This window comes from Neolamprologus multifasciatus, chromosome 4 (genome assembly GCF_963576455.1).
Source record: "Neolamprologus multifasciatus chromosome 4, fNeoMul1.2, whole genome shotgun sequence".
In the NCBI taxonomy this organism is placed as follows: domain Eukaryota; kingdom Metazoa; phylum Chordata; class Actinopteri; order Cichliformes; family Cichlidae; genus Neolamprologus; species Neolamprologus multifasciatus.
Window position 1 is genome coordinate 9,481,701 of NC_140442.1, and position 144,179 is coordinate 9,625,879.

The 144,179-nt window shown below is 37.9% G+C and overlaps 1 protein-coding gene across 4 annotated transcripts; it reads right to left on the reverse strand.

Moving 5' to 3' along the window:
* Positions 1-32,432: 32,432 nt before the first annotated feature.
* Positions 32,433-106,815, reverse strand: elfn1a (extracellular leucine-rich repeat and fibronectin type III domain containing 1a). 4 transcript variants are annotated; one of them, XM_085156597.1, is made up of 3 exons: positions 106,115-106,712; positions 56,452-56,532; positions 32,433-35,891 (listed from the first exon to the last, which is right to left on the reverse strand). In XM_085156597.1, the coding sequence occupies exon 3, from the start codon at positions 35,553-35,555 to the stop codon at positions 33,186-33,188; it is 2,370 nt and encodes a 789-aa protein (XP_085012723.1). In that variant the 5' UTR covers positions 35,556-35,891; positions 56,452-56,532; positions 106,115-106,712; the 3' UTR covers positions 32,433-33,185. The 4 variants fall into 4 exon arrangements, 3 of the variants coding, with proteins under 3 accessions (XP_085012723.1, XP_085012722.1, XP_085012724.1); XM_085156596.1 differs by lacking the exon at positions 106,115-106,712 and adding an exon at positions 80,668-103,319; XM_085156598.1 differs by lacking the exon at positions 56,452-56,532 and having other exon boundaries at positions 106,115-106,713.
* Between the last annotated feature and the right edge of the window lie 37,364 nt (positions 106,816-144,179).

A 144,179-nucleotide genomic window follows, 5' to 3' on the forward strand; every position in this document is an offset into this window, starting at 1 on the left:
ATTGGTTGCACCACCAATTTCTTTCTTTTTCCTGTCTTTCCTTTCAAAGAGTTGATAACAGAAATTTGTTGACAGTATACAATTGGAAAGTAGAATGGAAATATCTCAGAACCAATGTTTTCACACTATTTCAGCTGATATTGTGAACATCTATGTTAAAGTCAAATTATATTTTGCTGGGATCAGTTTTCATTGTAAGTCAGTTTCTTCCACTCCCTGTGTAGGCCTTCATATCTGCTACAGAAGCAACATGTCCAGCTTGTCAGCTCATCTGCTTTCATTAAGTGGTGCTCTCCCCTTTTACAATAATTGACATGTTGGTGAGCAATGACTTACAGTGTGGAGTTTCACAGACAAGCCAGCTGAAGTGTGTATCAAGATCCAATCAATATTGATAACAAACAGCCCAAATTAGAAGAGCAGACTGTTGGGAGGGGGTTCCTGTTTAACAGTCTGCAAGAGCGGACCGAGAGACTTCATGGGTAGCACTGGGAGTTTTAATAGCATAGAATCAATGAGCACTACCCGCAAACCTTTCACGGTGAAGTTATTAATTGGCAGTGGAACAATGCAAAACTGCAGAGCTGCAGTGCTGTGGGCTTCCAGCAATTTAAACAGGGTCCATTTACCACGACAGGAAGGATCCGTGTCTGATTTGTAATGATGCTTTGCAGTACTCAGCCAAGCTATGGCCACTCTCTCTCCTCTTTGTGTAGTTAACACCCATGGATTTGGAAGATGTGGAGAAATTCAGTCTGTGGTCTCCTGTGTAAAATGATGCTGTGAGAAACATCCAGCAGTGTCTTGTTACTTCTCTATATGATCTAGAGGTTGCAGAGTAGGAGAGCTTTGTCCTGACAGTCCAGCATTACTCACCAAACAAAGCAGAGTGATTTATCTCAAAATCTATTATCAAAATGAGTAGGCAGAAACCAGGGCTCATAATTCAATTGACACTTTATGATGTTTGTTATTGGGAGCAGAGGGGTGGGAACAGATGTTAAAATATGGCTGCTGACAGAGTCACTGATAGAGCCGCTGCTCTACGAATATAAAACACACACTGCAGTGCCCTCATTTTGAAAGTATCTACCTGACCAGAGTGTGGATGAGAGAGAAAAACCGAATACTGTGTTTTATTTATTTATTTATCTTAAAATCAGAATCATCCTGAACCCATGTCTTGATGGACCTTTAGATTTAAAACAAAGAAAATGAATTTGTGCATTTTTGAAACAATATGATTATGCTTAGTTAATTTGTTACATTGGATTTTAAGGTGTTTCTTTACATTTCTGCAGTCCTTCCTCACAGCAAAAAAAAAAGGACCCTAGGAGAGTTCCCAACCTAAATTCTGCAAAAGCCAAGGTTGGCCTACGAGTGCAAAAGGACAATCCAGAATAATTTACTTTGTTCTTAAGATGCTGTTCACATAACAACACATCAAATGCCAAAATGACGATAATGGAAAGCAGACTCTGAAGCAAAACCCAGGACATGCAGTTTTAAAGTTTCACTGGTATATTGAATCAAGGTGGATTTGCACTGGAGAGAATGTAAACGAGGAAAGTTTAAGGAGCCCGAGTGGGTTAATGGGAGAGGTGTCAATGAGAAAAAAGAGAGGTAGGTTAGTCCAGGTGTATCTAGCCCAGGTTTAAATAGAGATTCTAGAGAGATGTTTCAAACAATGATTTGGAAAGCAAGTAATGTAACTTACTTTGCAACTCCAGAGAGGGTAATCAGAGGGAGACCACTAATTAGTGGGCAGGCAGGTGAGTTGATGCAGTGAGTTCTCCAGTGTGGGATCTAAGATGGAATGGCTCAGCTCGACAAGAACAGATAAGATAAAATGAAAAGGGAATTGCTCTTTGGCCATTTGGAGAACATTGGAAAGGACAAAACAAGGACTTGAGAGCAGAGAGTTTAATAGTCTGGACAGATAGACAATCTGGCCGAGGTGCTAGAGCTGGTCCTTAAGTACTGGTTGTTTACAATCACACTATAACTTTTGAAATAAATTTTATGAAATGGTGTTAAATGTGTTAAACAGTCAAAATTACTATTGATACTTAATAAGGATATTCAATATTTGAATAATATTGTCAAAATAAAAATGGGATCTGACTTAAATACTCCCATGGGAGTCAAAATACTTGGTAAGTCTTTGACCATTTCTGTAATTTCCTTTGAAAGGTACTCAAAGACACCTTTGCCAATCATTATAATTGGCCCATCTGGACATAATGTGCCTCTAATAAGAAGAATAACAGCACAGGCAGATTGCTGAAGTCATGCTGGATTTGGCTGATTTGCATCATTATAACCTGACACCTCTCACTATTACTCTACTGATGAGCTCATGTCAAACTGTTTCCTGCATCACCTCACTCCACCTGCTCTTTACCATTTAATGTGCTATTATTGAGATTAAACTGAGATACTTAATTAATGTTTGTTAAATAGTGGGCTGTCGGTTCAAAGTTGAGAGCAGTTTTATTTGAGTTCTTTTTTATTTACACACTTACATGCCAGTGATGTATCAGAGGACATTTGGAATTCAGTATTTGCCCAAGGACAACTACATGCAGACAAAAGGAGCCGCAGGTCACATCACTGACCTTCTGATTAAAGTATCTGATATGGAGTCACATGCACTCTCAGCATCCGTGCACTTGTGCTGATCCAACTTTTTCCATTTCCTATACATTAACCAATACTGCAACTTAAGGTATCTTTCGATGTAAAGATACCTGATTAACAAGTACCAATCTGATTAATAAACACTATCCTCCACGTCCTTTGTGTAAGACAACATCTCACTCAAGTTAAACATTGTTATTGCTCCTCCTTTATTTTTAAAATGCAATGTTAAATTTAAAACAAAATTAAAAATTAAAATTGATTGTCAAGTGCGGCCTTTTGTGATGTTTCTGATTTGAATCATTGTGCTTTGACTCTACATGAGAAGTCCTTTGATGTCAGTGCGGTGCATAAATAGACCAGGCACCTCTGTAAATGGTGCAGAGACTCCCATCCCTATAATTTCAGAGACTGATTAGAGATCTTATCTCATGTGAATTGGCCATTAACATTACAGATGTCCTATGATAGAAATTACTTTGTGACAGCCCAATCTGTTCATAAGGGACTTAAGATCATTATGAAGAGCTTTGTCAAAGTTGTGTATATTCACGCTGTGCTCTTGTGTTGCTTTGTTTTCTGAGTTGGGGTGCATCATGGCTGAACCCATTAATCTTCTTCAGCATGGTAATGAATGCAGTCTTGCCAGCCTGTGCTGTTTGTTCTTTAAATAATTATAAGAAGACTACACCTAAAGTTCACAAGGCTTATTAGATCAATGATACTGAGTACATAGAAACTGACACTTTTGATGTTATATGAATGTCACATGGATGCTGACATTTGGCATTTTGTCACAGTGACACGTTCCATTCTGCAGAAAGTGCAGGTGTTTCAGGAGAGTGGCTACAATGGCCACCTTAACCCAGTCAGCTGCTGCAGGAAGACGATGAACTAAATAGGCTTTAGGCTTCAGGTGCTTGGCTGATCTGTCGTTGAAAGTCAAAACCAACAAAGGTGAGAGGGTTGCAGTAAGTGCAATCGAGTTCAAATCCTTAGCTTAGAATAGAGTTTCAGCATGAATTAATGCCACTGTGCTTGAGGGACTATAATATAAATGGGTTTCATGAGAACTGAAAAGGTCAATGCACAAAATAGTGGGGCAGCTGTGTTGAAACAACCTAGAGTGGTAATTTCCTGAGAGGCATTGTACTTAAATGCAATGTGAATGTTCAGATAGTAAACATAATTGTATTGGCAGACATGAAATGACACCAGTGTAACTCTGATGGCTTAAAGGTCCCAAGAAATGAAAAATGTATTTTCTGTAGTGTTAGCCTGTGGCCCTTGGTCTGTTGTTCTGATTTCACATGGCAGAAATCAATGTTTGATCCATGTTTTGTATCTAAACATTTTTCCCCAATAAAATAATCACTCTATTTTTGATTGAGCACAAATGTATTCATAGAAATATATAAAACTGAATCTGTGATATAAGTATAGCCAACCTGGAATTGGACACAGCACTTAAGCAGCAGCCACTTCCATGAGGAAATGTCATCTTATTTGCCGACAAATTGACGGCAGTCAACAAGGCAAATATCAGCTCATCGGATGTTTGGATGAATCTTTAAATATCTGTTTTGTAAATTAAAAAAGTGAGAAGTCTGAGCCTGTGTGCTCTTTATTTAATCAGCAAGCTTAATATTCACACAGTAACATGAACACCTGGGAGCTGCCCAAATGAACCATTATGTTCCGAGTCAATTTTAGAGCAATTAGCAGCTCTACTGAAGCAAATAGTGGTGGTAATACTTTGCTCAAGGGCACTTTGGTAGCTGAGGAAACTTGTGCTAATTTTTATTTTTTGAATTTATTTTTTAATTCCAGGCAGTTTGGCTCTGGGGGTTCAAATTGTAACATAGCACTAGCACTTGACAATAACTTCCTGGATCTATATTAATATCATACTGTTTACTTTTATTGGGACACTGTGAACAACAATGTAACAATTTATTACATTGCATATTTGATGCCATTTTAAACAAATTAATAATTTTAGGAGTGCAGTATAACAATGAAACTGTTTTATGTAGGCTACAGAATAATATATTCATAATTTTAATGAAAATTAGACTGAGAACTAACATTGTGTGGCTTTTACACCTTTTTGTTGGAAGGTTTTGATTGTCACTCCTTCCATCTAGTCCGTCAGGTTTACAGCCTAGAGCTGACAGCATGAGTAAGTAGTGCCACTAAAGCTGTCATTACAGTGAGAGAAATTACTGCTGTCTGCCAGTTATTGTCGAGGGTTGAAACCTGTGTTACTCAGGTTATTGTCACCTGTGCGCACTCCTACGCCTTTTCATTTACATTTATTTAATCATGCCGTCACTGATGAATTGCATAGCTATATTTAATATTTCAGTTATTGTTTTAATTTTTAATCAAGATGCGTAAAGATCAAGATGTGTAAATAAGAAAAGAAAACATAGTTTGACAAGACAGGTAACGCAGACAAAAAAGTCATGGTAATGAAGTCTGTAGGAGGCAGTTATTTATGATGAAAATCATCATTTCTTCCACAGGATTTTAGAGACATTGACATTAGACAGTCTGTGATAAAACACTAAACATATTCTGACCATAATGAAGTTACATAAAAAAATAGCACTAAAGGAAACGGATTGAGTCATTTAAGTACATTTCACCGATAATCCCCATTTTCTGAAATATCACAGAAATTATAGTACTTTTAACCCCGTATTTAAGTGCAAAGAAAGTGAAGAAGAGTTGTTTTATGTGTTCAAAAATATATTCAGTGCCGTGCAAAAGTTTTATACAATTCAGATCACACAAAAAAGACTCACCGTTGACATTTATTTTTATGCCTTCTGCATAAGTATGTATAAGTATTTGAATATACTAGGCTATAATTTATAATATAATGTATGATATTTCCAATGAACTACTGCAAACTATGAAATATGCCAGTATCATACCTTTATGTAAGACAGTCCACTTTCCAGATGGAAAATCCAAAGCATAATTAACCAGAAACTAAAACATGTTTATTTCTTTTTATATTGTGGAAAAAAACACACACCAAAGTTTAATGTGATGTTAAAGAAACTTGTTTCATCAAATGTTTTTATCCCATGGCAACAGTGAACACAGCAACAAGACACATGCTGGTCATTGTGCATCAGCCAGTTCTGTCAGGCAGAAAATTTGCAGCAGACAGGTGTTGCCAGATATTGGCTCTTCTACAGAAGCACAAAGGAAAGGACATGGTTGAGGACTGCAAACCGAGGAGCTGGCCAAGAAAACCAAACACAGCAGACTAAAGACAGATCAAGCTGACTTCCATTCGAAAATGACCAGCAGCAACATCAGCACTGGACTGGCAGAAACCAGTAGGACCCTGGTACACCCGTACAGCTCACTGAAGCCAAGTGACTCAGCTATGCATGAAAACACAAAAACCTGTGTGTGGATAAATTGATGCAAGTCCTCTGAATTGAAGAATGAAAATTTTAAATATTTGGCTCAGAAGGCACTTTGTTCACCCAAAGGGGTGGTGAGTGCAACAATGAAGTAAGCTGGCTACCCCATTTCAGGTTTGGTGAGGTAGTTTTGCTACTGCAGTTAGGGACGCTGTGAACAATGAAATAAAAGGATTATAATAATGTAGACTTGTGGAGGGATTCAAGACAAACATACAATCAGAATTATAAGAACAAAGCCTCAGCTGCCAAAAGATTACAGAAGAAACCTAGACAGCAAAATTTACAAAAGAACTGTGGCCTCCAACCTACCTGCAAAAATATGTAAATCTTTGCATAGCTAAGTACAACAGAATGTTTGTGAACTCGTTTCTTCCAGTTATCTGGATTTAGTTACCCTAACTTTGGCAGTAGAGGTCACACAAAGCTGGTTATCAATACTCTAGCTTAACCCAGGGTTTTCCCCCCTGTCCATTCTTATTAAATGGGCGATATTGGCAGCTAACATAGATGAGTGTATCGGCAGGAGTGCAGCTGATTTTACAAGTGAGGATAAAACATTTCTCTGGGAAATATATGAAACAGTTAAATAGAGAAAAGGCTTAAATAAACTCAGCTGAGGGAGATACAGCTTGTAGAATAATATATTATTACATGTGTGTGCTATACTGTAAGTGCTTTGTAAGACTGGTATCACGGCCCAGCGGCACGGGGTAACTGAGATGGACACAAGTGCAGAAACAGTAAACAAAAAGTTTATTTCCCCCCACAATTAAACACAAGCAAAAACAAAATGACGCCACCACACTAGAGGCGCACAGTAAAAACTAAGTCAACTAAGAGTGACCTAGACAACTCTAGGATGCATCTGAACAGCTGAGGCAATGGGGAGGTGGAAACTGGACTATGAAGTGGCCGGGGCACTGCAATGAGAGGAGAGCACAGTCAACGGGATCCACCAGACAATCAGTGATTCTCCACAGTTGAACTGAGTCGCCTTACTTGGTTTCAGGTGGAGAGGACAGGTGGGGTGGAAGGCCCGGATGCGGTCGAGGCGTGGGGAGGCAGGCAAGTGAGTGGCGGGCCAGTTGGCAACGTGGCCCAGGTCCAGGAAAGCGGGGATGAGGGAGGCGAGACCCCCACTCCAGGAGCTACCTCTGAGGACAAGAAAAACAGGTAAGTCTTCACACGGGTTCTGGACAAAGCAATCACACACCACTTGACTAACATGGAAAAGAATCAGACTGTGTGAGTTACAAAAATATATATATAAACTCTATTATTAAGACAGAAAATCTGATGTATCCTAATTGAATATTTCAATGAATTAATTTTTAAAGACAACTTTAGTTTTTATTTCTAAGCTACAGAATCTGTGTTTCAAGATTAAATCTAAAAGAAGAATTCAAACATAGGCTAATTCTATATACAAATTTGATATGTGGTCAGGAAGTATACAGGGTGGGCCATTTATATGGATACACCGTAATAACATGGGAATGGTTGGTGATATTAAAGTCCTGTTTGTGGCACATTAGTATATGTGAGGGGGCAAACTCCTCAAGATGGGTGGTGACCAGTGTTGGTCAAGTTACTTGAAAAAAGTAATCAGTAACTAATTACTGATTACTTCCCCCAAAAAGTAATCCAGTTACTTAACTGATTACTTATTTTCAAAAGTAATGAATTACTTAGTTACTTAGTTACTTTTTAAAAACACGATTTACAACCTGAATAGGTGATAAAGTGATAGATCTTTCAGCCCAATTCTACTTTTTCTGCATAATCCATCATACAAAATGTAATCAAATGTAAAAGTCCCTTTTTAAAACTTGTTTTATTAGTTTTAATCTTTTAACTTTATGCATCAAGCAAAAATTTAATTATATGCAACATTCTCTGACTGGAAGAAATTTGTTTAATATTTAAACCTATTTTCTGCACATTCCAGCACATAAAATAATTTTTTTTGTGTGTTTACATTCACTCTTTCAAATAGATGTAAGTAAAACACAGCAGAAAATAAATAAAGTCAAAGACTAGTGGTCCTTTTGCTCTATTTTCACCTATAAAGCAGGAGCAGGGTAGGCGGAGGTTTACCCTGGTGCAGGTGTGCCGCAGCGGTCAGTGGAAGAATCCGCGAGTTTCTCTGTGAGTTTCCCATTACATCGTAGCGCACTCGGTGCTTGCTTGGAAGTTTAGGGTGTTTTTTTCGCTGTAAAAAGAAGTTTTCTTCCTGCACAACGGACACTAATGTTTTTGTCACTTTTTTTGGAATCAAACTCAAAGTAAGGTCAGTACTTCCACGCTTTAAACGCTGCATGCTCATACTCTCTCCCGCACTCGATATATTGTCGGTTGTTGATCTGCACACAGCTGTTGGACAACGTTGCACCTGCTTACGTCACTGTCATGAGACATTCTCGCAAAAAGTCATGGTTTTAGTAACGCAGTAACGCAGCGTTCCTACGGGAAAGTAACGGTAATCTAATTACCGTTTTTGCTATAGTAATCCCTTACTTTACTTGTTACTTGAAAAAAGTAATTGGATTGCAGTAACGCGTTACAAGTAACGCGTTACTGCACATCTCTGGTGGTGACCATGGTGGCCATTTAGAAGTCGGCCATCTTGGATACAACTTTTGTTTTTTCAATAGGAAGAGGGCCATGTGACACATCAAACTTATTGGTAATGTCACAAGAAAAACAATGGTGTGCTGTACTCAGCTCAACATCATATTTATAAGTAGTTTCTTTCACATTTGCCTCTGAATCAGGGGTTTTAAATTCACTGTAGTTTGATCTCAAGTTGGCTGACTAGTATAATGATTGCTTAATAATATGTATAAGAGCCCCCTTTATTGTACAAATGTACAAACTGAAAATGTTCACATTTAATGATTACAAAACAGATGATTAAAAGCCTGAAATAAGGCACTCAAGAGAAATAAGTACAATTAAGCAAAATGTCTAATGTTTCCAATCAGCTGCTGTTAGTTGTACGTTACAGTTTTTTACATCACAAAGGATCTACAAAGCACAGATGTCAGGTTTTTGATAGAAACAACATTATTTCAAAAAATTTATCACCCAAACAATCACATTCTTATAATGTTTCTTGTATAGTAATGAGGCTTTCCTCACAGCTGGAATAGCACTTCATTTTATTGATAAAATTTTAATGACGCCTCTGCAAATTTCCCACTTGGCAAAGCAATTTAGTGGGACATATTGGTCCCTGCGGCCAGCCGGTTTTGGCTCTTGGGCCACATATTAGACCGTGATAAACATAAACATGGAGGACTTTTTAAAAAGTATCCACTCTTGTTGAGTACAGACATTCAGATTCGCGAGGTCACTTGTCTGGAAAATGTGACCTTACAATAAGTCAGCTTGATCAAACAAATTATGGGGAAACCTTCCATCTATACATTTAATAAATCACAGCACATATAAGAAAAATAAGCCCATTTCCATACTTTCAGACAGATGAGTGAGTCCTTGTCTATTTTGTTATGTCTAGTCGCTCCACTGTGATGACCTTAGGTCATCAGCACAGTTAAAGACAGGCAGCCTTGTAAATTTCCCTCACTTCAGTCTTTTCCTCTCTCTTAGGTTAATTTTTCAGAACCTGACTTTATAATGAAAAGTGAAAATATTACATCAGATTTAGTTACACAGGGTAATAATTTTACCACACATATTTGAGCAAGCTGTTTATTTTGCACAGGAAAAATCTGCTGTACCTTAACACAGATATTTGTTTTTGTTTCAAGTCTTGGTCACAGCCCATTTGCCACTGCTGTGATTTATCCCACAATCTAATTTCGAGTCTTTTATTATCCTGGTTGTTTAAATCATGCTACACGAGCACAAGGGAGATGTGGGAAGAGTCAGCAAAGAGTCTGTAAGAGTGCGAACTGTCCCCTGCCTCAATGAGTTCATTTTACACAAATAAAACCTCCAAATCTTTAAAATAATCTGTGCGTTTCACAGAGAGGGGGAAAAATCTCTCTGCTTTAAACAATACTTCTTTTAGCTTTTGTTTTCTATTTTGAGTCTTAGATAATACATCTATGCAAGAACACTGAGCATCAGTATCTCTCGCAAGAAACATTTTTACCAAAGAGGAATTGCACTGTTTCACTGATGTGCTTCTCTTTGTTTAATGTCCTTGCATTATAATCACATTAGTGCATTGTCCATCTTGTTAGGAAACTTGCTGTGCGATTTCCAGCTGTATATGTAGATCAGAGCCAAGGGAAGTTAAATGAGAACATTTCAATTTAATCTCATTCTCATTTGCAATGAAATACTTATTGACTTTTATTGGGATATATACATACTCCAGTCACATAGTGCCCAGAAAATAAAAGCTGTTTGTTATGTCGTAATATAAAAGCAAAATATGTATTGTGTACATACTTCTAATCATTAGTTTGTTTGATTTATACAATATTCAAATTTAAAATCTGTGTTCTATGTTTTTGTGTATTTTATTGGTTATTCGTATATTTACTTAGATATCGGGCCGGCCATCATCACAGTGATAACGATTTATCATTTGGATTCTGGTGTGGATGTTGTTGGGACCTAACATTTATAAAAACAGCTCTAGTACACCGTATGTCCTTGGTTTATATACTTGAGTCATCTAATTTGCTGGATCTTTCCTTCATGTGTCAAGTCAGATCAAATCTATGAAACTGGTTATTTTGCAGTTAAGTCAGAAAGTGCAGAGGCCAGAATTTGTTGAAAGAGATCTTATCAAACAAGCCAACAAGACACTGGGAAAGTTTGCAGTTGAGCATTCATCTTACTACCCCCGCAGAAGCATTAAAAAATGTCAACCGCTGCCACTGCTGCACCATGACCACAAGTAACACAAGATTAAACAACTGTGAAAATAAACGTGGTTTGATTGTTGAGCTTATTTTGAAGCAGTGAGAGTCTGTATATTGGTGCCTACCAGGGCTTGAAATTAGCACTTACCTTCAATTAATAAGAGTGTAATTGTTGGGAGCAGTGAAATTTGCTACCTAACTTGACACGTGACAAATTACCTGTGTTGAATATACCTATGCTCAGTATACTCACCTGAATAAATTCTGTGAATTTAGTCTTACTTAGTCATGCCGTGGAGCCTGATGACTTGACAGCATGCTCACATCACAGCAGCACATTAATATAGAATAATGATAAGACCCACTTTGTAAAAGCTATATCCTCTTATCTGAAATTAAACATCCCTCCAGTCATTCTGAATCAAGAATTTATTGCACCCATGGTGCAAAAGTGATTAAATTTATTAGATCTAAAATTGTGTGATCCTGTTGTTATGACCAATGAGAACTTGAGACCCAAAAGCAGATTTAGGCTAAGAAAAGTACTTTAACAAGATTTACAGCATAATAATATGAAGCTGCAGTGCTAGTGGTGGTAGGGTGACTAAGAGGATGAGAAGCATCTGTGACGAGTGAGAAGAGCTGGCGTGGCTGATGAGGCAAGCTTGGTTGAAGCAGAGTTGGAGGCGGAGAGGAAGAGTAGGAACCTGAAGCACAGATGCAGACCTAGGAAGCCCGAGAGAATCTGCTAGCCAAGTACAGTGAGCAATCTTGTGAACAATGACTGAAAAACTGGGATCTAAATGCTGTTTGCTGATGAGATGAGGAATGCGGAAGAACATGCAATTTGGCAGAGGCATTGAGGACCAGGTGTATTGGCTGATGCAATCTGAAGGAGATGTCACACCCAAACACAAAACAAACAAAAGCCAGAAAAGCTGCAACCATATCGAGCAGGCACTAAGCAAAAGCAAAGAAGAGGGGAGAAAACTAACAGCATGGCCTAAGGAGTGAAACTTAGAAGAATAATGCCAGAGTTATTGAGCCTATTGCTCATCTCAAAGAAGAGAAATGGCTTTCTTTCCTCCACAGATATTTTGGTTCTATTCTCTGCACCAGAGGCTTTGATCTTAGATGTACTTACCTAATATCTCCCAGTGCCTACTCAGTGCATTTAAATGTTTATATAATTTGGATTTAGTCGTAGTTACTTGCAGTATTCCTGTGTGAGCACAAAAAGAGCTTGACTGCTCTATTTCTATTTCGCTCTGCGTTTTACCTGCTAACGAAAAAAAAAATCAGTGGATTAGATGATGAAAGATTGGATCCCTCAATTTTCTTGCAGTCTGTCTGTCTTTCTGTCTGTCCTCCCATCCATAAATAAGCTGGAACATTGTAAGAGCAGCATATAATCACCACATTGTGCTCTTCAGTCCACCTACACTTTTTTTATATATAAAGACTGCTGCCAGGAGCCAAAATATGAAACTATTCTGTTCAGAGAGCTGACAGACGCGACAAGGATGTCAGAATCGAAGCTCCTTAGTGACTGATGTAGCGACCTGAAACAGTGAATTAACAGTAAATTGGTCCTGTTTTTGAAGACCTAACTTTAATACAATTGATCAATAACTGCAGAGGTCCCAACTCTCTGTGTTATTCTTAATTACCACCACCAGTGTACCGGCCAGGGCTGTGCTTAGATATATCACTTGTTTAAGTCACGATGCTCTCTGCAATGAATTTTGTTTAAATGCAGGGCAGCATTTGATCTGGAACTCTGCTTAATGGTTTTAAACTTCATATAATTGTGCTTGTCAGTGTAAAAACTAGCCACTGTCCCCCATAATAATCATTTCTGGCAAATTAAAGAGAGAAACTATAAAGAGTTGTGGAATAAAATATGTGTATTTTGATCTGTGTTCAAATGGAGAAAATCTTACAATGTTGAGTGGAGTTTAGGGGTTCCTCTCATTTTCTACAGACTCCAATCTTCCCTCTTGATCACCACTGGAGTCAAGGGTGAAGTACTTTTGTGTTTTAACTACCTTTTGTGCCATGTAGAGTCTTGATATCTGTCAGAATGAACAGAGTAGGTGATGAAATTTTTTTCCTTTTGTGTGACGGTGTTTGATTTCAGTATAATTTTCTTTTTTATGTATTTTAAAGCAGGGCACATTGGGTTCATTTAAAGCTGAATATTGTATTATTGTGATTTTGTAAGGACATGTTAGTAAAATAAAATATTAGGAGGGTTGCGAAAAAGACTAAAGCATGTTACATATAGCACAACAAAGCACACATGTCAGAACAAGTATCCTGTACAATGTTTCATCTTTTAAGAGGTCCTCACTGGGGAAGACAGTGGCTTTGACTCTGATGACTACTGGCGATGTATGCACTGCTCCTTAATTAAATTAAATTTTAATGAGCATATCTCTTTGTGAATCACAGTATGGGCAAAGAATCCAAGAGACACCCTCATTTGTAATGTAGTTTGTAATTTTCTGTTTAAAATAACAGATTAAGTGTACATCTTCTTTCACATCTTTCACTTCAACACACCTGCAGCGATTTTAATCAGAAGTTCATCGATCTTCCAGATCTGTGCACTGCTTTTAATACATCTGTAGAAATTGTAGGATTAGAGGCATAATGGGAACAACCAACAGATTGGACACGCTGCTAATTTGCAGCTGCAGTGATATGCATGTGAATATGGCTTTAATTTATGCATAACATTATAATGCACACTTAATATTTTGCATTTTCAGTAGTTTGCAATGTAAAAAATATTTATGAAAATATTCAGATTGCACAAATGGTCATAAAAGGACAGACTCACCACTGGAAATTCCATTTAAATTTATATTTAAGTGCCTCTTTATAGTCAAAGCAGGTCATCGAAAAAGTTGTCGACCTGAAACTGATGATGTGCAGTCTTGAGTGCAGCAGCTGTGAAGGATTTTGAGTTTAAATATGCACACAGACTGAGTCTGTGCCAGAACTGACCGGGAGAACACTAATAGGAGCACAGGAGGCACTGGCTGAGGGACACTGTGTCTGACCATTGGGTACAATTACAGAGTTTCAGATTGCTTTATTGATTGTTGCTGTAAAAGGGCATTACCTTTAACTAAGTTTATTTTGAAATAGAGTAGCTATTAAGGCTGGGATAAAGACAATTGTCACTTGGCATACACAAGATTGATAATCACTGAAACAACACTGGCTTTACTTTGATATAAGTTTTCAATTTAAGGATCTGCTAATAGACCCCAGAGGCAGCACTGTTAGCCCTGATAAAGGATATTAAAGCCAAGACAGGAATAATCTTAGAAATCCAGCTAATGTTCCTTTTTCCTTTGATTATGTTTTGGGCTTTTCTTGCCTTAATTTGATAGTTGAAAGCAGGCAGGAACCATACAATATATAAAATATACACCACAAACACAATCAGGAGATTCAGTTTTGTGGCTTGAAATAGTTGAGATGAGTAAAATTAGACTTTACCTAACTCCTAATTTCAATTACTGAATTAAACAAAAATATTTCCTGTATTGATAACACAGCTGAGGAAGTTATAGCAGATGAAGAGATTTTTTAAAAGCAGCCTGTAAAGTTGTCTCAAGCCTGCCAATAAGCTGGAACCAACGGGCAATTTAGTTTGACATTTATTTTTATCAATGAATGCCATGCATGATTAATCAATTTTAAAAATTGTTAGGAATTAATTTTCTGATTACTATTAATCATTCCACTTACACAACTGCATTATTGTGTCCATGAAATCTAATCTTGTCATTATTAACAATGCAAAGAAATGCTAGATATCACAGTGAAGATTTGGGGTGGTATCAATAGAAGAGAGGTCAGAATGAATAAATTTGATGGGAAAATCCAGCTTTTTTTTCAGCACAGAAAGAAATAAACAGGATTAACAGAGTTTTTTTCCACACTTGATCATCCTTTCTGCACATGTCCCACCGACCTGCTGGACAGATTTCCAACTACTTCTGAGCCAACTCATTTCAGAGTAAATCAAAACCAGTCAGTACTTGAGTAGCTTGTGTGCACTACTTCACAGTAATGAAGTGAATATATTCCAGTACAAATGGACACTTCACCCTCTCACTGAGACAGCCTACTTGCAGTAATCCTAAAAGCAGAGTGAAAAATTAAAGCAGGAACCAGTCACTCAAGTTTTTTTTAAAACCTTTAGCCCAGTTTGATTTGAGAAGAGGTGATAGTGGGGTACAGTTAATTACATTCTGCACATATAATACTACATAATTAATGATGTAATTTGATTGCCCAGTATGGCAGTGAGACAGCATGCACAATACCATAAAACCTAAACTGAAAATGCTATGAAGCTGAATATCTAATAATATTATTAGGTGATGAGAACATACATTTTCCTTATGCTTAGTTTTTGGGCAATTATAACTTGTAAATGCACTGGTATCAAATTGGTGTCATTTCAGTACCTGATTATAGTTGCCTTGTTTGCCCCTAACATTTTAAAGATGCAAAAAAACATAGAGCAACTCTGCACCTGTTGTTTTTGCTGACGATTAGGGTGATTAGTCTAAAGTCTCTACACACTGTGCTCTAGAGACTAAACTGAATGTTCATTTATTGAATAGTGAATGAGTAAAGTTGAGAGTGACAACCAGCCACCATGAAAAATACTTCAACCCTTAAACCTGAGCAGTTCAATGGAGTTCAGCCTTCATTAATTTTATTATTTACACAAGTACATTTTTCACCTCGACATGTTAAAACGTCTTTATTGAAAAAGGCACTGAAGCAGTGATTCAGTATTGTACTGCACAGCTTTACAGAGATTTGAGTGAGTTGTTAGCATCATGTAGTCTTAGCCTGCAGCTACCAATAAGAACAGTACAATACAGTTTATACGACTTTATCTTTACAGCGTTAACATTGTTAACATTTTCCCAAACAAAACAGCTGGTCCTTGAAGAAATACCATCACAAATAGAACTGGCATATTTTAACAAGAAATCCATTGTAAGAGCTCCTATTAAGGTTGTCCTTAAATTTATGGCATATTACAGTGAGTGTTCCTTCCTGTCTATAAACATGGCCACACATATAAACTCAAAGCTGCAGAATGTTGCTGAGAGAAGGTGGGGGCTATTAACATGTATATTTTTCTGTGTATGGCTTCTTGAACAGATTCTTTATCTGTCTTTGAACTATGTAACTGAGCTTAATTTAAAATACCACTTTGCTACTGCTTTGATGTTTTCACTTACGAAATCCAAGGTCATTACTACTTATTTTCAGTGTCGCAAAAGCTTCCCAGTAAGCAATCAGTAAGGGGTAGTACATTGCTACAGATGTGTCCAGACTATAACAGTGCTAACATATGAAGACAGACCAGCACCTTCACACTCACATTCACAGCTACAAGCAATTTATAATTTCTTTTACCTGACCTGCAAGTCTTTGGGCTGTGGGAGGAAAACAGATCACTGACAAAACATTCAAAAGAACCTCAAGACAGATGAAATAAAATAAATTCCCTTACTGTACAACCTGGCAAATTCCATCATTCATTGGGCAGCACATTTAAAAAACAATCCATAAGTGCTTTTATTTCTATTATTTCAAAATATGTATTTTTTTAAGCTTTATTACCAGTTAAAAACTGGGCCTTATTCACAACCACCTACAGAAGCTATAATCTTAGAATTCAGATATGCATGCCAGAGATGGAAAACGCAGAACAAAGCCTTATTTTAGTCACAGTACATACTAACACACCATTCCCTGGTCTGATGCACCTCATTCTCTATTCAGCATGAGTGTTGCTGCTAAGTAGAATGCAGAGGAGGTTGAGTCCAAATTATCACTAGCTTTTCTTTTTTTTTGTACACTTTATCCTTCAAAACTAGATTCTGTTGCAGTGACAAAGCACATTCTTATGTCAAAAAAAAAATCTACAAAGAGCAATGGCTTGAAGGCCAAGTGATTTTTTTTTCATAGTGGTCTTTCATACACAGTATTTAGTCACAGTATGAAGTCAGCATTTGTTATTCGTGTGAAGTTTGTTCAAAGTACCCAAAGGATTGAATGGAAGCACAAGCAGGGCCAATGGGCTCTCATACAATCTGATTGGCTGGCAGTGATCACAAAGGGATTCCTATGAAGAGTAAAACAGATACAAACACCTCCAAAAAACACTGCAGAGAGATATAAAATAATAATTTGCACACAACTTTGGAAAAATCATAATACATAATCTATGGCAGTCTGCAAATTCCTATGATCAGGAGCTGACAAAGCAACCTTGCCACACAAGTAAGCGTCTGAAGATTATTATCTATGTCAGATATTACAGTGTCATCATGCTGTGTAGCAACTACTTAATTACAGGCTAAAATAACACACTTGTAGCATGTATGCATCTATAACCTCTTACAAAAGCATTGTATTGTTGTAATTTCATGGCAATAGCATCTAATTACATCTACAAAACTTATGATGCACACTCATCTGCCACTCTATTAGGTACACCTATTCAGCTGCTTATTAACACAACTATCTAATCAATCAATCACATGGCAACAACTCAATGAATTTAGGCATGTAGAGCTGATCGAAACTGTTCAAACTGCTGAAGTTCAAACTGAAGATCAGAATGGATTATAAACATTGGTCTTTTCAGAAGCTGAGAATCTACTATCTGTTTTCCCACACAACCATTTCTAGATTTACAGAGAATGGTCTGATGAGAAACCATCCAGTGAGCAGAAGTTCCCTTGATGCCAGAGGTCAGAGGATAATAGACTGACTGCTTTGAGCTGATAGGAACTCATTACAACCAAGGTATGAGGAAGAGCATTTCTGAAAGCTTACTGCAGTTTATTATTATTATTATTATTATTATTATTATTATTATTATTATACCTTAGCTCCAGACCCCCTTTTGTTGGTGTTGGACAGAAAATTTCAATCCATGTCTGATCCATCATATTTAAAAGTCAGTGTCCTTCATGCTGTCTCCGTGCATGCTAATGCTAATCCCCCCCCCCCCCCCCCCAAATGGTTCTAAGCTATTCTATTACAGCTTAATGTTTGGATTCTTATGTCAAAGAAGAGAGTAAAGAACACAAGAGTTCAGCATTTGTGAAAAAGTGTGACAGTGAGCAGACTGAGAGCTCCTGCCTATGACAATCATGGCACTTCCTTCCTTCTCGGTGTGAGTAAATACTTAGTACAATTGGAATGATAAAGAAATGTTTCTTCCTAAAAGGAGAAAATGTATTTAGAGAAATCTTAATATGGTCTTATCAGAAATTCTTAGCTGTTTGAAGATTCCATACTGTTAGATTCCAGCTAATCATGTGAGCCAATTATTTTTTATTTACTTTTCTTTATGTTTTAAAAAATCATGTCACCATCAGGGCAATCAGGGACATCTTCCAGTGACTTTATGATTACTGAACAGCTTAGAGTACTGTAGTATGCATCAGAGCCTCATCCAGGAAATAATAAGTGCCTCAGCAATCAGAAACATGTCCTCTGGAGAAGAAAAAAACCCCGTGATTGCAGTGCTTTGAGATTAAAAGACATCACACTGAGGATATTGCTATGGTGAATTCCCAGCTGGAAAAGCACCAACAAGTATGAGAGATTTTGTGACATCGCTGTTCAAGAACATGCAGTCTAAAGGCATTTTATTTTATTTCGTTTCCAGAAATACGTAGCTATTCGTATTGGGTAATGCATTTTATTTTAGATTAAAAACTACAGATAAACACAGTCATGTTATTTGTTATCTGGACCACTCCCGTTTACTTTTATATTTTTTGGTTTTTCACTTTTTTTTTTGACATTTTACCACCACTTGAAAATTGTTGTGAAACCGTTCCATCTATTTTCTTAAACTTATCCAATTTATTGTCATGGGGGTCCTGGAGCCTAACACTGTTGTCATAGGGAAAGAGGCTGGTTCACCTGTACAAGTCACCAATCTGTCACAGGGTAACCATCCATACCTATGGCCATTTTAGAAACAAATTACTGGACGTGGGTTCCAGGAGAAACCCACAAGGACACAGGTATAATGCCCAAGCTCCACATACCAAGCCCCAGGCTCCATTAAAACCCAGAATCTTCTTGTTATGAGGCAGTACTGCTAATCATTGGCAGGAATACAAATGAAGTGCATGTGCATCCTTGTGAATGACAAAAAACAAAACAGGCAGTGTTACAAAGAACAAAATCTTCAGAGCGTACCTTCACAGGGTAATGTGTTAGTACAATTATATGGTTGTTATGGTTATTACAAACACTTTATTAAAGGCCCTACACAACCACACACATTACTTATAATAACACAAAGCCACACAGGGGCTGCAACTTAATATTATATACAAACAGAGAAACAAACAAAACCCTGAAAATGTTTCGTTTACACAGCATATTGGTGCAATAACATCCAGGGCTCAATCTCTAGTTAGGTCAGAAATTTTCTTTGAGGAGTTTGGATGGCAAAAATAAAACAGAGGTCTGTGGCACAACTTCACCTTTCAAAGTGTGCAGAGAGGAACAAAAAGTCTGAAGAGGTTAAAGCTCCAGCAACACTTGTAGCATAAAAAACGTTATAGTCTTTCTTATCCAGGCCTGTACCTGGGTATATAGGAAGAAGACTTTGTTTTTACTTAGGAGAAAAATACAGTTTGGTGGGAACTCTACACTGATGATATTTTCCTGGTTTGGATCATAGGGAGAGCTATAGGCCGTTTAAATGTGTTTTTATTACATTAATCTCAATATTTAGCTATTTTTGCATAGCAACTACACATATATTAAGAAAACCAACAGACAGAAACAGTTCAATCAATTCCAATGTGCGAGGAGAATGCGTAACCAGGAAAGAAAGTCTGAAGCAAAATGTGAGGAAATGGATTCATGTTTTCAGGATTACAGATATAAACCAAATTGTGGCAGATGGATGCCCCTCCCAGAGGCTGGTTCTGCCACAGGTTTCTTCCTTTAAAATGGAGTTTTTCCTTCTTACTGTTGCCAAGTGCTTGCTCATAGGGGGTCGTTTGATAGTTGAGGTTCTCTCTGTATTGTCGTAGACTTTCTACCTTACAATATAAAGCACATTGAGGCAACTGCTGTTGTTATTTGATGCTATATAAATCAAATTGAATTGAATTGAAGTGAAAGACAGCCTATGCTAAGGCCAAACAGGCAACGACAACAAAATCTTCCCAAACAAACAAAAGATAGAGCAGCCTTTTTCACAACACAAACACTTATAGAGTAAATTATTTAATAGGTATATAGTAAATATTTAAACAGATAATTAAAAGGGAGTAGAGTATTATTGAGAGTGATTATGCAATGAGCCAGATCTTCCTTGAATCACTATTAATTACTTTTAGGAGACTTCCCACTCTGCAGGATAAACTTGCACATAGCCATCTTCAGCCAGACTCCCAGGAAACGTGACTGGACCCTAAACCTAGAGGATCATTGCAGTGATAACTCAGATGTAGTACAGACCTAGTCATTTGTTGATTCCACTTCTCAAAATAAGATTGCTCTAAAAACCTTATTTGTACTCTATGGAAGGCCCTTCTTGGTAAAACGGCACTAAAATATATTCGGTGTGTTCATGTACTCTTATTTCTATTGGTTAACGCCTATATGCTGAAATGCATTGGAGTTTTGTTTAAATATATGCATGCCGTGAACATAAAGGTGATTGAATTTCATATCTAAAGAGTGTCTTGGAGTTTTTTTGATCAGGAGGTAGGGCAGTTCATCTGCTGATTGGAAGGTTGGTGGTTCGATCCCTGGCTCCTCCAGTCTGCATGTCAAATATATTTGGGTATGCTACTATCCCCAAAATATGTGAATGTTAAATACAAAGCACTCAGTGCTCCGAAAGAGTAGAAAAGCACTATATAAGACACTCCATTTACCATTAATATTTAACCAGTGCATTCTGGTTTGTACCTTGTGACCCCGATAAAGACTACAGGGTGAAATGTGCCTGTCAGTTGAAATAAATTATAAGTGCTGCTCTTTATACAAGCATACAAGTGCTGCTAAAGTACAATGTTTCCCATGACAATGGCTCTGAATTACATTTTCATCACACAATGAACAGGCACACTAAACACATACAGTAGCAACCTGAAATGGGCTAATTAAGAACCTCCCCTCCAAATCCCCAAACTTTTATTAACATGCTATACAGTCACACTTACCATGTGGCCATCAGATTGATATCAGGGTTTTCCCTGATACTCTAAGATTAAAAGTGATTTTTTTTTAACCGTGAGTGAGCCAAATGAGCAAGATGAAACTCTCATAAAGGTTCACACCCATCTCTGACACACATGCACATAGTGAGCAGAAGAAAAAGGCAGCATTTTAGCTGAAGATAACCAAGGAGAAGTAAATGAGTCTGTTATTCTAAGAGTAATCAAAATGTACAGAATGCACCACCTTTTCAACAAATATTATTTTGACATTTTTTGAGATGACTGGCAGTAACCAATGTCATAGTTTTTATGAATTTTTAAATCCATGAACTGTCTGTTGTGCCCAACAGTGTTGGGTACCCAATACTATACAGTAAATTGTAATACATTTGATTGCAATGACCTTTTGTTAACTTTTAATGATGAAATTAAAACACTAATCAAAAAACAAACAAATAAAGAATCAAAGGATAAAGACTGTTGATTAAAAACAAGAGTCAAGATTGTTTCAATAGATTTCCTGCCTTTAATACAGTCACATAATTAGCATGATATTTTAGATGTGGTCAAAGGATGTGTAATGATCCAGCCTATTGTATCTGTGTTCAAGGAAGTCCTCACCTTTCATTTGAGTAGTAAGCAAATTCATAAAGAGACAAGGGGGAGATAATTACAACCTAAAAGCTTTTTATCTTTTACAAGAATGGAACCATTGATTTTTTTTATTTTTATTTTTGGCTCAGCCTCCTCTCATGTGTACTCCGCTATGATCAGAGGACTCTTTGTTTGACAGAAAAAAAGAAGAGGAGGACTGAAGATGAGGGGAAGAGAAAGGGTGGCTCATTATTTCTGGAAGCAAAAGTTTGGGGAACAGAAGTCATGTGACCTGTGTGGGTACACGTCTCATGTTTCCTAGTATGTGAAAACTCTTTGATTTCCTCTCACTTTCATGTCATAATCAACCGTTCAGACTCTCCTGTTCCTGTTGTCTGCCAGTAGTGTTGACCGGTGGTCCCTGTGACCTGTCTCTGCACGATGCTTATTTGAAAGATCATTCACGTAATTCGCTCGGTGAACACCGAAGCGTTCGTCTGGAGCTGCTGTGCCGTGTATTAATGAGCAGGTCTTGTGTCTATTTGGCTCCGGAGTCATCTATCAGCATAAATCTCCTTAACAAGAGTGAAGAGTTTCAGCCCATCAAAATGAAGGTGCTCGTAGATCACAGCCTTCAACACCCTTTGGTAAAAACATGATAGATTCATTCATAATGTTCTTTCTTAGGCAATAAGCCAGAACAGTAGGCATAATCCTTTAGCTGTAGTACAATGCTAACGGTGAACAACCTGAATAAAGTCCTGTGGTTTCCTGTGGCACCAATAGCACTATTTAGTCGGCTCACAGTTGAGAAGCTTAAAAAATGACCAAGTTAAATTAAGTGTGAAATTATCAATGGGAGAATAAAAATGGCATGTGGAAATTTAAAAATATTATAACAATAATAATAATTAATATTTTGATGACTTAATTGATTAAAAGTGAAAATAATTATCCATTAACCAGTAATGAAAGCAGTCAGCAGTCCTTGAATGTTTTTGTTTTTTTAAAATAATTTTTAAAATGCATAACTTACTCTTGGGTAATTTAAAATTGGTGTTATCACATAGATTTTGTCCAACATAGCAGCTCCAGCTGCTTTGTTTAGAATATCTTTATTCCTGCCTGCTGCACATACAGCAAATGACAAATTGCAATAGACTAGAGTCAAGGGGCATACTTACACTAACTTGATAAAATACGTGACATAGCAGGAGAGGTAAGAAACAAGGATTCAGTTTTCAGGATTTCTTCCAGAAAATGTCTTATTTTCAGCTCTGGCTACTTTTTTCTGTGCAGACACATTATTACTGATAAAAGCTGAAACAGTACAAACTAGGCCTGACCCACCGCCTCCCACTACCTAAGCATAGGGTAATGTTATTTTTAAGATGTTTGGTAGTGTCATGTTTAAGATTTGCTTTGATTCAGCCACAAGTTTTTATAGTTTCTTTGTCCAGTGGAAAAGTGGAACATGCTGTTCTTCAGCAGTGACATCTGTAACAGACTTCACTTTTTGCTGACATTTTTTGATGCTTTACAAGCATACCGTGACAAGGAATGTTAAACAGTGTAAAGAAAAAAAAAAGAACAAGAAAAAAGTACAGTGTAACCTGAATAAATATACCTTTTGCAACTGCTCTTTTTTTCCATACACAGTAAAAAAAAATATATGAAAGGTTTATTTGAGTGAGAGCCTGGTTGTTTCATTTCAGGTCATCAAAATCTGGATGTTGCTGTGGAAATCATCAGCTTTCAAAGCAGCTCTAAACAAACTCACTCTGCTAACTATTCTAACTATCTGACCTTTGACCTTTGTGTCATTTGTAGAGACTGCTGTAAATGCTAATTCTTTTAAATTGATTAACCGCATCCAGTTATTCAATTAATTTGACAAGAATTCAAGAACTTTGCTTCCCCTCTTTAAATAGTTCAAGATTAATGCATTCTTCTATCTTCTATGTCCAGATACAGTGGGGCAAAAAAGTATTTAGTCAGCCACCGATTGTGCAAGTTCCCCCACTTAAAATGATGACAGAGGTCAGTAATTTGCACCAGAGGTACACTTCAACTGTGAGAGACAGAATGTAAAAAAAAAAATCCATGAATTCACATGGTAGGATTTGTAAAGAATTTATTCGTAAATCAGGGTGGAAAATAAGTATTTGGTCAATAACAAAAATACAACTCAATACTTTGTAACATAACCTTTGTTGGCAATAACAGAGGTCAAACGTTTACTATAGGTCTTTACCAGGTTTGCACACACAGTAGCTGGTATTTTGGCCCATTCCTCCATGCAGATCTTCTCAAGAGCAGTGATGTTTTGGGGCTGTCGCCGAGCAACACGGACTTTCAACTCCCGCCACAGATTTTCTATGGGGTTGAGGTCTGGAGACTGGCTAGGCCACTCCAGGACTTTCAAATGCTTCTTACGGAGCCACTCCTTTGTTGCCCGGGCGGTGTGTTTTGGATCATTGTCATGTTGGAAGACCCAGCCTCGTTTCATCTTCAAAGTTCTCACTGATGGAAGGAGGTTTTGGCTCAAAATCTCACGATACTTGGCCCCATTCATTCTGTCCTTAACACGGATCAGTCGTCCTGTCCCCTTGGCAGAAAAACAGCCCCATAGCATGATGTTTCCACCCCCATGCTTCACAGTAGGTATGGTGTTCTTGGGATGCAACTCAGTATTCTTCTTCCTCCAAACACGACAAGTTGAGTTTATACCAAAACGTTCTACTTTGGTTTCATCTGACCACATGACATTCTCCCAATCCTCTGCTGTATCATCCATGTGCTCTCTGGCAAACTTCAGACGGGCCTGGACATGCACTGGCTTCAGCAGCGGAACACGTCTGGCACTGCGGGATTTGATTCCCTGCCGTTGTAGTGTGTTACTGATGGTGACCTTTGTTACTTTGGTCCCAGCTCTCTGCAGGTCATTCACCAGGTCCCCCCGTGTGGTTCTGGGATCTTTGCTCACCGTTCTCATGATCATTTTGACCCCACGGGATGAGATCTTGCGTGGAGCCCCAGATCGAGGGAGATTATCAGTGGTCTTGTATGTCTTCCATTTTCTGATGATTGCTCCCACAGTTGATTTTTTCACACCAAGCTGCTTGCCTATTGTAGATTCACTCTTCCCAGTCTGGTGCAGGTCTACAATTCTTTTCCTGGTGTACTTCGAAAGCTCTTTGGTCTTGGCCATGGCGGAGTTTGGAGTCTGACTGGTTGAGGCTGTGGACAGGTGTCTTTTATACAGATGATGAGGTCAAACAGGTGCCATTCATACAGGTAACGAGTGGGGGACAGAAAAGCTTCTTACAGAAGACGTTACAGGTCTGTGAGAGCCAGGGATTTTCCTTGTTTGAGGTGACCAAATACTTATTTTCCACCCTGATTTACGAATAAATTCTTTACAAATCCTACCATGTGAATTCATGGATTTTTTTTTCACATTCTGTCTCTCACAGTTGAAGTGTACCTCTGGTGCAAATTACTGACCTCTGTCATCATTTTAAGTGGGGGAACTTGCACAATCGGTGGCTGACTAAATACTTTTTTGCCCCACTGTATATGCCATGTCTCATCACTAAACTTCTTTGTGGCTCATGTTCAAGTGTAAATGATTTTTTGTTGTTGTTTGTTTTTACAGTGTTACTCTTCCAGAGATAAAAATCGGTGATTAACATGAACATAAACCCTTGAATAATTTCTCAGTTCTCTCTTTGGAGCAGTGTGACTTTTCAAAGAATTATATCTATGGCTCCTCTTTCAGTCTGCGCTGTGTCCAAACCCACTCATCAAATAATTAGCTCATACGTTACAAATTTATTAAAGAAGCAGCAATTTGGACTTTTATGAATCATCTGGCATTAATCTAAAATACAAGCCTTGTAGACTCAGTAGGTACAGCTAGAGGAGCTGAGTCTTTGAAATACAACACTCACCCAAATATCAGTGAGCACACTGCACCGTTTAATTTTGATAGACTGTTGACTGCGCATTTAGTGTGTTGATCAAGATGCTAATGTTGGCCTGTCAATTCAGCAGTTGTTACATGAAAATAAGTCTTCCACTTTTGTCCCAGACTGCCATGTTCTGGCAATTACTTGTGTTCCACTGTTAATGAGAAAATTTTGGCCCGCTCACTTGGTAAAACATTAAAATGCATCATGATATGGTAATGCTGGCTTTTAGCACAGAGATTTCAGAAATTTACTAAAGTCATCATTGTTTTATATCATCAGAAATGATAGAGATGATGTTTTCTTCAAGGAAAACAGTCGTGCAAACCCTTAAGACTTAGTTGAGATGGAAAAAATGTTTTGCACTGAGTCAGATTTCCTGCATTTTTGTCGAGGATACTTTATCATTATTAATACTATTTGAATTTTAATCAGTGACTCACTATGAACAAACAACTTTGGTGCAGCTCAAAAAACTTTCCGCTTCTAGAAGTCATTGCTTCTGCAGACAAAGATTAACTGGGAAATTATGAGTCTGTGTGTAATTTCTGCCTTGTTGCCAACCTCTGTTGTTCAATGATGTGAGTAACAACAACAAATCAAAGAAGCCTTCTGCAGTCTCTCCCCTTCATTTCCCTCCAGGCAAGCCAAACAAGCAAACTGCAATAGAAAGGCAGAAAAAGTAGCACTGTAAACAAGCTATTGATGGCTGAGGTGAGTCAAGCAAAGTACATCTATACGGTCAGTGCTTTGTTGTTAAAGTTCAGTGCATTTTATAGGAAAGTAGTAATGAGCACTTCCTAGGTAGTGTACAGTATACGAGGGTAGGTAGCTTGTTGATTTTCTTCTTTTGGCTGCAAACATCTAAGTGTTGCTATATATTTGGGGAATTAGTGAATATTACATAAAGACAATTTCAGTATGTTGTGGAATATAGGAAACCTAAGCAAGGTAAATGAGACAACATGAATGATCAAACAGTTTTGCAATTTTCCCAATGAATGTCTAACATTATACGTTTCGAATAATAACATCAGCATATGAAAAAATCAGCCTCTCAGAATAAAATTAGCCTAAGGCCCAAGTCATAAATGCTCAGAGACAGGCCAGTGACTTCCAGTAACCATCGGTCTTTACGGAAAACGGTTGCAGGTAGTTGCTTGCTGTCAGAAGGTGAAATTGTGAAGGTGGTTTGTATGGAAGATGCCTGCAAACATTCACAAACTACTTGCAAAGCAATAGTTAAAATATGAACAAACAGGAAACAGAGTGTGTTCCCTTTAAAAGTAAAAGCTGTGCCTTTTGATATGTGTTGAAATATTTCTGGTAGGTCAAAACTTTTACCTGAAGGGTGAACATTCTTCATTCACCAATTTCATCCAGCAATCACTGGATGATCACACACATTCCTGGGTCTATTGACGCAGCGTTTTGAGTTTTAGTTTGGATGTTTTAAGTTCTTTAGGGTAGCTAAGTTCATTTGTTTATTAGTTTCTCTTTGTGTTTTCTAACCCTGTATTCAAGTTTCCCTCTCCCTGTTTCATGCTGCGTTTCTTATGGCATAAGAAACGCAGTCTACATCTGCGTTTCTTGTCTACATCTCATGTTTCCTGTTTTATTTTGAAGGTCTGTGTCCTATATCAGTGTAGTCAGCTTTGTTTCCTTTGTCTCGTTATGTCAGACTAGTGTCAGCTGTTTCCCCATGTGTTTCCACTTCCCCCTAATCACCCTTGTGTGTATTTAGTCTGTGTGTTTCTGTTCATTCACTGTCAGGTCGTCACAATGGCTCATAGCAGCATGAGGTGGGTGATTATAGTCTGAATCCACACGTTTTTTTCTAAGGAGAATATTGAAACAAACACTGTCTTAAAGGATCAGGGGCATGTTTATGAGCTAACTACACTGACATAGGACACAGACCTTCAAAATAAAACAGGAAACATGAGATGTAGACAAGAAATGCAGATGTAGACTGTGTTTCTTATGCCATAAGAAACGCAGCATGAAACAGGGAGAGGGAAACTTAAATACAGGGGTAGAAAACACAAAGAGAAACTAATAAACAAATGAACTTAGCTACCCTAAAGAACTTAAAACATCCAAACTAAAACTCAAAACGCTGGGTCAATAGACCCAGGAATGTGACAGTCACTTGCAAACCAGTCAGTGAATATATGTTTCCCTACAGCTTCCAGCAGTCACCAGGGTGTTAGGCACTGGTCTCTAGACCTAATAAGTGATGGCGCCAAAGTGACTTCTTTAGACAAAGGATGAACTGAAGGGCTTCTCTTTGATCAGCATATGATATATAATCATTATTTTTAATTGTAAATCATGCAAACCTAATTTGCTTGAGAGTAACAAAACAAACACAGGGTTGGAAATTAGCATAACTTGTTCCCTTTAATTCTTATACTGGCTTTCCAGGAAGCATAAATAGGATGAGCAAAATTTAAAAAATGAAATATGACGATTCTGACTTGTGAGGCTTTGTTTTTTGTGAAAGAGAAAGTAAAGTTTTGAAAGCCTTTTGCAGTCTCTCACAGTGAAAACTGTGCCGTCACGGCAGTGGCTGATTTTTTGCAACAGTAGCTACATTATGTTTTGGTCTATTGAAACAAAATGTCTTTTGGTTCGCCTTTTGTCCCTGTGTGATGGGTGTAAAATGGCCTGGAAAGATGACATTCTGTAAACATAACCAGCAACATGGGTTTAGAAAATAGAATCCATCACTCAGTACTTAGTGTCCTCATTACCTTAATCACATTACAATGTGTGACTAGGTGAGCATAGAAACATATCTGCTGGATAAAGAAATTTACAGACAAAATTAGTTAGACAAGCATAACCAAGATGAAAGGAGATTATGTGATTTTTGGCAAATGTGATGTTTCGCCATCAGGAACTGCAAGTTTACAGGATTTTAATGCATTTTAGTGATCCAAATGTCCATTATAACATATGTGATGTCACAATGTGCCACAACATGAGTATGAATAGAGTGACAAAAAAAATCTGTTTACATGCTTAAAAATTTGCACTGTAATATCCACAGGAAAAATATGCTGGCTTGAAGAAGAGCAAGGTCATATTGTTAAGTAACAAAAAAATTAATTGTTGAATTAATCATATTAATAATTAATAATTAAATATTGTAGCAATTGGTGTTTCCACATCATTTGGTAGTGTTAAATTTATATATTTCTTTTTAATTTTAATTTATATAAAAAATATAATAAAAATAATGATAAAAAAACAATAGTTCGAACATTATTCTGGCAGGGAAAGTGGTAAACGGGTAAAAAGAGGATTTGTTGCTTCATGCTGGACAGATATTGTTTGGCTCATAAAGTATTTTTCCAAACCTGCCTGAACCATGAAATATTGTCCAGAAAAGGAATGTTTAATGAAGTTTTTTGTTTTTACATGATGCTATGATAAGTAATTAATATGATAAGTAGTAAGATTGATTGCATTTCACCTGTCATATAAATCATCTTCTTTGGTCTACTCAAACAGAAGAAAACATGCCCAAATGCTGACTTTAACCAATTTAATAACATGTAAATTTTCCATATAAATTTACCTCATTGGTATACACTCAAGCACATTTTCATTGATTAATGATGTTGTATGATTATTTGAATAAATAAACCTTTGTTTTCATATAGTTCGGTTGCATTTTATTCAAAAATGATGGCTTCATGTTTATTTGAGGGTGAATAATAATTTTTTTGAGTGTGTAAGGTAACCTTGAATGCTTTGAAATCTGCCTAAAGTAAAAGGTATTCTTGTTATTCATAGTAATTATTATTATTATTATTATTATTATTAATAATAAATAATAATAATAATAATAATAATGCACTAGGGGGATGGTGAATTCAAATATATATTCCAGGCAAAAAGGTATGCATTTACTGCAGCCAAATTCAGGGAGGCAACCTGCACACTGAGGTCCACGGTATATCCAAGAAATGGTAATGCTGTTTGACTGATTTGACTGATTGTTCAGTAGGTCAAGCTGATCTATTATCATGAGTATAACCTGCATCAGGCAGTTTACGTATACAGAGCTGGTAATCATGGCAAAAAATCTTGGGTAACCATTTCTTATAGCACAAGTTAAATGGGAAGTTATACCCAATTTCAAACAGTTACCCCTTAGGTTACTTATATAAGCCAGTTGCATTAATTTATAGTGCAATACTTACATGGAGCAATTCTGATATAACAGCTTATAATAAAGATGCTGAGTGTACACTGCATGTGCACCCTTAACTTTATTTCACAGTACTTTGTCTGAAAGCAGATAACATAGTATTAAGAAATAAAATTAAAAAAAACACATTTTGTGCTCTTGTTTGTTTTGATGCACTTGGACAACAACTGTTGATCTTTCTAAAGGTTTTCTCAACACTTAAAACTCTTATTAGACACAGAAGTGCTACAATATGCAGTATAAAAACAGGTTGCTAAATAGCTAAATGAACAAGAAACCTGACAGCTCTCATGAGATACTGAAATGCTTTTTATAAAAAATAACAAATGGAGACTTAACAACAGTATCAACATTGGAAATAAAACAAAAGGAAGTTTACTCTTGTACACATACAGTATCCCAAAATCTTAAGGCGGTTGAAGTATTAAGTCAGACAACCCAGTTAACACTTTACAAGGTGCTTATATAAGACATTCACATCAGGCTCATGAATGCTTCATTTCACATTAATGAATAAAAACAGCTTCATGACACACTTAGATGAAATGGACACAGAATTATGACAGAAAAAATATAAATAGGGTAATAAATGCCTGCAGTTACACTTACACACTCAGTGTTGGATGAAAAGAAAGAGCTGATGAAAACATTTTTCACCAGACAATTTTCTTTCCTCAGGTTAGCTCTATTGTCAGATTGTAAACTCTCAATTCTCACCTTAATACAAAATTCATACATAACAGCATATGTCTGCCATTCGTTCACGTTTTAATTCATTGATCATCTACTGTTTAATATTCATTTGCATTTGAAGGGCTGGCATTTGTACGCTACTAAGAAATGCATGTGGTGTTTTTTTAGAAATAGCAGCAAGGAGACACCTGACAAGAAATGTGTTTCCTGCTCCCACAGAGGAAAGTTCTGACCATATTTTAGCTGATGTGTCATCAGCCATCTGAGGACTACAGCCTCTTTTATCTAACTCGTATTGTTGCAATAGGGTTGGATTCGTACCCAGAAAAAGATAACCAACTGGTTGTAATTTGATCTGTTAAGTGTAAAGGGTTTTGCGCTTGGCTAAGGAGGATGGATTTGTAAATCAGTGAAAACAAAAAGTGCACCAAGTGCGGTGGAGACAGGCTTAGTGTCAAATATGTGTCAAGTGAACAGATCTGATCTGTGTGAAGCAATGAGGAGACTTTATGTCTCTCAAAATAATGCAAAAAGCAAATCAAGATGTTATATTTACATAAATGGAAATTACTTCCACATTGCTTTTTTTCATTTTAAGTTTGACTAATGACTCTTTCAGCTACTTGATCTCACAACATTTTCTTCTTCTGCATCTTCAATACTAGACTGTCCATCAACTGTTTTTATTCCGATTAACTGACTTTTAATTTTCATATAAAACTTGGACAGATGGAAAATGTACATCAATTTGCATTTTGCAAGAACAAAAAATACATTGGACGAGTGAACACTTGCAAAGAGATAAATGAAAATAAAACTGCCTCTACTTGGATAAGCAGTTTTCCTTGTTTCCTTAAATTGACAGCGATGAGAACACTTTGAAATCACGGACTATAGAGTAAATGATGTAAAATGTTACCACAAATTCTTTAATAAACCCAAATCCTACATTGAAGATACATTACATCATTGCCCTTCTTCAAAATGAGCAAGAGAGAAGCAACTAATTATTGATAAATATGTGATAAATCATCATGAGCCTGTTTGGAATGATTTATATAAACAACTTAGAAAGAAAAAAGTGTTAAGTATTATATGTATTTAAAAAAACCTCAAAATATACAAATTCACAGCCAGTAAGTCAGAGGATTCAGTTTCACATTCTCAAATTTCACTCTAGCTGTTGATATTTGCCTGGTATGAAGCTTTCATAATATACAAAAAGATTTAATAGCCTAGCAGATAAAAAATAAAATGAAACCTCTCAGCAAGCAACACGGCCCATCTGAAAAACCAACTACTTTCCTCCATTTATTGGATCAGACATTATGCAATATAATACACTGGAAGAAATATTGAAGCAAAGGAAAAACAAAAACACCGTAGTTTATAACATTAAATAAATATTTCCTTGAAAATATACATAAAAAGCTGCCATAGACAGATCAAAATACATATCTGTTACATTCATCCATCGGGCTCTCCTGCAGGACACAACATCTGTCCATGTACCTAAATGACAGGTGACAAAGTATAGCCGTCTTCCCTTTGAAATATTAGTGATTAATAGTAGGCTTGCACACCACATCCTGTGTGTAGATATTGTGATTTCCCAATGTTTCTCATTTGAAGAAGTAACTGATAAGACAGAAAAAGCAAAATCTTCATGGACCGACTGCATGTATGATCCCCAGGCCATGCAGAAATATTGTAAACATTTCAGCCTTTTTTTTTTTTTTACTTTGGTACTAAAGTTACAAATGGTGGTTCGTGAAACTAAGAGAACATCACTAAAGTATGACATATACTGCACTTTTGAAGTCTTTCAAGATACTAAGTGATTCAGGGTACTTAATCCATTTGAATCATGTAAAAGATGTAAAAGCCTTCATAGAAACAAAACAAAACAAACAAAAACAGAAATCAGGCATTGATAATGATAAAATGATAAATGATCTCATGGTTTTAAAGTGGGGCTTGCGGTTTTTTATAGACAAGATCACCTAAATGATCAGTGCTCCATTTGTTAAACCTGATTCATCCACTAACACTTTTCCATTTACACAGAAAACACTGCAAATATAGAAAGTCAAATCTGTACATAGTTTTGAATTAAATATATGCAAGGAAGGAAGAAAAAAAGTTCAAATTGAGGGTCTGAACAGTTCTTCAAAAAATACTGAGGTTTCAGTAGACATATCTTCATATAATAGTTTCATATTACACAACAGCAAATCCACTGTCACAGGACTTGGCCATGCGATACCCAAAAAACCTATTATCCATTTTAACATATATATTATTTATTTGCAATATAATTTTTCCCGTGAATGCTTTACATAATAAGACAAATTGAAAGAATCTTAACCCCATTTTCTTCACAGTTGAAAGAGAATGTGGTACGTGTGAGTGAGAAGTTAATTCTTTTATGGAAGTATCCACTGATTCAGTTGTCAGATGAGGTGGTTGTGTCATTTCTGCAATGTGTAGTCCACTAAAAAAAACAAAAACTAGATAGGTTACGATTTTTGTTGGGATGATACGCCTTTCCAGTAGTCTAAAATATCATGGAGGTCCTCATCCTTTGCAAACTGGACTTTCTTACGCAGTGCATGCCCTGCGGCCATGTACTCCTCATCTTTATGCCGTTTCCGGTGGAGTTTGAAACGCTCCCAGATGCTATGTGAAGGTTTGCAGTAGTATTCGGGACTGGAGGAATAGCTTAGATTGTGGTACTGAGAGGACATCTGCGAATATGTTAAGTCTCTGGAGCGGGAGTGAGTAAGAGGCTCCAACATGGAGGACTTGTGGCTGTCAGGTCCTTCGAGCTCCTCTATCTGAGCATCGGGATAGGAGTGTCGGTGGGCACTGTACTGACGGATCTTTTCTGCCTCGGCCCTCAGGATGGCAGCAGCAGGTGTTACAGTGAGGATGGTCTCTCCTGTTGGAGAAGTTTTCTCTATATACTTGGATTCAGAACGATAAGGCCTGGGGCTTCTCATGGGCCCTCCTGTAGCTGTACTGGGCCTCTTTGGAGAGACATCAGAAGACCGATGTCTCTGCAGAGAGTGGTGGTAGCTATCCTTATACACTGGAGACAGAAGGCCAGATTTATTCTGTGGGTGTTCTGATATTAGTACAAGCTGGGGCTCTGCAGTGGATACTGCTCCAGATTTCACTCCTTGAAAAGAGGTGGATTCTGACTTCAAAGCATCTATGCAGTTGTTTATTATCTGATTGACTTTATCCACCTCTTTTGCAATTGTGGAAATTTCTGCCACTGATCCCTGACTATTCCCAGCCATTCCCATATCACACTCCCGGCGGTCATGGTGATCCACACTTCGCACCTCCATGTAATTTCCTTTCATCATCTTAGGAGTATCACTTATCTCTTGAAATTTGTACTGCTCCATTTCACTTGCAGATGGTAAGTATGGCATACGTGCCATGCTCTCTCCTGCCAACAACTGCTTCTGCGACATTCGAGATATAGTCCCACCCTCAAGCTCTTGTCCATATTTAAGTTCCATTATGTTTTTCTTTAAACTTCCTGATTTTTTGTGCTTTTCATCTTGTTGCCGCTTTCTTCGCAAGCAATAGTACACAACTCCAAGAAATATAACCATGCTGAATAGGCAGCCCAAAATTGTCATAATGTAGTGAGTAGCAGTCGGTTTTTTCTCAATTACGTCCTTTCCATTTCGAGGGCCAGAGACTGTCAGACATGTGTGGTTGTGTCTAAGGGAATTGCGTATTGAAGCAACACAATATGTGTAGTTGGTGTGGGGTTTAAGGTTTTTTAATTCAATGTCTTCTTTTATATCTTTTAGGTTTTGAATGTCTGTGAAAAAACTGTTGTTATAAAGAACCAAGATGTACATCTTCTTATAGGGATGAGGAATCTGAACGGTGATGATAGCACCTGTGTGTGTTACTTGCTTCACTTTCATCAGAGGAGTTCCCTGAACATCATTTTCAGGTGTACTGATGGTAGTGTCTTCTGGTTCTGTGCCTGATGGACAGTCTTCCACTCCACAAAGCGTTGAGTCTGGTGGTAGTGTTGTTGACTCAATGGGCACAGTTATAAATGGTGTTACATATTCATCGGTGCACACTTTGGTAAGCATGTACAGTGCATTTCGATAGTTTGGATTGTTAGGAATCTGGCTCAGTAAGCTATAACCGGAAACCCCGGGTGGGGAGTCGCAAACCATTCGTTCATTTGTTCTGTTTGGGAAAACTGAGAGCCATTTGACAAAACCAAGTAATTCACATGAGCAGTTGAAGGGGTTTGTGTACAACTCACAGGTGGTGAGTTTAGTTAAACTGGCAAACGTAGACCCATCTAACTGCTGGATTCGGTTCATGGAGAGGTCAATATTCTCTAAGTTGGGGCATTCCCAAAAGGCATTAGGTGTCACAGTCTCAATCAGGTTTGCCTGGAGGTAGAGGTACTGCAGCTTTCCTAAACCCCTGAGGATCCCTTCTGTCAAGTTCCGCAACTTGTTGAAGCCCATTTGAAGGACTTGCAAGTTAAACTGAGCAGAAAAGGCCCCGTCTTCTATGTAGGAGATTTCATTCTTGGTCAGGTTCAGGTAGGTCAAGTTGGCAAAGCGGCTAAGGGCAGAATAGTGGATACTTTTGATTTTGTTTTCATTTAGACGAAGGTCCACAATGGTGCTGTTGATATGCTGTGGGATGGCCTCATAAGGTGGCTGGTTTTGACTACAAATTGCGAGCCATACAAAGCCCTTTTCACCCTCAATTAACCAGCAGTCTCCACTGACTCTGCCAATATGAGTCAAATATACAATGGCTACAGACCAAAACAAGGCACTCATCACCATGCCTAAGCTGCAGGCCATTGGTGCTTCTTTGAGAGTCATGTGCAGGGCCAAAAGAATCAAAGGGGTGTGATACCGCTGCAGTTTCAGTACAGCTGTTCAGCTAATCTCAGGGCCAGAGACAATCCTTTTATTTGCCTCCTCTTCATTGATAGATGTGTGATACTGGATGTTATCGCCATGTATCAATTAGAAAAATCTGCTTTCAGATTGAGGCTTGCCTGCAGTGAACTTGTGGCAACACTTAAAAGAGCATCCAGCACCTCAACTTGGCTTGTGCTTTTTTCCTTAGTGGGTACCATCATTAAATGGTCTCATGTTGTTGTTTCTGCCAGTTTCCTGCATCCTTAGCTTCTCTGGTGTGCATGGATGAATAACCTGTAAAATACAGAAAGGGACACACAGTTGACATTAAGTACACTTACTCAAGCCCTCCTTGTTTATTCCTCACCAATTATTTTGTACACCATTTAAGAAGTCTTTGCTGTTGCCTATGGCAGCCTGCTATTAAAGAAGACTGTTGACCAATTACCACTTGACAGGTTGGGGGAAGCAGTGTCCCTGTTTTCACACCATTAACCTGAGGCCTGTCAGATGCAACTGAGGGAGGCCAATGTTAAGAAGCTGCATTAAATCAATTATACAGTACCATGCAAAATGACAATTTGCATCATGTATTTAGTTTTTCTCTCTGAAAATCTTCATGAATAAATTAAAATCTTTCTGAGCGCTGGATTATGTTGGAGGAAAGAGGGAAATCATGTAGCAGGTGTGATTACCATAGTGTTAAAATTCAATTAAAATCTTTTGCGTGAGGGAATGGGAAAGTGAGCAGCAACTCTCACTTTTAATTCTGCAGGTTTTTTGTTTTTATACAGACTCGTCATTTTTCTTTGTAACATCTCTTTTGATTGCTGTTTTTACTCTTTGTACAGTTGATACTATTTCACTGTTGAAGACTTTATGGTAACATATCTCATTACAGAATTTGGGTTAAGATAACTTTATTCTGCTCTTAGATTTCTGAGATTTTACTGAACATTTTGAGTCATATTTTTTTTTAATAAAGTTAAAAATTCAAGTTTAAAAAAAGCACTTGATCCTATATTGTCATTGTACACAAATATCTAGTTGTTAGATAACATAGTAGTGCTGTTCCTCCAAAACCCCGACATATGGTAAACATACTGAGAGGGTTTTATAGCTTATATACACAACTTTTCAATGATAAAATATTAAAAAATACTTAAACACTGAGTGTATTATTTTCTCTTTGAAAATTTCATAGCTTTGGAATAAATTGTAGTAATACATTCAGTTCCATTCCAGAGCACAGTCATATTCTGTTACATCACAACTCAGTATTACAGTATCCATTACAGTGTTTAATTGCTCAAGGGTCGATTTCCTACTGCTAACAAAGAAATAAAAAAAATGTCTGCCGCGCAGGTATACAGTGGTGGGGAAAACCTCAATCACCTATAATAGCATGTCATTAAAACAATTTCCTGGATCAATTTTAACTTGCAGTGTGGCCATATTTGTACCTAATTGCTGTCTAAATGATGTTTTTGTGGAAACCAAATTTATTAACTGTTCTAATGTGAGAGAAAGGATTTCATCTGTCTACTTGTTAAAGCCAACTGTTTATGCATTTTAATCAGTCGAACCTATAATGGGCAATTTCTATATTAATTTGAACACAGTTAATTATGTAGTTACTAGCCTTTCTAATTATTTACGCCAAACTTCAATATCATTTTATTGTATAGCGTAGTTAACACAAATTATATTGTGAGAAAACTAACTGGACTTTAATTATGCAGATACTACAACCAAAATATAAACTACAAAAATCTTCTCAAGTGGGCTTATTGTGGGGAATTAGGGGTCACCTGGAGTGAGAATGTGCTTTTGTGTGTTAGAGGACATGGCTCTACACTCAAGTAGATGTGACAGTTTATGGCAGAAAGAATATACTTCAACTTGAAACCACACATGCCACTGTGGATTTAAAGACCATTCATGCTGTCATTTGACCTTTGTGTAGGTTTATCACATTACAGTCACACTATTTGTAGTTTTTCTTATCATACACTCTACGCTCAGGTGTGCCTCCAGAATTTCTTCTTTAAAAAAGATGAGGGCGACTAAAAGTCTTGGGGTGGCACACCAAAAAACACAATTTCCAGTTTTGGAAATGTCTGTCCGGGTGGCCTGTGCTCCTCCTGCCCTCCCCGATGGTGCTCCTGTCTACACTAAATAGTAATCCCTAATCTGTTGCCTTGTTGTCTTTTAATAGGATGAGCATCAATAACCATTTGTTATGAGGCAAATACTTTAGGTCATAATAATGGCAGGAGTGTAAATGATGGCTTACCATTCAGTTAGCGTACATCCTCATGTCTCAATTGAATAACTGTCTGCCTGTAATGACTTTTACTTGCTGCTAATTTGCTTTGTGAGTTAATTTGTGTGAATGTAAGTGTTGCCAAATTATGTTTAGTATATTTGTTTTTGTTTTGTCTTTCAAGGGAAGGAAAAGCTGTGATTTTGCTGTATGTAAGTATGTAAGTAAGTTGGAGTGGGTGATGGAGATTCATTTTTCCTGAGGACTGTGTGGTAGGGTTATGTAACATGGTGATAGATAAAGATGTGTTGTCTTGGGTCTGGTTAAGGTTAAGAAACGTCATTCATCCATCCATTTTCTTTACGCTTATCAAACTTAGAATTGTACAGGGGCTGCAGCCTATCCCAGCTGACTTTGAGTAAGTGGAAAGGCACACTCTGGACAGGTTGCCTGTCCATCACAGGAAGACAAGACAAGCACACACTCTCACATCCACAGCTATAGCCAAGTTAGAATCACCTATTAACCTAACATGGATGTCTGTGGGTGGAAACTGGACTACCAGGAGGAAACTGACACAAGTACAGGGAGAACACACAGATGTAACCAGACCTGGCCAAAACCTTCTTGTTCTCGTGAGTGTAGTACTGCACAGTGCCCATGGTTGAAATTCCACAATTGAAGCTCATATATTATAGAATGATTTTTCTGCATGTTTTCATGTGTTCCAGCTCTGAATTATTTCAAAAATTGAAAATACACAGCATACTGATAAACTGACATTGGACATTAGTACTGTTACCCAGGGCTTTGTATATTTAAAACTGATTTAAGTTGGTTTAGAACGGAGGTGTCAAACATAAGGCCTGGGGACTAGAATCAGCTTGGCATGGATTCCAATCCGGCCACTGGACAAGTTTGGAAAATGTGAATGGGGGCATACATTTTCTACAGGCCTCCTCCATGACCATTCATACTACACCAAAGTAATTAAGTAATTCATAAACAATTAAATGAAAGAAGCAAATGTTGTTGTTTTTTCACTATCTAATATAGATTTTTTTTTTTCAAAACAGGTCACAAAAAAAAAAACATTAAAAAAACAAAACAAAACAGTTTTCTGTGAATTAACAAAAAGTTCCTGCTTTATAATTACAACCCATTTGGCCAATGAGCTACCAAAACTAATTTTATAAATGTAATTTAGCAAATTTATTAAAAAACTGAAACATAATGTTGGAAATGTGTTTATTTTTATTTTTATTTGATTTTTATTTTATATTAATATATCCAAGGGAATAAAAGTGTGATTAAACTTTACAGTGAGAGAAGGTTTCAAAGTTGTGGCCAACTTATGATCAAAGTGGGCAGCATGTTGCCCAGACAATAAAATGGCTTTGATGTCTGCGGCCTAGAGGATGAGATTATATGTAATTTTAAATATACACATTAGCCTGTTTTTCCTTTTATAGTTGATAAAATCGCCAGGTACAAAGCTCGTATGTTTTCATTGTCAGTTCAGCATTTCCACAACATTATCGCTTGACCAAACGTGGTAGATAGATGCAGAGCACAGCAAGATGTTTACTGTATATATGGAAACAGGGCTTTGAATTACCTCTCATAATATTTTGTTTAGTGTCAGGCAGTTTGAGGATTTTATGCTGTTTCACAATTGAGTTCTATTTATTGATCTTCTAAGTTATGTCCGCAAATCTGTCCTTATAATCACTTAAAAGCAAAGGGCCCAAATTTTATTCAAAAATGCATCAAAAGACATCGTTTTGCAACACAAATGAAGGGCAATTTAGGTGCAGAGAAACCATTTTCAATTACAGTTCTCCTTGGTTCACACAGTACTAAGCAATTATCTGCAATGAGGCTAAGATAATCAAGTAAAAGCACTACTCAGCTATTCAAGTGCAGATAAAGAGCAGAAATAAATGCTGTGGTGGAGGACACTGGAACAGAATGCCAAAGGCTGCTATTACAAAACCACCTTCATGATGACAAAAGAGCAGTGGCAGAGGAGCATTGAAGAAAAGAACACTCTGAAAACCCCTGGAAGGAAAGAGGTTCCAAATCAAATGTTCCATGAAATGAATATGAAAAATACAGCTCTGCAGAATATCTGGTGATTTTCTAAGGAAAGGCTGTATTTTTATTCCTCGATCCACTATGGCAGACATGGAGCTCATCTGATCTAGGAACCAACTTGGGACATACAGACTCTTGGTCAGGACTGCTAGGTGAATGCACTGGGTATTATTTGGTAGGATTTTCTAGCATGCTTGGTTAACAGTGCAGCCATTGGTAATTTTCTCCTACTTCATGGCCTTTTCCTAAAAATGGCCAGGTTTTTTCATGCATCAACCTAACCAAAGAGTGGGTAAAAAAGAAAGTGGATATTAAAAAGAAAGAAAGAAAGAAAGAAACCAAGGTATAAAAACAAGCCCTCCCACACAGGGCATAAGCTTCTGTCACCTAGTTGACATCTGTGCGATTTTATGCCAACGTTATCATACCTGCCACCTCATGGGGACTTTTTGGGTCTTTGCTTTCTCTGCCCAGGGTGTCAAGAAAGCAGCACCGAAGGGCATGTCGTATATATCTCAGAGATGCCAATGGCTTTGTCAAAAATTGTGATATTTGATACCCTGAGAATTAGACCAAGCTTGACCTAAACTGGCTCACAGCATGGCATTGGTGTTAGATTATTTTAGACTCTAAATTGAAGTTTAGCTTTAAGTTTCCTTTAGAATGCATTACTTGTGTTTTGTTTATCCGCCATGACTCAATTAGACGAGCCTCCAAATGAGTCACTGCCTCACCACTGAAACCAGTGCACAAATTAGAGCCATGCTTGTTCCCCTTGTAAGGGTAAACACAACCATGGCCTTATACTGATAGTTAATACTGCAACTTTTAGTTAATAAAACATGGATTTTACATTTAAATATTGCATAATATTTTACTTATTTGTATCCCAATGTATCCAAAACATATGGCAATAAAATCAAAGCCTGAGGTGTCGAGTTGTTAAGGGATAAACAAAGCAAGCTACATTAAAATTAATTTTTTGAGCTTTAGTTTCATGCAAATCACTCCGTACTGTATATTCAGATCTCCAAATGGGCCTACAGCAGTGTACATTGCTTTGTGAGTGCTTAGGTCTATTTGCCACCACAGACCCGCTTTCCATAATGGCAGCAATCTGTATGGTCCAGTGCTAGCCCTGAGTGCAGCAGGCCAGAACACCCAAGGCATCAGAGCTGAGTATATTCCCCTATCAGACACAGGCAGCCATTCCACAGTCTCTTTTCCATTTAGGCTTTATGCACTGGGTAATGAAAGCTTTTCTTTTTATTTTCCTCTTCTGTGGATAACCTATTGAAACCCTGCTTTTGAAGAATGATTCAAACACAGCTTTTAAATTTCTGTTCCAGTTGCTCGCTGCATCCTCACTTCTACTCTGTAAATGTTGGCTCCTTTTTCATGAAAAAGGTTACAAAATATGACAATACAAAAGCTGCTGTACATATAGACAGATGGGGACCTAGCCTGTGATTTTTGGTGGCCTATAAAACAACTAAATCTAAGAAAAGGAATGTGTCTGTAAAGTTATCCAGGTAGATGCCGCAACAGGTAAAATGTTGAGAGGATTGAAGTAGCTGTAGCTGCAATGGCACTCTAGCTGGACTCTTTAGACTCTGTGAGAGTTGTCCTCTCTAACATTGAGCCTAAGCAGTGCTTCTCTTCCACAAGAGTCAGTGCTTCAAGGCAAACTTTGACAAAAGTGTCTGAAAGTCACATGGACAAAACAATTCTTGAAAATAGTTCACCACTCTTCCCACAAACATTTTATTGTATGCAAAGCCACAAACACCTCACCACCCACTCTATCTCTATCTCAGGCTATCTCTGTCTGTCAGTCCCCTTCTGTTTGCCGCTGTGTCTGTCTAAACAATTTCCTTCTGCATGCTAAACAAACATTTCTCTTTTTATTGTCCAGATTTCTACAAAAGTATGCTATCAAATTATCTGGTTTTAGAGTTTGTGGGCCCCACTTGTTCTTGTTTCGCCTTTTATTTCCTATTTGGTCTTTGTCATGGTGAAGGTGCCCCAGTCTCGGAGGGCCCTCCTCATCCATACCAATGATTGCCTTTTATTTGATGTTATTCAAAATGCAGGGACCATCTTGGTGGGACTGAAAAACGTGGCACCGGGAAACCACAAGTGCAAAATCAATTGAATTAAAATGGAACTACTTCTCTTGGGGAAGGGAACCATTACATTTTACTGGGCTTTTGAATTGCTTAGACGCAGTGAGAGCATATATATTTTAGGTTATATGAGAGGATATTTAACTTATACATTGATTACTTTGAGATTATTGCCTGGAAAAAAGAGCTGATATTTCTGCCTTTGTTGAGTACTGTTAAAAGCTCCATATGACCTCCTTTGGTGGTAAAAAAAAAAGATAATGTGAAAAAATTCCATGTTTGATAAGCAAACTGAACTGATACAGCACTGTAGCTGGTCCAAGATAATAAAAGATCATCAGGAGTTTAGCAACCAAACTAGGTACATCTAAAGGCTCCAGTGTACCCATTGCAATGGTTGCATTGCAATGACCTCTGTAACCTCATCTCAGTCACTTATATTAAATGCAGGAATCTATCAATAGATAGATAATATATATCTACAGTGGTCCCTTGTTTATCGCGGGGGTTTACATTCTAAAAATAACCCGCTATATGTGAAATCCATGAAGTAGCCAACTTTAATTTTTACAATTATTATAGATGTTTTAAGGCACAGGTGTCGAACTCCAGGCCTCGAGGGCCGGTGTCCTGCAGGTTTTAGACACCGGCCCTCGAGGCTGGGCCGTGTGATGTCCTTGATCCATCACAGCTGATTTAAATGGCTAAATTACCTCCTCAACATCTCTTGAAGTTCTCCAGAGGACTGGTAATGAACTAATCATGTGATTCAGGTGTGTTGACCCAGGCTGATATCTAAAACCTGCAGGACACCGGCCCTCGAGGCCTGGAGTTTGACACCCCTGTTTTAAGGATGTAAAACCCCTCACTACACTCTTTATACACTTTTCTCAGAGAAGCACGAACACTTTCACACTTTTCTCTCTTGTTTAAACACTGTCAGAGTTCAAACCTTTGTAGAAAAATAATTCCAATATTATAGAATCAAAGGCACCCGCGGTTGCTTTTGAGGGTGCAAAACGTTACACTGCTAGTGATCGATGATTTATGAGCACATTGACACAATGCACTTTAAGAAAAAAAGCATGCAAAATTGCACCCCAAATAATCGCGAAACAGCGAGACCGCGAAAGGTGAACCGCGTTATAGCGAGGGACCACTGTATATATATTATGACATCATTGCCTGGCAATTACATTTTTCTTTTACATGCACAAAAAGGCCAAACAATATTTATCTGTAGCACTACTAGTATGTACTGGTAAGAGTTATACAGTACGAAAATAAGTAATTTAAGAAGAGTAGATGTGTTTTCTGTTTGACCTCCCTGGTTAATTGAGATTTTTTAAATCACATAGTGTACATTAGATGTATTGGGATTACATGTGGATATTATCAGTGTTGGAGTGTTGTTTCAGACTCATCTGAATAGCTCTAACAATACCATACATGTTTTATATTTAATAGGGACAATTTTGATGATCACAATCACAAATGCACCTTCACTTTAGGCAATCAGAATGGCAGTTCTGGAAGGGGAGACCGATGTATCTATGTACCCATCAATCTGGAAACCTACTGGCTAGGCAGCAGTAAAACTATTCTGTTATCTTGGTAGGAACTTTGACTCTTTGCCAGTCATTATTTAAGTGATGAATATAAAGCTAAATCTTCGTCACACCAGTGGTTTCCAGACTGCATTTACTCTTTCGCTCAAACATCACTGTTAAATACTACTTGAACTGCAATAAGATTAAAAATGGAAACCAGAAAGCTGCTTTTAATTAAAATGTTGTCTTTTCCTACATATCCTGAATATTTATATGCAGATATCTGTTTACAGAAAACATATTTATATATGCATGTGCTCAGTTTAGATTGTTTGAGGTATAGCAAGGTTGCCATGGGTAGAAACATCGGTATCCTGCATTGTGTTCTGCACTATTATTTCTAAATGTAGCGTGTGGACATTTTAGATTTAGTTTCTCCTCATGCATGTGTTGAAACTTAAACTGAAATATAGTAAAAATTGTATTACTTCCATTGATTAAGCTAGAATGACAACTATAAAAACTAAGACTATTCTAATAGATATTTAAAATTCAGTTCAATTACATTCTGTTTTATTTATGTGCACAAAATCACAACAACAGTTTCCTCAAGGTGCTTTATATTGTAAGGTCATAACCTTATAATAATAAAAAGAAAAAAGCTTACTGTCCCATAGTGAAAGTGGAAAAAAATAATGTAAAAATGAAAAAAAGAGATTTAAATAAAAACCAAGAAGAAGAAAGAGGAAAACAAGCCAGAAAAAGCTGGATGAACACAATTCATGTCTCCTGTCTTAGCATCCTAGAATTGTTTATGTTTTCCTGAAATTAAGTCAGACATAAAATCTTATAGCTGCCAATTAGTACTGGCCCCTGCTAATTAGCTCCAAATTAGCATTGGAATAATTAGTATTGCAGAAGTACTGGTTGATTTCAATTAATGCTGATGATACATTAGTGGTAAATGTCAAATAACATATCCTTTTTGGTTAATTAAAGCCTCAAATGCAAAGGTTGGGCTTATACACACATTCACAGGCATCCTGAATTTTAACTGCCTCTTGGTCTATTCAAAAGTTACATTCAGCTCTCTTCCTACTTGGTATTCCACACAGGTGTCATACTTTGTAAAACTTTAAATGACTTACTGCCCTGCCATCTCTTGTAAATTCCCAATATCTCACTCTATTGTTCTTCAGTGTATCAAGAGTCCTTCAGCAGGCTCATGACCTAGTACGATTCAAGCTGAGACGAGAGCAAAAAATCTCATTACAAACTAAAAGCTCCACTTTGGGTGACACCTCTTATAAAGATGATAAGCCACGGAGAATGGCATGGAATCACACTGTGTTGATGGAAACAGATGCATCAGTGAAACCCTGGAGGAGAATTAAAGCAGCCTAGGACAACAGTTGGCAGAAAACACAAAAGCAGAAACTGTATCCTGTCCAACTATCCTCAGCATCTTGAAGTGCTGTGATCTCTGTGCAGCAGAATAAAAAATTCCATCCTGTAATAAAACCATAACAGGTCAGCTCTACAGAACGCATGCTGAACAGAGGAAAAGCAACTCGACTATAGAGAGCATTTATCAAACGGACAGGAGAGAAGTAGAGTTTAATTTAATTCTGTGTTTGAGAGTAAGATACAACTTGGAATAACACCTAAAGGTTTAAATGCAATTTTCCAGGCCATCAACTGACCATCAACTTGCCACGTTATTCTGCCCTCCAAGCCAAAGCATCTGTCAGCAATGTCTCTAGCTGCTGACTCATGACGTATTGAACTAAAGTAGGAGCTCCTGTGCAGTTCTGAGCATGACACAAAGTTATGGAAAATTTACAATCTATGAGGATTCAATTTACCTGCTTTTTGTTAACGTCTTTATAGTTTTAACGTTTACAGAAATGATAAAGTTCACATATGCTGACAAAATCTGACAGATAAGACGGCAGTTCTTATCTTTGTCAATTGCCTTGCCATGCTCAGCAGAGGTTTCCCCACCAATTAACCTTCAGGAAGAGACAGTAGCTAATTCAATTATACTGGACTGCGGCGCCGTGTTTCTGAGTGACAGCTCAACCTGCCTTGGTGCTCTGATTGACAAGTTGTGAACCAGAGCAGTCATTCCCTGTGCTGAATGTTTATATCTGTGTGACCCAGTGGGCTACCTGACACATTTAGGAAGAGGACATTATCACTTTCAGATTAGCTCCATAAAGACAACGCAAGACGAGTTTGACGACAATAATCTAGATAGTGGGAAGTTAGTTTTGGTATCAGGAAACTATAACAAATTTACCTTCTTCAGCAAATTTGACTTTTCAACAGCAAATATTCAATCACTCAGCTGATGCTTTGAGGCCTGTGCCCAAATGTAATATTCCCTTCATGGCTGTTGCACTTAAGCATCTGGTGCTGAGTGACAGCCAGTAGGAGCATCAGAAGGAACAGATTTATTGAGAACATGTTGTAATCTGTTATGCAAATGAACTGTGTAGTTAGTGGTCAGAAAGATAAAGTGATTATTACTTGATATGATTGAAATCACGACTACATAGTCACTCATGATCATTTCTTTCTGCAGAACACAAAAGTCCATTACGAATGGACAAGGTGGTAAGAAACAAAATCAATTGGTGGTAGCAAGGATGCAAGCAAAATGTAACTTTTGTAGGCACTGAAACATCTGCGATGAGTGCAGAAATGAAAAGAAACACCAGGGTGGCAAATGGAAACAACCACCTTGTGTGATCGCTACGCTAAGAAATAAAACGATCCCTGCCTTGAAAGGAAAGTTATTGTTTCTGACAGGACAAACTCTCTCAGGCTCAACAAGGGGCAGAGGATGTAATGCTGAGCTTGTGCTCTGCTATCAAAGGAGTGAAAGGCATTTTGGTCCACCACAGAAAACACGGGTGCAGACTGGAGGGAGATTGCAACAAGAGATGACAGCTACACTGCTGGGAGGACTTTTATCCCTGTTAGTATGCAGGATGCAATGGATAAATCCACAGAGAGCAAACATACATTTTGGAGGATAAACAAATAAATGCTCTAATGATAGTGTCGCACAATTTGCATTTTTACTGTTGATGTCCATTTGAATTAACTTGCACATGCATAATGAGGAGGACTTGCTTTGCTATATTTTGAACTTTTTCTTCATGAGGTTATAATATTTTAAGTTATAAGTAAAAAATAGAGGTTAAAAACACTGCGTGTTGTGATGTAATGTGAGTGAGCCTCCTGTGTGATAGGCATTAAGGTAGATCTCGGTCTAGTTAGAGAGGCACTGCAGTCAGGTTTTTAACACCAGCCTCAGTCACCACTATAGATAATACAAATGTTCCAAATTAAAATAAATGCCTCTTGCAGACTCTCCTCATGTGTGTTGTATTTTGCATACTTCTTTTAAAGTACTTATACAGAGGTGTGCAGTCACCAAATGTCATCTGTGTCATAACCTACTAAGGGTAAGAGACAGAGGCAATTATCATTCAGCAGAGTCGAAAGGTCACATGACAAGTCACATTACACAGTGGACATAGACAGATGGTTTTGTGATGTGATTAATCCTTTCACCAATGCAGGCACTCTGCTTTTATGGTGCTCTGTTGAAGTGATTGCTTTTAGTCATGATCATAGACTTTAAGCTGTCAAACTGTCAAATAAATATGCTTTTTTTTCAAGATCCAAGTACGGCAGGAGCCTTGTAACATTAAAGCAAAGCTGAAGGTCTAGATCCCACTTTGCAACCTTTATTAGTACATAAGGACTAGTGTTTCCTTGCTATGTATTTATTTTTTGTTTGGTCAGTCAGAAATTACGCTTTACTGGATGGAAGAAATCTGACAATGCGATGCCTCAGGAGAAAGAAGTGTGCTCATGGTCACCTGATGCATCACTTCAAGAGCTGGGAGAGTGAGCATTCTTCCACTGATGAGCTGCTTTTTGGTTACCAGGTCATGTCTGGAGAACAACCTCCCATCAGTGTTGATATCAAAATTGAAATCAGATTAATCTGTCATAGAAACTGAAGTTTGTGTTTCACTGTGTCAGTCACTGTCACTGTGAACAACAACTACAAGCAAGTCACCAGATCCACGGAGCTATCTAAAAACACTGGTCAGGCTAGAAAGCTAACAGTCCTTCTAAGGACCCAGACTTAATGGGGACAGCAGCCAAATGTATTGAGTGTACAGTCTGCACTTTTCTACAGTTGGAAATTTTTAAGAACCACTTACAGTGATGATAAATACCAATAAAATATTAAAAGTACAACAACTGTTCCTTTTCATATTAATAAAGATATATCTAGTTGTTTGTAAAACAACTAGATATATGACCTGTTCTATTTCCCAGGGTATCGCTAAATGCAGTTTTGCCAAAGCCAATGGTGTATCATATTTATGGGTTACTTGGTGGATGCTACAGAATCCACCTGATTGTGAGAACAGTCTGTCAGTTCTCCTTTCAATATGCAGCATTGCTTTTCAAAGGGGCATATTTTAATCCAAACCACTTTCCTTTTTGTAAACCTAACCAAGTAGTTTTTGGCATCAACACCTGAGCACCAAGTCAAAGTGTAAATAAAAACCAAATGAAAATTAAATGAATCACTGACTCAAATAAATTGTAAAACACAAAGGAGCAAACAGGATGCTGAAACAAAACAAATTTATTTCCATCTCTTTTAAAAAATGTGAAAAGAAGTGATGCTCTAGGAATTTTATAAAGCTAGATCCTCTCTGGACTGTTCAGCAAAAGTACTTGCCGAGTATAAAGCATAGTTGCAAATTTCTTAAAACATTAATTAAATACCAATGTAACAAGCATCATATTCCCGCTTTCTCCATTCAGTTACATCTCTTAAATCTGGGTTTCAAAAGCAGTGTACTCATTAACAAAAAACAGCTTCTTTGTGGCTTGCTTACAGTATGTTTTATCACTGAAATTTCCCGTACAGGCAGGGGGTTTTGTTTTCAGTTGACTCACTAAATGAGTGGCATGTAATAAGATGGAAGAACTGAGGTGTCATTATGGGAAAAGTCCCCTGTCATGCAGAGAAAGGTGCTGCAGCATTTCATCAGCGGTGTGGAAAAAAAATCATTAGGGAGTCTGTAATGAATGGCTGACAGCTGTCTGTCAAAACTGGGCTTCCATGTTTTAAATTCTATTCATTTTCTCCATGATTGCTTTTCTCATTGCCGAGTCACAGACTGGTTTCCTGTGCACATCTTTATTAACAAAATAGAGGGTTTAATTAAAATAATGGAAATGACAATATAAGAACAAGCACTGTGTTGATTGGCTTTATGGTTGACTTGTAAGTATGTTTGTCGGGACTGTCAACATTTTGGAATCATGCATTTGTTCCAGTTTGTTTTTGCTCTTTTATGGTGAATTTAATATAATGTTGTCTTTGGACAGTGTGAACGAGAAGCCTGCGGTTTGAATAAATATTTCCTTTGTTTCCATTTTGCTTCAGTGAGATTGTACATTTGCACTTTTTTATGTAACATCTGACAACATGCAGTTACGCTGCAGTATGCATGCTTCACTCAGATGCTAACCTGAAAGTAAAGCACTGTAGTGCTGCTCCAGAGAGAAAAACACCCCCAGACTTAAATATTCTCACCATCGTGGTTGCGGGTTGGTTTGATACATTGAATTATCATTATCTTTCTTGCTTGTCACCCCTTGGTTGCTGCCATAAATCTCAAACTTGGACTCATAAATAGGATTATTTTCCAGGCACACACTGTGAAATTCTTGTCTGTGTACTTGGCCTTGTTCCCCCCCTCAGAAGTAGCTTAGCAGCCAATATTGGTTCCTTTGAGACCACCACTACTTCTTTGCATGATTTTTCCTGATCATAGTCTCACATTCTACATTTTTCAAATTATCTATGCATGCTGAAGATGCTTAAAAAATCTCTTAACATTGCTCTTCTGAAGCTGTAGGCACTTTTAGTGGATTTGATTATTTTCGGGTGCAACTGACCCATTTGCTGCAAAGCATTTTGAAGTGAAACGACCCCTTTTCAAATTTTTCAAATTTTACTTTTGTTTTTAATTTTTTTAACATAAGTCTATATACAAAAGTAGTAGAAGGTGTACAGGATATTGGCTCATGTATATTTTTGATTTCAGTGGTGCAAATTCTAAAGCAATATTTCTAATAGATATAGCTCATCAACAAATTAATGAACTGAGGTATCATCAAGTGAGCGAAGTGATTACTAAAACTGCAGTACATTAAGGCTGATGACAGCCTGGGAAAGGCAAGCAGATGAGTTAATTTATGGGAAATGCACCAATAGAGAATTGCAACAGCACCACAGACGATGCAGCAGTTTGGGATTTTCTTTTATTCTGCTATAGCACTGTCATTCCCACCAGTAATGTTATCAAAGGCCTTTTTATCTTTCAAATATGGATGGTTCAGTCATATTCAGAGAATACAGCACGTTGCATCAGTCTTTCCTCAAAGACCATAATGATTTAAAGAGACTTTGGTCTCACACATGCTCGCTGCAGTATGTGTTACCAGCTTGATGTCCCGGCAACTAAGTAATCAATGACATCTACATAAACCAAAGCCATGTTTATGGTCAGTTGTACTTCTTTCCTCTAGGCATTGATCACAACATAGTGTACTCTGCCCATGCACATCACAGCCAACGTAAGGTTTAACAGGCCAAACTGATATCAATGCTTTGAGGAAATTACAAGAAGGGTTAAACTGCTTTGATAAGGAGGGAGCCCAATCATTGCCGACCATATGGATGTTTTATAATCACTTTATGTGACTAATTTAAGACTCCCTCAAGATCCATGTCTCTCACAAGCTAATCCATGATGCTCTTTACGGTAATCCATTCAAATAACTCTTCTCTTGCACTATCAATTAGGAATGCAGGTTAATGGAGGAGCTGGCACTATACAAGTTGATAGGGCTAGCTGTCTAGGTAGGACAGTGATCGAAGACTCGATATTCAGAATCCTGTATCAATTTTGATTTAGATTTTCACAATAGAACTAAATTTCCCTTGAATTTCAGAGAAATTACCATTAAAAGAGGTTGGTGCAGCTGTAAAACCTAAATCCTAAGGAAAAGGCAAAGGGGTTTAACAATCAATTTAAAAGAAAGATTATCCCTCAGTGTGATTTAGATGTTTCTTCCTTTCGTGCTCACTGCAAACCCAGCACAAATCAGTGAAGTAAAACCACATATGTCTCTACAGAATCAAGGAAATATGGGTGCCCTAAAACAATATTGCTCTAGACATTCTTTTCAAGAATAAAATAATTAAACTGGGAGTTTTGTGGTCCCTCTCCAGCTCTGAACTCACAGATCTGTCACTTGAAACTCAGCAGACCCACATCTTTTATTGACAGTGGTTAAAGCATAGCTGCACTCCTTTTTTTCAATGGCTGCCAAATTTGTTTTAGGATAGCAGTAAATAACAAGAGCAGATCAGCTTACCATGCTCTTTGCATAATATGGTTTAAAATTTATACCCTAGCAATGGGTAAAGAAGTAAAGAAAATAAATAAATCTCTTTAGCTGCACTTGAAAGGCAGCAAGGATTTAATCAAAGTCAGTCAATTGATCACTGCATGCTTGATGTCGGGATTTGATGTTTGTTGCCTGTTAAAACTGTTTATCCTTGTATGATTGACAAGAATGTATATAAAGGACAAAGGACACTTAAAGACCCGTTGCCTTTGAAATTCTGGTTTTGATTAAGATGACATAAATCCACTCCCATTTTGAAGACAAACAAACAAAAAAACTGTTTTAAGGAGTGCTTTACATAAAAAGTACTAGAGATGATTTCTTTGGTAGATAAAATATGAGAGTCACTATCCATTTAGGTGTTACCTCATACAATGAATGGCTTGTCAGCGGCACATCTAATTGATGACACAAAAACCAAGGAAAACATCTCTAACAATGAAGGAAGCTTTATTATTGATGACTCACTAATTTTCTACAGAGTCATTATTATTATTATTATTTGATCTACTTCATTTAAAGATTGCATAGTCTTGTTAATTAGGGTTTGACTTGTAGAGAGTTATTAGGTATACTTTGAAATGATTACAAATAACTAAAATATTTTCTCCATAGTGCCTGGATCACTTGTACCACAGCAGTTATTTATCAATCAGTACCAATCAGTATTTTTATTTTTGTATACATATATGTGTGTGTGTGTATTTTTATGCTAGTGTGACTTATGTTTTCCTTAAATATGTCATTTGAGCATTCTGCATTCAAACTCAAAGCAATCTATAAATAATGTTTGTTTACTATTATTATTATTATTATTTAAATGCTATTAAGAGGTCATAATTACATTAAGGCCATGTTGTTCAGAAAATGTCCTTTTCTCACCTATGAATACACCAAGAAGGCCAGTCATTCACATGTATTGTGCATGTATTTTTAATTGTGAAATTACCAATACATATAATTTTATTTTAGACACATTTTACTCATTTCATTTTTTTTCAACTACTCATTTCAATTTGTTTAGCTCTTAGATCCCTGACTCTACTCTTGTTTGGGGTAGGGGTCGAGGCTAGGGAGTCAGTATGATATACTAAAAGGAAACTGATGTGATATTAATACACATTTTCATAACAGATTGTTAAACACAGCCTTGTTTCAAGTCACTAAAAAAACATCAGCACTAATTGTTTTCTAACATGCTAACAGTAATGGATCAATTATGTCCCGAATGTACAGCTCAAAATGTAAATTAGTCATGAAAAGCAATGTATCTTTTCATGATACATGAGCGTGAATTTTTAAGTAATGTAGTTCAATAGGAAGCATAAATTGTATTAGAATTTCATATTTTGTCCTTTGAAAGCAGGCGAGTATGACTGAGAAACCAAAGTTTTAAAGACATTGTTGCATTGTTAACCCATATCCTGATCTTTTTTTAAGCCAGTAGTTTTTATGATTAAACCAAACCAAGTTTTTGTTATTTGACTACCTTTCATGAAAGAAATATTTAATATGTAATAATTAATTAATATGTATGTAATAATTAATTAATATGTATGTAATAATTAATTACATATTTTAAAAGAATGGAAATAAATGGAAAACTGGGACAGTAGTCCAGTAATGTAAGACTTTTAGAAAAATGTTATGCTACACCAGCAACCCATCCAGCCTCGTAATGTAGACTTTTTTTTGGCTTTTAAATATAGAAAATATTGATTTCATGTAAATAGACATTAATCATTGCGTACCAGACTAGGCTGATGAAAGGTTGTGTTCAGTGACACAAAAATATATGGAAATTTGCATTGTGGAATGTGAAAAAAATGTAAAATTCATAATTTTAAATAGTCTGAAGGACTGAATTAAATATCTAATGTACTTTATTTTTTTTAATCTGTTTACAGGCGTGTTACAAAATAGCTGGAACACCAACATTATTGCAACTTCTTACACAAGTTAGTACAAATTTAGCTGCCAATATGTAAGTGAACATGTTTACATATTGACTCAGTAGAGTTCATATTTCCGTCTATGCGATTTTTGTGTATTTTCACACAATTTTTGCACCAAATACAGTATGCTTTTGAGTTGGATGTAACAGTCTGTCAGAGCCTTTACGTTTATACAATACAACCACAGCAGTAAAGCATTATTACAGCACCTCATCTGCCCACCCTCATTGCAATGTCAGAGGAAAATTGTCACTGTGTGAACATGGCCCATAGGGCACTTCCCTCCTACTCTCTGTTACATGACAGACAAGCTGAGTAACTAGTGAGTCAGCTAAGTTGAAAGGTTCTGCGGGTTATGAAAATATATTGCAAGGAAGTGAGTCACTGATGATTCTGCATCTCTTTTGTGAAGGGCCACTTAATGAGTGCTAATTTTTCATTATTTTTCAGTTTTATCAGAGCAAGAAAGCATAAATAAATAAATGGGAATTATCATGGAAGACAAAATTATACCTTTAAAAAGGTCAGAAAAAGGTCAGAAACATATACTGTGATCTATTGGAGTAAGACTTTCTATTCAGTATAACATAAGTGAGGTTGCAAAAATGCTTCTCCAGTAGGAGAAGTTGTGATAAACAAAGTAAAAAAAAAAAAGAAAAAAAAAAGGTCCCAGTAGGGAAAAACCATAAGAGTATACAGTATGAGGTAAAACAACTCTAATCAATAGTGTGATACAGTATCACTGTTATCAGACTGTAGATATTTTCATTCCCATTTTTGTGATGATAAATTATTATCCACTGCAACAACCAGGCTGGTGTGTGTGTGTGTTTGTCTGGGTGTGTACTATAACAAAGGCTATTTCCAGTATTTTGGCAGGTGTTTGTATTTGCTGGTCTGTCTAGAGTCACTGAATATATTATTAAAAAACAGCAACATTGTGATAAGGTATTTTATTTAAATGAGTTCAAATATGGCTTTGTCCCATGAATATGAAGCAATGGGATGTAGAAAGTGGACGTTGAGGTATAAAAGGCCACTGACCATACTTCTTCAAGCCCCTGTCCATTTTAATGTATTTATTTTAATGCAGTGTTAATATAGGATACACTACTATGCAAAGGTTTTGAGCCACCCTTCACATCTGCAGATATACTTGAAACTATACAGCAAAACATAATTTGTGTACTTCTAACAAGCCTGAAAGTCAACATTCCCTATGATATCACGACCTTTATTATTCAGCACAGCCTAAACTCTCTTAAATAAGTTTCCTTGTAACTTCTTCAAGTATTCTTCAATAATAGTTCTACAGGCTGCTTGAAGGTCATTTCAAAGCTCTTCTTTGAAAGTTGTCTGACTTTTGTTCTGTTCTCTGTTAACATAATCCCACATTGCCTCAGTAATGTTGAAGTCCATACTGGGGATGTGAATCCATGAATTACAGTGTTCTATTATGTGTTTTTCTATTTTGTGTTTAACTACATTGGCAGTGTTCTTGGGATCATTGTCATGCTGATGCAGATGGTATTTCATGGTGGGTCAAAATATGATGGTACTTCTCTGGTCATAATTCAGTGAATTTTGACATGATCCCCAACACCACTGACTAAAATCCAGCACCAAACCCTGACAGAGCCTCTACCTCTACCTCTACCTCTAGACTTACAGCTTTAGACATTCACTGTTTTCACCTCACTTAAAAATAGAAAGAAATTGGCAACAAAGAAACTTGAATTGAAGTGGATCTAGTGTTTGACTTTGACACTTAAATAATGAGAATAAACTCTCATAAGATGCGAGAATATAATCAAAATGTTTATCAGAGGGAAATGATTTTTGGACACTCGAGCCTAAAATTAGCTGGTTATAAGCTGTAACCAGCTGTTGCTGTTGTTTAGCCTGCTCCCTTTTAACAGGAAGATCCCTCCACCAGAACCAAGCCAGGCAAAGGAGGTGCAGCCATCTGCCGCAACTGGTTTTGGGTGCACTGCACACCATGATTATATATGCCAGGTTTTCAGTTAATATGTCTTTGAAAATCAAATTGTTGGTGCAAAAATACTATTTTATGCCTTCCAGCCTGTTAAATTGTGTTAACATTTGTATTTTTTGTAGTTTGAGCTATGAACCAGTCATGTGCTTTTATGACATATATATATATATATATATATATATATATATATATATATATATATGTGTATGTATGTATATATGTATGTATGTATATATGTATGTATATATGTATGTATGTATATATATATGTATGTATGTATATATGTATATGTGTGTGTGTGTGTGTGTGTGTATATATATATGTGTGTGTATATATATATGTGTATATATGTATATATATGTATATATGTGTATATATATATACATATGTATGTATATATATATATATATATATATATATATATATATGTATGCTAGCAGGCAAGGCATACATGGAACGCCATAACCAAGTGGCCGGCATAGTGTACAGGAACATCTGTGACGAGTATAACCTGGAAGTCCCCAGGTCAAAATGGGAGATGCCACCAAGGGTGGTGGAGAATGACCGAGCTCAGATCCTGTGGGACTTCCAGATAGAGACGGACAAAATGGTGGTGGCTAACCAACCGGACATAGTGGTGGTAGACAGAAGAAGACGGCCGTAGTGATCGATGTAGCGGTTCCGAATGACAGCAATATCAGGAAGAAGGAACACGAGAAGCTGGAGAAATACCAAGGGCTTAGAGGAGAGCTCAAGAGGATGTGGAGGGTGAAAGTAACGGTGGTCCCCGTGGAGCACTAGGTGTGGTGACTCCCAAGCTAGGTGAGTGGCTCCAGCAGATCCCGGGAACAACATCGGAGATCTCTGTCCAGAAGAGCGCAGTCCTAGGAACAGCTAAGATACTGCGCAGGACCCTCAAGCTCCCAGGCTTTTGGTAGAGGACCCGAGCTTGAAGGATAAACCGCCCTCAGGGGCGAGCTGGGTGGTTTTTTTTAAAATATATATATATGTATATAGATAGACATATAGATATATAGATATAGCCAGAAAGGCAGAAAGAGTGAGAGTAATCAAGTAATTAATTTAATTACTTGATTAAAAGTAATTAATTTAATAATTAATTTTAAAAAAATTGCAATGGTGAAATGGTAAAAGAGTTGTCCACTCTCAGAATGACATGTCCTCTGAGTAGTTTGTCTTTGCTACTGTACTGTTCTTGTCATGCATATTGACCGGTGGATTAGCGATGGATTGCCTGTTATCCTCTTAGGAGGTGATTGCTCATGCAGCGCTCGAGTTGACTCAAGCTATGTGAGACTGTACCAAACACCTGCACTTACCACTGTAATCTAGGTTGAAATCCTCAGCGAGGGAAAGCATCCCTGGTGTCCTCCAGCAATACAGATGTCTGCAGATGTCCACTGAGGAACAATAATTGAAAGAGAATCATGTAAATATTTCAATTTCAACAAAGAGGTTCATAAAATTGATTTTTTTATGTCAGTATGTCAACCATTTAACCTTAAGTCAACATCTTAATAGAATCCATGGATACCATTCTCAATGAATCATGAATAAAACAAAACAAAACAAACAACAATAACACCCCCCCCCCCCCCCCCCCCCCCGCTTGTTCACCTTCATTTGGCTTATAGTCTCCAAAATGAATTCAGCTGCATGAATATATGTATTTTCTTTCGTCAAGAATTAGAACTACCTCATTAACCTTATCTAACAAGCAGAAGCTAATGAAATCCTCTGTTTCAGTTTCCGGTCTTGCCAAACTTAGACTCACTAATTAATCAAACATCACCCTCCACCCCCTCCCCCATCGTCTTAATGACTGCCTATAAAGCAAAACAGAATATTCTACACACATTGCCCAGGGGAAGGCTCCTTGTGCACAAATTCATGCATTTTTATTGGAAGTTAAAATAAAGAGAAAGAAAAGCTTTACACTCAAAAGAAAGCCACGCTTTGTATTCACTGCAATAATCAAAACAGAAGGAAAACACAATTTCTTCATCCTTTGTCCATGCCTCATCTGTGCTGGTATATTTCTCTGTTCGCAATGCAAGGCTGCAATTTTCCCACTTACATAAATATTAATATCTACATAAGCAAGCTCTAAATTACATTTACACTCAGTATTCATGTTACTCTTTTTACTCTAAGCAAACAATTCTTTGTTCTCATCTCTTGTGATTCAGAGTGTATAACATGTTGGGTCAAATGAAAAGCACTGGAAAAATCAAATTTCTAACAATCAGTTATGGAAAACGGCAAAATGGCTAGATTTTCAGTCAATGAAAGGACAATAGATAATGTGATCCAATTAGTGGTGGAGGCTGCTATTTGCATTCCAGTGAAAGGGGTGATAGTTAAAGTGGCCCAAGACAGCTGCCTTTCAGCAAAGACCCATGACAACACAAAAAGCAGCGGAACCAAGAGAAAAGGGGAATTTGGGAGTCTTTAGCCGTATTCTTTTAATTACTCATCATAATGACTCCATTTAGCTGTTCAATGACCCATTTTATGGCATTGAACAGGCATGGGAAGCTCTCCGTCCTTGGCAGGGTCAGTCCTGCAGCTGCCCCTGCTGCCATCTTTCAACCAATAGGGAACATTTTCCCTACACTGGGCTCTAACAGTCAGGTAGCTCAAGAATTCCCTCTCAAATACATTCACACACGCACACTGGCTTCATCACCACAAATTAGATATGCACCGAATGTCACTCCGCGAGGGAATTCAGTTCAAAGAGGTGCTCATTATATGGAAGACATTAATTATTCTTCATGAATGTTTTGCGCATTTGATAAAGATAGTTTGTCGTGTTGGCACCTGCCATGAAGCTGGCAAGGAACAAGATATGCAAATAACTTCAGTCCTACATCACAGTATCTGGGCTCACAAGTTTTTTTGTTTTGTTTCTGCAGTGAATTGTTTAAAAAAGTTTTACAACAAGACCACCTACAAGTCTTTGTCAATGACAAAGTCTTGTATTTAAAAAAAATGCAAAATAATTAAAAATCTAGATATTTTCATTTAAAGCTCCAACCTCCATTGTTATTCTTGTTAATATCAAAGATTGAACCATTGCACTAATAACAGGTTACTTAATAAAGTAAATTATGCCATAAATGTCAAGTTTTCATCATATATGCATTAATTTTAAATCATTTTCCCATCTAGACTTAAATGTTGGGATGCAAAGTAATATTCCTCCTCGTTGTGAACAGAAAGTCCTATTGTCCTTACTTTTTTCTTGCTTTTTATGCAAGAAGATATATTTGAAGATTTGTCAGGTGGCAGCCCTGGAGGTAGGGATGAAGGAGGGGAGGTGCGGAGGTGGTGAGGAGAAGCAGACCCCATATGGTCGTGAGAAGCTGGATTTTCTGGCACATCTCCAGGATGCTGACCCAGAGCGTTGGAAGGTTGAGCAGTGGCACCGATCTGACTGATTTTTCTCAGCTGCTGACGTGCAGAGGAGCACACATGGATATGAGGACAAAAATAGCTTGCTATGGACCACAGCGTGACACAACTGTTCAGAATTTAAATCATTGCCATTTGTTTCTGTTCTATGTCAACTTTTTCCGAGATGACTCATACAGTTTCAATGAAGATAAAATCATGAAATGATTTATGCTTTTAAGACATAAAGAAAGACTTGTCACAATAAAGGAGTGCTGTATGATATTGTGTATAAATGATGTTTCATGTAATTTAATTTTATTTGTACTATTACTCTCTTAAGTGAAAGCTGTAAAATAAAAATACTTTTTAATGCTTGGAGAGATTCTCCTACTGTTTGCAGTCTGATATATAAAGAAAAAAATGACAAGTCAAGTTCCAACTGCTTCCCTCTTCTTCTTTTGTAGAAATACAAATAATCTTGTTGTTTCTGTGCAGTAGCAGCAAAATGAATGCCTTAAGTGGTTTGCAGAGAAAGGTCTCCACATTAGCACTAAAAAAGAGACAGTAGACAGATAATAAAAAATATTCTGAATTTGTAATACATAAAAGAACAAGGAATGACCCAGAAAACGGTTATAGACTGGGTGATGTCTCTATCCCCCTTGAACATCAAGAACTCAGTTCTATGATTTATATATTAATTCACAATGGCAACATCAGACATAATGTATCATGGCCCTTAATGTCAGCAACAGTAAGCCCTGTTAGTTGTAATCCACCATCAGCACCACATCAGCTCATCTCACTGTTAAATCATAGCAGGCCACAATGGCTGGAAGCTGCTAGGTGTTCTTTAACATTTAGTTTTACAGTCTGATTACAAAGTGTACAAAAGCTTCCTGATGAGCAGCTCCATGTTTGTCAGTGCCCTCACTGACAAAGACCTTGGTGGGAGAATAAATTCACACAAGAGGAAATCCTCCAGGTTCTTTTGTCTGGAAACGCTCGGTTGGTTTAGGTTAGGGGTTTGCTTTGTATAGGAGAAGTGGTAGGGTGTTTGATGTCTGATTCAGCTCAGTCACAGAAGCTTAAAGAGCAGTTGGTGACTCCCTGATAACCCACTGGCAACCTCTGGTCACTGGGGAAAAATGTGTTGTATTGGAAAGATGGTACCTCTTTGTGATTTGGTCAGTAGCAGAATGTCATGGTTGCCCATATTTGGCGTGGAAGACAGCAACTTGTCTGCAAACACTCGCTTTCTGCCAGTGGTAAGACATGAAAAAGTGGCAGAAAAGGAGTCCATTGACCTTCAAAGTAAAAAGTTGTCCCTCTCTGCTTCAGCCGACAACTCAAAAGGCTCACCAGTTTCACCTTAACCCATTTTTCACTCGTGACCCAATTGCCAGATGTTCGCTGACTAGCGCAGTGTGGCATGGGGCTAATTTTAACATTTATATTCTCATACACATTTTCACAATTCTAATAAAAAATATTGCATTAAAAAGTTATAAATGTTACTTTAACTTTTGAGTCCACCTTCAGTGGAGCAACTCTGAAAATTAAACTGGTTCGAATTAACTGCATGTAGCTTTTACTCTGGCCAGTCCAGAGTGTTTCCATAAAGACATGATTTCAGCTCTTGCTCTGCCTCAAGAGAGTCGTCTCAAATGTTCCATTCCTGGATGAACCCTGTGGGCATCAGGTGGCAGCTACAACCATCTGCAATTTAGAGAACATGTCCCTAGAAAAGTATTGACCTTAGTACCTTCAGCTGTAGACAGCTATGTATGGCATACAACTTGAAAATACATTAAATCGAATGAAAATGAAATAGTTTTGTGAAGTTCAATTTAAAAATATGGACCATGTCATAAAAAAAGTTCATAATTGTTCATGATTATAAAGTCAAGCTGCATAGACTGACAATTCTGATAAGGTTATTTTGTCTTGTAATATAACACATTTACTACTACTGGCTAATGGCCAGATCTCACTCTGAGCTTGTGAAAGGTGTTCAGATGTGACAGAGTCTTGCTTTTCAAAAACTGTACACAGGAATTACTATGAGTCACATTTCATTTTATTACATCAAGACATTTTTTTATTTTGATAAGATGACAAGGTTATGCTGGTAAATACATGTTTCTGTTATGTACTTCCAGAGCTGTCATTCAGCAAGCGCTGAGATAATTTAGTTGCTCTTAAAAGCATCGCAGGTAGGGTGGAGGAGGCACAACCCATCTTTGTAGCCCAACGTAGTCACAAGCATCAGCCCTGCAGTGAGAAGCAGACTAGCTAAAAGTATCGCTGCTCTTTAAAACTTCCACTCTGATGTAGAAACTGTGTGATAGGAGGTGTTTCATGAACACTGCACTGTGAATCCATTTAGTTAAGCTTCCTGACTGCGTTGGTGTTGGGCAAGTGGAGACTAAAAAAAATGAGTGCAGGAAACCATCACCTGGGGCTGTGTGCAAATCTAAATTCAGGTGATTACACTATAGCCAAGCTTTCCAACCTACCATGAAATAACTGAACTAGAGGGTGAAGTCATTAAATTTACATATTGTCTGGTAATACTTGGGAGGTGATTTCTAGATTTTATATCTCAGTTACTAAGTCCCATTTAAGCCTAAAGGTAAGGAAGTGGAAAGTTTCACAGCTCGTTTACTCTACAGAGGAAAGTATTTGCTACCTGTTAAAACTACAAACAAGCCCTAAGCAAAGCAAAAACACACACACACACGGAAAGCACACACACACACACACGGAAATTCATCCTTTCATTCGTTTCAAAAACTGGCCCATGTGCATGTGTATGAAGACAGAAAACTTTGAAATTGCATTTCTAAAAATAGACAGGCATACTTACTGTGCCCTCAACCCCTATCTACAGTAAAAAACACATTTGGAGACAGAATGGGTTTCCTGATAGCTTCATGAAAGCAAGATGTTGGTGTGCTGTTCCCTCACTCATTCAATATTAAAGTAGCATGGCATGCTGTCTAGAGCCACTATAATGATGTTGTAATGGGTTTACAGAAAATAGAACAGCTTTGCTGCTTACAGTTTTTCTTAAATGCTTTGGTGCATTCCTCGCAATATTTTTGAAGTTGTCAGCTCCGAAGATGCATTTCCCTTCAAATCCTAAAACTTTTAATTAATCTGTCTGTTTTTGTGTCAGTGAATACATTATTGCGACGAAAATCAAAAGGTCCTCTGGCAATATGTAAACCAGGGTGGGTTTATGCATATTTAATATTTGAAATATTTACATTTTCTTTGTGCAATGATCGAGTCTAGAAGCCATTTCTCATTTTTAATTGAAAAATTATTGTCCCACTTGTTTTTGCTAATATTGGACAGTGCACTTGACAATAACTTTTCTAGGGAGAATTGACCTCTTTTATGTGTCAAAAGTAACATTATTCAAATGCTGATTTCAAATGTTGGGTTGGCTGAGCTCAGGAGGTAGAGCCGTTCGTCTGCTAATTAGTACATGGTGGTTTGGTCCCTGGCTGCTCCAGTCTGCATGCCACCTATCCTTGTGCAAGATGCATACATCGGAGTGTGAATGTGTTTGAATGTTAGAAAGAAAGCACTTAGCTATGAATGAGTGCACAAGTAGAGTAGAAAAGCGCTATATAAGTACCAGTCAAAAGGCTTAAGGCATTATTAGTTTGTATAGACAAAGACCATGTACATTTGCATGTATGGAGAGAGAACCAAAATAATCCAGCCAGCCTTTAAATAATACAGTACACAGACTAAAATAACAACAAAAAGAAAAATAACACAGCACTTCACAGAACTAAACAAGAGGAATTAAACATAAGCCTACAAAGTTGAATTGTATATAATAGTAAAGGCAGTTGTTCTGTTTCTCCTATTCCTTTAGCTGCTCCTTGCAATGCAACAGGGAAAGAACCAGCATTTAGACCACATCTGTTCTCTTTTGCATCTTTTCCAGGCAGCTGAAGGCTTAAATATTAATCTGAGCAGGCCACCCCTTTTAGAATAATCATACACAATTAAAATCTTCTGGTGTATAATGGATAGTGAAACTGTGCAGCTAATAGAAACATGACCCGATTTGCTCACAAAGCCATATACAGTAAACTAATATTTGTTCAAACTGCAGACAGCTGTCTAAAAATTCTAAAAAGTTTTCAAGAGCAAACAAAAAATTGACTTTCTTTTTGTTTTGGAAACTGTGTAACTGTGATTTAAAAATAGTCAATTGAACAACTGAGAAAATCTGTAAAATACAACATGAATGCTTGACACTAAATTTTGGTTATAGAATTTTACAGTTCAAGCACATTTATTTATAGTTTATTTTTTTTAGGTTTTACGTGAATTTGTATCTTTTGAAAATACAACAGATGAAACCTAAACTTGCTGTCAGGTTGTAGTTGTTTGCTAAACTATTACAGCTTTCTAATAGTGTGGTATTAGTGGGGTAACGAGGAGGAAATAAGAAGATAATAATATGGATGAAGGAAATGATTACCACTTAATCACCAAAGTAATGGCCAAATAAGATTCTAATGTTATTGTGTAACAACAATGGTTATAGCTGAGTAATAATACCTTTAATTTAATGACGGTAAATTTATGTATTGTAATAACTGGCTAGAAACTGGGGGTAATAATTTGGAAACAAATATATGCCTCTGAAACAAAACCAATTAGTATGATCAGTATGATCACTGACTCTAGAGAAAAAGTGTTCCTGGACGGTTTACTGACTGCAAGGTGTCCAGGCCTGTGGCTTGTGGGTTCTTTGGATGCAACTTTGGAAATCTAAGCTGTGCTGCCATCTTCTCTTTAGAAAGAAGAGGCTTTGAAGAGGCAAACCTCTTATTTTTTTAAAAAAAATTCTTCTGTCATGGATAATCTTTCTCACCTTATTGTTTGGAAATAGCCTTATAACCCTTCCCAGAATAATGGACAGCAACAGTTGCTTCTCTAAGATCATTAATGATGAGGAATGATCTTATAATAGTTTTGCCTGGCTGCTTCTTACTTACACAGAGGCAGAAAGGGCATACATAATTTTTCAAACACTGCTATTTGAAATCCTCATACATAAAACCTTAGATTTAATTGAGGAATATTTCTTAGACAGGCAAATTAGATTAAATACATTGTTTTATCTTGGTAATAACTTTGCAATTTGTGTTTATTTATTAAGTTTAGGAATATTCTTTATAAAAGAGGAGGTGGTAACATTCTGCTGAGTAAAAGATCCCTGGATATTTTCCTCTCAGAACGTTACAATGCCCTCTCTTTATTTTGCTTCACTAGTTCACCTAATAATTTTGTCCCTGATTAGCTCTTTGTAAATTCTAATATCAGTTTAGTATTTAGTATTTATTCAACCATTATTTAACTAATATCAGTTAAATCAGTTAGCCCCAGCCTTTCAGAGTGTCAAAAGTTAGAAGTAAGCAAGAGTGGGCAGGCAGAGACCCTAAACTTTCCTTTCTATATTTAGAGATGGTAAATGGTAAATGGACTGGTTCTTATATAGCGCTTTTCTACTCTTTCTGAGCACTCAAAGCGCTGTACACAACTTGTACATTCACCCATTCACACCCATTCGCACAAGCACATTTTTTCTAAGTGCTATCTACGTAACATTCACACACACATTCATACTCCGATGGATGCATCGGAGAGCAATTTGGGGTTAGTATCTTGCCCAAGGATATTTGGCATGCAGACTGGGGAAGCCAGGGATCGAACCACCAACCTTCCGATCAGTGGATGACCTGCTCTACCACCTGAGCTACAGCCACCCACAGAGAGGAAGTATACATTTCAAATCCTCCATCCTAGCTTGCTTGCATGTAGTTTTGACATCTCAGTCGAGACAACTTTCAGTAGAGTAATAGCAAAATGCTTAGTGGAATTTAAGATTTTAAATACTTTAACCTCACTTTCAGTATTTTATAATAGAGTACCTCTTGTCTGTATTACTGTATATTGTATAAAACTGTTTTAACATATGTGCACTACCTCCTGTGTTGCTTTAACCTAAACAAGCTGTGCACTTAACCTTTGCCATATTTAAAGACACCCTACTGTTGACACTTGGTTTCAGAGGTACATTCATAATCTTTTGTTAAAGCCATCTCTGTGCTCTGTGCGTAGACTGGACCCTAGGGTACAAAAGCAGAAAAGCTATTAAGTGGCACAAACTCTGGGGCTATTTTGTTTTTCTGGAGAAGTCATTCGTTTAATGTCTGATCTTTGTCTCGTAGTTTCTTCTTCCATGCTTCCAGGGCAACCCTGCATAGTGATGAATGAATAACAGAGTGGCAGAGTGGTGTGATGAAGAGTGGCCTTTACACATGCATGTGATGAAGACATTAATGTACTCCCATGTCTGTTTTTGCTCTCGAGGATTGTTCATCAAGGACATCTTGTGAAGCACCATAATGACTTTTATTCTTGGTAAAAGCAGGATTTCTTGAGTGGCATGGCGAATAATTTGTTATTATCTGGAATAAGTGGGGTAGAATGATAAGGATGACAAGTATAGCAGGGGCTCTATGTGGTCTTACGCTGTTGCTTTTATTGCTTTTAGCAGATTTTCTTCAGGGCAGGACCAGCTAAAGAGGGCATTTGGTATTCTTAGATTGTTTGAGAAGAACAGTTAGAGAGATGTGCACGCTGAGAACGGACTAATGCACAGAAGCTCTTTTAAGGAAAAGAAAAGAGTCATCCTGCATTGTTCAGTTGGAGTCACGTAAAACATATACTGTATGGTATTCCTGTTTAGCAGTAGTGAAAGTAAATATTTCTAAAAGACAACAGTAAAAAAGAAAATACCAACAAGAGAATCTATGCATCCTTTCATAACCACAGAACTGGCCATCTATGACAAAGACAGCAGAAAAGTTTTTTCATGTGAATCCTCTCTAAAATTCCCACGAGTAAACACTGAGGACATCGGGAAAGATATGATGCAATGGAGCATTGATGTTGCAGTGACACATTGTCCTTCACTTCTACTAGGCAAAGCTGAAGGACATCTCCTGCACTACGGCAAGAATTCAGTCAAGTTCAACACCAGAACAACACCAGAAGGGCAGCTTAAGCATTAATTTGAGTCCTGTTATCAGGGCCATCATTAAACCTGATTTCAAACTGAGATTTACTGGTTTACAAAGGATGTCCGTGAAGCTTCCCACAATTTCCTCTAAGCGTTAATCAGTGTAATTGATATCATCAGTGGAAAATTAACACATAGGTCTGATTTAAAAAGATGTTTGCGTAGTTTGGCCACAACCTCCCACAATTATGGATGAGTCACTTTTTAAAAAAACAAGGCTTTTTACAATGTAAATGCATACCAAGGCTTTTCTGATCTATAATGCAGCCACTTTTGCAATTTCCTTGCTTAAGGACTCTGTTTGTCCACATAAAATTGATTTTTTTTGCTGTGTTTGGGAGACTCGAACTAGTATGTGAATCTAGCAAAATTTATTCTTTTCATTCTTCCCAATTCTTGTAGAGAACCGGTTCAAAGTATTTAAATTTCTTGGAAATGTTAGTCTGCTTGCCTGTCGATACCACTTATCAGTTCTTGCACTTGCACTAAAGTCAGTTGATTTTAATTCCCGTGCCAGAGGCGGAAAACAGTGGTGCAGTCTACAGGGTGGATTCAGAAATTAATAATATTTTTATAGCACAAAAGGACAAAAGCTTGATGGTAAAATAAAAACTGCATCCAGGACAGAAACAGCTGCATTATGCTAGCAACACAACTTCGGCTCTTTGTAAGCACCTGCACATACTAAATGCTAACGCTAAGCTAGCAAAGAGCTGAGAGTGAAGTAAGCTGAGTGAATACAAACCCCAGTCCAGCAGCCAGACCTTGACCTTCAACAGGTAACAAAGACAGTGATGAGCACTCAGGCTGCAGCCTCCATTTCTACCTGCACATGTTTCTAAAGTAAAACCATTGTGCCAGTTTCTTTTGTGCTGGTTTTCATCTTTGCTTTGTGCTTTCAGCTTTATGTTCATACCTAAAGATTTAGAGAAAGATCATATGTGTTTCCTCACTGGGATAGGAATTTGTGTTGGTGTGTGGAACTGTAGCCTGAGGTTTATATTGTTAAATGGCAATTATAAGACGATGCATTTCAGGTCAATGTAATGCAATGCATTGCTTCAAAAAAGTGTTCTGTGTAATCTGTATAATACATTACAGGTTTCTGACTAATGACCATGACACTGATCACAACAAAGAAGGGACATACCCCTCACATGCACAAACATTTGAACACGCAGCATGCAATTTCCACCAATCTAATCTCTTAGCAATGGTGGTGACTCTCAAAGCAGAGCAAATAAGATCCCAATGAGAATCAAATCAATAAGTGATAATGATAATGGAATTATGGAATTGGATTTGTTATCAATTCCCATCCTTATTAGGTACATCAGAAAATGAGATGAGATAGGGTGGGGATGACCACATAGAGACTTTCCTTGAGTTGATGGTGAAATTCTTTTTACTGACTGGAAGGGTTTTCCAGGAAGATCAAGTCAGGAGCGTTGCCACTGACAAAGTAAGTTAAGGCACAACCCAACCTTCTTCTTTTTTAAAAAAATTTAATTGTATTACATTTTGGATAGTATGGTGAGCATGGCGGCCTGTCTAAGACTGATCTTTGGACTGAGGTATTTACATCAAATTAATATTAATTAATATTAATACTATTACGAAGCCTGTCTGTGGCTCCAGATATATTTCCTATATATGTCCTAGCAATGTTGTTGTTTGAGACACAGCAAAGGAAGCACATATCTTGACTTTATGATGTAGACATGCTTAACATTGGGCTAAAATAAAAAATTCAGCTTAATCTAGTTAGTTTAATCCCAGCATTTAAATTGTATTTGAGTTTTAATCCTAATGAAACTGATATATTGCTAATATTCTTTGATAGTAACTGTACATTACATTCAATATAATAAAATTTAAAGAAGATACACTCATGTCAATTTACTGTGAACGACTCAAGTTATGTGGAGGCTCTGTGCAACCTTGTCTGTGCAAAGGACAAAAGCCATAAGCCCTCTATAAAGAGAGGCCTGCAGTTTAATTGATGGGATCAGTGGAGACTTAGAGGACTGAAGATGTAAAAGCCAGAAAAAAAGGCCCTCGAGTTGTTTGTAGAAGTTGTCAAGATGACCGACTGCCATAAAATCCTTTTACTCGTGTTTATTTGTATGCTATAACCTACTCATATTGAAGGTTTCACTATATGGGAGTGATAAAATATGTTAAATCTGGGACATGAACTTCTAAAACTCAACATGCACAGAAAGTGTTGGATTCATGGACTGCACTGTACATATGTTAACACAGAAACTTACAATAGCACAAATCTGTAAACCCAAGAAGAAGAGTATGTTCAAGCAGTTTACAGGGTCAAATCCCAAGCACTCAACTGAACATGCAGGAGAAAGATGCAAACATTCCCTCTCTGTTCACTATTTAGTGCAAATAGTCAGCGCTTTAGCCTCCTGCACACTTGTTCTTGTCCATTCATATATTCAACACTGATAAATGTTGAGAATTAATTTGCTGTCGCAGACACGATTCCTGCAACTGTTCATTAATCCACTCATGAATATGGAATCATTCAGACCTCGGTGGCTCTTTTTACAGTAATGTGAGCAGTGAAGCCTCTGGAAAAAAAAAATCTCTCTGACCAAAGTGAGCCTCACTTTTCAGGTGAGAGCACTTTATTCTCCCTCCACTTCCCTCTGCAGTGGGGCCACTCAATAAATCACAGTGCAAAGCGCTACCTTTACTCTGTAGCCTCTAAGACACTAATGTCAGTGGCTATGAGGGTGAATTGTCATGACTCAGCAAACTTGCCTGAAAAGGTTGGCTTTCTATTTCAAAAATCCCAACAAAACTATCTAAAAAAAAATGTAGAAAAATTAATTTGGATTATGAAAATTACATCAAACTGACGTTTTGGCCACTTCACTTTTACTGCAACATGAGAGATGAGTTGCTGTAATTTGCACCTATAAATGATCTGAATAATTAAAAAGGGATAACGAAGGAACATCATCTATAATACAATGAGTAGAAAGTAACTTGAGAAACATGCATGTACAGGTATTGTTGTCTTTAAAAGCCTTGCGCAGAAACTGGTGTTACATTTCATGGTTCAATTTACAGGGTACCGCAAAGGAGCCAAACTATTTTATTTAAGATTTTAACCATCACTGCTACAACCTTATATATGATGACACATTAATGTAAAAGTTATCTTTATGTGAAATTTATCAACTTAATGATATTACTGCCTTTTAGATTGGCAGCACAAATGAGAACAGTGCCTCCAAATTCCTGTTTCCTTAATCAGCACTTATAGAATGACTGTGGGCCATTCCATCCCATAAAAATGTTATGACAGGAAATTTGAATATTTATAATAATTCCAGTGAAAATCTTAGCATCATATATTTTACTTATATATATATATATATATATATATATATATATATATATATATATATATATTTGAAAATAGTCTGTCTACCCACTGGCAAACCATTTTTTCAAAGTCTGCTGCAAAAAGAAAAAATAAATAAATTCACTTTTCTTTCTTACCATCAAAATGAATCCGGATCTGTAACAGATACATCCGATAATGTCTGATGATGAGCTTACTAAATAAAAGAAAAAAGTCTTAACATTCATGCAAAGTCACATATTTGAGTGCACAGCAAAAAAAAAAAATTTAAATTGCACTGAAGATTTCTGAATAATATGTTGTTGAATTACACAACTCAAGGAGTGTGGAAGTTTTCATATTTTATCAAAGGAATACTCAGCAAAATTCAGATATTCTTTTATGTATCTTTAATCGTTTTCGACATACTCATGTTAAAAATTGCCTCAGATTTCAGTGTGTGACAAAAAAGCCTAAAAGGGGATCAATGAACTGACTTTCAACAACATATATAAGATATAATATAACATATTATTTATGAAGCTAAAATTTCACAGCAATCATTTTTAATTTTTATGCAACTCGGGAGGTCGATGTTGTTCAGGTCAATGTATGTTTTAAAATAATTATAGTACAGGGTGGGCCATTTATATGGATACACCGTAATAACATGGGAATGGTTGGTGATGTTAAAGTCCTGTTTGTGGCACATTAGTATATGTGAGGGGGCAAACTCCTCAAGATGGGTGGTGACCATGGTGGTCATTTAGAAGTCGGCCATCTTGGATACAACTTTTGTTTTTTCAATAGGAAGAGGGCCATGTGACACATCAAACTTATTGGTAATGTCACAAGAAAAACAATGGTGTGCTTGGTTTCAACGTAATTGATTATGAATAATCATTATGTGGGATGAATTTGACCAGTTTTCTGCATTGCAGTGGAGAATGTGAATTTTAAAAAATTATTGATATATGCGTTTGATAGAGCATTACATCATATCTTAATGGAAATTGCTTTAAAATCAACAGTGTCTCATATAGATACTCTCTCATCTCTTCTTGATCTCGTTTCCCTTTCAAAAAGAGCTTACGATCTAACATAAAGATAGCATACAGCACATTACTGAACAAACCAGCCAATATTTTGTCTCTTTTTTTCTCCATAAATTAGTCATTAGGTTTGTCATTGCTTGTCCTTCATTTAGCTGAAATTCTTTTTAAATGTAGCTTGGTTATATGCATACACTATATTAGCAAAAACCACTGGGTCAGCTAAAATTTGCACAGAGAAACTGTTCAGCCATGCAAACCCACGCCATAAAGCTCCTGGCACACAGTTTATGTGCTGATGTTAATGTCAGAAGAAGTTTGGAACTCTCCAGTTACTGAGTCAGCAGTGCATTGGTGACTTTTACACATGTGCCTTAGTACTTGGCAACCCTGCCCCTTACTTAGTCTGCCACTGAATGCTTCTATTTTGTAATAATACTACATTACAACTGACTGTAAAATATATAGGACAGGAGAAATTTCATAACCTGACTTGTTCAAATGGTGGCATTTGATGACAGTACCACACTGGATTTTAGTGACCTCTTTAGAGTGAGCCAAATGTTTGCAGTGGCAGACTGCATGATTAGGTGTTTGATTTTGTACGACCTGCAGTTCATTGTATTCATAAAATTACACAGAAGATTCATGGATTTGGTGCTGGTCATGTAGAAACATTACATCCTTTTTCTTTGGATATTATAATTTGGGCATTAAACATTTATATTTCCCCAGGATGCCTCCTGGGCGCCTCCTGGGTGAGGTGTTCCGGGCATGTCCCACAGGGAGAAGGCCCCGGGGCAGACCCAGGACACGCTGGAGAGATTATATCTCTCGGCCGGCCTGGGAACGCCTTGGTGTTCCCCCGGATAAGCTGGAGGAGGTGGCTGGGGAGAGGGAGGTCTGGGCTTCTCTGCTTAGGCTGCTGCCCCCGCGACCCGGCTCCAGATAAGCGGAAGAAGATGGATGGACATTTATATTTCCATATTTATCTCATATTTATTTTTAAATATTGACATTATATATCTTGAGTACACAGCAAATGTCAAAAATTAAGAAATTGTTGAATGAATAACGTATATAAAGTAGAGCTGTCAGCGTCATCTCGTTAAAATGACATTAACGTCATAACCGCATTAACACAGATCACCTGTGCGTGGGGCTGCACAGCGTCAACGCGTTAGCATGGTTAGTTCGTTACCGCCTTAGCGCCGTGCAGCCCCATGCACGGGGTGATCCACTCTAACTTGCTAACAAAGATTTGCCGCATTAATACGGTTATGGCATTAACGTAATTTTAACGGACAGCACTAATATAAAGTAAATACCTTGGTTTGAAAATCTTCAAGTAAACAGGACTTACATTCAAATAGTTTGAAAAGACATCTTAAATTTGACTCAAAGGTCACTATAGAATATGTGTTCTATATAACAAAGTGACACAGTATTTACTCTCAGAAATGAAGACAAGTTCTACTGTGATATGATGATTAAATTAACTAAATTATAGGTACCGGCCTACAGCATGTGCAGCTAAAGCTTAAGGTTCAATCTCACTTTGAAGATTCTCAGTAAGTTTGTATCTCTGCATGACAAAAGGAGTTTCTCTTTAATCTGTCGTCTTTGTTTTTTACAGTTTCACTAATTCTTGTTCTAATTCTGGACACTATTAGCATCACAGGGCAAATGAATTTTGCACTGGCCTAATGTTCCACTGTATGTGTTGATGAGTTAGAAGACCAAAACATGTTTGGTCATTTTCTTTATAAAAAAATATGTATTGTTTTTTGCATTTTAAAAAATAGAAAAGGTAACAAAGATTGAAAGAATATGTACTATAGGACATCCCTAAAACTAATTCATTTTTAGGTATCATAGTATACTATCAATTCTCTGATATTTAATATATTTCAGTGTATTAAAACAGTGAATAAAACTGTGACATCTATAATTTGCAATCAAAGGTTTAGTTACTTGGGTTATCTTGGGGCTCTATGTATGCTAAGGCTAATGTCTCATTACTAATGCTGAAGTACAAAGCAGACCCATTTCCCCTCCCTTTTCCAATTCTTCTCTCATCTCTTCTTGATCTTGTTTCCCCTCCCAAAAGGGTTTACAATCTAATAGGACTTGATTGGTAGTAAGAAAGGGGAACAGAAGTGGGATTTTTTTGTAGCATACTTTGACCTTGGATACAAATTGACTTAGAACAATAGCATCTCAGACTGGCTTTCAGTAGCAGTCAGACTTGCCGGTTCATCTGTCAGTCTAAAAAATGAGATTCTAGTTATCAATAGAGAACTGCATGTTAAGTACATTAAGTTGGATTTCCAGGTTCAATTTGCTTCCTTCGCTGTTGCTATTTGCTGTACAGTTGCAGTGTGTCGGAACTGAATCAAAGCAGAAAGATGCAATTTATAGTCTTTGAGCTTATTTGTGACGCTTTCTATTCTATTGTTTCCCTTGTAGATTGCTTGTTTTGAGCCTTCTTGTTGAACCACGTATTATATTCTTGTGACCTCAGAGGCCAGAGTTTGATCAAATTGGTCAGGCTCTTGACTTTCGTCTGCATTTGTGTTGCACTGTGGTTTTTTAGCTAATGCATTTGCCTTCCTTTTAAATGTCTTTTTGATCTTAATTTGTTATCTTGCACGCAGGCCTCTTACAAATTAGCAATGATTTGGTTAAGTTGACCTTTTCTTGTGGGTTTTTTTTTATGTTTTTATTGGATTTTGGTACATTTTCCAACATCTGTTTGTGCTGGCTCTGTTCCTGAGCTTCAATTTTTTTCTCTGCTTCCAGAACACCTCTGGGTTGGTGTTGTCCAGTGTCTGCATGCATTCCTTCTTGTTGATTATCTGCTGTGTGGTAGGCTTTTATATATCAGTTTCACGTGTTTTGATTGTATTGTCTTCGATACTCTCTAGGATATACCTCATTTTTAATCTCCCTTATATTATGGAAGTAAAAATGACTGATCTTTCCATTGCCTGTGGTATATAAGCTTTAAACTGTCAGAAGAGCAAAAAGTATAGCTTCCCATCCCCACCTCATAATATCTAATATTATCAAATTCTTAAAAAAAATCAAAATAAAATTACCCACCCCATTTTCAAGGATAATTTTCTATCTCATTGCATTTAAAGGTTTCTTCATAATAAACTATCTGTGTTGCTTAATGGCTCCTACAGAAACTCTGCCACACCAACATCAGAGATGGTAACTTGACAAAATAATAAAGTCGACTACAATGCGTAAGTATCAGGAGAGAGCCAGGAGAAATGTTCACTGATGAGGTAATATATCACAATGCTAAGCACTGCAGCAACAATGCTGCTCTTTCTCATTTGCTTTTTGGCTTCAGATCAAAACTAGGTAGAGAGCATGGTGGCTTGCTCAGTGCATTAAATGTTGAAATAGAAATGTCCCAGAAAACAACAGTTGGAAAGCTTTTATTTCAGAGATTGTAACTGAAAATAACAAATACCATCTCAAACCAAAAGTGAATCTAGAAGTCTTTCAACATACCAACTACTACATATTTAATACTTAATGTGTATTACGTATTACATGTCTACACAGTACAGTATCTTTACCATCTTGGCCTTGAGTTTTAAATTAACACATCTTAAATTTCATGTTTTCATTTCATGTTTAAAAGCCCCGAAAATCACTTTCTTGTTGCAATCAGTGGGGTCCATATGCAAAGAGTAGGATATATGATTCATATTTGAATCACGTAATAGTGTTAAGAAAAATGTGTAGCTATTTATTATGATAGCTGGTCAATCTGGCAGCACTCCAGTGCAGTGATTAGCACTGTTGCCTCAAAGCAAGAAGGTTCTGGGTTTGAATCCTCTAGCTGACTGCAGTCATTCTCTGTGGAGCTTGCATGAACTCACCACCTTCTGCCCATAGTCCAAAGACATGCATGGGTTAGGTTAATTGGCAATTTTAAGCTGGCCATGTGTTAGCCCTGCAATAGACCTCCCTTTTGCCCAGTGACAGCTGAGAAAGGCTCCAGCATACCTTTAACACTGAATTGATTAGAAGTAGAACATATATGGATTGGTGGTCAATCAAATATGATCAAAAAATACTAATACTAATACTACTAATACTAATACTAATTAATTTCTGCACCCTTGGACAAAAAATACCCAAATACCCAAACAGTCCTGATGAGAGTCCAGTGAATGAAGCAGCATTTCTGAGTGTTACATTCCTGATGTGTACTAGGAGGAGCAGTGTGTGACTGGTTTTGCAATCTCCTTGTAGTTTCTTGTGGCTCTATGGCTGTGTGTGTGTGTCATCATGATATATTGCTCATTTTTCATGACCAATGATTTATCTTTGGCTAAAGTGTAAACCAATATGCTCTCACCGAAGGGCAGCAAATACTGTAGTTTTGTCAGAAGGTGCTGGAGAAACAGTGGTCTGGACAGAATCTACATAAGGAGGCAAAAGACTTTGTAGTGGCATTAATCAAAAAATAAATGCCACCACTAAAAGAATGCAGCTTCACAACATTAATATTGCAAGTGAAAAATGATATTTTGCATTAAAACGTAATGCAAAGCAGTCCTGAATTAATGTCCACATTTGAAAAATTGGAAGTGACACTCTCTCATGCGCACCAGTGCCAAAGTGTGAAACTCAGAGACACCAGAGTCTTAATTAAAAACAACAACAACAAAAAAAAAAAACAGTATTTAAAGCTGGGTATTTATTTAAAGCCCAATATTTAAAGCACTGAAAGTGTAAATTGGCTCTTAAAAAACATTACACATAGTGGGTGTGGTGACATTCTTATGCTAGTAAGTAAAGTTAGGTAAAGTAGATATTTCAGTAATATAGCCTGAAAATATATGCAGAGAAAAAGAGCAAAGCTTCTATGTCACACCCGTGGACGTAATGTTTCCAGGTGCTATGCTAAAGCTTCCTAAGAGCCTCTCAGGGCTGTGACTGCCAGAGCTAACAGTTATGGAAGCACCGGTAACAGGCTCTACAATGTAAACCTCTCAGGGCTTGCATGAATAGCGCCGCCGCTTGATATTACTCCACAGTCGCATTAGTAAAGTATCATAATAAATGAAACATTCTCCTGAACACCCCATTAGTAAACCTTATCTTTTCACAGCTATCGAACAAAAGCCCACAATCTGTGAGAGGTAGAAAAGCTTTATTTCTCTCTCTCTGTCTTTCCTCTTTTGTCTCTTTGCCCTCTTTTTCACATCTGCCCTCATTTATTCATGACTTGTTTTCAGTGCTACTGTGTTAGTGGGTGCCTCACCTTAATATATACATTAGTCTTAATTTAAAAAATATTGCATATTATTAAAATGGCATATGTATTACAAAATCCAGAGTCTTAAAAGTGCGTACAGTACATTAAAAGTGTGATTTCAGTGTATCAGAACTCAGTATTTTCATTTAAATTAAAAGTGATCTTGTCTCCTATCTATTGTCACTGTGCACTCTGTGTTTGTAACCTTACACATGTCTTACTCAGGTTCTTTCAGTGTCACTGCCCTCTGAAGTCTGATGTCCACCATGAAGTCAGACTTAATGCATTTGAGACATCTATTATTTAATGTGTCTCCTTAGCACACATCCACATACTTAGCTGTTCCATCCTCTTTAGCAGGGAAGTCTCTCTTGAAAATAGAAACACCTGAGGAAAAACACCATTATCAGAATTTCTTTATGAATCTCTCTTTTCATTTTTTTTTCTAAATTCTGTACTGATACATTAATTCATTACTTTATGTAATACCGTGAAATTTAAGGCCCCGTTGATAATAATTAGAAAGCTTAACCCTTGATTGAAAAAATAAAACACCAGAGGGTAATTATATAGTCCTGATTAGGACCTAAATCCTTCTTATTTGACAATACCTCCAATACGAACACCGACTATCATTTACACACCTTTAACACTGCTTATCACACTATTGTATCACCTGAAGCTCAGCTGACTTCTCCGGACTTATCAGTATAAAGTGTTTAAAAATAGACAACTTAATATTTACATTAACTATGTAGTAAAAAAAAACTGAAATCACGATCAGTTAGTTTAGGCTTCATCATTAATCTATTTGAACTGTGCTCAGCTGGACAAATGTCACTGAACCAGCCACTGATCTGTCTCTGCTGAACCTTGAGACCAGCTTGGATAAGATTTATGTCAAGTTTTAAAATAGATCTGTACTTGTGAGGTCACAGTTAAACAAGCAAAGTGGTATTTTCAGCCTACTCTACTAAATGCTTGGACTTAGTCTTCTACTATCGTGTAGCTGCAGTCGGTAAGAATATCGTCATTCCTTTCCTTTTTTTAAACAAGTGCACTTAAAAGTAGAGTTTCAAAGGTATTTGTCTTCACTCCTGGGAAATCCAAATGTTTTCCTTTGCATTATTTATGAAACCTGAAAGTCAAGGCAGAGATTGTGTTCACCTAAGTGTGATTTGCAGCACATTGCCTATGCCTCCTTGCCATATGTCATTCTACCTGGCTGCACACCAGCAAGCTAAAAGCCTGTGTGCTTACATCATCGTTCTACTGGGAAGAGATGTTTGCAAAAATGTCCACAACCATCTGATTCAGAAGACTTTGGGAATACTGAAAAACACAGGCTATGTTACAAAGGATTGTTGTAGCTTTTATTACAGATTCATTATCCGTGTGATATACATTTTCAGGATTATGGAAATCGCTATACTAATACAGGTTTTGTTTTGTACAGCTCAAACTAACTAAAAAAACTCATGTTAATGTAACATAACAAGAAACAGTTCCAACCATTATTTCGTCCATCCACTTTTTACTGCTTATCGTGGTCAGGGTTGCATCAAAGCAAAACTGCCCAGAACTCCCTCTCCCCCATCACCTTCTCTATCTCTTCTCAGGGGATACTGAGGCGTTCCCAAACAAGCCAAGAGAAACAATCTTTTACCCCAGACATTCTTTAGAAAAAGCTTTGAGCTGCTTGCATCCACAATCGTATTATTTCAGTCACTACCCATAGCTCATGACCGTAGGTGTGGGCAGGAAAGTAGATCAACCAGTAAATGGACAGCTCAGATCGCTTTTCACCAGAACAGATTTGTACAATATGTGCATCACTGCACATGGTGCCTATCATGCTCCCTGCTCCATTCTTCCTGCTCTATCCTTCCCCCCAGTCTTGACGTCCACTTGTGGGGGAAATTCACCTTATCCCATCATGAACCATGGCGAGTCCTCACCCAGATCACTTCGCACTTGGCTTCAGACCGTCCTAGTGCAAGCTGGAGGTCAGCACTCCAGCATATTAACTGCAAAAAATCTGGAGCCCACCACACTGGACATCCTACACCTCTTGATTGCAACAAAAAAAATGTTGTCCATAAGAGGTATGAACTGCATCTTTGACAAAGGGCAGAACTGACATAACGCCCACTGAGAAAGAGTTATAACCTAATGCACACAAACTTTAAAAGAAGAACTTGTGGGTTGAGAAAATGTTTCTTTAAGTGCCAGTCAAAGTTCTTTGCTACCAGCAAAGTTGATCAAAGCAGCAGAAAATTTATTTTTATGTGATAGTTATCCTGAGTGGAAACATTCTTGTATTGTTTTTGTTACATAAGCTTGTGTGCTGATTCACTGAAGGAGCACTGCACAGTGTAAATGCATTAAGGTGTTAGAAATAAGTGCATTAGGAGAGTTAGATATTAACAACTGGTTTTATATGTCCAGTCATTCCAGATACAGTGCAACAAGTGGCATATCGGGCATTGTCTTTCCTGCCTGTTGTCCTACACAGTTGGATTCTCAGTTCACAGGTAGAAAGTTGCATCTGGTTACTCATCAGCTGCTGTATGAGCAAAGGTTGTTGTTAGATTGCTCATATCAGACTTGTAAGGAAGTTATCTAGTGTTACTTCCCAGTGAGACACAACATATTTCATCAAGAGAATTGGCAGACTATCTCTGCTGACCTGTTACATGAGAGTTAAACATTGGACTAACTTCAGAGATAATTTTGTTGATGAGTAAGTGCCAGGACAGAGACCTAATTAGGAGCACTTTAACACAAAACCTAAGCGCAGTATGGTTTTGAAGCAGCTCCCATAGGGGCTGAATTAAATCATCCTGCCTGAATGAGCATATGCAAATTTAACCAAGCCGAGATTCAGAAATAGGTGACAGAGAGCCCCATTAAACAGCCCAGCGTGATTATAGAGCTAGAGTTGCTATATGTAACTTTCATCACCATGGCAACTTTTAATCACACTTTCAGTGGCCTTGCACTTAATAGATGCTTTAGAACAATGGATCCACAGGTGCTGTCAAAACCAGCAGGTTTCCTGCTTACACCAATATCTTGCATCTCTAATGGCAACCCATGTGGTTGCTTTGATTTCATGACGTCCGATTCATGCAATCAGAAAAGCCTGAAATTTACCAACTAAGCTAATCACGAGTGCTTAATAATAGCCCCTTGGCTCTCATTAATTTCTGCACCCTTGGACTGTATAGACACCACAGACAGAGATACGATTCCATCAGTAAAACCAAAAAAACAACCACACTCTCTATAGCTGTCTGTTGGGCTGATTTACTGATTTAAAATCCTGACTATTGGTTCACAACATCAATGTAAAGCAGATATTGATTATTTTCATTATTATTTAATGTGCTAATTTTCACAAGATCAGGCCCATTATTTACTGGGTACATAAAATGCATAAAAAAGCAAAAGCATAATGAAAAACTTGATTTCTTTTGCAACCATTTGTGTAATGAAAACTTCAAAGACGTAACAGGTAGGAAACAAGTACAGGTGAAATACGATCTCAATTTCCAGACAAGGCTTTATTGCACACATTACGATTTCACTCTATACTTAAACTTTGACCTGAACGTATAACAGTTTTGGACATTTGCATGACATTTTGTCATAAATACTACACTAAGTGTTACCTGAAGTCACAGTATTCTTAAACCTTGGGTGAGTTTTCCATTAATCTTAGTAAACATCAAACATGTTAAAATGTTGAAGGACAGACAAACAAATGGACATGCAACTTGACTGGTCGACAGAGCTAGATAACTGTCAGTTGTAATTCTAATGACTGAAGCTAGGAAATGTTTAGCATTTTGCTTGGAAAATGTTTCATTGTTTTCAAAAGTTGCTGATTAATTATCTGTCCTTCACTTTAGCATATTTAATAATCCTCTAACCAATACATCTGTGCAAAAATCTTCTTTACCATTTGTTACCATCATTTGTAACATTTCCTGCAATTACTTCATGCAGTTTTGCTGGAAGTGTCAGAGCAGGTGTGACAAAAACCCCACCTTTCGCAGTATTTCACAAATTGTAAAAACTTGCTTATTCGACAGGTGTAGTCACACCTATACGGCAGATATGGTGCCATCTGGGATTGTATTCAATGACTGTAGTGCATTCACAAATTGTCAGAACACTTGAGCCTTCTCTATAAACTAGTAGAAAGAGAAGGCTCAAGAAAACATTGTCCAGACCCGTTAGGAGATATACTCAGAGGAGTATTGTACAAGAAACAGTGTTTCAAAAATGGAACATTTTCACACCAAGCAGTCTACACCTTCTTTGAGGAAGACAAGAACCAACTGTCAGTTCAGTGAGCTTAACAGCTGATCTGTAGGAAGAGGCCTTCTTTTCCAAGAAAACTGAGCTACACTTTTGTCCTTTCCATCTTTCTTTTTACATTAAGCCACTGAGCTGCCGACATGTGAGGAAGCAAATGATTGGTGTATGTCACTTGACTTTTCCTTTATCAACTGACACAAATACATCACTCTACATAGAAGGAGCTGAGGGGTGATAGGACGTGTAGGGATGTCCTGTGCTTAGAGTTGTGATTGAGTCATGCCTCAGTGCTCAGGAAGGTGCAGCACATCTCTCAGGTGCTTGTCAACTCTGTAGGCTGCCGTGGACCCAAACAAGCATCAGAGGACAAGCGTGTTTTCTCAGTATATAGGTTGTGGCTCAACATATGCAAGTTGAAAGCCTTGTAAAATTACAAATCGACAAATGAAATGTTCCCTCAGAGATTCAGAACAGCAGTGCTGCTCAGTGTAAGACTCACATAGCATGAATAATAACCATGAAAGACTCTTACAAGTGTCACTAAGCTAAACAGATTTAGTTCTAAAGATTATCTGCCCATGTAGTACAAAGAAAAGTGAATCCACTTTTAAAATTAGATGATAACATTTTTTGCTATGTACTGAAAATTACACTCTTCTGAACAAGAGAACAGGCTTTGAATGGTTCAGTAACATGATAGCTGAAAATGGTATGCAAATACATTTTTGGAATATCACTCGCAGTGGCTGAAGCTGTCAGAGACATCGTGTTTCTGCTTCAGAGAGCTAAAACAGTGCTGCATATTGTATGGCTCAACTAGCTTTAAAGTGGGCCGGACCAGTAAAACTATAGCATAGTTATGTATAAGAAGAAAATGACAAATGGACTGGTAGTGTACTTATATAATGTTACTCTGAGCACTCAAATACAAGCCTCATTAACCCATAAATCGTTTTCAGTACCACAGCAGTTTTTACCTACCATTCACACACTCAGACTCCAGTGGATGCACTGGGGGTGACTCCGGGTTCAGGACTTTTCCCAAAGACACTTTGACATGCAGATGGGAGGAGCTGGGGATCAAACCAATGATCTTCTGGTTAGTAGATGATCCGCTTTTCCTCCTGAGCCACAGCAGCCCAACAAAAATCATTCTCTTGTTTTTCCTCACCACACCAGTTTTTAGGTAGCTTACCATTCAACAAGAATACTATAGTGTGTTTGCATACAGGGCACATGGTTGTGTTTCTGTAGAAAACTGCTGGGAAAGCTGCTGTATTTAACTTTGCCTCATTTAAGTTACTTTAAACAAGAGCAAAAAGTATTCTTGAAGAAAGAGTCTTAAGCTTAATGGGTTTCAGATCTGTTGCATGAGAATTTTTCATACAAATGCATTTTACAGAATAAAGTTAAAAATGAAATTACATATCTCATAAAGATGAGTTGGTTTAGTGAAATCCCACTAAACCCATTTTTCCTTCCTTCCTTCCTTAGCAACACAGCTGATTTAAAAGGCTAAACATGTCTTGAAGTTCTCCAGAGGCCTAGTAGTAAACTAATCATTTGATTCAGGTGTGTTGCCCGGGGTGATATCTAAAACCTGCAGTACAATGGCCCTTGAGGCTTGGAGTTCCCCAACCCTGCTTTAAAGATTAAAACCAAAAATACAAACACTATTTTTAATTGCATTTCATCTGTTTATTTATTTATTTATTTGCAGTGATCCTTATTTGTAAGTCTCTTTTGCTTATTCATTATCAACTTGCTCTACCTCCCTAAACAAGTTCAGACATTTAGCCATTTCTGAGCAAAATTCGAAATGTGCACTACATAACCCAGGAAAAAAAGAAATAGGCTGCTCAACAGAAGTTGCAAACACAGAAATCACTCACTGTGAGGAGGTGGAAGTTGTACAAAAATGAGGGAACCTTTTCCTCTCAACAGGCTCAGTCAGTGCTCCTCTCTCTGTGGTGGATATTGTGGAGGCAGGCAGGATAAATGAAGAGAGAGACAGAGTGGCTGTGTTGTAGATTTGAGGCTGGACAGCCTGAAGGCAGCAGCAGAGAGGAGACTGAGGTCTAAACTGCATCTTAAACAACACCTGGTAAGCTTATGCACCTACACGATACCTCCAGCCTCCAGCTCAGCATATAAAGGTATTATACTGCGCTCCATGGGGGCTCTGCAACCATTGTAGTAGTACTTTATTATAATGCTTGGGTTTCTTTCCAAGTTTGGACATTGTTTGTGAACATTCTGCATGTAAAGAAATCCCAAGCTGTTCTAAATCATGAAAAAACAATGCAGAGATTGAGCCCTGGTTTGTTCTGGCTTTTTGCTCTAATCCTCCACACAAGCCAATAAGACACGGGGATATTTACTACAGAATTTAAGTGTTCAAAGAAATGCACTTCTATTATTCAGAGACAAAAAGGGAAAATTGTTTTTTCTTTGCATCATTTTTAAAAAAATCTTACTTCTTAAGACAAGAAAAAAACATTAACTTACAGTTTAGCTAATTGACTGTTGGCCAAGCCCTCAGTGCGGACAGTGCCTGTATATAGTCACGAAACACAATGGTTTTTTAAGGGTAACAGTTTTTCTGTTTTTGTGCTTAGTTAATCAGCTGTAACTGACCTTGAATGGCATTAATTTTATGAAATAACTCTTCTTATTCTTAATAACTTCTTATTCTGACTGTTATCTCTGACTGTCAGAGACTACAGATACATGTACAAAAAAAACCCCAAACAAACAAGTTGAGCATTATGGTGATGTATTTTGCATAGGATCTGTGATATTAAATCCTCTCTGTACAGTTGGCTCATATTCTGGACAACTTAGACGCATTAGATCGGTGAGCTCAACAAAGCAATGGTGTCAACCTCAGGATAGGATATGCCCAAGGTGGTGTTGACTATCAGCTGATAACGACAGCTACTGAGTTCTTCTCCACCAGTAGCACTTGAGCCTACTTAAGTTCAAAAATGGCGAGCGCACACCGAGCATGACAAATATTATTAAGGGGATTAGAGGCAAGCAAACATAAAAAGAATCATCTGTTTTGAATTTTCTCGTGACCTACAGTAGATGTGTTTTTGCACTAAGGAAAAGATAAAGTGTAGTGTGCTTGCAGGTGTGCAGCATGACCACAAAGTGAGAGAAAAGGGATGCTGGACAGAGTGGTTTTTTTATGTGCATGTCTTTGATGAGCAATTCGGTGTGTGGTAGAAATCAATTTACAGAAGATAATTGTTCATTTCCAAGGGGAGAGGAGGAGGCAATGAAAGGCAATAAAAGATTAAGCCTACATCACTGTACACATATGGTACTAATGGGGACAATGATCATCTCCCAATGAATCCAATTACAAGGCTGGTATTTTCGCACCTCGCAAGTCTTCACGTCTTCATAAAAGAACAGTTAGTCAGCCGTCCACATCTAATAAAAAAAGTTACTGAACAGGTCATACTTTGCTGATAAACTCTCATTTGTCTGAACAGTTTGACAGTTAAATAAAAGGAGATGACAGCTGTCCAGGAAAGCTCAACCGTGGAGTTTCTGGCTGTAGTGAAGTCGATGGGATTAGCTAAGGGATTAGCTACTGTAAGTACAATAACAAAATGGCACGGTGTGCACACAATTACCCTGCCGTGTTTGAGGACAGTTGATAAAAGCAGGAAATGAGTCACATTTAAAAACAGGATTTGAGCAAAGATCAAAATGTTGTAATAAAAAGAACAACACATCACTTATAGCCTGTTTTGATTTCAATAACATCATGACATTTGGAAATCTAAATCATATACTAATAATAACAAACAGGGAGATTTTTTCCTATTATATTTGATGGGTGAAGTCTTTTTTTTTCTTCTTAGTTTGGGCCCAAACTGAGTCAGGTTTGAATTACTTTTCATGTTTAAGTTCATCCACATATTAGAAACATCATAAACATACTGTTTTCATGATTTTGTTGAAGTCTGGAAATCAAAAGGAAATTCTGCAACAATAACATGACATGCAAATTGACTCCTAAGTGCTCAAATAATTGTAAAGAGTATTGGCACACTTAATAAAAAATTGGAATCACTTGATGTCCGCATACCATTGTTGAGATAGGTTAAATGTTTATATTCTCATTATGACTATACGTTGCATACAGTAATGATAAAAAATCTATGATTTATTCATCAGCACTAGAACCTAGCATGTTCCTCCTGAAATTGTATTTTGAGTTTTAGAAACCACACAATGTCACTGCTTATTTCTCCTGGCAGTGAAAAGTCCTATCAGTATTTGTAAAATTGAAATCCATCTGAAGAAACCTAAAAATACTTTTTCCTGGTATCTACTTAATCCAAGATATTGAAAATCTGCACACCATTTACAGTATAATCAGCCCTCTTCTGAAATTATATTAGATTTCAGACTCCCTTCCAAGAGACTCTCATCAACCTAACATTAGGCTTGAAGCTAGCAAATTATGGAAGGCGTTCGTTTAAGGGCTGGCTTCTCTCCCCTGATGAAGCCTTTTGTGATGGTTTTGGAACACTGCAAAGTCACATATCATTTTCATAGGGTTTCAGAAACAATAATCAGAATCCATGATAATGAAAAAGTCACTCTCAAAGCCAGAGAAGCAATACTTATCTGCTGTGTCATATTGATGCATTAGAGCGCCGTCATTGATAATGAATAGGAAATACACTTAGATGACTCATAAATAGTTAGTCCGAACTAGACCCCTAGGAGCTTTACATCCTTTAACAGTAAAATAATCAATCCTTGCGCTAAGAATAGAAATATTCTCTTCACTGCTAGTATTACCTTATCTGCCCGTCACTTTCTTTTGTATATTAAACATAGAGACATTAAATCTTTCTTTTTTTCTCCAGATAACATTAATGAAACAAAATGTCAGCAGATCAAAGTCCTCTAAAAATATTTGACAGCTCTAAGCTTAAATCTTACTGAATAAGAACTCTATTATGCATGTATTAATTGAAAACACATTTGCAGTACAAAAATTATTTTCATTATTTATTTATTTTTTTATTTTAATTATTATTGTTTAAAATGTTTTAACAAAGTTTAGTGCAGACTTGTTGCAACCACTGTTAGCATTGTTATTTACCTCTGGTAAGCCCTAACAGTGCCAAAGCGATTATAACACTTCTCTGTAAGGAGCAAAAGAGGAAGTAATGTGATGGGGACTTTCTCAAACATTTTCAAAAAGCTGGCAAACAAAATTAGATTTCGGTCATGTTTTCATCTGTTGCTATTTCAATTTGTGGTTTTGAGTTCTACTGCAGGTGAAACTGTGGTGAACATATGCCAGGAAGGTTATGCTTTTGTAATAAATGCACACATTTGCCCTACTACTGTTTTCAAAGGCCTCTGTGTTGTACTTTATCATATTTCAACTTCTCTGATTTTGAGCATGTTTATTATATAGACTTAAACATGCCCTTCTTTGTCTTTTTTTTCTCTATATGGGACCATAATTTATAAAATTAACATCTTGATGTAATCAATAAGACCAAGACTAATTACTGGGACCATAAACTCATCAGAAAATGTTTACTGAGGTTTTATATTAGAAGTGTTATTTTCAAGTTATATTTAGATCTCTATTTAAAATCAAGGGTGATGCCCCCAGCTGGTGCAGATTTAAGGCACTGTTCTCATCCACAATGCCATCTTTTGTGTACAGTCTATTGTTCTAACCTTGCACTTAATGTCAGGAGAAGATAATTTTATGCATTAAAGGCAAACCTAGAGTATGACTTTAAACATCAAGGCATTTCTTGCATTCTTAATACATAGTAGATGGTATTGTGCGCTCTAACTATTGGGAAATGGCCTATTTAAATTTATGTATTTCCTATTTCCCAAAGCAAATGAACAGAATGCCACTTTTCTGCTTGGATAACAGCAGAAATGAGGCATTCTCTTTGGAATTTGCTGTCAACGAGGTGTGGCGAGAGAGATGAGGTTGAATAAAAGCAGACAGATAGCTTAGCAAGAGAGGTTAGAGAAGAGAGAACAAAAACAAGGACTGAAAACAAAGGTTAGAGGAGAGACAAGCAACATAGGCGATAGGGAGAAATGAACAGATGAGGACAGGGAGTGCTGCCAGCCTGGTGTGAGTGCATGTGTGTGGGGCTGGAGGATAATATGGCCACGGTGGCGGAACACACATCTCGCATCACACTCAACAGGTGGGTCAACAAGGGGCATCTCAAACAGGCAGGCAGGAGCTTATCTTAATTCTGAGGGAGAGAAAATCCAAGATCCCATCCACACAGACTCTCTGTAATCGATGCTGACAGGTAATTCAGAGTAGTGCATGGGAGAGCTCACAGCTTCCAGGACTGGCAGGGCATTTGTGTGGCCTTGGTTGTAACACTATAAGCAATCAAAGTGCTTGGCAGTTCTAATACATGTCCAGATAAACAGATATTTTACAAGAGTTAAAACCTAATTTAGCAGGGCACCTAATGATGATGAATGTGACCAAAAAGCAAAACTTCAAATTCACAGTAGTTATTTCTCCATCTATTAGTGACAACAGGATTGGTCTCAAATCAAATTACTGATGTTAAAAAAAGAAGAAACTTTTAGTAGATCTGCATATTATTGTGGTGTCATGATAGTCGTTCTTTTTTCATATAGACTTTTAGCGGTGTTCCTTGTCATGGTTTTGTTATTCACTTATGTGTTACTTTATGTGTTTGCTTAATTTTTAAAATAACCACTGTAATGCATCCTGGTTCGTTTTAATTCCTGGCTTTGCTTATTTTCTCTCCATTTTTGTGCGCTACCTGAATTCAATCGCTCAGTCAGTCTCCTCTCTCTATATAACCTCCTGCTGCTCCTCATTCAGGAGCTGGATTGTCTTGTTAGTTGCTGCAGTCGAGCTTTACAGCCATTTCTTGGTTTGTTTTCTTTTTGTATGACCTTTGTGGCCATTTCCTGGATCTTTTGCTCTTGTGTGATCCTGTTTAATGAAGTAAGGTTCTACCTATACTTTTGGCTTTTCAAACTGTTTTTGGACTTTGCCTTTTTGCTGTTCCTTGTTTATTTTGTTTACCTTGCTGAATGCCTCCAATTTTAAGACCTCCAAATTGATATTAAAGTTTTGGATTCTGGATTTTTGCCAAGCACAGGTGTCCGGATCCTCTCTTCTCTGAAGTGTCACCAACAATTCCTATCCAGATATGTCATAAACTATGCAATATTTTTTATTTTTCACAATAAAATGTACTGAAATGCTAAGATTTTGGGATGTGAATACACAATGAAGTCTTTTGGAATTTAAAATCAGAGATCAAGTTTTAAGCAGCAGAAATTACCTTCTTCTGAAAGGTGTTTTCTGAAAGGGGTCATTGGGGAGCCCTCAAAGAAGAGCCCCTACTCCCCCACACTGAAAGGAACCAGTTGAGATTGTTGGAGAATCTGCCTAGGTAGCTCCCGGACAGGAAAGGGGTCATTGGGGAGCCCTCAAAGAAGAGCCCCTACTCCCCCACACTGAAAGGAACCAGTTGAGATTGTTGGAGAATCTGCCTAGGTAGCTCCCGGACACCTCCCAGGTAAGGTGTCTTGCCAGGAGGAGGCCCCGAGGCAGATCCAGGACCTTTGCTACTCTGAAAAATTTGTTTCTCCTTCTTTAGTTGAATCTATTAAAAATACCCAAGATAACACAGTTTGTCAGTGTCACTGGCAAGAATCCATTCTTAAGAATGGGAAACAGGAAGAAAAGCTGAGGTATGCCTAATCAGACAAGATCTGGACTAAAAATCACCAGCAACGCATCTTCAAGAAGCCTGGAGGACCAGAGAGTCCAGGTGGTGCTGAACAATTAAGATGGGCAGCATATTTTCTTTCAAACTCAAGTCTTTTGTGCAATATTGTGTATATAGTTATTTTTGATTGATTGGTTGATTGATTTATGTTACATTTTGACAAATTTGCAAATTAAAGTGTTTTCTGTTAATACTTGGTTGTTTTTCTTTTTAAATATATAGACTACTATGAGTCAGCATCTACCCCCATGTAAGTAAATTGTTTTTTTGGAGTTTGCATAATCTGATTAATTCTTATTTAATTTTTTTAATGGTGTTAGAAAAGCCTCATTCATCACAAGTGTATGTCATGCAAGAAAAAAAAGAAAGAAAATGAATCATCATAATTAAGGCATCTTGACTGATTCATTCATCTTTCCATTTTCTTAACTGCTTATTCAATTCAGTGTTGTGGGCGGTCAGGGTAAGGACATGCATTTTAGTCAGCCTGACATGCGTTGCTTTGGACTGTCGGTGGAAGTCAAGCAGAAGAAAAAGCAAGTGGGCACAAGAAGAACGTGCAAAATTCCACAAAGATCACAGCCAACCATGTAAGGTTACTAAGGTAACATTGATATCATTTTTGTGGGTGGCAAGGTGGAGTGGTCAACACTTTCACCTCACTGTCCCCTCACAGCAAGAAGGTCATGGGTTCATGTGTGTGGAGATTGGATGCTTCATGGGTTTCCTCTGGATACCACAGCTTCCTTCCACACTTCAGAGACATGCGTTTTAAGGTAACTGAGATTCTCAATTAGCCCCCTAACCCCCCTCAACCCTGAACTGAATAAGCAGAAGAAAACAGATGGATAAAATAATTGTTTTCCGATTCATTCACATGAATATCTGAAAGCTGCTGTGCTTTTCTAATTGGCTTTGATAAACGTTGTTCTGGTCTGATCTGGTGCTTTCTGCATTATCATCTTGCCCAATTTAGCAGTGCAATATAATATTATGTTGCCATAGTATTAATGAGTATCCCAACATAAACTGCCTAATACATAATGTGACACTTGCTTCCTCTCCCAAGTTTCTCACTCTGTGCTTTTCAACTGTCTGAGTCAATAAAAACAGCATACAAAGGTGAGCAATCCTCCCACTTGCCCATTTAAACTAATGTTGTTGTTTTGAAAAATCTCAGATACTGCAGGATATAAAGACCAAATCCAGAGGCCAAAAAACGGAGGAGGGTGTATGTAGGCTAGCAGGGGAAGTGTGATAACACATGGCTTTGTATCCAGAGCACATTAAAAAGAGAAGAGAACTCATGTCTAACTGGTCCCTCAAAGCTGCCATTGGCATCTCTCCAGTTTTGCGAGAGGACTTGTTATGTAATTGCACAAGAGCCCGTTTTCTCATCCTTGTCTATTGCTAAAACCAACACGGCTGGCGGTCATCAAAAGCCCGGGCCACTAAAGTAGCAAAAGAAGATGAAAGAAAATGTGCAGACTTTACGATATTTGTGAATGAGTACTCGCAAAGTCTTTAATGTTTCCTTTGAGGCAGCGAATAATCCTGAAACTACAATGTCTTGTTTTGAATGTGGGTCACACACAAGCATCAGTGACATTCACTCAAAACACCGAGCTGACAGTGCGAGCCAAGCATAAAATATGCTGCATATACTGTATTTTACTATGAGCATAAATTCCAAGTCTCATGAAAAAATAAGCATTACGACAGACTACAATGTGTACTTATTCACAAAAACAAAGCATATATTTACAGTCAGATAGTGCAATCCCTCCTTTCATTTTAAAGCAGAAAAAGCAAAAATCCAGGTGTTAAATCTATCTTATGAACATATTTTACAGTTTTTTTCTGCATCCTGAATACTGTATGTCATCCATTGCTGGCTGTCTATTTTAATATAAGCAGTCAAGCAGTCAAGAGTAATTACTGGATACAGTAGACACACTGGAGACTCAAATTAGAATAATAATAAAAAAGATCTAAATCACCATCATAATTTTTCTATGTTAGATTAAATCTCTTGTTTAATTAGCATGATGTATTATTCTGTGTTGTTTTCCCTTTATTTGACAGTTCACTGTAGACCATGACACATACCAGTGAAAGGGAAAGAACCAATATGACATTTGACAAAGACCCTTCAGCTAGATTCTGACTGAGGACATTTTGGTTAAATGGTATGCGTCTTACACCACTGGGTCACCAGGAAGCCCCGTGTGGTTAGTGCTTGCATGGTTTGTGATGCATATAAATGCAAATGAATCATGACAGGGCAGTTCAGGTTACAGCAGAACCAGACAGCAGGCTTTATATAGAAAAATAGAAAGCCTTTTGGTTTTTTTGCCCTTTATCCCCGTCCCTCTTCTCCGCTGTTTTTTCCCCCTCTTCCTTTCTCCCTTTTCTTTACCTCATTCAAGTGTGTCCCGTATCTAGCAAGTGAAAATAAAAAATAAATAAAATAAACAACAAAAGGCGAATCAAATAGACCATTATGGCAAGGCTGGGATGGTCAATTTGGTAAAGTAAATTCGTTGGGCATCTTTCTTTGCCTTTAGATGATGGCAATTAATTCTGATGGCAAAAGAACCAAACGGGACAGGCAAAAAAAAAAAAGAAAGAAAAAAAAGAAAAATGGAAAGCAACAAAAGAGAACTAAAAATTCTTCTGAGATATGTATGTATATGTATCTGATATATCTCATAGAGATAATAAAAACAATAGATAACTAAACTTGCTGTGTTTTTAGACTCTCTGTCATCCGTTATAATTTATAATAGACTTCTGATACAACTTTTGTGCACCTTAGGAAAAGAAAAGAAACACCAAAACAAACAAATAAAAGCTTCTAATGAAAGATGGGACGAAAGGTCAAAGTCACTTAGTGTCAGGGAGTTCATTTTCACAGGAAACTTAGAAAACACACTCGATCAATAAAACAGAAAGTTCAAAATGGGGCTCTTTTATGAGGGGTTCCTTCATCCTTTTGTGGTCCTGCCTGAGTTGAAATGCTGGCTGCAGTCCGAGCTGCAGGGACGTCAGCCAAGATCGCCTGCAGAACCCAGCTCCTGTTTCTTGGCCTCCAGTCACCGATGCATTCAGCCACAAAAACTGGAAAAGCTTTGACGTACATGCAGGCAAATTTTATTTAATTTTTAAACTATGAGTACATGCTATGATCTTTGTATAGAATCTGCAGTGTCCCTGCTTTGAACATTGTCCACATAAAAGATCTATGCATCACGACTCCCTCAAGCTAATTTCACATGCAGAGTGGTAATTAATGTGGAAAGAGATAAGTATGCTTTGAACTTTGTTCTGCAACGTAGCCCTATTCGCTATGGGGTGCACACATTGTATATAGCTCTCATTATTGCACTGTTGCTTATGTAATATCTTAAGAAGGTATTAGAATCTTAATTAGGCAATAACTGTGTAAATTAAAGTGATTATTTACATTTTTCTGATAATTACAAGCCAGTGTGAAGTGATTGCTTCACCTGTTCTCTAGGTTGCTATGCTCAGTGTCTCCAGTCATAATCAGATGCAGCGTGTATCTTTGTAATCAGGTCATGGCGAACAGGGAATACAGAAAATCCTTCAACAGCAAGAATTATAGAAAATAAAAGATGTGGCATTTTTAATTAAAAGTACAGTGACACTACTGTAGACATAAGCATTTAGCTGTGTAAATCAGATTAGACCGAAAAAGATATAGTTCGTCAGCCTGAACCTTAATAAGAAGGTACAGAGCTCACTACAGTGTGCACTTTTTCCTCATGGACATATCTGCTTCCTCTGATGTGAGTTTATACGCTGGTCAAAATGGATTACTTTTTTTTAATCAGGCTCATATCTTAACAGACTATCAAACGAGGCTAAAATTAATTAAAATTTCAGCCTCTTTTATGCTCTGATTAATGTAATTATAATAAACCTAATTTTTGCATTACATGCTAATTTGGGGGTTGTCTCACACACACTTCCAGGAGTATATTTATCACAGAATGAATGGTGTTATTACAAATATGCGTGAACAATTTTGAAAAGTTAATTTTGTTATTGATTTAAATTAAGACCTCTGATCATTGTTGCAGTTGCACTGGTTATTATAGTTGGCGTGTTTGATGTAGTAGATCTAAATGAACTGACAAAATCCTTTTGATAATTTGCAAAGATAAAAAAAAGAAAAGAAACACTTACAAGCTGATCATCATGTTATCACTGACATTACTGTGACATAACAGATGTACCTCTTTGAAAACTTCCCTGGAGGAGACACTCGAGGTACAACACTGATGAGTTGACAGAGGGACTGTGCCCACAGCAGATAGGATTTAAGTCTGTTCAGGCACACCCCCAGGGCTAATAGGCACTCTGACCCTCAAGGGAAGCCTTGTCCTCGAATAAAACACACAGAATACTCTAGAAAGATTTCGTTCTCAGACTGATTTTTGAAGTTCATCCAGCACTCCGGGGATATTGAAGAATGGTGACTTCATGGAGCAGGGAGATATATATTTGATATAATTGAATTGTTTACTTTTGGACTATATTGGGGGTGACTGTAGCTCAGGTGGTAGAGCAGGTCATCTACTGATCGGAAGGTTGGTGGTTCGATTCCTGGCTTCGCCTAGTCTGCATGCCAAATATCCTTGGGCAAGATACTAACCCCAAATTGCTCTCCGATGCATCCATCGGAGTATGAATGTGTGTGAATGTTAGCTATAAAGCACTTAGAGAGATGTGCTTGTGCGAATGGGTGTGAATGGGTGAATGCACAAGTTGTGTAAAGCGCTTTGAGTGCTCAGATGAGTAGAAAAGCGCTATATAAGAACCAGTCCATTTACCATATATTGTCATGTTTTAAAATTCAGCTAAAGCTCAATTGGCTATCTGGGAATCATTATACAACAGAAGTGCACGCCCTGGTACAATATCGCTTAAATTTCACATAATTCAGAACTGCATTACCTTTGTAAAGTTGACATGCACAATATTTCCTCTTGGTAATAAAAACATTTTCAAATGAAAACTGCCCTCCAGCACACTCCCTCACCCCTCACTCTTAACCCCAACCACTAACATGCAGATTAGAAAACCTGTGATCACTGAACCAAATGTAATGTACAATTATGAAATGACTTGTGAACACTATGTATACTATAGTGACAAAAAGTACTGGGCCACTACACATTACTACCCATTACAACTACAGGGCATGCTCTGCCATGAAGCCTCCAGCACACAGTTTCTGTGCTGTTAATGCCAGAGGAGGTTTGGAACTCGTTGTTGAGTCAGTAGAACATTGCTGCCTTTCATACACAGTGCAACCAGCGCTCAGTGACCCCCACTCTTTACACGGTGAGTTTAATTATTTTTTAGAGTCTTTACCTCACAATATAAAGTGCCTGGAAGGGACTGTTGCTGTGATGTTATATAAATGGAACTGGATTGTACTGAACTGAGTTGGTGTGGTTCCTAAATATTGCCAAATCTTAATCATATTGCTTCCAATTCCTTTTGGAAGGGAAGAAATTTCAGCGGCATCCTATTGCAGTACCATGCTCGAATTTCGTAAAGCGCTTTACACAACATGTCTCATTCACCCATTCATACACAGATTCAGACAAGCACTTTTTTTTCTATGTTTCTATCTAATATTTACACTCTCTTTAGAAAGTTTTGTCCATATAAGGTAGGTTTTTCACTTTTGGGCTTATAGGCTGTGTCTTTCTATATTAAGGCTACACGTGGAAAAAGAAGTGGAGAAGGAATTGAAAGATCTGCAAGTTTCACCAGTAATCAAGAGGTATGGAATGAGTCATACCTCTAATACCAGACACAATGACTGCCTCCTAAATTAAAGCAATGGACAATGCTCCTCTTGCTCAATGAATGGACAATCGGTGAACTGACATTGTATAAAGTTTGCCTTTGTGGACAAAATCCAAAAAAAATAATCCAATAAAAGAAGCCAGTTGAATATTGGGTATACTCCTTGTTCAGATAAGATCAGGATAAATTTGTTCTGCTTAAATAGAGTCTGGAGTTGCTGGCATGAACCTAGCCAGGACAGTGAAGCAGACAGAGGAGGGAGTGTGATGATTATGAACTGCAAAGGAACAAAAGATGCTGAGGAGATTATATTTATACTGTAGATGGCATGAAGGCTTGTGGATATACCAAACTACTGAATGACAAGATGAGGCCCTACAAGCTCTGCAGTAGAGGAATAGTAATATAACAATCCTAAGCACACTGACAAAATCAAATAGGAGTTTTAAAGAAGAGCAAAGGAGGTCATAGTTTTACCCAGCAAGTATTACCAAAATAAAATCCCTAAGTGTGGAAGAACATATCTTATCTAAGTATTAATATGTGTAGTATTAACAAGTTTTAATAAAGTTGTCAAATTTGATGTATTTTTGGGAGTCTTGGGCAACCGGGCCATTTGCTGTGTTTCTTCTTCAGTGCTTTTCCCCCCAGCATACCTGTTTTCTCTCGGTCTAATACAACAAAAAAGCTTGAATTATTTAAACCACCATTTTTATTTTTATGCTCATTCTATGTTATTGCCATATCAATGCAGCAGTGAAGTTAAATTTAAATTGAAAACAAAATTGTAGAAATGTTGTGTTGAAGCTTTTAACTGTCTCGACACTCTCTGCTGTGCTTGTATAACACACAAATGGTCTTTTTGTTCAGTCTGTCAGCTGAAAACCTTCCTAAATAGAAAACATCTTAGGGAAAGGCAGAAATCACTTTACTGAAATTGCTACCCAGCAAACGCCACTGTTATTATTTATCTGATGCAAATTACTGAGCAAAAGATGGCTGATGATAATAATTTGTATTCAACAGTGCGTGCTTGAGTTTTTTGATCAGCCTTGCTGAATTTTACCAGCTATAAATGCATTTGGCAGATGTGTGCAAAGACTGTGGATCTGAATCCACTACTCATGTTGTCTAAGCTCTGGGCTGTTAAGTGGATTTCTTATTTAAAGTGTCACTTAACTATAGACTGTAAGAAATAGACAGCAATCTTGAAGTCACCACTGGTATGTCATGGGTGGCATATCAGTCATGTTGAAGTCCTGCTCGTAGTATTTATACTTCTTTTTACAACTACAGTCTCCCCCTGCTGGCCACAGGGAAGAATGCAGTGTTAAAGCACATCTGCATTAGCTGTATTTTTCAGAACAGAATCTAGGGCTACGTCCACACATACACGGGTATTTTTGAAAACGGAGATTTTCCGTTTTCGTTTTTTTTAAAAATCCCATCCACACGTAAAAGCCAAAAAGGAAGGAAAACGCTGCTAGGAACATGCCAAAGCAGCAGGTGGCGCTATATTCCTATCCGTGTAGAAATGTTGGCCAATCAGAAGTCAGCCTGGGTGGGAAAGAGTAAACAAAGATGGCGCATAGAAGCAGAACTGAGTCCTATGTCTGGAGGGACAGTAACTGTGTGTGTATATGTAAGCATTTAAACACTGCAGAGAGTAAAATTAACAGTAATGGTATTTTGTATAACTCCGCCATTGTAGAAATTCATTTCACTGAAACAATAACCTGGCGCACAGTGTGACGTCAAAAAATGCGCACACCTTTGACGCTGCGTTTTCTCTGTTTTTCTCGTCCACACCTAAACGCAAAAACTGGGTTTTCAAAAATATCCACCCTGGCAGGAGTTTTTAAAAATCTCCGTTTTCAGTGACGGAAACGCCGTTTACGTGTGGACGAAAGGTGCAAACGCATAGAAAAATCTGCATTTTCAAAAATACCCGAGTACGTGTGGACGTAGCCTAGGTCTATTTTTATCTCCAGCCAACTTAGCACAAGTTAAAAGATTGTAGTAGGCTAGTGTAAACAATCAATAAAGTCTCTTTTTAAAATGAGAACAATCAAAAGATATTGATGGAAAGTCCAGTTAGTTGAAATTGTTAGTGCTATTTAATTTTTAAAAATCACATATATGATAACAGTTCTTCATTCATATTTAATTGGGTTTTTGAGTCCACATATGAACATGGAGAACAGAACTTAAACTTAAATACAATTTTTGTGACTTTGGTAAATATGTCAGTTATACATTTTTTGGAAAGCTAACCCTAGGCACGCCACTAACCATGTCTCAGGGCTGCAATGGTAGAAAAACATGACACACTTTTGAATAAGCAATGCCCAAATATATGGTAAAATCCCTTGATTGTTCAGTGTCCTACCACACAGGAAAAGATTTTGCAGGGTCAGTTAAGTTGACTGCCCAGCTCCTTCACGTGATCCACGTCGACAGACTGACCTAAACCCAGAGCTTGGGCTCAATCTGGATCTTTTTAAAATTTGCATATGGAGAAGCACCTCAATGGTGAAGCCCTGCTCACATTATGCAAGCCTACTACAAAGGACAGTCATACAAAACACTCACTGCCCCAGTGAATTGGCTTGTTGAGACGCCAACAGAAGCTGTACAGAAACAGAGTCTATTAATGTCAACTGCTGTTGACTAAAGGCTCATTTTAACAGCATGTCCTGCAGTCATGCTCTATAGACCCTAACTGTGCATTTTAATCATTGTGCATAGCTTTACACAGATTCCAAATGATCTTGCTAAAGAAGTGGGAAAGCATAATTGGCACACAGGCTTTACACATAATCTCCATATTTATTTGAGGAATAACACCTCACAGGTCTGACAATCTGGCACCCAGATCCTTTCTCTCTCTGTGTTCTAGTCTCACAGTGGGTGATCACCAGTCTGAGCTGATTCGGCCTGAAAGGCAGCACTGTTTAATGAGCAATGGAGGGCGTGAGCGAGAAGACAACAGGTGGAGCGTCAGATTGATGCTCTGCAGCTGGGGATGGACCACTTTTCTTGCCAGCTGTCGACCTAGATAATAATCATTAAAAAAGTATGTTTGCAAAAATGTTCATGCTACCAAGGTATTTGTCTGTGATTTCATTAGCTGTTGAGAGAAATAACTTATATTCACAAGATGTTGTTCATCTGGCTGTTGTTCAGAGAATTGAGTTCTGAGCATGGCAGTTATCCAGGTAAATATTGATATGTTTCTGATTTGCTGCTGTAAGCAGAAGGGAAGCTGCCAAGAAAGATCTTGCATCCTATCTGAATCATGATCTGTAGTATTTGGTAACAGCACTCTAAAATCTTGGCACAGTACAACACTGACTTCATTGCTCTGGGCACACTGAATATAGAGATTCTTTTTCTTTTTTTTTTTTGGTCCGTTGATGTGGCTTGGTTCAGTTAGCCCACTGTTCTGCCTTTATTTGTTGCTTTGCAATCAACCTACTCTGTAAAGCAGAGCAACTGGATTGTTTGATTAGCCATAAAGATAAAAACATAAGTGATTAAATGGGATTCTTTACAAAGCTGTATGAGCTTTAATTAATTTAAAATGTTAGACGTTTTCAGGTCCCTTATGGAAGTCATTGTTTAGAGCACTTACACCAAGGCCTATTCAAGACTTCACTGAGATGACTGTGTAGAAATCAGGCTCTTTGAATAATTTGCATCACATTAAAGCCTTATGATAGTGTCAATGAACAGTAAGTCAAGTATGCGGCGATGCTCTCCAGTATGAGTGTTATGGTACACTGCGGCCTGCTAATGGTGTGAATACTGGCACATTTTTATAAGTAGATGCTAGTATGTTTGCTCCAAGTTTGGAATCAGTTTCTATGGTAACGGTGTCCTATCTTCACTTTCTCTGTGACAATCTGTAGATTTATACAGGATTACAGTTTAAAAATGAACTAACTCTATTCAAGCCTGTCAAGAATTACTGTATGATCTAATAGGGAGCCAAGCGATCCGTGACATTGCACAGCTTGTTTGGAACATATCACACTCTTGAATCATGACAGGGCATGCTCAGGTGAGCAAAACTATTTCCAAGCCTGCAGCATGAATGGTATGCACAAGACAAAAGTGCTTAAAGGTGTTTAAGTACAGATGTAGGTGTAGCTGTATCTGAGAAAATCTGGGATATTGCACACTTTGCATATCAGTAGCTATCAAAGACATTTTGCTTAATTATTTTTCTCATGAACTGACCTTTGATCTCTACATTACAGCCAACAAGGTCACTCACAGATTGCAAAAGCTAGACATATGGTTGATGAAATTATTGATGAGTCAGTGGCCCTATTATTTAAAACCTGCTCTTCCCAGCTGGTCTTTAAAGCAGCCATCTTATCATTTGGTGCAGTTAATCTTTGTAGATCCTTTGTGATACTGAAAACTAACCCTTTAGGTCCCTTGGAACTAAAGTTAGGGACTGATGGTTTGTGAATACCTCAGTTTCTCTTAAACAATGTTTTCATTTTTAGATAATACTTTTTTAAGTGTCTGTTAAATGTCCTGAAAATAAAAAGAAAGAAGTTTAAGTTTTCTTTTTCTACCACCTTTGAAAAGGCAAGAATACAGAATTTCAATAGAAAAACAGATGCTGGGATTGTTTTGAGATAAAAAAGCCTTCTGTTACAACAGCCGCACAGTGAGTCAAGAGCCTGTTATGGCAGGAAGTGGAAATTGTCACTTGCAATCACTTTGTGAAATTATTCTTCATTATGAATGAGAATTAAATTTGGAAGCCACAGTGTATCTCTCATAGTATATCTGCAGGAAAACACTGGAGAGGTGAATGTTCAGATCCTTTACTTAAGTAAATTAGCAGCACCCAGCTATATGAGAACTACTGATACATTAATGTTTAATGACGCTTTTATGGCCTCTAGTAGCTCAATAAGGTAGAGCTACATACGGGTGTATTTAAATTCACTGTAAATTGTCCATGCAAAATAAAGTGACCACAATTGTTACGTAAATGCAGTGGTGTTGAAAATCGCAACTTTAAGAAAACATAAAGAACATTAATGTTTTTATATATATATGCATATTTCATAGTTGGTTTTCTGATGATTCACTTCGATTAAGCAAATTCAATTCCTTAAAGCGACTGCACTGTTAGAGTTAGACCCCCTCCACTTAAATCTCCATTTGAGGGGATCTTCATTTAATTATCTGATTCCCTAATTTTATTTATCTAATCATAATTATTATTCATCTTTGCTCTTACATGGGGTTGCTCTGTTTCTTCCATCAGTGTGTACAAGTGCCTGTTTCACTGCTTGCTTGGCTGAGCAGAGGAAACTACGCTGAAGTGACCATAATATTACTTAAGTTAACTCAGTACTTCTATTACTGCAAGTGCAATAAAAGCTTATTTGTTCTAAAATGAAAGAAGAAAACAAATGTCTTTTAGATTTGTCTTGTAGAGAGAGGCTGACAAGGAAAAGATAAGTTTTTTCTCTAAAGTGTATATAATATCAGTCCGAGGTCCATCTGCCCTACGCTCTTAAACGACAGAGAATTGTGCTTGTTAGTTTGCAGTAAACCTTAAAGGAATGCCGGTTGTGACTATAGGTGACTCAAATGATGTGCTTTCTGTTTTGTTTATATTAACATTTCGCCTTCAGGTGACCTTTTAAGGGAAGTGGTAAGAATAGTTATCCAAATAACTAGAAATAACTTTCGCAGGTCAGAAGTTCAGTCACAGTCCTTGAATTCCTATAACACTGTTTGATCTTGACCAAGATAACCTTGTTATCCGGGCCAGCTGGATGTTTGTGGGGGTTGCCCATCACTCATCAAGCACTCACAAGAATTGCAATATGTCCCCAGCATGGCTTTTACTGGGTTGGCTCAATGGGAAGCAATTGACTTGCTCAAATCATCCATCAGACATTTCTACTACAGCCAGTGTGTTTGGGCTGTAGTGCTGGAGAAGGAATAAGGAATGACCTTCACACAACATCAAAGTGTAGATGAGTCCTGGGCTGATCACCTGATTGCTCCTTGTCTTCTAGGCTTCACTTCAGATAATTGTTCACTTACAGAAATGTTTGTTCAGCTGGCCAGGGCCAATTGGGGGTACAGAGGGAAAACAATTCGACCACTGGCGCTTTCAGTTAAAAAGTGGAGACATTATACAACATTATGAGTTGATTCTCAGCAGCGCAGGTCCTTCACAGTTTGTTTTTGAAATGTGAAGGACAGTTGGAGCATAATTGCGTGTGTTATTTTTAACTCCGCTCTCGTTTTACATTACTTTTCTGAAGGTTTGAAATAGTTTGCAGAAACTGTAAAGGAGGCACTGTTTCCTCTTTGACCTGCCTACAACTAAAAGGCTTGTTTTAGAAGAGTTTTGTTTTTATTTTATTATGATAAAATGAAGCACTTATAAATAACTGTTTCCACCTTAATTTCCTTGCTATCATATTCTGCATGAGGAGGTCCTTAATGTTATGTATTTACATAGAAATGTTCTTAGGAATTAACTGCATTACTTGGGTTGGAAAAAATGTGGTAATTCAATCATCAAAAGAATTTACAAAAGGAAAAATATAAACATATACCGGTATATGCTGGAATAAACTGGTAACTTAAATGTTTGAATAAAAAGTGTTGAAATAAAAAAAAAAATACTTATAAGCCAGGCCCGCACATTTAAATGCTGTCCACAATAAAAAAGTAAATAAAAAAGAGACAACACATTTAGCGTTTCATGCTCGTAGAAGCCATTGAACAGGTTAATTACCTCAAGTGCATCATTAGTGTACTACTTAAGCTGTTTACAAGCTCAGACCAGAGTTGCTTAACATTCATCGAGAGGAGGGCCATGTTTTGATTATCATGATGTGACTTTTGGCACCCATTAAACTTTTAAGAATTTCCTCACTTTTTGATAAACAGCATTTGCTTTCATGTTAGCATGTGGGAGTGGCTTTATTCACTGAGCATCTGTCGTCTTTAAAGGCGTCTTGGTTTAAATTTCATAATTGATAGGAAACTGCAAACTGCCTAATCATGCTGCATTACCAATCACTGATCTAATCAGAGGCGTCTTTGAGCACTATTTGCAACTGCACAGAAATCGAACTTAATTATCTAAACAGAAGTTGTATGGCTTGAAGCAGATCACAGGAAATCAAGTCTGCAGTATAAATGGCTTCAATTGACTGACTGCGCACAACCTTAAATATATTTTCTTATTCGGTGATCTTAGAAAGTGTTAGATTTTACAGAGCAGCTCCTTCCTTTTTATATTTCCCCAAGGAAGCAATTAATGTGACTGGTGTCCTGACTTCCCAGTGACAGAGATTATGTTTGTGTTGTTTGTACATATATGCCCCTTTCTGTGTAATGGAGTAGCGTACAAGGACGTTTTTTGGTCTGTCATTAAAATAATGGCCAGTGATTGGAGTATTGGTCATTTTAATGATTCTTAAGATGTTTTTAAACTCTAATTCATCTTGTACTTTGCAACAGCATTTCAACTGAAGGTGTTCAGCTACATTCCATAAAGGAAAAATATGCCATCATGTCACCATTGTTAATTCACACCTAGTGGTACATTTACACCCAGTCTGATGAACTTTGGTATATTAGCTTGCTTTGACTGAGCAGGTAAGAGCAGCACATGTTTAAACAAGTGCATCTACAGCTGGTTTGTACAAATAACAGCGCTATGATTCATCCTTTCCATCATTAAGCTGCAATATATTATCCCTGTCTTGTTTTTGATATGCACTAAACTGTCTAACTGTCACATTCACCTATTTATTTATCAACTCTTTGCCAGACTATATTACAAAAACAAAAGCCTTTTTGAAAAGTAACAAGATCATATTTTGTTTTCAGTCTTTCCTGACATTAGGACAAATTGAATTATCAAGAAATGGAGAAACAAAGCTACCTTTACCACTCTTTTTTAAAATAAATATAGCTAAGCAAATCTATAAAGTATATATTGTTTTGCTGTCATGTGCCTTTTGTTTAAAAGTAAGAAAAACATACTCTGTTTCATTAATAAAGTTATTTTTATGCCATGTATAATCTTTTTGTTTGTGCTGTGTTGCACACAATGCACAGAGGAAATATGTAGCATACCTCACTGAGATACAGCAGCCATTCATATATATATAGATACCTCTATGTCTGTGTACAATGTGTCTACAAATTCTACTTTAGTAGAACATTTCTCAACCTGTCTCCCTGCCCTTTATCTACAACGTAAAAGGTCACAAGGTGTTACAAAAAGCATTAATTGACAGTGATCAGTCCTCTGAAATACGAAATCCTGCATTTAGAAATGAAACAGACATGCCGCTTTTAATGGGCTCTCATGTGCAGGATATTCAAGCAGTGCAGTTGCCTGCAGATATGTGTTGTTTCACATCCTAGGATCTAATTCTTTTGCATAGAAGGCAGAAAGTGAACAGCAATGTTCAATTTGCCTCACTCTGCAATTTCAGGATCCTTTTTTACTAAAGGTTTTGTCTATCATAAGGCAGCCAGCAGGTGGTTGAGGAAACTACACAGAAATGTTTCTGGCATTCTCTGATGGATTAATTTTAGTGCACGCCTAAATTAATTATAACTCATTCACACCCTCAAGTGAATCCCTACATCTTTGGGTTGATCCCCACAATCTATCAGTGGTACAGTAACTGATTCCTACTTGCTTGTATGCAGCTGTCTCTTCATTTACATATCCGTAGCGCCGTGGGCTGATCAGTTTTTCAGGGAATATGTAAAAATCCCCATAAATAGCAGTCATCTCATTTCCTGCTAAACTGTAATCAGCATATAAGAAAATAAAAGGTTGAAGAGATAGGAGAGATAATGGTTAAATCTGCCATATTCTTTTTCCCTTGAAACATGCCTGGAATCCAAAGGGCCATTGCTGCCACTTTCAGTAGCGTCCCCTGAGTAAACTCAAATACATTCTTTCCGGAGATGAGACTGGGCCACGGCTCTGTGAATGTGTAGTTAATGACTCATGAGGTGCTGATTCAAGGTGAAGTTTGATAATGGTTTTGCATGACTTCTAGAAGATACTGTCTCCACAAAGGTGCACCCTTTTTTTGCATTGGCTAAATAAAAGGTACCCAAGGGCAGCTGCATTTAAAGGTACAGCAGCTTTTTTGTTTGTTTGTTCAGGGTTTTTTTTCTGTATTTTCAACCTTATCTGCTTGTTACAGCCTTTGTTAGATATTGAAATATCCTCAACCAATTGCCAACCTTTCCTATCTATCTATCTATCTATCTATCTATCTATCTATCATATAAATGGCTAATAACACTGAAAAATAATTCTGTAATATAACAGTATCAGATGTAAAAAAGCAGAATTTGTTTTTTTTTTCCTCCAGCATGACTGTACTGTGCATGTGGGGTTTTACCTGTTCATTACTTTGAACACAGTTTTTGTCTTCCTTTCATTTGTCTTCCCTCTGTGACTAATTTCATGATCCTGCCATTCTTCACCACAGAGGAAAATAAGCCCACCTGAGTGTCACATGGGATACTGCAGATTGAGGTGGTGCAACAGCTCTTGTAAAAATGGCAAACAATATTCACAGCACAGGAAGTTTCAGTTTGAACCTAACGGTTGTGGAGAGCGGTGGAACTGAAATGTACCATGCTGTTGAACCATATGTTTCACAGCTTTGTCTACAAACCCTGCCTGGCCCCTTTGATTACACTTTACACATTGTTAACCATACTACCAGAGCATCGCTGCCTGAACATGCAGTTGGCAAAGCCTGGGTAACTTTTTCAGAACATGACGTCAGTGTGAAAAGAAAAAAAAAATGCACAGCACATGAAACGTTTTGCAGTTTTTCTCTATCTTTCTCTTTGGAAATTGCACTATTTGGCTTTAAAGCTGAGACATATAGACAGGGGACAGACACATTGCCAGTTTAATAGGACAATAGGGACAATAGGACAATAGTTAATAGGACAATAGGGACAATAGGACAATAGTTTAATAGTAGGATCAGCAATAAAGGAAGGGGAAAAAGAACATTTTATGTCCTTTTAGCCCCTAAATTGCCATAAAAAGTATCAGAACACGCAAGAAGCCATAACTGCCAATGATATACTGTAAAAGTTTCAAATTGCTAAGAATTTTCGGAGATCATAGCAGTAAAACATGACTTTTTAAAAACTCTTCTTTTTGTACAATTGTCTATAACGCTACTACTCCTGTATTTACAGAAGGGGACAAATTATAGGAAAGAATACACTGTTTTAGTAAGGTGTTGCGTCACCATGTAAAGCAAAAAGGGCTCCCGTGCACCGTGGCACTGACTTTCTGACTCACTACAACTCTACTAGTGGAAGCAAACACCATTCTTTCAAAAAGCATCCCCTCATTTGGTCTTTTAATAATGTTAATGAGAGCGTGTCCGTCCAAAATCTTCCGTGGGTGTATAGATGGGAACTAAATTCGTGAATGTGTCGACAATAATACATGATTCATTATTTATACTCATTAAACCTCTCAGTAACCCCTTGAACTTTGTGAATAGAGCTATGAAAGAAATGTTTCATCTTACCATGCCAGCAGCATGCCCCCGACGTTATAATAAAGGCACAGGATCCTTTTACTGCAGAGGTCAAGGGTTCAGAGTTTTCCATAAATTTGTCACCTATCCCTATGTGTGCATTCAGGGTACAGTGCTAGCTGGTTTCACAGTCTTTCTCAGAAGAATGAAATTGTTTTGTATCAGGATAACTTGGTAACAAAGACTTTTGGATGCCTAGTTCATGCTGTCTACAGTACAGAGCTGTGGAAAACTAATGCGCACTGCCATTTCCACTTAGAAAGGTTGGTCACATTTCCAAAACCACTGTCCCCCTAGGATATCTGTCTTTCTCTCAAACGGCAATTTATCGAACAGGGCAGCCTCGTCTTTTCTACTCCTCATCGCCATGAGAAGCTGTAATTCTCTCTCAGTATCCTCAGCACGATCTCTCTCTTTCTCTCTCCTCCAAAAAGAACCAAGCTAAGGCAACTTGCATACAAAATAGCTGACTCAATCATACAGCTGCATAATCAAGATAAGGGAGACGGGGACAGGAAAAGAGAGATATGAAGGCTAATGCGAGAGATAGCTTTAGCAACAGCAGCAAAACTAAGATGTTTTGAAACACTCCTAACTCCTGCCATAAAAAAATCTTCAAGAAGTAAGACACTTGTTCACACTGATGGTAAGGGCTAAGCTGGGTCTGATCATCTTAATGAAATTATTGGAATGAGAGCAAACATTGACAATCAATACATTGCCCGCAGTTTTGGTGGAACTGGACAGATTGTTTAAGCCTAATATCTTAAATGCTTCCCAGGCTCTAAATACAACTTGGACTGTAGCACCTTATTTAACCAGCAGAGGAATGATACAGCATTCCTACACCTACGTGCACAGTGGAAAACCACAGAATCATATCTATAGCTTCTAATTTCTTTGGTCGTTGTGTGACCGCAGGCGTAGTTTATATTAAACCTGGCATTGGTTCTGCATTTTCAAACCACTATTCCACAGACTACAGATGCTTATTTGTGCAAAACGCTTCAGAGCTGGCTGAATTTATTTGAAAATTAGGTCTTTGCTGAATTAAAAAAGAGAGAAATCAATCCCTATGAAGCCTCGGGCAATTCAAATAAATAAAGACGTCTAGAATGCAGCATATAGATTGCATTTCCCAGACAGATGGCAGAGACGCAGCAAAATCCTCAGCTAATCTGTGTGAGACTGAACAGGGCTACACTAAGGACCAGACTGTGTAATAACAACATAGTACTGTATGTTCAGGTCATGCAATGCACTAATCATTTAAGATTGGGCTTTTAAGTTGCCTTAACCATGTCATGACCTCCCTTAATAGTGGCTTGTGAATTGTACGTGTACATTACTGAGACTAGATGTCATTTTGTCACTTTTGTATAGGGTGTGTTGGCCTGGAGATGCAGGAAGCAGAAGAGGTGCAGTCGAGAGCACATGCGTGTGTATGTGTGTGTGTGTGTGTATGTGTGCGTGTGTTTTCTATGCGCACTACATGTGTTTGCTTAATGTGTTCATTTGACAAAGCAACAGCTAGCCCATTCTACAGCAGGGTGTAAAGTCAAGTAACAGCAGTATCTTTGCGTAAGATAAAGTGGTTATGTAGAGTCGTGGAGGAACTGTCCGTGGTGCTGAAGCGACATCTCCAGCGGACAGTATTACTGGTGGTTTACAGTTGCAAAGTATCCACTTCACTTTGACTGGAGCTGTAGCAGACTGAATGCTTGCAGAGCAAATGCGCGCGTGGGTTGCGTTTTTTTAGTTAATGAAGGAAATAACTTACAAAAGAAGAGAAGAAGAAGAGGAAGGAAAACAAGGAACTTAATGCAGCTGCCGTAATTCGTAACACGAATCGCAGCCCAGACCAAAAAGTGCCCCCATGTCCCGTTTCAGTGCCCGTCAATGTGCTAAGATCTTAAAGAAGCAAATGCAAAATGCACCGACGGTAGCGTGCTGTTTTCCAAGTTAAACGGTGCATTTTGAAAGCTCTGTATTCACTTAGTAATAGGAGTTATGTTATCTGCATGGCATGTGCACAACAGCTGAACAAAACTCAAATACTAAAACCACTGCTCCTTAATAGAAAACACAAGTGTCAAGTGCAATGCGAGCTCTGTAAAGTCTGCGAAATTAAAGTGCAAAATCGGGCAACAGTGTGACAGTGTAACAGCTTACCTGCTCAACGATCGCAGAGCAAGAGCCTCTTCCCGATACAAAGCTGTCTGCTTACTGTATCTCACCGCGAACACAAGACATATTCAAAGAGACGGGAGATGTTTCTGGCAGATAGTACAAAAATGAAAATAATAAAAGAAAAATCCAGATTTCTGTTTCGGTTTAAAGACGCGCAAAGCAGCAGCTGCCTGCGCCAAGGGTGAGTCTCAAAGATCCATTAAGCGGAGAGTGATTTAATTCAAGGCTGAGCTCCTCTCATTGCTCGCCTTTATGTATGCTGAAGAGACCCGGAGCCTGGCTTGGCTTTTTTTTTTTTCCCTCTCTCTTTTTTCTCTCTCTATTACACCGAGAGCTGACACCAGCGTTTAACCACAATAAAAGGAGCCGTGTAGGTAGGCAGAGTAGGTGTGTTATCAGTTGGGAAACTGCGGAGAATAACTGCGACAGGAGCGCGTGTTGATCCTCCAATCTAGCCGACGTAAAGTTTAAATCTCATAATAAGATTGCCTGTCACCGCGAGGCTATAAATGGTGGCCGGTTCAACACGGATGCCTGGAGGGTTTTACGGCAACTCCTGCGGCTGAAGTGGAAACTGAACTGAAGTAAAAACTGAATCGGTTCGACTTAATGAAGACAGTCGGGGGGGGGAAAGTGTCAGTTACGTCACCTGGGCTTTAGAGCTTGGGCAGTCCTATCTATGAGAAAACTTTTTTACTCTGAGTACGGGCTGCACCAACGCGCTGGAAATGATTTTGAATTGCTCAATTTCACAGTCTGGTTAGGGGTATGTTTAATTTGGTACTGCTTGAAGGGAGACCATTTTCTTCCTCACATAAAGGTCCACTGCTCCAAACAGCAGGCGTGGGAGTTTAATAATCAAAGGAAGTTATTAGCATGACTATTTAATAATACTTGGTGAATATACTTTTAGAATTTTGCATCCGGGGAATACGGCTATGGGTGAGGCTATTGGGTAGGTATAATACTCTCCCCCTGGTAACAACAAATAATATCCACCATCGCCTGTTGTGTTTTCGGTCTCTATGTCCTCTGAAATTCATGGGATTACAGGCGTGGCCCGTGTCAATAGTCAGGCACACTAATCCAAATGAAAACTATTAAGGAGCTCCCTTAGAGTAGTGAAAAATACCCCACTGGGATTGGTAGGTCTGTGAATTTCAGAGTTTTAATAAGAAGAAGGCAGCAGAAGGAGGAGCTAAGAAATCTATTGAAGTACCCCATACTTCAGTGAAGAGGTCAGGCCTTGGCTCCTGTGATAGTAAATCAATACATATGACTGATAGATTATTGAATATAAAAACCTTCACAACACAATCCAAACCATATGGACACGTATCCACACAATATGATACAGGATGGCATTCACAAGAAATAACTGCAGAAAGAGCTGAAAGCGTAACATTTTCCTGCTTAGAAAAGCTACGGCAAAACATCATCTGTGCATCAAGGGTTAAACCCAGATTGTCTCTCCCCGTGTAAATGCAGTCCCAGATTTAATTTATGGAGAGTGCAGCCTGATGTCCTCTGTAATGACGTAGTCTGGGGGATGACCCGAGCAAGTCGGGAAGTGGCAGCCAGGATGCAGATGCTCTTCTCTGAGAGGGAGCAAGTGGTTGTGTTAGGACTTGGCACAGACGCTGCAATTCCTTGTCTCATTGCAGCAGTCACGTTGGAGCTGTGAAATGTGGAGATGGACAGCCTGGCCCAGGAAGTCAGAGCACTGCAGCTGCAGCTCTGAGAATGACAGACACACTGTATCATGCTCCCTAATATCTTCACAACCCCGAGGAGCGCCTGATATGTGACCCCATATAGACGCTGTAGCCTTTGAGCCTGTGCTGCCACTGCGCACCACGCTAAATTGAAAAATAAAGGTTTAAAGATATCAGGAACAGCAGCTGGCAGAATAAAGAAGAGCAGGATGAAGCCAAAGGTCTCATTCTTCTTTTGAGGAGGTAAAGTGAACGCTGCCAAATGCTAATGTTTCTGCTTCAATTCTGAAGCCTTACGTGCAAAGAAATTCTTAGGGTACATCAGAAATGCCTCAGTCAGTGGTTTTTATATGAAGTCTTTATGTTTTCTCTTTGTTCTGTTTATTTCAGCGACAACATGAAGACTCAAGTGCAGCAAATAGTGTGGGCTTGATGGGATGTCATAACCTTCCCAGTTGAATTTACCTAGAGGGCACCAATGCTTTCATGTCATCCTTGTATAAGCTTTGATTCCCAGTGGACGAATCTGTCTTTGTTCATCACACATTAATCATTTACAATGGATTGTAAGTATGTATTAGGTAGTCTGTTTCTCATTTCAAAGCCAAATGGCAACATATCAGACCAGCATTGAATTTATTGACATAAAGGATGCCAGATTTTGAGTGTTTCCCTTTCTTATATGTTTCAGTAGAAATGCATACTGCGTGCAACAGACTTTAGATATAATCAAAACTGGCAATAGGTTTATTGAAAATATTGACCTCTTTTTGTTGTAATACTTATGACTTGACTGCATTTTCAGGTTCACAGGTTACTGTATATTCAGGTTGACTGGTTTTTCAAAACAAGGAAGCACAACAATGAATTATGCTCTGTATAACAGTCTATATATCCTCTGAGATACATTTTATTACATTCTTTTACTACTGGCACTTATTCTGCTTCTGTTCTATCAGTGTCCAGCTAATTAAACTAAATATTGCAATACACATTCTTTGGCCAAATCATTGGGTATGCCTGTTCTGCTACTTGTTAATTGGAATATCTAATCGGCCCAAACAACAGCAGCACCTCAAGTCATTCAGGCATGTAAACACAGTCAAGACGACATGCTTAAGTTCAAACTGAACATCATAATGGAGGAGGTAGGTGATTTCAGTGGATTTGAATGCTGCATGATTGTGACGTTGTTGACGCGAGTACTTGAAAATGCTGATTTCCTCGGACTTTCCTGTAAATCTCTAGGGTTTACAAAGAATAATCCAAAAAAACAGGAAATACCCAGTGAGAGGCAGTTCTCTGGGTAAAAATGCCTTGTTGGCATCAGAGGAGAATGGCCAGACTGCTTTGAGCTGCTAGAACACATCGGTAATTTATATAACCACTTGTTACAACCAAGGTATGCAGAAAAGCATGTTTAAACACACAACATGTCAAATCTTGAGGCATATGGGCAACAGCAGCAGAAGAGCACATGGAGTGCCTCTTCTGGCAGTTACGAAGAGGAAACAGAGGCTAGAGTTTACCAAAATTGGAAAAAATGTTGCCTGGTGTGAAGAGTCTCAATTTCTGATGTGACAGGTGGCAGGGTCAGAATTTGAAGGATATGAAAGTATGCATCCACCCAGGCTAGTGGTCATGGTCGTGGTGTGGGAAATAAATGACATTACATGATTACATATAATTATATCTATGGCACAAAGAATGTAAAAATAAGGTAGTTCTGAAGGGAAAAGGGTCCTTCTAGCTATTTCTAAGGTGTACCTAATCAAGTGGCTAGTGAGTGTAGGCACCAACAAGTACATTTTTGACTTCAGCATATACAGTTTTCAATTTTAATATGAAATATCTAAAGTATTTAAAAACCAATGATATTCATATGAAATAATAGTATTTAATAATATGCAACAATGCAAACCTACTACTGGATCTTTCAAAAATACAACTGCACCTAAAATTTTAGCATTTGAGGAAATACAGTGATATCATTCTTGTTACTGTTACTACTGTGCTTGAGATGAAAAATTTGTTAAAGTTAAAAAGCATAATTTTTATTAAAATAAATCAATGGCACTTTCACTATCAGGCAGTTGGACTTGTTTTGCATTTGACTGGGCAGGAAACGATTTGTTTATCTAAAAACAAAATGCTGAAAATGAAAAGATTATATTGTCAGTAAATGAAGTCCAGGCAGTGAGAGTGGAGAAAAAAAAAAGGTGAACAGTATTATTCAAATCCTTCATTTACTGGCTAAGCCAATTTGGTGCTGAGGCAAGTGACAGGGCTGGTAATAATTCAGAGGAAGAGACGGTGACTGCTGGTTGATATAATGGAATATCTGCTGTCAGTGAAGTGCGGGAGATCTATCTTACTGGCTAAGCAGTGGGTATGACATCTACAGCTACTTCACCAATGATAAGGTTATATGGGAGGTATAGGAAGGTGCACTCAGAGATGTTTGCTCCCTTTTAAAAGCTCTACTTACATAACCTTTACTGTCCACCAAGCAACATGCAAACAGATGGAGCGCTGAATCTTTGATAGGCATCGAAATGAAGTGGATGAATGTGGCACGACATTAATATGTCTGCGCTAGCGCTGCAGGTTTCTCTGTTATCACCTCGGTTTACGGCCAAAAATACAGAAAGAAAAGACAAAGAGAGAAAATGATCAAACATTACTAAGAAAGTGTCCGAAGTAAGTTAGCTGATCATGGTCAAATACCTAACATTGACCTTTAAGACTGAAGAAATCACTTGAATTCCAGATTCAAGATGGAGTTGAGAACATGCCTCTCCAGGTATCCTCTCATAGTCCAAAGACATGCATGCTAAGTTAATAGGCGATTCTAAATTGCACACAGGTGAGAATGGTTGTCTCTCTGTGTTAGCCCTGTGATAGAATGTATTCCACCTCTCATGCAGGGAATAACAACCCCCACCCCCCAAACACACACACACACACACACACACACACATGCACACACACACACACACAAACAGACACACGAACACCCCACTCGACCCTGACCCTGAGTTAAGGTCTAGTTGATGCCTTCTCATGTCCTGTTATGTCTGCCCACTGGTCTGCATGAATTTGTCTTCTTTAATGTCATAACACCATAAATAAACTTGCCTGGAGTTTTAGCTTTAAAAAATTTCGTTTTTTCCATTGATACTATTTTACAATGATGTCAAAGTGTCACAGAATATTAAAGTAGTGGCTGCCACAATCGTGTGGGGGCAAATTAAATCGCAAGGCTAGGTCAAATCAGACTAGGCTCAGCATTAGTTTGCTTTTTGCTTTGCAAAAAGCAAACTAATGCTGAAGAATCATTTGCATAATCACTAGGTGGAGCACTGAGTGGGACCAGGTTAGGACACAGAAACAAAGCCCTGAGCTAATGTGGGAGTCCCATTTGCATTTTCTTTTTAATTTAGTTAGTGCAGACAAATTGAGATAGCTCATCTCAAACAACTGACTGTACTCTACAATGTGCTCTTTGAAAATGGATTCACTGAGCAAATGATTTATTTTCACTTAATCCAGATCCACAGGTTTAGGTTTAGCTCATTAGAGATGTCTTCTGTTCTGATAGAATATCAATCACCCGTCGACTAAGACAAGGAGACCAATTTGAGATCTTATCTTTTTATTGGCAGCTCTCAAGGGATAGTGAAATTTTACTTAAACCAAGTTATTACCCTTAAGGATGTTTATTGTCTTTCTGCTTTGCCTGTGTCTGCACTCATCATCTAGCAGCCAGGTGACAATCCTACCTCCTAATTTCCAGAAGAGCTCGAAAAAAATAAATGAGTGAGGGTCATGCTTGGTCTGTAATTTAGAGAGAATTACGGCTCCTCTCGGCACCCCTCCTCTTGTATGTTTCCTGTGCAGATAGTTGACAACTTGGGTACTTGGTTAGGCAGACAACACACAGTGGAGAGCAGAGCGTGGGCAAACTCAGCCAACACACAGAGAGGAGGGCTGAGGCCCCATGGTGGCTGCCTCAGCGTGACCGGTGGGATAAACACTACACCTACACTAAAAGCCTTACAAAAGAGACACGGCTATTCCGACAGCTGTGACATGCAGCCTGCACCCTGTGACTCTGAAATGAACAAGGTTTTATTTATGGTTTAGATGGAAGAAAGGCTGAAAATACCTGATGGGGGTACTTTCAGCTCTCAGAGCTCAGCTACTTCGGTTTAGGTCTAGGATTGGCTGCCCAGCCTCCAACTAAATGAAATGGAGCTCCAGATCCGTAAATAGTGACCAGCGTATATATTCTTAGAGGGAAAGCACAGTGGGGTTATTTTGACAGGAATGCAAAACATATATAATTAAAAATGGCAAAGTGCCTGTGTGCCTACTCTGGTCTTATTTCTTTTTTTTTTCTTTAGCCAACTACTCCTCCTTCCTTTAGCTTAGAGGCAAAAAGTGAAATAGGACCATACCTATATTTCACACATCACACCTTAGAGAATTGTAGTACATGCATGATTCAGGGGCTTGCTACTCCTCGGAGGCTCAATTTCTCCAATGTCAGTAAGTACAATGACTTGAAATTTGAAGTTCTTTGACAGATCAATTTAACCTCAATGTCGTGATGATTTGACAAAGCAAATATTCGGGCAGTGAGCACTTCTTGTCTTTGATGCCGACAGCTTCACGAACACCTGCGTAATGAAAAATATTTAATTCGATTGTACCACGTATAATATTTATAGTGATTTTATATATAAGAACAGCAAGGGTGTAGGTAAACTGTATAATTGTGTATTTGAATTATTCAAATTTTAAACTTTAAATTCAGTACAATACCCTACCTTTTATTAACAAGCTTGGCTGCATGCCCATGAAACCATGAGATCCTCTGACTCAGTGCCATCGTTTATACAGTCATCAATCCTCTCACCTGTCTGCACACAGACTGGCAGCAGCTTCATGGCCTAAAGGGGTAAAAATCACTAGTTAATTATTCATCTTGTGGAACTGATGCCTTCTTTCATCATATAAAATGTCTTTAGAAACATCTCAACTAGACAGTACAGACATGTAATAAAGCAGTCGGCATGGAGCTTAGTGGAAACCACTCGACCGTGAAGGATGTGCTGCCCATTCAGGTTCTTTATGATATTTCTTAATGGTAATTATGTGAGCTATAGTTATATATATATAAACAGAACCCTCCTAGTGTTAGCTGAAACATCATTTTTAAGTTTTATAGGTACAAGGACACTATTCGTTTATTAGATGAGATTAATATTACACATCTTTTTCATTTTTTATTTATTTTTATTTTTTGAGATATTTCAGAGGCTGACAGCTACAACAGCAAAACACATCATGCCAGGTCTTATCTTAATAAACAACTTGTTGATAGTGTTTTTTAAGAATTTGTTTGACTTTTGACAAATACTGCATATTTGCTCACTTACCTGCTGGGAAGATTGATAATCATGTCTGTATGATAGACATGAAGCTACAGTGAGCAGCTTTCTATAAAAATTGAAAACAGGGAGGCATAGACAGCAAAGCTCCATCCAACATGAAGTAAATACATCTCTAATCAAAGCCAAAGTTCAGAAATGTATTACAGCTTGTTCGATTAATCAGCATGAACTCCAACACGCTATCTTGCTGCAGTATTTTTCCACACTGATTTTAACTTTCTAGTATTTTTTCAAAAATAAGGATGAACCCAAGTTCATTTTTCCATCAGCCAAAATGGTTATACGACTGGCACAGTCTGTCTGGTTGTTTGTTTGGTGTTTTTAGGAGGATTACTCAAAAAGGTGTTTACAGATTTTCAAGAAAATTTCACCACAAGTGAGGCTTGGCCCAGATTAGAAGTGATTAACTTTTTGTATTTGGTCCAACTCTGGATCTGGGACGGGGAAATTTTGGATGGATTATTTACGATTTGGATAGTGGACATTTGGCATCGTATCTTCACAAATGCATACTGTCTGACTGAAGTTTGACTGACTGAAGTTTTCTTAATAAAAATAACACAGACTCATCCTGATCATCCAGAGACTCCGTTTTTGGGAGTTTACAGCTTTGGCAGAGGTATAGGTGTGGTCTGATGTTTACATACACTCATCATGGGCATGAATGTCATCATAATTTTCAAAGGGTGGAATGATTGTACAGCATACATCTTGAATGATTTAAAAAACAACAACAACAATTGGCTGCTTAGGTATAATTTACATTGGATTTTCTCTCATCCATGTCAAAATTATAGATTATACATAGAGGCTCAAAAGAAAAAATACGTAGAGAGACAGACAGACAAATAGATAAACTAAGGCTTTCAAACCTAAGAACGCTACAACAAATGTCAAGCATGGTAGTGACAGCATCATGCTCTGCAACTGTTTTACTAGCAGAGGTGCTGATATATTGCTCAAATAATGAAGAAGAAGGATGATCTCCAAATTTAGCTAGATAATTGAAACGTGTACACAGTTGGGTGTTCCAACAGGACAGCGATTGCAAGCACACATCAGAAGTGGTTTTGAAATGAATAAAGCAGGCTAACAATAAGCTGCTGTAATGGCCTACCCAAAGACCCAATCTCAAACATATAAAAAATTTGTGCACTGTGTTTAAAAGCCAGTTCAGTGCCAGGAAACCAAGCAATTAAAAATGAACTCTACAATTTCTGCCACACAGAGTGGTCAAATATCTAGCCATTATAGTGCCTGCCAAAAGTGCCTGACCAAGGTGCAAGTTGTTAAGGGACATTTAGGCAAATATTAGCGGTGATGTATGCATATATTTGGGCTAGTATGCATACCTGTGTGGATTAGATAAAACCCTAAATAAGTTGAAACTTTTAAGTCATTAAAGATTTATGCTGTACAACCATTCCACCCTGGTAAAAAAAGAACAGTTCAAAGAAATCATTAAAAACCTAAAATACCATAAAATTCACATCTGCGATGAGCATATAAGCCTCATTCCACAACTGTACATGTGGCTGAATGATACAAGAGCAAGTAACAGATAAAACAGTTATGCCAACAATATATGCATACATCCTGATAAAACATTCATCCTACACAGTCTTGTTTTTTCATTCACAACATCTGACTCATTTTATAGGATGTAAACAGACTGATGGTGGGTCAGAGGCCAGGGAAGTGGACTGAGGCACACATGTATATTATACACACATTACTCTTGCAGTGATTTCCAACTAAGTGTTGGTACATTGTAGCCTGTGCTGGTGCATCTGTCTGCAGGCAGTTAGCAATAAGGCGCCCACCAGTTTGCATCTGTCTGACTGCAGCTAGGGAGCTTGTGCTTTCCAGTGCCCTATCCATAAGAGAGCTGAGCCTAGCAGGCAGCCCACACAGATGCTGCGCACCGACAAAAGGACATCCGCCTACACTGTGTTGTCTAAATGATTCCCCAGCTCACGTAACGATGAAAAAAGCAGAGCAGATTGTGAAGTGTATGATCAGCGGAGGTTGGAAAGTGTTCAGAGGAAATACTTGTTTCAGTTCCTGTAAAACTTTTCATTACTGGGCTGCCATGCTTGAATAAAAACCCCAAGGTTAAAGGTTATGAGCTGACCCATGATTTGATTCCCATGACAGATGGTGCAAAGAAAGGGATTGTTTTGATAAACTCGGGCTAAAAGCACTTCATTCTTTTGAACACCACTGCTTCTGTTAAGGTGAGAAGAGGGCAAGTGAAGTGCACTCACACGCAGCAGGAACATGCTCAGCTATTATTGCAGGTGGTGTTATTGTAGCTATAAAGCAATAAAAGCATGACTCACACACATAGGCATGCATGAACACTGACACAACTGCACACTCAGATTTCTGTTAAGTTGACTGTCATATACGGCCTCAGTCTCAGCAGAAATTTCCAAGGTTTTGATGAAGCACAAAATCCCCCATAAGCTTATTAGCTTGACATATTAATAAGCAGTCATTAGGAGAAGAATTATTCATGAACTCAGTTTAGACAAAGCATTATTTGTATTAACTTTGCTTGTATTATTATTGCATGACAATATTAATACAGGGATGCTGTTAAAATATCTCACCATACAAGGATACTGCTTATTATATATATTCAAATATGCATAACTTCATTACTAGTTAGCCCCACTGCAGCAGGCTAATCTTACAAACACTCAGGCTTCGTAAACCAATCATCAGCCACCTCCGCTACATGGATGACAGTAAGCTGTGTGCCAAGAGTGAACAAGACATTGATTCACTGATCCATTCCACTAGAATCTACAGCAATGACATCGGAATGCCATACAGACTAGAGAAGTGTAGTTGGATGGTAACCAAAAGAGGGAAGACAGTCAAAACTGAGGGGATTGTACTACCAGAAGGCAATATTGCAGACATTGAGGGCAGCTGAGAATCCCATAGACAAACGGGAACCACGAATAGTAAATAGTAAATTCCCTTAGAGCACAGTCTTAGGAACAGCAAAGATATTGTTTAGGGGGCTGAAGCTCCTAAGCCTCTGGTAGAGGACCAGAGGTGGAGAATTGTAAAAATTCCCTTCTCGCCCCTTTTATCTGTAATGGAACACAGATCTTTAATCTGTCAAGATCTTTTATCCTTCAAGCTCCTGTATCCTGTATCTGGAAGTCCCACAGGATTTTAGATCAGTCATTTTCTAGCACTGTAGGGGGCATCTCCCATTTTTCATGGGACTTCCAAGCCATATTCAGCAGAGATGTTTCTGTATACTATGCCGACCGCTTAGTTATGGCGTTCCATGTATGCCCTGCCTGCAAGCATCTTACACACAATCAATCACGACATATTAATTAATAAACTAGAACGGTACGGGATCAGGGGGTTGTACTGCATTGGGTGAAAAATTATTTAAGTGACAGGAAACAATTTGTGAAGCTGGGTGTCCATTCCTCATCATGCTTGGACATTGTTTGTGGTGTTCCACAAGGCTCTGTACTGGGTCCAAAATTATTTATTATTTATATAAATGATATTTGTAAGGCATCTATATTACAATTTTTATTATTTGCAGACGACACAAATATTTGTTTTTCTGGGGGGGAATCTAAAGGAGCTGCTGGATACAATTACTTCAGAAATGTACAAAATTTAAAAAATGGTTTAACAGGAACAAATTATCGCTAAATCTAAGTAAAACTAAAATAATCTTATTTGTGAATTCCCTTAGAAAAGTTCAGATTCATATAGATGGTGTGGAAATTGAAAGAGTACTTGAACATAAGTTTCTTGGTGTGATTATAGATGATAAATTAAACTGGAAGTCTCATATAAATCATATACATAACAAAATTTCAAGAAGTGTTTTAATCTTGAGTAAAGTAAAACACATTCTGGACCACAAATCACTCCACATTCTCTATTGTTCCCTAAATGCACCATATTTGCATTACTATGCAGAGGTTTGGGGCAATACTTACAAATGTTCGCTATCATCAATCTTTATATTACAAAAAAGTGCCATAAGGAGTTTTAAGTTTTAGGATCCATAAAACTGGTTACAGAGATCATGCAAATCCACTATTCTTAAAATCAAAAATTCTAAAATTCACAGGTTCATTTTCTCACTGCACAAATTATGTATAAAGCAATAAATAACCTGCTTCCTGACAATATTCTAAAACTGTTTTCTAAAAGGGAATGGGGATACAATTTGAGGGGGGAATTAAATTTAAAACATCCTTGTATCCGTACAACATTAAAAAGCTTTTGCATCTCTGTGTGTGGAGTGAAGCTGTGGAACAGACTAAGTCCAGAATGAGACAACGAACATCCAAGAATACATTGGGAAGATGGCCCCAACTGACCGAGTGCTCAGTGAATACTTCAGGAAGCAGAAACCCAAGAAAGAGGAGGGAGACGAGGAAACATCATGGAAGGACAGGCCCCTGCACGGTATGTCCCTCGGCAGATAGAGGAGGTGGCTGACATCCAGAAATCCTACCAGTGGCTGGACAAAGCTGGACTGAAAGACAGCACAGAGGCACTAATCATGGCAGCACAAGAACAAGCTCTGAGTACAAGATCCATAGAGGCTGGGGTCTATCACACCAGGCAAGACCCCAGGTGTAGGCTGTGTAAAGATGCCCCTGAGACAATCCAGCACATAACAGCAGGGTGCAAGATGCTAGCAGGCAGGGCATACATGGAACGCCATAACCAAGTGGTCGGCATAGTATACAGAAACATCTGTGCCGAATATGGCCTGGAAGTTCCGAGGTCAAAATGGGAGACGCCACCAAGGGTGGTGGAGAATGACCGAGCTAAGATCCTGTGGGACTTCCAGATACAGACGGACAAAATGGTGGTGGCTAACCAACCGGACATAGTGGTGGTAGACAAACAGAGGGAGACGGCCGTAGTGATTGATGTAGTGGTTCCGAATGACAGCAACATCAGAAAGAAGGAACACGAGAAACTGGAGAAATACCAAGGGCTCAGAGAAGAGCTTGAGAGGATAGAATAGAAGAATAGAATAGAATAGCCTTTATTGTCATTGTACAAGGTACAACGAAATTGGAGTGCCACTCCCTTGGTGCAAAATGCAAAATAAATATAAATGTAAAATATAAAAAGTACAATAAAACAACCGTAGTACTCAGACAATAATAAGTACAATATATACAGGATAGCAGCATAATATAATGATAGTATGAATAGCAGCATAATATAGTGACAATGGCAAGTCTAGTTAAGCAGGTTTAATTGTTTTGTGCTTATTTACTACGGTGATAGCTCTGGGAAAGAAGCTATCCCTGAATCTGTTTGTCCTGGTTTTATGTGACCTGTACCGTCGGCCTGACGGTAATAGTTCAAACAGTTGATTACTGGGGTGAGAGTAGTCCTTAATGATATTGCCAGCTCTGCTGAGGTATCGGGAGTTTGCAATGGCCTCCAGACTGGGCAGAGAGCAGCCAGTGATCTTCTGGGCTGTGTTGATGACCCTCTGCAGTCCTTTCCTGTCTGCAACTGAGCACCCTGCATACCATGTTGTTATGCCGTACGTTAGGATGCTCTCTATGGTGGCTCTATAGAATGTCACCAGCAGCCTCTCCTCCAGGTTGTTCAGGATGTGGAGGGTGAAGGTAACGGTGGTCCCCGTGGTAATCGGAGCACTAGGTGCGGTGACTCCCAAGCTAGGCGAGTGGCTCCAGCAGATCCCGGGAACAACATCGGAGATCTCTGTCCAGAAGAGCGCAGTCCTGGGAACAGCTAAGATACTGGGCAGGACTCTCAAGCTCCCAGGCCTCTGGTAGAGGACCCGAGCTTGAAGGATAAACCGCCTGCAGGGGCGAGCTGGGTGGGGTTTTTTTTTAATATAAAAAATAATAAATCAATAAATAAAAATACACATAACATATAATGCAATTGCAAGGTGGTATTTCTGTAGTTTATTGATTACTAGATAGTGGAAAAGGGGTGGAATTAAATAAGCTTATGCTTCTTTCTGCTCCTTTTTGAACATGAAAGTTATTTGTAGTTGTGGTTGCTTGTTTTCCTTTTGTTTTCCTTTGTTTATTTGTCTCTTTTTAATTCTATGTTGTTGTACTTTTTCAACATGTTCAAAATAAAGATTCAATTAATCAAGCAATGTGCTGGATTGCCTCAGGGTCATCTTTACACAGCCCGCACCTGAGGTCTTGTTTGGTGTGATAGACCCCAGCTTCTACTGATTTTGTGCTCAGAACATGTTCTTGTGCTGTCATGATTAGTGCCTCTGTGCTATCTTTCAGTCCAGCTTTGTCCAGCCATTGGTGGGATTTCTGGATGTCATCCACTTCCTGTAACTGCTGATGGGACATGGTCCTGTCCTTCCATGGTGGTTCCTTCTCTTGCTCCTCTTTCTTGGGTTTTTGCTGCATGAGGTATTCACTTAGGACACAGTCAGTCGTGGCCATCTTCTTGATGTACTTGTGGATATTTGTTGCCTCATCCTTGACTGTGGCACTGACACTCACTAGTCCCCAGCCTCCTTTATTCTGCGTAACCTACAATCTTAGGGTTATGGACTTGGGGTGAATCCTCCATGCATGGTCAGGGGCTTCTATCTCCTTCTTTGGCCAGCTTATTATCACAACAGGGTACTGGGGGGATAATTTTTTTTAACTTTTGCTGCTTCCTTGTGGGTTGCCAAGTTTTTAAACTAGAGGGATTTTTGGGGAATGGATTTTCATATTTTTGTGTGTAGCCTCTATTAAAAAAAAGAAAGAAAAAAAAAGCTCTTTGCTTTAATTTGAAGAAATCAGATGTCTTCGGGCCTGTGGTGCTTCTTAATTAAAATGCAACACAGAACTCTCAAAACTTGTTTTAGAAATCAGAAATGTATTATTCAGTAAAATAATTATGCTGAGTTTTCCTGCACCAGAACTCCAGCTACCCTTTTTTCCTCTCTGTCCTGAGCAAATATGATATGACTGCTTACAATGAATTACAATTATGAACAAAGTGAAGCCATGCATGAGCCTTATGCAGTTCAGACTGTTTAGATAGTTCCAGTTACTGATTTGTGATGTTAGCATGAATGATTTTTCAGTTCTAATTAATAAAATGTTTATCTAAAGAGATCTGATGTTCTTACAATAATAGATATATGATCTCCAAAAATTAAACACACCCACTCTTTTTCTTTAGGTCAATGTAACTAGTTTAACTAGTCTTTAAACTTTATTTTTCATTACCATACACCCAAAGTTTTCTTTCAAACAGAATATAGTTTGTGTGTGTTTACCACACAATAGCTCCACTGTGTTAGTATCATTAAAGCCTGACCACCTGTTTAACTCTGGATTACTCGATATGCCTGCTAGCTCTACCATGAATGCTATGTTGGTGTCTCTCAAGTCCTGCAAAGATGCACTGAACTGTATCAAAACACTGAAGCAGTTGGACAAATACTCCTATGTTGCCACTAAAAGTCTTATAGAAGCATTCAAAAGCCTTATGCTATACTTCCAATAAAATTCTAAAGGTTTTTCTTCCGTTTTTGCAAATCACATCATTTGTTCTTAGCAGAATGAGAGTACCACCTGATTCATGCCATCTGAAACATCTGTGCTTCTCCCAAAATGCTGGCTCCACGGTACATCTGAACTTTATTTTGATTAGAATTGTGACTAGCGGAGATAATCACGCATCACTTTCTAAAAGAGCTGCTCTCAGAGGAAAACACGCTGAATCGAGTGAGTACATCACCAGGGGGGTCCCTGAAACGAGCAAGGAGAAATAAATCATGAAATCTCTGCTGCATGCAAAAGCAGCATTTTAATTATTACTGTACATTTTTAAAAAATGCTCCAATTCTGCTCTATTCAGTGTGCCAGGAAGAGTTATGAATATTTCCACATTGAGTGCTTACAAAGGTGTCAAATACACACAAATCAGCAAGTATAAGGGCAGCAGCTGGTGTTACTATTATGATCTAATGAATAATCTGCTGTCAGCAAAAAGATTGTTACATCACTGTCAAATGGTTACATATTTGTCAAAAGTAAGACTTAGGACAAGTTTCCTTCTGTTTTCATTTTTTTTATATAACTTGTAGTTTTAGGGGCAGATTAGGACAAATTCATTTAGGTTAAAGTGAGATAAAGTAGCTTAAGTAAATGTGAAACAGAGGAAGGATTTTAATGCTGTATGAGTTTGGTCTCACACATGCAAACCCAAAAGCCCCAGAGACAGAGACAGCATGTCGTAAGGACCACTGAGAACAGCTTCTGCCTTGTTTCCGGCCTGCAGCTCGTATGTGTGAGGGATGCAGCATATGGACTCATTCATCCAAAAAAGCCCACTGGCTCTTTCAGCAAAGACAACGTAAAACTGTATTTTGCTCGGCGCGTATGTAAGCACCTTTCTGTATTAATCATAATAACAGATGAAAAGTCAACATAAAAGGAAACGTGCTCATTTGCTTTCTTGAGTCAGAGAAGACTGACACCACTCTCAAAAATGTAGTTAGCATGTGAAGTGGCAACCAGCAGGTAGTTAGGGTTGATAACACAAAGACTGGAAACGGGAGGAAATCAGCTAGCCTCATTCTGTCCTAAGGCAATGAAATCTTTAATTAACACATCATATCTCACAAAAAAACCCAGCTACACATACATTTCATTATCAGTAATGTAGCCATTATCCATGCAACATTTAGTGAGGGAGATTTTAAAGACATTCCTTTTGGCATTTTATATAAACCTTGTTATTGAACAGGTAACTGGTGGGTGGCGGGAGGGAATTAAGCCTGAGCATGTATCGGTTCAAACTACACATTCTAGCACTAATACACAGACAAATTAATATAGCATATGTACATTTCTTACAAAGCCTAACATCTAAGAGCAAATACATTTACAGCTTAGTAAGCCTTAATTCAAGGTAGCTGTATTTACAGTCAATTCAAGACTCTTGAATCTTGAATCTTTAATTCAAAGTAGCTGTATTTACATTCATGTATTATATATGTATATACACACGAATGCAGTCATGTGAAAAATAGCTTTCACGGGTACATAATATGAACACTGAGAATTCCATAGGAATTAAGAGCAGTGCTAAAATCAGGTGCATTACCTGATTACCTGATGATTAGCAAGTGTGACCACTTATTTAAAAGCTCAAGGATTCAGGTATGTGTTATCACAATGCTACAGTCTTCACCCCAAGGTCAGACGCTCAAAAGCCCAAGAGCTCCATCTCAGACTCTATGGGCCCGAGTTAGTATATTAAATTCTAAAGTTCATGACAGTACAATTAGAAAAAGGCTAAACAAGTTGAAAGGGCTGCAAGGAGAAAACTTCTTCTCTCTAAAAAGTACATGGCAGCACAGCCTTGGTTTGTAAAATGGTATCTAATCAAACCACAAGACTTCAGGAACAGTTTCCTTTAGACTGACCAGATGAGAGGTGGAGATGTCTGGTCATAATGCATAGTGCCTGATTTGGCAAAACTATAATGTGGTCACGTGTTTGTGCTGATAATGCATTATGTGCATTATGTGTACAAACACCCCATACCAACTGATATACACAGTAATAATTTAGGCTTGTTTTGCTGCCACAGTACGTAGACACACTGCAGTCACTAAAGTCAAGAGGAGATCCTCTGTATACCAAAGTATTCAAGAGTCAGATGTGAGGCCATCGATCCAACAGCTAAAGCTCGGCCCAAATTGGCTCATGCAAGAAGAAATTGAGCCTAAGTACACCAGCAAATTTAAAAGAGACTGGCTGAAAAAGAAAAGAATTAAGGTACCTCGACCTGGTTGAAATGCTGAGGGGGGATCTTAAGAGAGCTGTGCATAAATGAATGCCCACTAACCTTAATGAATTGAAAAAATACTGTAAATATGATTGGGCCAAAACTGCTCCACAATGACGTGAGAAACTGATAAAGTCATATAGAAAATAGTTACTTCAAGTTATTGCTGGTAAAAGTGGTTCTATAAACTGCTGAACTGTGGGATGTACAAGAGGTTCCTGTGAAAACGTTCTCGATTACATGGTTCATGTATGTGCTAAATTGTGATTAAAGTGAGATATTTAACTGGATTTTTTTTTCCACTTTGGATTACCAGGGAAGACAAAAAACATTAAAAATTAGTGTTAGTGAGTTCTGACTTTGTAGGGTCTTCAGTCACACACTTATGTGACATTGTGATACCACCAGATTCAAGTGGTACAGATGCAGTCACAGTAATCCTTCTTCATATCTCTCAGGCTCAAGCTAATCAAACCATTAAAATGATGCAGGCGTCAGGCAGCTTGGAGAGGCTTGGAGCCGAGCAATGACAACTCCGATGACTGGAGATGAAGATGTCTGCTTTTTGCCCATCCTAAGCTAGCACCTGCATTTGTTCAGCGTCTATGTGAGTTTGTGTGTGTGTGTGTATGTAGCTCTCTGTTGAATATTTCATTCGGGTCAAGGGCAAAAAGCACTTGTTCGCCAACACGATGAATAACAGACTGCTAATGGCAGGCATATGGGCAGGCAAAGTGAGTTTTTTAATTGATAAATTAGATAACTGGTTTTTATTCAGCATTTAGGTACAATTCCAATTTATTGTTTCCACTGCTAGGATATCATTTCAGTTGTCCCCTGAGCAGAGAAAGCTGACTGAGTATACAAATAAGTCCATTTTATTTCTAAATAAATGGTAGCTGATGGGTTGTGGTAGCCATTTGTGCTCATCCCCATTAACAGATGATGCTTCCACATTTTACAGCTGCATCACTTGATGACACTCCAGGGGAACAGATGTGTTCAAATGAATTTACAGGGAACTCTGACGTGAAAGCGATGGTGTTCCATTATTTTTCTGTCATTTTGCTCGGCGTAAAGTCATCAGCTGTACAGCAAGAGGTTCAAAGCCCAGGAACAAACAATTTCAAAGTCTTAGTGTAGTTAAACAGCATGTACGGGACTACAAAATAACACATGCGTATTCATTATTATGCAAATTACTATGGTCTCTTCAGGGGCTCTATGATTTTGTTTTCAATTATACAGTCTCCTCATTCACCTTACAAGTTTTCATTCTTCTTTCATTGTTTTTGAACATCAAATCCATAACAGCTTTGGCATTAAATTAAAGTCCAAATGGAAGTTTTAGAGGACGCCTTAGAGAATTTGGTTATGTTATGTCACACCAAATGCATAATTCTCATTAAAGGATTTATAAAGTCTGTGTATGAATGAGAAAGTTCCTGGCAGCTTCACTTGGATATCTGTCACTATACTTTCAATAGAGTGTCAAACGTTAAATTCTTCCAATATTAGTATTCTCCATTGTTTAACAACAGAAATATGTGAACAGTAAAACTGTCATTCTGTCTAAATCAATTATAAAGAAAAATATTAATAAGCAGCACAAACATTATATATACCTCCTCATGGTTGATTGGTCCCATGTCTTCGGGTCTTCAGAGTGGCAACAAGCTGCTGCCATGAAAGCAAGCCTGACTTTCACCACCACTGACATTATCTCTGAGTAAGGCCTGATATGAGGTAAATACAGCTATTTAGTTAACTGACTATACAAAAAGAGCCAAGACAATTATTCCAAACAGACTGTTGGCTGCATCCCCTGGCAAATGTGTTTGCAGCTTGCATTAGTATTTATGACGTTACTGTGTGTCAACTACTGGGGCATGTGGGATGGATTAACTTTTCCAAAGAGAACAAATATATAAAGTTACAACTTTACTGCTTCTAGCAAATTCTGTAGAATTGTAATGTATCAAAACTAACATCAGCATCTTGCAGTTAATTATTTTGATGATTGCTTGAACTGCAAGAAACATTTCTCTTGCAGTTCTGTAGATAAAAATCAATTTTCAAAATTCATTAACAAGTATTGAAATGTGGAAACATTCAATAGAAGCATTACAAATGTCAGTGCATTAAGACTGGACTGAGGTTGAGTTCACCTTGAATTCAACACTCAATATTCAGTACATGTAAATAGAATTTGAATAGCCCAAGCAGGAGAGATTATGCAGTTCTAGCCAAGGTTGCCGTCATGTGTTGATGAGTTGTGACATGAGTTCTTGTTAATGTGATGTAAATGCAAAACTTTTGTCATATTGTACACATCTTTTCTCCTTCACTTGTGTCGTTAACTGACATATATTTAGTTGTGATTTAAAAAAAAACAATAATGCAAGTATAGCCGTTGTATTCCAGTCTGTGACTCATTGACAGTTTGCTCATTTCTGTTAGGACTTACCTCTTAGAGATGGTGTACAATTTACTGCAAATGCTATGTAATTATGCAAGAATAATGTTAAATTATCATAACATTAAAAGGACAATTTAGTTAGAAACCACAAGGAGTACATACTTGGCTAGTGGAGCTAAGAGCAGACCATAGCAACTTCTCTGAACAGGCTCCAGTAACTATCACAATGGCAGACATCCAAGAAAGAGTGCCAAATATGAAGAGCTGGACAGCACCAGGTCCTGATATGATTCACACTTAGTGGGTAAAGAACCTAGCTGTGTCATGAGTGTTTGGCAGCACAAATGACTAACTGAAGACCAAAAAGTCTTGATCCCCAAGGATCCTGAGAAAAGACCAATTCTATCCAACTACCGGCCAATAACCTTCATCAGTACAACACGAAAGCTCCTGTCAGGCTATGATGAACAGGCACATAGTTTCATACATGAGCGTGGCTCTGGATGGTTTTAGATACCAACTACGGAATGGAGCAATCCTTAGCCACTTCCGCTACATGGATGACATTAAGCTATATGCCAAGAGTGAATGAGACATTGGTTCTGTCATGGTCCTGGGTGTGACCCAGTGTTTTGTGTTTGATTTATAATTCTTGATTATTGTTAAAGAAGCTTGGAGTTTCTGTTTCTGTACCTGTGTTTCACGTTTGGTTACCCTTTGTCTCCGTGCTTCATGTTCCCTCTGTCTCCCCGGTCAGTCATGTCTCTCTGTCTCATTGTCAAGTCCGCATCTCTGTGTTATATTTCCTGTTTTACTTTGAAAGTCTGTGTCTCATGTCAGTGTTTCTAGTAGAGATGGACCGATCCGATATTACGTATCGGTATCTGTCCAATACTGACCTAAATTACTGGATCGGATATCGGAGAGAAATAAAAAAATGTAATCCGATCCATTAAATATCAAAAAAGCACCTCACAAAACTTGTGACATGGCATAACTCGGCTCATAACCGTAGCAGGTCGGAGCAGTGTGCATCACGTGATAGAGCGGCTGTGGCGTGCCAGACCTGTTGTCTGGTTGAGCATTGGAACCTCGCTACCAAACCTTCATTTCATCTCTGAGAAAGTTATCCCAGAGAGAAGCAAAGCAAGTGTGTAAGTTCATCTCTGAATGTTTGTAAAGCATTCCAGCGTTAAGCTTAACAACCGATATATGGAGCAACTGCCTCTTCTCTCTCCCTCCCTCTCCTGCTGCTACTTCAATCATGAAACTGATTAATGATCAGCTGATCGGCTTTTCTGTCGAGTCAGTCTCTCTTGTTTGTTTATCGCCCACTTTGCGCCAGAAAGAGGAAACCAGCGGCTGGACAACAGCAGCACGTTTAAGCTTGATAATCTGTTGTTAGAATTTATTTAATATTACTTTCTGCACCAGGATCTTTTTCTATGTAGCTGACGCTGGTAACTGTGCAGGGGCGGATCTAGCAAAGTTTAGCCAGGGGGGCCGATAGGGCATGAACAGGGAAAAGGGGGCACAAAGACATACTTTTCTTTCTTATTGTCATTTAAAATGTCTAGCTTTTAATAAATAATTATCTCAATCTTACACCCAAAGTTTTAATCTGATGTAAAATGTATAGAAGTCCATTACTGTATATAGTAACTATTAAGTCTAATATACCTTAGCAAGCTAGTACTTTTTCCTTTGGGAAGGTACCATCTCTGCAGTCTGCAGTTCTGTTGAAGAAAGATGTTGAATCTATTTAATTATTATTGAAAAATAATTGATTTCTATGCATTTTTTTTCACACTGCATCAAATTAAAGTTGATTACGTCGATTAAGCATCATGAGGTGGAGGGTGGGGGGTGGTTCCCTATTTTTTTTTTGCTGGGAGTTTGCAACCCTATTAGTTAGGTTGCTTGCTCTTTAAAATACCAGAATAGGGAGGATGGAGTAGGTTTAAGTTTATTAGATTAATCAGTATTGCTGAACTATGAAATATTTTGGGTGCAGTGTATTTTTTGCATACAGGTATAACAGAATAGCTTTAGTGGGTTTTTTTTTTAAAAAAACTTGAGTTTGAACTTATACAAAATGCAGCAAGATGTTAAAAATACAGTTTTATTGATTAAAAAACACACTATATCGGATTCACATCGGTATCGGCCGATATCCAAATTTATGATATCGGTATCAGACATAAAAAAGTGGTATGGTGCTATCTCTAGTTTCTAGTTTTGCTTCCCTTGTCTCGTTATGTCTAATTAATCCCAGCTGTCTCCCTCCCACTGTTTCCCATTCCCTCTTTACTCCTCTGTATATTTAAGCCCTGTGCTTGCCTTTGCCCTTTGTCATGTCGTACCACCTCATGTGTGTGAGTCTCTCATTTCATTTGGGTCCAATCCTGCCTGCCACACAGCTTCACATGACAGATTGACTGATCCATACCACTAGGATCTACAGCAATGGCTGTAGAAATGTAGTAAGATGGTAACAAAGAAAGGGAAGGCGGTCAGAAGTGAGGGGACTACACTATCGGAAGGCAGTACCACAAAAATCCACGTCAGCTAAAGGTACCTGGGAATCCCAGAGACAAATGAGAACCATAAAAGGGCCATTAGGAAATCCACAACTACCAAATACCTACAGAGAGTAGGGCAAGTCCTGAGGAGTCCGCTGAATGGGACGAATAAGATCAACACCACAATCTGCAGATTAAGACGGTATATAATGTATACCTAGCAGGGGTATACAAGGTATACATCATATTGATAACCTCACTGAGGGGGTTCATGCGTATCCAGAACAGCAGTGTTCTACCTTGGTAGATACCGCACTTGATGCTGACTTGGGATGTTGGCTTGAAGTTGGGCTTTGGTGTTGTTCCCATAGAGTTCCTGATGAAGTCTCTTGACTTAGTTCTATGCATTCTAGGATCCAGGTGTGGGCCATTGAGTTGTAGGCTTTCTTGTAGTCAACCAGGTGGTGCACAGGTTAGTCAGCCTGGTCTTGCAGTCTTGGACGACTGCTCATCTACCAAGATCTGGTGTTTCACTCCTGTGGTTGGGTCCTCCTCTGCCAATTCCTTTCTGGGTCCCGCTCATGTACTGAGCCATGTGCCTGTTCATCTGTGCTGCTATAATGCCTGATAGGAGCCTCCATGTGGTACTGAGGCAGATTATTGGTCTGGTCTTTTCAGGGGGATGCTTGAGGATCAGCACTTTCTGGCCTTCGGTCAGCTATTCTGGGTGTCTCTTGTTGACTAGGAACTGGTTCATTTGTACTGCCAGACACTCGTGGAGTGCAGTTAGCTTCTTCAGCTAGTAGGTGTGAATCATGTCGGGGCCTGGTGCTGTCCAACTCTTCATACTGGAGACCCTTGGATTCTTGGATGTCTGTAACTGTCAGTGTTGGGGAGTAACGGAATACATGTACCGCCGTTACGTAGTTAAGATACAAAATATGAGTAACTGTATTCCGTTACAGTTACCGTTTAAAAAGGTGGTATTTAGAATACAGTTACTTTGTTGAAATAAATGGATTACACGGCGGTACTTCCCTGTTTCATATTGTGGCGGGTCAGGCCTGTTTGGGTTTTGTTTGACAGCTACGTTCTGTTGTTCCAGGCGGCAGCGTTACGGTTGCCATGGTTACAGGATGACGCTCTCTCTCTGCGTGTTTCCTGGGTGAGAGAGCGCCTGTTGTTGTTGTTGTGCTAAGCTAATAGGCAGAATGCTACCGGTATAGCTCTAAAGAATGTAGCATCATAGGCAGCGTAGTCCGTGCTGCAGGGAGAATGGACTGCCATACACGTTATGTGTCTGTGAGCGAGGGAGGGAGAAAAAGGAAAAGTACGAGCTGTCATCGAGCAAAAACGGAGCTGGAAGCATGTAAATATAATAATAACCACTGCAGCCAAGAAGAGTGCCTGACGAGCCCAGTTGTAAGTAAGCTATTAAGACTCGACTGTACACCGTGTTCCTGTTTTCCTCCAAAAACAATAAGTTCCGTTGGAGCAGCCTTTCAACGCCTCTCTCTGTCTCTCGCTAGCAAAGTTGACTCAGACAACAAAGTAAAGCTAGTTTTCGGCTACCAGCCGACACAGAACCCACCGTATTAGCCAGAGGTCCCTTTACTACGGTTCGGAGCCGCGGACCTTCAGTAACAGTAATAAATCACAGCAATAGTACATTCATGTAGTTGTAAACAGCATGATAATATATTAAGTAATCCAAAGTATTCAGAATATGTTACTCTCATTGAGTAACGTAACGGAATACGTTACAGAATACATTTTGGGGCATGTATTCTGTAATCTGTAATGGAATACATTTTAAAAGTAACCTTCCCAACACTGGTAACTGTGATGGTTACTGAACCCTGTTCAAGGAGGTTGCCGTGGTCTGCTCTTAGATCTCCCCAATGCTATTCCAGTATTGCTCTGTCTCCAGCTTTAACTGTACCATTTAAATGAATGTCAGATAGTTTCATGAAGCTAAAATGTGTGTTATACTAAAAGGGTATATTTGGGAAATATATGGAAAGACATGTGTGGCGGACTATCCTTCAACCTTGGGTCCTCTACTGGAGGTCTGGGAGCTTGAGGCCTCTGGTAGAAGCTGGGTCACTACAGCCATCTTCCTGTCCTTGTCTACCACCACTATTTCTGGTTGGTTAGCCGGCACCATTTTGTCTGTCTGTATCTGGAAGTCCCACAGGATCTCAGCTCGGTCATTCTCAAGCACCTTAGGAGGCGTCTCCTCTTTTGACCTCAGGACTTCCAGGCCATTCTCAGCACAGATGTTTCTGTATACTATGTAGTCCACTTGGTTATGGCGTTCCATGTATGCCCTGCCTGCTAGCATCTTACACCCTGCTGTTGTGTGCTGGATTGCCTTAGGGGCACACACTATACACTGTATATTGGAACAATGACACTGCATGCTATGAACCTTCAGTATCACATCTTTCATACTACATAATTGCATGCAGTCACTTAGCAATATATTTTGTGCTGTAGAAGAAAATGACCCATAAATGCTCTAAGTGGAGCTTTGGAAATATATCTGATGTCACAATGAAACTCAGTTGGAGTGCTATGGTTTTCACGCTAATGTTTATGTAGGAGGCATGTATGTTAATGTGCTTGTGTAATTGAGTTTCTAAATCTCCATAATTTTAACTTTTCTCTACACTGACTATCATACACTGACTATCATAGTGATAGTCAGTGTGATAGTCAGTGTAGTCAGTGTATGACTATCACACTGGTGATAGTCATACACTATCCAGGTCCAAATTTCAAATTTCCGTGTCTTTAATGAGAAAATTGCAGAAAATGAAATTTGTCATATTCTCCCACTTTGTATTTAGCGCTAATCGGAATATAGTGAATAGTTGTAAGGATGATTACTAAAGTCTTTCTCCACAATACCTGTTCTTTTTCAGTATTTAGCTCTATATCTAAATCATTGAATGACAGTTTGTTTGTATGTTTGCTTGGATTTTTTTTGTCCTTGTAGGTAGTTTCTCTCTTAACATTCTATTGATCCAATGCTCATCCTGCTGAATGGCTGCCACTTAATTTCTTATGCAGACTGCTTATAATGCATTTGTTTAATATCCACCAATAACTGTAATCTAACCAGCCTTTCTCCAGACTGTTAAAATAAAATACCTATTAACCTTTTATATTGCTCAGTGCATATGCAAGGGTTGAAGTCCCAGAAATCATTAATAAGTCACACTCAAGTGGCAGATCTAAGACCCTGCAGTTATGCATGTGCAAAAAAGAGACTTCCTTAGATTCCCTCATCTGCATACAATCAAACTGTGCAGTGAGCCATTAAGGAGGATGAAGATGAGCAGGAAGACTTATGAAAGGGTCTGTGTTGTCTTAACCAACAAAGACAGGAAATACATCAGTAAGTCTTAAGCAGTGAATGAGCTGCCTGCTGGTAGTTAAAGTCTCTCTCTGTCTCTCTCCCTTTCTCTTTCTCTCCCTCGCCTTTTTAGCTGCTGGCAATGATAGGCAAGTTCAGGCCAGATCTGGAAACCTCAGGGTGCAGTGGTGTAGTCAGGGCAAACCGCATCAGTAGAAATACACAATAACTGAAGCCAAGCTTTCAGTGTCTAAAGAAGATAGATAATTTTCTCATATAGGAAAAACAGACTCATTATTTTGATGAGAAACAGCTGGTGAGCTGCCAATTAGACACAAAATTTACATTATTACTGAAATTTGGTGCTTGCAGTGATGTTTTTTTTCCCTTCTTTCTTTTATTCTTTTTTTGTGAATGAGTTCTAAAAGAAAATTGGCTCTCGACAGATAAGCTTGCTTGTCCACTCTGTGCTAAAGAAAGATATTACTTTGGCAAAAGTTTGGAATTGCAAATGCATATGATTCAAGAAAAAACAAATAAAGCCAATGTATAAACGCTGGCAAATCAACATAGCAGATGGAGTGGGAAATATGGGATGGGATTGTGCTCTTCAAAGGCTTAGGTCTGTTTTAAATCCAGCTTTTTTAGAATCAATATATCATGAAAGTTTGATTGCACAGATGGCATTTCCATAGCACTCAAACCAGATCATAAGTTTCAATGAATATTTAAAATGACACCCAGAAATTTAACATCATCAAAAGCATGTTGAGGCTGTAGCGGTTTGGACTGAACGTAAGTTTGGTAATGATAACAGTCCCTGAAAGTCTCAAAGGCTAAATGAAAGAGGCCCTCTGACCTTTTCACAACAAGCATCTTTATATTGCAGATTTAAAATTCAGAGGACATTTTCACTTTATGGGAGAGGTTGTAAAGGTGATGGGGACATTGAATAGAGAGACATTTGAAATGATAATTTTATCTGGCGGAAAAATACTGTTGTCATTTAACTTCATCATTTAGATAAACTGCTCATTTAATATTCACACTGTGTTACAGAGCGATAAGCATATTTTTCAGTATGTTTCACGTGTCAGAATGAGATTGTCATTACTCATTGTGCAGATTTCTTATCGGATGTTCAGTAAGAAAACAAAAAGTTTGATGATGGTGCATGACCTTTTGAAGCTGAATCGGAAAAAAGAGAGCTAAACTAATGAACAGCTACTTTCATAAACAAGCATTTTAATGATGATATGATGATAAAGATGTTCTACGGTCTTATAGAATCTTCTTTTTTTTCTTTTTTAATTCATATTGTTCAGTGTCTTTGTCCTTCTGGAGATGCTTTTATCATTTGCCATCAACGAGCATAAAAACAACCTCACACAAACACAACTCATATTTTTCTACTAGCCTCTTGTTGGATTTGGTTCTCTCCTGCTTTTCTGCTCAGGGGCAGGAACATTCTCTCCAACAAGTCTTCCGGTCTTGAACATTTATTTGTGCAAGGTCGTTTATTGAAAGCACTTATCTAAGGTTTTCAGTGCATGGGAGCATAGAGAAGAGCGAGGCTTAGCCGCGCTTTTGTGTGCGTGTGTGGCTGAATAACTATAACATATAAATGAATGTCAAATAGTTTCAGGAAGCTAGAAATGTGTGTTATAGGAACAAAGTATGCTTGGAAAATATATGGAAAGACGTGTTATACTGTAGCCAGCCTTTAACAGCAGGAAAACAGACAGCTTGGTCCATGCAAAGCATCGGGGAACTCACAGATTTTGCTCTCCTCTTTTGGAGGTTGTTTGTTGACTTGCTTGTTTAAAACCTATATAGATGGAGGACTATGTTTTGACTCATTGTCTCACCTGGTTGGGATTTATTGGGGAAAAGTATATTTGATGAATGAGCCAACTATTTCTTTAGTAATACGTTAGAAACAGGAAGTGGACTGGTGGAAGCTGAAGAAGGAAGGTTGTTGCACAAACTTCAGGAAGGAGCTGAGATAGGCTCTGGGTGGTAGGGAAATGTTGTCAGTGACTGGGAAAGTAGTTGTAGTAAGGGGGAAGAGAGGGCAGCTATGAAGACAGTGAAGAGAGGAAAGATGGTTGGTACTGATGACATACCTGTGGAGGTATGGAGATGTCTGGAAAAGAGGACAGTGGACTTTTGAACCAGGCTGTTTAACACAATCCTTGAGAGTGGGAGGATGCCTGAGGAATGGAGAAGAAGTGTCCTTATCAGAATGAAGCTGATGAGCCATACCATGAAATATGGGACAGAGTTGTCGAAGCTAGGTAAAGAAGAGTGGTGACAGCCAGGAGCAGCAGTATGACTTCATGCTGTAAAGGGCACTTCAGAGGCGATGTTTGATTTGAGAGTGTTGATGGAGAAGTATAGAGAAGGTCAGAAGGAGTTGCACTGTGTCGCTGTGGATCTGGAGAAAGTATATGATAGGGTGCCATGAGAGGAAGTGTGGTATTTTCTGAGGAAGTCAGGATGGCAGAGAAGTATGTGAGGGTGGTGCAGGATGAAGAAAGCGGTGAGATGAAGTAGGAGTGACAGGTGGGGGGTGGAATTTCACCAATGTTGACTCTGAGCCCCTTCTCTGGGATTTCTCAGAACAGCCTGACAGATGAGGGCAGGGAGGAGTGTCCATGGACTAAGATACTTGCAGATGACATTGTGATCTATGGTGAGAGTAGGGAGGTAGCAGGTAGAAGAGAGCCTGGGGATGTGGAGATATGTTGTGGAGAAAAGAGAAATGGAAGTTAGCAGAAGACAGATAAAATACATGCGTGTGAGTGAGAGGGAGACAGATGTAACAGTGAAGTTGCAGATAGCAGAGGCAATGAAGGTGGACGAGTTAAATACTTGGGGTTAACCACTCAAAGCGGTGGATGATGCACAGGAGCGGTAAAGAAGAGAGTGCAGGGTGGAGTAGGTGTGGATGACTGTCAGGGGTGATTTGTGGCAGAAGGATGGCAGGATAGAGTGACAGGGAAGGTTTACAAGGTGGTAATGAGACCTGCTATGTTGTATGGTTTGGAGACAGTGGCACTGACAAAAAGACCGGAGGCCGAGCTGGAGATGGCAGCACTGAAGAGGCTCAGATTTTCATTGGGAATGACTAGAATGAACAGGATTACAAATGAGTACATCAGAGGGACAGCTGAGGATGAGTAGTTTTGAGAAAGTTAGAGAGGCAAGGTTGACATGGTTTGCTCATGTGCAGAGGATAAAGGTTGTTGGAGCTTCCAGGCAGGAGGAAAAGAGGACGACCACAAAGAATATTCGAGGATGTTGTGAAGGAGGTCATGCAGAGGGTTGGTGTGACAGAGGAGTATGCCAGGGTGAGAAAGAGAAAAATGATTAGTTTTGGTGACTCCTAATGAGAGCAGCCAAAAGAACAAGAGGAATTAAAAACAAGATTCTACTAGATATCAATGCTGAAAGCCCAAATACTTGTCTGGAAGGAAACAGTGTGTGTTGAGAGCAAAAGATAGATTGGATTAGACGAAAAACAATATTGAAATTATTGCGTATCATCTGATGGCAATTTAACTTTCCATTAGCTTTTTAAAGTGTATAATATTTGTAACAATGACCTGCAGATGGAACAGGAAGTCTTGGCCTGGATGCCCACTGGCCCACCTAGAATGTGTGAAATAAGACTAGATGTATGCAGACTAGATGTATTCACAGACTGAGACTCAAGTAATATTCTTAGATAATGTATGTAGGTAAGGTCTGTAATTTTATCTTCTTAATTTGGACTTGATTAATTTAAAGCGTAGCTGAGTGGTGGAGTGGTTGCACTCCACAGCAAGAAGAGCCTGGGTTTGAATCTGCTGGTCAGCTGGGGCTTTTCTATGTGTATGTGTGGTTTCTTTTCAGGGACTCTGGTTTCCTTACACTGTCCAAAGGCACGTATGATAGGTTAATCGGTCGGCTAGGTTCCAGCCCACCTAGGACCCTGAATTAAGTAAAATTAATAAAATGGATATGTGAATTATAATTCAACCACTCTACAGATATAGCCTATTTGTTTTTTTGTTTTTTTCTGATGTGCTGGTTCAGTGAAATGTGGACAACTACATTTCATCAAGTAAGATTTCATCAGCTCCAGTTAGTTTAAATGTTAACTGTTCCCAAGAGGGATATATGTTTAATATGACATGTTATCCATAGGAAAAGGTGGTATGGCTACGTCATGATCTTTGAATAGCCTAAACTTTATATTGTGGCTGCTGAAGAACTGTATGGCTAAAATAAGTGGAACAAATACATGATATTTATATCATATCATATCATCTCAATGATATTTTGCAACATGTTTTAAGACACTATTTAAAAACATGCAAAAATGCTTTTGCTGTAACAGAAGTTGGTCCCAAACTAAATATTTAACTAAATGTTATATTTCCAAAATGAATATTTAATGAAATCACGCAGAGTGTTCCCTAAGTTAAATATTTCAGTAAATCCCAAATTAAGGTTTTTCTAAACTAAATATTTAACTAAAGTTAAATGTTGGATTTACCAAACTAAATATTTCACCAACTGTTAAATGCAGACATTTCTCTCTCACATGCTGTTCTTCTGCATTTTGGTGTTTTCTTCCAGGTTTCAGGAGTTTCTGATGCAGTAAGTTAACTTTTTACTTTCCGTAAGAAAGTAAAATAGCTTGTACTAAAAAGGTGAAAACTATTAAGTAAGTGAAGCAGACCAGAGTAAAGCAGTTAGACAGCAGCTCACATAAAAAGCTTCATTGACATCCTCTACTCAGTAAAGACATCAGACAACATTTTTCCCTTACATTTTAGGAGGGAAAAAATCCAATTCGACAACATGAAGAAGTGACGTCCTTTGTTCGGGTCTTTGATTTTGATGGGAAGATAATTAAATTTTGACCTGAAAATAATCTACCCTTGTACTCAACACTATGCTGCTTTGAGATTAGAGGCTGGCTTGAGCATTTCTAAGCAACAGGCTTTAATTAAAAACAGTTGTTTTTTTTGTTGTTGTTGTTTTGGGGTTTTTTTTTTGGGGGGGGGGGGGGGGGGGGGGGGGTTGCATTTTTTGTACAGAGGATTGTATTCAGTGGTAATTGTAAGAAATAAGCTAGGATAACCATATTAGAACTAATCAGTGATGAACACATGCATAAGTACTCATATAAAGTTAAATAATGTTTAAAATGAAAACACTGAGAAAATGAAAAGGAAAATCGTTGTATTTTTGTTAGCATTATATAATATTATATAACATTTATTTTGATTAAAATCTGTATTTTTTGGTGCTTTCATCTGTTTACCCTCAGTGTCATTGGTAATAATGCACCTCTGTGAATCCCTGCCCTACCTTTTTTGCATTATGCAAATTGCGCTTTTAAAACATGTCTAGAATTTGAATAATTGTGCACTCTTAAAAATGCCATGGTGTTTTACAGGCTGAAAAGGAGTATTATAATTCTACAAGTGTATGGTATTAATGCTTTTGTTTTGTAAAATGATAATGCTATTTCTAATGTGGCAGCACAGATGGTGGCACCGAGTCTGAATATTTATGCTCAGGTAGTGTCCATCAGGTAAGGTCGTAATATTCAGAGAGTACAGCAGGTCAGCCTGGGCTTTCCCAGTGGAAAACAAAGAAAATACTAATGCAAGCAAATCCAGCACTCCTACTGTATCTAACACTTAACAAGAGAACTAATCTGATGAATTGTGTAATAACCCTGTTCTTGGACCGAATACACAATCAGAAGCCTAGCATGGAGGTTAGGTATGGTGACTTTTGTACTGAATCATCAGAATCAGAATAATTTATTAATCCCAGAGAAAATTATGTGATCACAAGACAGTAAAAACAGCAGCTAACTAAACTAAACTAAATAATACAATATGTTGCAATAAAGCAAAATATATACAAATAGCTCTAATTATAAATATCCCAGTATATATACACAAAATTAAATATAGTTGATATTGAGGTGCCTCTCTTATTATACTGACTTTGTAACTTTCCCTGTAGAGGATGTGGTATTAGGGGTGTCCAGTCATTTTTTCTGTTATTAGGGTATAGTCATTGTTGTTTGTATATGCTATTATATCTATGGTGTTTGTATTTTTGGTCACTGGTTTCTCCGCTTACCAACTTTTAAACTTGTAGCTTTAGCTCTGTGGGTTTGCCCCACCTTTTACACTGTGACAGTTGGAATAGGCTCTAATTCCCCATGACTCTAATTTGAACAAGTTGCTGAGAAAATATGTATATATATGGACAGATTGATGGTATTTAGCTATAACCAAGGCCAACTCAACTTACATTCTTTGCTCTGCAATAAATAACAATAAGAATACTTATCAGTGAGTGCAGGTTTTGTTTGTATCTGGCCTGAGGACTTGATTAAAGTTTGTCTGACAAAACGTTTTTTTTTTCATTGTCATTTACAGCGTGTTTGAATATGTGATTTCCCAGCATAGTTACTATACACAGAGTAAATTTAAATTGAAAATTTAGACAGAAATAGAGATTAAATAAAGAAGATATTATATAGAAGAACTTTCAAAAACAATGAATGAATTGCAGTGCATGCGTCTTTTTGCGAGGTCTTTGGATTTTATTCATAAAGGATAAAATATAGTAAGGAATTGTAGCATATCTGATTCACAGTATTTAAGCTGCTGTGAGTCAGTTCTTCTCAGTCAGTTCACAAGAACCATGCAGGCTGAAGGTCCCTTGAAAAGGTCTGATTCAAAAATGAGTAATTCTTTATCAGTTGCCAAAATATCTCCAGAAAATGGATATCAGCTGCATCTCATTACAAGACCTTTGGTTGGATACTCTGCCACCAGCTGTAACCTAACTTTAAAATAACTAAATTGTTATTTTTTGTATTAAGGCTTTGGTGGATATCATCAAAAGTCTGATACAAATAAAGAATAAGACAGAGCCAACAGCCTTACGTTCCAACCATCTGATCATATGAAAGGAAAAACCTAAAATTTCATGTAGTTGTGTTTATCACCAAGATTAATCTTTTTAATTTTTGTAGATGTTTGAAGTTTAGTATATTATTTTGGCAAAGACTATACATCTGAAATAGTAATATTTAATATATTATGTTTGTTTTTGCAGGGATGGATCTACTTTACTTGGCACAGCTTGCACATTGGTTGCTTTTATTCATTTTTCTTACACAGTCAGTGTTCGAGACTCCTCAAAGAGACGGCAATTATGTGTACATTAAATTTTTCCATATATCTTTAGGTACTGTGGAACAATGCTGGTAATAAGCAAAATAAATATTAACAATAAATAAATAAATAACATGTTCAAAGTCTCCATTTGAGCATTCATGCCACTTTGTTTTTCCTTTACATAATTTTTTTCTCAATGGAAGCATGGAGAGTACCTGCCAGAACATTGAAAAATCAGTAGTTCAGAAGTGATAATGCATTTAATTGCCTGGTGTATCCAAGGCTTCCTGCCAAAGTGAACATCACTTTAATTCATTTTTAATAAACAACAAAACAAAAAAATCCTCTGGAGTGCATAAGGGCTCACAGTGCTTTATTGGTATTTGTTTTTTCCTTCTTTTTTTTTTAGCTTTCTAATGCGATTGCAGATAATAGCGATGACAGTGATGTTAGACAGCATATGTGCAAAAGATGCTGTATATATGTAAGTGAAGTAACCCATATGAATACCCTGAATTCTTCCCACCTCTTCCTAACACAAAAATGTTCTCTTTATAAATGTGCTCAAATGAAATCAAAAGGCTTCTGCTATTATGTTGTTATGAATTTCTGTGCATCAGCCCACACAGTGGACCGTTCTTTTTCTAATCAGAAGTAAAAACAGAATAAAGCAACACGCAGTGGTCTGGCAGTCAGTCAGCTGTACTGTTGTATGTTAGTTTAATTTAAATTTAAAATATGCATGTGGCAAATTGGCAAAGGCCACACGTGAGAGATGTATTTTTCTTTAGCAGCACAATGTTTCTTAAAGTTTCATTGATGGAATGGGTATCTTGACATCTTGAAGTGCCTCCAGTAATTCTCCTAAATTGTCCTTTTGGAATAAAGCCCAAGACCAAAGCCTAGTAATACCCAAACTACATTAAAACTGGGCTTTAACCCTGGCACAGTTATGCAATAGCTAATCATTGTGAGTGCTTAAGAGTTTATTAGGATGCTTTCATGCTTAAAATAACACCACAGGGCCCCAGTGATGTGCACAGCTGGTTTACAAGGAGTTCATAGCTTTTAACAGTACTGTTGTTCGTTTCTGACGCCTCTGCTAATGAAACCTGGTAACAGTCGATGGTTATAACCACAACATCACACACTGGTTTTTGAATGCCCGTTTAACTATTTTGGCCATCACCATCTATTTTTTTTAACACATGTCAGGAGTTAGTGGTAGATCTAACTGACTTGTAGAGTAGCTAAGCTCTGAGGCATATCTTAGTTGAGCTTCAATTTTACTCCGTCAGGGTCTATAATTTATAAAATGAACATCGTGTTGTATTAAATAGGACTTTATAACGGTTGAGACCATAAATAATTGAGGTAAGAACATGAATCACATGCAGTGCAGTCATTTTGTCAAGGAAAATGGTCATTAGGAATAATTTAGGTTTAAAGACTTTCTGCCTTCAGATGTGGAAGCTATGCCCATCCTTTATGTTGAATTTATGTTGTTAACATAATCAGAATGCCAGAATATCTAAACATAACAGCAAAATTGTACTTTTGTGAATGAAATCCTGTTACAGGAGGTCACTTGGTGATATAATAAAGCTATATTCAAAGAGAGGTGTCAGATTCTAATTGAGTTTTAGAGGAAATTTTACAGCAACAGGACCCTGGACAATTGATGTTTCACACAAGTATATGAAGCGGTGACTCTGGATAGTGAATGGAGCTAAAAGGTAGGCAAAAAACTGTCAAGATACTATCACACTTTAAAGAAAAGCAGCAGAATGCAGGGAAGAGAAGAATGAAGAACAAGTCTAATCACATATGTTGGCAGCAGCAAATCAATTAGAGTTGGATGGAAACTACAGTATTATGATGCCATGTAACCACTTTCATATTTGCAGACATAATTGTTCATATTTTTTTAACCAACCTGACCAAAAGTGAAGCAAAGACTTGATTCTGACTTGAGTCCAATTTATGCAGCCTACACTAATTGCATTAAGAGTCATTCCAACATTGATTGCAATGAAAAGCCTGCATTAATAAATTAGAAAGAAAAAATGATTCCACTCTTTTTTCCATACTTGGTTATTAAACATATTACCATTTATTTGTATAAATCATTAAATAACCTGTTTACTGTTTGCTACTCACATGAATATTTTTTTCACTTGTACTGAAAGAGATTTTGACTCTGCATTGTTGAATTTGGTTGGAAGACAACAGTTTCCAGATACCTGAGGGGGATTCATTGTCAGGTACTGCCTCTTAAAAATGTTATTTGCTGGCACACAGAATGTTGAGGCAGAGAGGGCAAACAATTTGTGACTGAGCTGGATCACTTTTTGCACTGATGGGACTTTTTTGTACACATGCTGTACAGTATATCAGCCAGTATGTTCAGCCCACTGGGATGCCTGTCTGAGGAAGAAAACAAGGGAAGTAGAAGTCATTGTGTGGTGGGTTTTTTATTATTTTTTTGGAATGTGTGTTTGTCTACTGGAGCTTTGCTTTTGCATGCCAGAGCTTAACTATGGGGGTTGTGCTGTTCTCTTCACAGGTGATAGTGTCTGCAGGATATGATAACATATTTTTATCTGCAATGATTTGCTTTCAGAATTTGAAAACTACACAAAAGGATGACATGTTCAGCATATTGTGGATAGTTGATGTTATATTTTTTATACTGTATTCTTTTAACTCTTAATCTCATTCAGTTAGCATTTTGCTTTAGAAAGAAAGTGTTTAATAGTTACAGTTTTGAATTCATGTAAAGCAAATATTTAGGAAAATATGTGATTTTGGGGGAATTTTTCTCAACTGTTTACAGAACAAATCATTCTGTTAGCATGGAAATTATATTTTTTGTGTGTTGTTTTACTGCCAATGTAGAGTAGATGTAGAGCGGAAGTAAAAATTTAATGAGTTTTGGCTATTGGCTATTGAAAAGTTAATGATTGCACTGGATGACATAGTTATATTATGAACATTTAATGAGAGGCAATGTAGGTTTCTAAAACAGGTTCCTTCTGCTGGAAGGCAGAAACCTGCTGGTTTCTCTACAAATGCTAACACGTGGCTCTTTTAGTTTTGCCATTTTCCTCTTTGTGTTTCAGCTCCACTCTTCATATGCAACTTTTTATAGTTACTATTTTTCTTTCAAAATATCTTGCAGAAGTATTAATAATTTGATGTTTTTCCATGTTGCTGTATCTTTAAACAAGCTTTTGACTCATTTTCACAGTTTTATTGCTGCAAACACAGTTCTGATTTATCCATCTATCATTGTATTTGAGATCAAATGCTGCACAGAGAAATGTGACTTGAGCTTGGAGGTCGGCTGGATGACAACTGCACAGACTTTGCCCACGCAAGTCTGATATCTTGAAACATAAAGAGTACTTTCAAATCCAACACCATAGCAACACTTCGCTTCTGCTTACCTGTTCTACCCACACATGACTCAGTGCTTCTAATCCACAACAGTAATCCTTCCTGTGATGTTAATAGAAAAAAAACCACTCAGAGATGCTATAAAATTACTAAACTCTCAATGCGAAAAAGGGAATGGGTAATAATAACAAACTGTTGGTTTATTTAATGTCTGACTTGAGCTGTGATCAGAGCAATGCAAACAGATTTTATCAGATGGTAGGTAGCAAAGGGTGATATATAATGGTTGGAAGAAGCAAATGAATAGGAATGATACTTACAATAAGCCTGCATGTAGAGCTCCCTTAAGGTTATGCTAACTCTGGCGGTTTGGGACATGATTATTCATAACTATGGTTCCATCATTAGAAATCTCTAATTAATTGCTAAAGTGCTTCAGGGCCTGAAGTCACTTTCAGCAGGAGCAAAGTTAACATTTTTCTACAGCTTCCTGGGGATGAAGTGTTGTAAAAATGAGTTACAGAAATGATTGCCATTTGCCTTTGGTGATTCCAAAGCCATTTTGTTGGAGGTATTCAGAGGAGTTTTAATAGGTAATATTTGGTTTAATGGTAATACTGAACAGCGTTTTTTCTCTTTTGTCTTTTTTTGGGAGGGGAAGAGTGTGTAAACCTTCCTGTGGTGTAATACCCTGTCTCACAATGCATTCAGGTGCATCTTTTTGTATTATTAATTATTCTTCATTTTTGTTAAATGGCGAAACAGTTCATTGCTACCAAATGTTAGAAGACATCAAAAGACTGAGAACACCAGCTTCATACACCCATCCACTACCCCACTTTCACTCCAGAACCTTGTTTCTGGCTGCATTACATAAAAAAATATGCCCACATTTGCATTATGTATTGGCTTTGGATGTAAATAATAGAAACAGTGTTGGGGAGCACAGCATGTGTGAGAGTTCTGGGTAGCACTCTCAATATGCACATGAATAAAATATGTATAAATGTTATATGCTGTAAAATGTGCATTAGTCATGCATGCCTTCCTATGTGATATCTGTCCTAATGATAACCTAACCACATAACATCTGTCAATGAAAAAATAATAATCAAATATGTACGGAGAACAAGCTACACACACCAACAGTGTCTGGCAGAATTACACAATAAACAATGATGATAAAACAGAGACCGCTATTTACTGGTAAAGCCAGCAAGCAAAGAAAATACCTGCAAGGACCCGCTCTTTAGAATAACACCCACCTACACTGTTACTTACCAGCAAAGCCAGAGATGATCTGATAGCAGGCATACAACAGTATGACAGCAGTTCGGCACTGGCTGTTATGAAAGCCTGATTTATAAAATATCTTGACCATCTATCACTGACACCATATTTATAGACTAAGCAAGGGTATCAGATCATCTGATATTGAGATATCTAAAATTCACCTTTTCAAAGATTTTCTTGTGCTGCTGTGTTGGCAGGTGAGGTGTACCGTGTGCTCAGGATTGACTGAACCTAGGTGACCATTGAAGATCAATCAGATACTATCAAAGACTTTTTGAAAAATAAAAGAGATATAGTGCATTGTGAAAAATAAGTGACATATTTACTTATTTATTTATTTATTTGCATCTAGTTAAGAAATTGCATGTCCTTCACCATCCACAAGGAGGTGCAGCAATGTATAAACGGTCTCGTTGGGGAGTAATGACTTACATATATATGCCAGAAAGTTTGTTCTTTTCATTTGGATGTAGTTTTTTCAGAGGGAGAAACATTTCATCATTTATCCATGTGACTTCTTCAGTCTCGGCTAGATTGTACAGAGTGAAGAAGCCACTCGTATGAGTGGTTTCTACCACTGAAAACACAACATCCAGATGAACTGAATCAGCTCTGGCATTCCCTTACCTGCATAAAGATATTTGAACCACATATAGATTAGTAGGTGTAAGACATTTTTAAATAATGCTGCTTGGTGCAATACCCTTACCTAGGCTGCATGTCTTGAAGGAAGAGTTCATTTTCTTTTGCTTTGTACTTCATGTGATATTTTTTAATGGTATGTGGTGTTTATGTAGTGTATTTTGATCACTGTCTTACAAAATAGCTTGACTTAGTTTTTCTACGTAGCTTTAGCTG

Excerpts from the sequence above, each read along its gene's own strand:
- elfn1a (XM_085156598.1), bottom strand. The coding sequence starts at position 35,555 with ATGACTCTCAAAGAAGCACCAATGGCCTGCAGCTTAGGCATGGTGATG.